The 144,179-nt window shown below is 41.0% G+C and overlaps 6 protein-coding genes and 2 long non-coding RNA genes across 15 annotated transcripts; 5 read left to right on the top strand and 3 right to left on the bottom strand.

Annotated features, from left to right (window-relative positions):
- Positions 1–3,573: 3,573 nt before the first annotated feature.
- Positions 3,574–8,779, top strand: LOC124262207. The gene is made up of 3 exons (XR_006894519.1): positions 3,574–3,723; positions 7,983–8,163; positions 8,592–8,779. It is a non-coding gene; the product is annotated as an uncharacterized LOC124262207 (long non-coding RNA).
- Positions 8,780–13,334: 4,555 nt separating this feature from the next.
- LOC124262208 (thyrotropin-releasing hormone receptor-like) lies at positions 13,335–16,484 on the bottom strand. The gene is made up of 2 exons (XM_046696672.1): positions 15,980–16,484; positions 13,335–14,937 (listed from the first exon to the last, which is right to left on the bottom strand). Exon 2 carries the CDS (start codon positions 14,863–14,865, stop codon positions 13,687–13,689), a length of 1,179 nt encoding a protein of 392 aa, XP_046552628.1. The 5' UTR covers positions 14,866–14,937; positions 15,980–16,484; the 3' UTR covers positions 13,335–13,686.
- A 15,025-nt stretch (positions 16,485–31,509) lies between these two features.
- LOC124262214 lies at positions 31,510–53,757 on the bottom strand. Its single transcript, XR_006894520.1, has 2 exons — positions 53,538–53,757; positions 31,510–32,022 (listed from the first exon to the last, which is right to left on the bottom strand). It is a non-coding gene; the product is annotated as an uncharacterized LOC124262214 (long non-coding RNA).
- LOC124262209 (serine/threonine-protein kinase PAK 3-like) lies at positions 32,397–72,209 on the top strand. Of its 6 annotated transcripts, none has more exons than XM_046696673.1 (15): positions 32,397–32,541; positions 44,866–44,966; positions 51,563–51,639; positions 60,701–60,810; positions 61,513–61,669; positions 62,619–62,680; positions 63,170–63,280; positions 64,349–64,521; positions 65,762–65,948; positions 66,310–66,402; positions 66,697–66,796; positions 67,355–67,451; positions 67,986–68,085; positions 69,381–69,518; positions 70,005–72,209. In XM_046696673.1, the coding sequence occupies exons 2-15, from the start codon at positions 44,911–44,913 to the stop codon at positions 70,086–70,088; spliced, it is 1,545 nt and encodes a 514-aa protein (XP_046552629.1). In that variant the 5' UTR covers positions 32,397–32,541; positions 44,866–44,910; the 3' UTR covers positions 70,089–72,209. The 6 variants fall into 6 exon arrangements, with proteins under 6 accessions (XP_046552629.1, XP_046552630.1, XP_046552634.1 ...); XM_046696674.1 differs by having other exon boundaries at positions 63,182–63,280; XM_046696678.1 differs by lacking the exon at positions 44,866–44,966 and having other exon boundaries at positions 32,431–32,541.
- A 5,054-nt stretch (positions 72,210–77,263) lies between these two features.
- On the bottom strand, positions 77,264–84,062 carry LOC124262213 (eukaryotic translation initiation factor 4E type 2-like). Of its 3 annotated transcripts, XM_046696684.1 has the most exons (9): positions 83,971–84,062; positions 83,460–83,523; positions 83,038–83,160; positions 82,166–82,270; positions 81,129–81,281; positions 79,803–79,939; positions 79,468–79,506; positions 78,697–78,747; positions 77,264–77,486 (listed from the first exon to the last, which is right to left on the bottom strand). In XM_046696684.1, exons 1-8 carry the CDS (start codon positions 83,988–83,990, stop codon positions 78,741–78,743), a joined length of 648 nt encoding a protein of 215 aa, XP_046552640.1. In that variant the 5' UTR covers positions 83,991–84,062; the 3' UTR covers positions 77,264–77,486; positions 78,697–78,740. The 3 variants fall into 3 exon arrangements, with proteins under 3 accessions (XP_046552640.1, XP_046552638.1, XP_046552639.1); XM_046696682.1 differs by having other exon boundaries at positions 77,264–78,747; XM_046696683.1 differs by lacking the exon at positions 83,971–84,062 and adding an exon at positions 83,880–83,949 and having other exon boundaries at positions 77,264–78,747.
- Positions 84,063–84,163: 101 nt separating this feature from the next.
- Positions 84,164–94,492, top strand: LOC124262212 (mediator of RNA polymerase II transcription subunit 4-like). Its single transcript, XM_046696681.1, has 6 exons — positions 84,164–84,271; positions 84,897–85,018; positions 86,190–86,305; positions 87,585–87,729; positions 89,607–89,717; positions 94,288–94,492. Exons 1-6 carry the CDS (start codon positions 84,207–84,209, stop codon positions 94,476–94,478), a joined length of 750 nt encoding a protein of 249 aa, XP_046552637.1. The 5' UTR covers positions 84,164–84,206; the 3' UTR covers positions 94,479–94,492.
- Positions 94,493–102,109: 7,617 nt separating this feature from the next.
- On the top strand, positions 102,110–120,551 carry LOC124262211 (oxalate:formate antiporter-like). The gene is made up of 12 exons (XM_046696679.1): positions 102,110–102,170; positions 103,772–103,903; positions 106,194–106,383; positions 106,715–106,841; positions 107,888–108,027; positions 109,159–109,288; positions 110,360–110,448; positions 112,378–112,507; positions 113,342–113,464; positions 117,848–118,057; positions 118,723–118,822; positions 120,419–120,551. Exons 2-12 carry the CDS (start codon positions 103,786–103,788, stop codon positions 120,523–120,525), a joined length of 1,464 nt encoding a protein of 487 aa, XP_046552635.1. The 5' UTR covers positions 102,110–102,170; positions 103,772–103,785; the 3' UTR covers positions 120,526–120,551.
- An 8,688-nt stretch (positions 120,552–129,239) lies between these two features.
- On the top strand, positions 129,240–141,208 carry LOC124262205 (oxalate:formate antiporter-like). Its single transcript, XM_046696665.1, has 10 exons — positions 129,240–129,411; positions 129,761–129,887; positions 134,172–134,311; positions 134,844–134,973; positions 135,683–135,771; positions 136,770–136,899; positions 137,301–137,423; positions 138,500–138,709; positions 140,332–140,431; positions 141,082–141,208. The coding sequence occupies exons 1-10, from the start codon at positions 129,338–129,340 to the stop codon at positions 141,186–141,188; spliced, it is 1,230 nt and encodes a 409-aa protein (XP_046552621.1). The 5' UTR covers positions 129,240–129,337; the 3' UTR covers positions 141,189–141,208.
- Positions 141,209–144,179: the final 2,971 nt, after the last annotated feature.

Consider the following 144,179-nt stretch of genomic DNA (forward strand, 5'->3'; position numbering starts at 1 on the left):
TATTATACATGCTATCACATGCTATATACATGCTATCACATGCTATTATACATGCTATCACATGCTATTATACATGCTATCACATGCTATTATACATGCTATCACATGCTATTATACATGCTATCACATGCTATTATACATGCTATCACATGCTATTATACATGCTATCATGCTATTATACATGCTATCACATGCTATTATACATGCTATCACATGCTATTATACATGCTATCACATGCTATTATACATGCTATCACATGCTATTATACATGCTATCATGCTATTATATTATACATGCTATTATACATGCTATTATACATGCTATCACATGCTATTATACATATCACATGCTATTATACATGCTATCACATGCTATATACATGCTATCACATGCTACATGCTATTATACATGCTATCACATGCTATTATACATGCTATCACATGCATGCTATATTATACATGCTATCACATGCTATTATACATGCTATCACATGCTATTATACATGCTATCACATGCTATTATACATGCTATCACATGCTATTATACATGCTATCACATGCTATTATACATGCTATCACATGCTATTATACATGCTATCACATGCTATTATACATGCTATCACATGCTATTATACATGCTATCACATGCTATTATACATGCTATCACATGCTATTATACATGCTATCACATGCTATTATACATGCTATCACATGCTATTATACATGCTATCACATGCTATTATACATGCTATCACATGCTATTATACATGCTATCACATGCTATTATACATGCTATCACATGCTATTACTGCAATACTGCTCAAAGCGGGTCTAAATCCAACTAACTCTCTCATCTCATAGCATTTTTGTCAAGCAGCTGGTTTGATATGTTGAAAATTCATAAAATGCCACATTTCCGTAAGTAAGGACTGACCACATGTGCTGTTTAGATTGTGTTCAACAGAAAAATATATCTCTGGTGACATTTCAAATATGACAAACACTTTACTATATGAAAGACCTATTAGTTTCCATAGAATGTACCTGGGATATGGGGATATTCTGTAAAAAGCCAATGCCTAGAGATTATTTAAAGAAAACAGGGCCCCGCGAAAACAATACTAGGACGGCACAATTGCACAGACACACACACGCACATACACGGCGCTGTAGAATCTTGAACACGACGTTAAATCGCATTTCTCCTTGCTTTACCTGATTCTGAATGTGCAACTACCTGTATTTTAGGTTTGCTTCATATACTTGGTCCCAAAACGACGTTAGGTTTGAAGGGAGATAACTCCTGTAGAGGTCCTTGAAATCATATTTTCAGTCGGAAAAAATAGCATTTGGTCAGAAAAGTGATAGCTGTAGGGATAGTTAAAAAACAATACGCTATGCTATTCATCGGCAAGTATTTCCTTTCATTATTTCTGGAAACAGCTAAATGGGCGTCTAATGTATGTTTTAATGATATACACAACGGACTAAGTAGAACAAATGCATCCATTTCTATTTATTACATACGACTGACTGACTGAGTTTGGTTTTACGCCGCTTTTAGCAATATTCCAGCAATATCACGGCGGGGGACACCAGAAATTATTACATACGACACCAACTCAACATTAATCATGTCGTTAAGTGGAGGCATATGGTGAAGTAATATTTACGTCACTTCTTAGTCCGTGTGTATTTAAAAGCAAATCAGAGGTGAATTTGTAGCAAGGAGAATTTTCCTGTCCCAATTTTATGTTTTGATTGATTCGACACTGCCATTAATATTGACAAAAAAGCAAACTCTAACGTCCTTTTCAACGCGTAAAATAAATGTTTTAATCATCGTTCGTTCCTGTTAAAGCTATACTTATGGGTTTATGAGTTCCTCCCTGTAAGGGGACGGTCGGGTAGCCTAGTGGTTAAAGCGTTGGCTCGTCAGGCCGATGATCCGGGTTCGAATCCCCACATGGGTACAATGTGTGAAGCCCATTTCTGGTGTTCCCCGCCGTGATGTTGCTGGAATATTGCTAAAGTCGGCGTAAAACCAAACTTAGTCAGTCAGTCCTCCCTGTAAGAAGATGAGAGCAGGGTTGTAGGGATTGTTCCCTTGTCTAATGCTCCGCACTTTGTTCTGTTAAATTATGGTCTGCCCAACAGTCCGAAGATCCGGGTTAGAATATTGATCTTCAGTAACCGATGCTTGTTGTAAGAGGCGACTAACGGGATCGGGTGGTCAGGCTCGCTGACTTGGTTGACACATGTCATCGGTTCCCAATTGCGCAGATCGATGCTCATGCTGTTGATCACTGGGTTGTCTGGTCCAGACTCGTTTATTTACAGACCCCCGTCATATAGCTGGAATATTGCTGAGTGCGGCGTTAAACATCCAGCCAAACCCTATCCTACCTCCACCCATCCCTCCCTGCAACGCTAAAGCTCAAAATGAAGCACGTCTAGATTTCCTCAGGTTCAGGGACCCACAGGGTCGGGTTACAAAGTTGTTGGACCAGCACCTTGACCAGTGGTCAGGATTCGCTGCTAACTTTTCATCTGTCAACTCATAACTGGCAAGCACAGGGTAACTATTAAAGTAAGTGAGTTTAGGGCCTGTTCCTGTGTATACGGCAAGGGAGGCAGTCAACTCTCTTCAACAGCTCTAACATCTGTTGTCAAGTTACTGCTATAATAAGGGCTCTTTATGTATTTTATTTAGCAATATTAGTATTTCAGTGCCTAATTTTCGGTCTGCGACCCTAACTTATTCAATCCCTCATGGCACCAATATAAACGTCCATTCTGACTATGTCATTACGTCGTTGCAGTTTTAACACTCACTGTTTGTATCTAAACACTCTGAATCGATAATGTCTCTGGTGCTCCTTTTAAATTTAAAAGGAATTATTTGTTTCTATATCAAATCATATAAAAAGAGAGACTACGTGGGGTAACCTAGTTCAATGTGTGAAGCTCATTCCTGGTGTCCCCTGCGATGATATTGCTGGATTACCGGTAAAAATGGCGAAAAACGGTTAGTCTGTGTGGAGTTACACCCCTCCAGCATGCCAAAAACTTGGTGTATTCAAATCCTTGTTTGGGGCGATGGGGATAGCCTAATGGTTTAAGCTTCCACTCGTCACGTTGAAGACCCGGGTTCGATTCCCACATGGGTACATTGTGAGAACCCCATTTCCGCCGTTATATAGCTAAAGGCGACGTAAAAACATACTCACTCACTCACTGTTTGCCTCTATGGGGTTTTGTCCACACCCGCATTTGTCACCTGAGTTGTCATCACACAATCAGCGTCCCCTCTATGCTGTGATGTACGAGGGTTTATGGACAAGGTCGGAGTCGCTGTCCTCCAGTTCGTCCCATTTCAGACCCCCTGCTAAAATTACCCACTCCCTCTGTGGATACACCTGCAAAACAAGATTTCACTATTACGCAATTCTTCCTGTGTGGCGCTCAGAAATTGTCAATCAACCCTAGCAACCAAGATGCTATAAAAGCGTCCTGAAACCCAACTCATTCAACCCGACCCGTAAGATGTGTGCAGCGAGGCGGTAGCCCAACCTGCAGTCTACCCACCACGGTTGACTGAACATGTCTGTCCCGTACGTCTGCTCAGTGTGAGCAGACGATATTCAGGTCATTGTCGTCTGGTCGTCCACTGGCAGCCATATATATATATCCTTCACAAATCACGGAAATACAGTCGTGAGGGTAAGTAAACTCCAGCATTACGCTATTCTGATGGCCATGAGTGACCAGGGCACATCAGTAATACATATGTACGCTTGTAGTTGGTAGAACTGATTTATGGGAGCAATTCGCCAGTGTGAGTTCATTACTGCGTTGAGGTCACGTTCACTCCTTCAGAATTCTCACTGTTGGTTTCGTGTAAACAAGACGTGTTACTGGTGCGCCTTTCCCAGAATGCATAGCTGCTAACAAGTAATGTTCTCCTAATTCTAAAATCTGAACCCTTTTACAACTTGTTTGGTGGAGTAAAGTCTCACACGTCCTTGACGTTTCTTCAAAGTAGGTCAAGCCCCGAGCCCCGTGTAGACAGGTGTGTTGTTTGTTAGCCGTGCAGATAGTTGATACTGTTAGGCTCGGCCCGAGGTGTACCCCAACCTGTTGTTTTAGTGTTCGGGGGCCTGTTGCTGAATATTTGTAGGGTTATCTTCAAGCAGTTGAAGTACTTGTGTGATTGTATGGGAAATATGTCACCAACCATGTCACGGTTGTTTTGTTATACTCGCTCACATATGTAATTTTCGACTGAATAAATGGATTGTAATCTTCAATGGCGACGGAGTTGCGCACTCCTTCGGAATGGAAGAAATGGGCTTCATACAATATACTCTCGTGTGGAGTCAAACCCAGGTCTTCGGCGTGAAGACCACCGGGCTACCCTACCGCCTCATCTTCACTTAAATACTATGGAAGATCTTATCTTTTTTTCTTATCTTCATGATCTTATCTTCATGATCTTATCCTCTGTTCAGTCGGGGTCACGATGGTTCCAACTCGTTCCCCGTGTGAAAGTGTGAAAACATCCGGTCCGCCATTGTCGCAACTGAAGACTTTTTGAAACCGGGTTGTTTGTGGGATACATGTTGTACTGGCTGAATTCCTTACAACCTATTGGGTTTAACTGAATTCCTGGAATACAGGGGTGGATACAGATTTTTGAGACAAGTCTGGCGGGGTGCACAGTTTCCACAACTTTCAGGGAGAAAGGGGTGTATCTCTCTCTCTACACTCTCTCTCTCTCTCTCTCTCTCTCTCTCTCTCTCTCTCTCTCTCTCTCTCTCTCTCTCTCTCTCTCTCTCTCTCTCTCTCTCTCTCTCTCTCTCGTGTGTGTGTGTGTGTGTGTGTGTGTGTGTGTGTGTGTCCGTGTGTGTCCGTGTGTGTCCGTGTGTGTCCGTGATGTTCAACAGAGCATTTGCGTCCTGCGTGCACAAAATGTGCACCCCCTGAAGTACAGATCGCCCACTTTCGGGTAGACGATTTATGACACAGGTCTTGAAACATGTCACCGCTACCCGGCATCCAGTGTGACGTACAAGTGTGTGTCACAACACAAGTGGATGTACTGGCAGGTGGAAGAGTGTAGTCAAGTGGAGACAACTCTCTGCATTTAGCCAACAACACGACAGCGAGACAAACAAGTGGAATATCTTACCAGTTTATTGCCGCATTTCTTCTGCTACTTCCACACTGTACAACCTCATTGACATGAAACCTGTTTACATTCTTAACCAAACTCTACCAGTTATGTGCAGTCCCATCTTCCAAAGGCAAGGGAGTTAACTCCCTGTTCAGTGGACTTAGATAGTCAATTACTTCCCTTGCCTAGGTATGTTGGTTTTATCCTTCTCAAAATCAATATTATACTTCTGATATCTCTTGATAAAAGCGAAGAGAATGATTTTCGTGATAATTTAACCCTGACACAACGCAATAACCAGTTGAAGTGCAAACACGATGTACCCCACCTGCGGTAACCATATGGTCCCTTTAAACCATTTGGATACTCACTGACTGCTAATCAGGGCTTCCTAATACATCCCGGTGCACATCTGGGCCCCGTTTCACAAAGCGATCGTAGCGCTAAGGTGATCGTAACACCCATACTTTAACATAGACTTACGACAGTCGTAGCACTAAGATGATCGTAACTCCCATACTTTAACATAGATTTACGACAGTCGTAGCACTAAGGTGATCGTAACACCCATACTTTAACATAGACTTACGACTGTCGTAGCACTAAGGTGATCGTAACTCCCATACTTTAACATAGACTTACGACTGTCGTAGCACTAAGGTGATCGTAACTCCCATACTTTAACATAGACTTACGACATTTAACATAGACTTACGACAGTCGTAGCACTAAGATGATCGTAACTCCCATACTCTAACATAGACTTACGACAGTCGTAGCACTAAGGTGATCGTAACACCCATACTTTAACATAGACTTACGACTGTCGTAGCACTTAGATGATGGTAACTCCCATACTTTAACATAGACTTACGACAGTCGTAGCACTAAGGTGATCGTAACTCCCATACTTTAACATAGACTTACGACAGTCGTAGCACTAAGATGATGGTAACTCCCATACTTTAACATAGACTTACGACTGTCGTAGCACTAAGATGATGGTAACTCCCATACTTTAACATAGACTTACGACAGTCGTAGCACTAAGGTGATCGTAACTCCCATACTTTAACATAGACTTACGACAGTCGTAGCACTAAGGTGATCGTAACTCCCATACTTTAACATAGACTTACGACAGTCGTAGCACTAAGGTGATCGTAACTCCCATACTTTAACATAGACTTACGACAGTCGTAGCACTAAGGTGATCGTAATTCCCATACTTTAACATGGACTTACGACAGTCGTAGCGCTACGATCGTTTTGTGAAACGGGGCCCTGGTCGCTTTTTTGTGCTACAGCAAAGTGCATGCGCCGTGATTTAACGACAAAAGATTCACAACTACAGACATCTGCCTTCAAAGTCAGAGAACTAGTAATTCAGTTCAAGCAAGTTATTATGTATTTATGGAATCACCTTATTTAAAGATATTTGGCTGAGCGCAATGGAGGATAGCAAATCTTGACCGGTCCAGTTTCCAACTCGATAAAGAAATTTATTGTTGCAAGGTGTTAAATATCTGCAGAGCTGTGTCGCGACAGTATCAGATTTGTACATAGGGAGCAGCGTAGAGGATGGGTTACCTTTCAGTAGCCAGAAGTAGCGGGCTAGGGAGATTGTTAGGTCTTCAGATAAAGGGGAATAACGCCCCAGATCCCAGGGCATTCGCCACCTCTCGCCCCCTTTCCGTAACCTGCCAGAATACTCGTCCCGCTACCCATGAAAGTTATGTGCGAAAACAAGACAAACCAGTCAGAATGCACGTATGGCTTTAACTGTCTTTCGATACAAAGCAAAGCAGTACTCAAGTACTGTCCATGAAATATCACAAAATTGACTTACCGGTTCATGATGACGTGAAGCCATAGTATAAAATGTATGCCATGAAGACTCACTGCAAAAGGTATTGATATAGACAGTTTACAAAACATGCAAACATACAGCAGATGTCAAATCGACACTGAACAAATAAATTTGGAAAACAAATAGATAGTCAAGTAATATACAATCCCGTAAACAAATGTACATGCACGGGGTCTATTAACAAATTCAGCTCATACAAATGAGCGATGTACAAAATGACCATACATATCTCTCTCGACTTTTGAAAAAAACAACACAAACTGCTTAAATCAATTTAAATACTCGGGAGTATTTGAATCAAAGTACCTCAGTCCATTTTGGGGGTTATTTTTCTATTTAGTCGCATGACATCCCTAAAGAGTGTTGAGGATCTGGAATTGTTAGTCACATATGCCCAGTGAGTGTGGCAGAAGGGGTCGTTGTCGGCACGGGTACTACAGATCTGTACCCCAGGTACGTTTCTGTATACAGAAAAGTACCCTAGCCAAAATCGGAATACAGAAACGTACCCTTGGACGATTCCATTCCCCAGTGTGTTGTTTTCTTGATTGGAACTGTCATACAGTTGAATTAGATGCATTTGATTGCGTTCTATAAGAAACGACCATACACGGTAACGAATATTTCGCGGAGCACAATGCCATTTGCAATCAGTTGAACAGGAACAACTACATACAGTTTCAGTTTTGGGTTGCGAAATATGGACTCATCGTCCGAGTAAGGTGCCGGGTACGTTTCTGTATTTTGATATTGTTTAGGGTACATTACTGGGGCAGTAACCTGTACTGACAACGGACCCCATCAGAAACGTATGTGGTGTGGTGTTTGGGTATCTGTAGTACCTGAGACAACGAGCCCATCAGCGTGACTGTGCGGTGTGGTGTTTGGGTGAGTGTAGTATCTTATGAACAAACCGAGGTTGAATTGTTGTTACAGACTACGAGAACAACGATGGAGACACCCGAGAAGCAGTACTACGCCGACGACGAGGCAGTCCTGACGCCAACGGACAAACTGAAGTTCGGCATTCCTCATCGGCTTCCCAGTCACCATGTTCATTTTGACTATCATCCTCATGGCGGCATACAACTAGGTCAAGGTCAAATATATGATGGAGGTCAGCATATGATTTATTCTCTAGCGGCTTCCCAGTCACCATGTTCATTTTGACTATCATCCTCATGGCGGCATACAACTAGGTCAAGGTCAAATATATGATGAAGGTCAGCATATGATTTATTCTGGTGGCAGCGGCTAGTAAGGGTTAGAACTGGTTCCCAGAAACCCATGTTGATAGAGGCGACCTAATGGACCCGCTGGTCAGGCTGGATGACTTGGGTGGTAGAGTGACGTCATACTCCGAAGTCATTCACCGGGTTGTCTGGTCAAGATTCCATTACTTAGATATTGTCATTAATTATACAATTGCTGTATTCAGCGTTAAAGCACAAAAATATAGTAAGATCCCTTCAATAAAGAAATGCATGATTCATTAAACTGGCAGTTGCCGTTTTTATATTTCACATTTGAATAATTGTGTTTCAGACCAATTACTCAGACAATAGGCGCCTTAAGCAACACCACAACCGCAGCAACAAAACGTCAACAACAACAGCACATCCATAGCAGTCACATCAACAACTGCAGCAGCATCTGACCGTTCTTTCGACAGGAATCCATGGAGACCGTGCAATAATTATTTCAATGTTCATTAAATGTTTGTCTTTCAACAATTATGTGTGACGTTTATCCCATGATGTATCAGGCCTCGGAGAATTTCCGTCATGGGTTGACTAAATATTTACAGTTAATATATTTTTTACACATTTTCAAATAAAAATTATGTGAAAAAAATAATAATAGCAGCGCGTGTTTTGATTTGATGTATGATTGAGTGAATGAGTTTAGTTTTACGCCGCACTCAGCAATATTCCAGCTATATGGCGACGGTCTGTAAATAATCGAGTCTGGACCAGACAATCCAGTGATCAACAGCATCAGCATCGATCTGCGCAAGTGGGAACCGATGACATGTGGCAACCAAGTCAGTGAGCCTGACCACCCGATCCCGTTAGTCGCCTCTTACGACAAGTATGGGTTACTGAAGATCAATATTCTAACCCGGACCTTCACGGGTAGATTTGATGCATGAGTAGAGACAATTATCACAAACATAATTAATGACATGGAATCATCACCTTCACGGGTAGATTCTCCACCCTCCTCCACAGTTCATGCTGACGGTATCTTGTTCGATTAAACGTGTGTTTCTTTAGCATTGCTTATTAAGGGCGTATCTTGTAAAATATGTGACTGGTATCAACACCATGACGTACAGTTTCGACAGCAGTTTAAGTATAACTTATACAAGTCCGCTCACTACGTCAGTTTAACTGTTCGTCTGTTATAGAATACGGTGTGTTGTAGTGAGTGAGTTTAGTTTTACGCCGTTTTTTAGCAATATTCCAGCAATATCACGGCGGGGAACACCAGAAATGGGCTTCACACATTGTGGGGAATCGAACCCGGGTCTTCGGCGTGACGAGCGAACGCTTTAACCATTAGGCTACCCCACCGCCCGGGTGTGTTTTAGGTAGGGCTGGGACGGATACTCGGGTACAGCTGGAATCGAGTCATATTTCAAGGTATCGGGTATCCGGAAAGGGAGAGAACTCTGTAATGACAAGGGCAGGTAACTCTAGCTGAGAGCAATATGGACGACGCGCAAGCAAAGTTGAGTGTTTGGGCTCATTTTGAGCTTGATGGAAATGGCAAGAAAACCAAATGCCGACTCTGTGGTACCATGCCAATCTACTGCGGAAGCAGTACAAGACAAACATCTTGCACTAAACCACAACGTAAAACACTAACATGTTCATTACATTGTGTAACTGTGTTCATTGCTTATCAAGTCAGTTCATTAAAAGCGTTTAAGATTACATTGAATTTTGTCTTTAGTTTCTATTTTATTTCAATTTCAGGAAACACAGCTTTTACATTTGTGTCAAACCTGAATACACTGACTATTAAAGAGACTGCAATTAAATGATTGTGTGTGTTGGGATGCAAATTTAGAATATTGATCTAATAATAATTGTTTTTGTTAATTTAAACGTGATAATATAGCATGTAGATACATTTCTTTATCCCTACATTCAAACAAAAGCATTTCAGTGCGACATTTATCTTCTGGAAGGATAAAAATTAAATCACCTTAAATATTTCATATACGGCCAATGAGTTATTCACGGCTCTGTATTAGTCCGTACACTGTAATGTATGATAGGCAAACCTTCATGCAACTGAGTTGCGCAACAGAGCAAAATGACCAGTCTTCATAGATACGAGCCCAGCATGTTCTATGTTGCCAACTCACTTGCATTAAAGTTTGCCAGTCTGTATATCTCGTATAGAATTCTCCAGTCAGTAACTATATCAATCTAGCTGTCTACTTGATGAATGAATAACTGGTCTTTTTCATTTTTAACGTAACACATATTTTTGGTATTGTCCGGTTAATGGAGGTTATTATAAGCGACGGTAATTTATCTGCGCATAAGCAGTGAGTAGTCAAGTCACAGTAAAGCGGGAATGAAAAGTGTTTTAAAAGTTCTGTGTTTTAAGTAGCAATGTAAGTAATGGTGTTTTATCTTTATATTGGTTATAAACACACTTAAGTCAGATAGCCTAAGATCAGTTTCAATGACTCATTGCCATTCTTTCAGGTTTTCTATATAATCTCTGTCAAATCGTGATTGAATATTCAGAAAGCTGACAGAAGTTATGTATTCCTAACATTTCCGGGTACTCGATTCGGGTAAGTACGTGCGGGTACTCGATTCCATCTTTTCCTACCCGCCCCAGCCCTAGTTTTAGGCCAGTGGTTAAAACTAGTGAATGTTTTTGTCTGAAAGGATTCGTTGAATGAGTGTGCGCTATATACAGGATCCGCTGACTGAGTGTTCGCTTTGTACAGGATCCGTTGAATGAATGTTCCCTATATACAGGATCCGCTGACTGAGGGTTCGCTATATACAGGATCCGCTGAATGAGTGTTCGCTATATACAAGAACCGTTGACTGAGTGTTCGCTATATACAGGATCCGCTGAATGAGTGTTCGCTATATACAAGATCCGTTGACTGAGTGTTCGCTATATACAGGATCCGCTGAATGAGTGTTCGCTATATACAAGAACCGTTGAATGAGTGTTCGCTATATACAGGATCCGCTGAATGAGTGTTCGCTATATACAGGATCCGCTGAATGACTGTTCGCTATATACAGGATCCGTTGAATGAGTGTTTTCTACATGCAGTATCCGTTGAGTGTTCGCTAGAGTGGTCACCCGGGGACTCGCCTGGTCATAGAAATACAAACAACCCCCCACTCCACAGTTATATACTCATGGAAACAAACATGGCAACACATGAAAGTACAACTGTTCCTTTAGTCCTTTCCAGGTTTCTTCAGAAGGTATGCATTGCACTGTGAGTGAAATTCTGGAAATAAACACTTCATGTGTTCCCTTATTCGTTTCTATGAGTATGTAATTGTGTCTTCAACTCAGAGAAGAGGACAGATATGTGGTTTGTCATAAGTCGACAGGACACGCCTAATCATAAAAATATATAAATCCCTCAATATGAAAATTATAATTGGGTCTTCAGCTCTGTCCGAATCACTCCCAGTAAAATATTTGTGGTTTGTCCGATAACATTGACGGAATACATTTTGTTTCCACGCTAAAAACTGTTTTCTTCGGCCATCGCAGTGTACATGCGACTGGCGACACAGTGATATTAAAAATATATTATAGTGTTCATGATGCTTGTACAGTAACCTTTGCAAAATGCTTTAACAAAATCACATACAATTTTGATGATTTCAATGGGACAAAAATAACAGTTCTTAGAAAGGGCTCATAATGGGTTTGTAATTATTGATCAACATACATGGCAATAGCTATCTGATATTTATGCCGATACGATATAGCAGGTGACATGCGGCATGAATACCGGTATGATATAGTACTCTAACGGGCATCCATAACAACAGTACGATAAGTACTGTGACTCACGTAAAACACAGATACAAGTACTGTGACTCACGTAAAACACAGATACAAGTACTGTGACTCGCGTAAAACACAAACACAAGTACTGTGACTCACGTAAAACACAGATACAAGTACTGTGACTCGCGTAAAACACAAATACAAGTACTGTGACTCACGTAAAACACAGATACAAGTACTGTGACTCACGTAAAACACAGATACAAGTAATGTGACTCACGTAAAACACAGATACAAGTACTGTGACTCGTACTGTGACTCACGTAAAACACAGATACAAGTACTGTGACTCACGTAAAACACAGATACAAGTACTGTGACTCGCGTAAAACACAAACACAAGTACTGTGACTCACGTAAGACACAGATTCAAGTACTGTGACTCGCGTAAAACACAAACACAAGTACTGTGACTCACGTAAAACACAGATGCAAGTACTGTGACTCACGTAAAACAGATACAAGTACTGTGACTCACGTAAAACACAGCTACAAGTACTGTGACTCACGTAAAACACAGCTACAAGTACTGTGACTCACGTAAAACACAGATACAAGTACTGAGACTTGTTTGCATGAATACCGGTATGAGATTCGATAATTTTATTTACGTCGACCAAACCTTACCAAAGCTCACAATAAACAACTTTTAAGTATATTGTAATAGGCGCGTGGTGTGTGTTGAACAGGCGCCCAGTGACAGCAGAACTAAATAGATAAATGACAAGTGTCAGATGGATACTGAATGTGGATGCTTTGCGTTGTGTTCTCGGTCTCTTAGTTTGTGTGGTCAGTATATCTTGCCTACTAGTTCTGTATTAAAACGGTTCCTGGTGGGTTCTTCCAATTCCTTCTATTATATATTCACAGTTGTTTTACAAATTGCCTGGAGTAATCAAATCTGTATCAGACAAAGCTCTGATCGATAGTTGTAGCAGTCAATCAGAACACATTCTGGCCATTGTCGAACCAGGATAACCGGATTCCGGGATTACTAAGGGAGGTAACTCTCAATTCAGAGTTGTTGGAACTCACAGTTCCATTCGTGCTATCAAGATACAATGTACCATGTTTACTTTTGTCGTCATATACTGTAAACAATAAAGCGAACAGAAGAATGGGGACAATTGTTATGGCTGTACAACCTTTATTCTGCATTTAAGCGACGTTTCGACATAGTTGTATATGTCGAAACGTCGCTTATACAGAATAAAGAAGTTGTATATCCCTAAAAATTGTCCTCATTCTTCATCTCCTCAACTTCTAAATGCAAATCAAAGATGTAAAGCGAACACGCTAAAACGAACTAACGGAAATTAGGAACTGTTTGTCTGGTAATGTTGACTTGCTGTTTATTTTAGTCAAAAACGTTATAAAGAACTACGGGTATAACGAGCTAAAATCTCTGGTCCCATTGTGTTCGTTAAAATCGTAGTAAAATGTAACACACAAAGTTACGTCAAGCAGAGTTCAACACTTGTACAGAGTCTCCAGTTCGAATAAATCTGATAAAACCGATATGTGTTGGCTAGATGATGTGATTTGATGTCGACCGTGAGTTCTTTCAATGGTATGGATCGAGCGTGACGCTTGGTTCAGCGTTCACTTTGTTTTTTGGAGCCATCATTAGGAGTAACTCCCTCCTGAATCGCGGTCCTGTGAGACAGTAGAGAAAGAAGTGGGCGGCATTGTTCGTGTACTGCAACAGATTAACCACACACCACCACAAATGGAGCTGAGCCTCGGTCTGGGCGTCGGGCGTCTCGCGCCATGTTCCGAACCCGATCATGTACACAACAATCGGTGACGTCAGCAGCAAGAACAGACAGTTGACCGATAGCAACATCAAGGTGAGGTGCGACGTTTTCTGAGAGGCTGACTTGACTTTTGTGTTGCTGTTGTTCGACTGCGTGCTTATTACGCTGATCTTCGGACGTGTTGATTGGCCAGGCGGAGTAAGGATGTTTCGTTCCTTCTGATTGGTTGATTTCAGTTCATGTCGGTACCTCTCACTCTCGGAAACGGTGTGGCGACGGATCTTGTCGGCAGAGATTGCGAGTTTCCTTATGATTATCCCATTGCAGGTGATCATGATCGAAAACGGGACAAAACATACGATGAACAAGTCAATCCATGGCCAGATGACAGTTACAAATTGTTTCATATCATCGTTAGCGGCATCACAATCTACCCCATCCCCGAATATCGTACGAGGACTGAGGCCATACGACCAGGCAAAGTGAATGTTTATTACCATCAAGAAAGCCAACATGGCGGCGGCGGTTATTCTCGCCCTCCGCAGAGTACAGTACTTCCGGGCTTTGAAAGGTGCGCATACGAACAGACACCTATCAACGGTAAGTGCAACCAGTATCCAAGCTCCGAAATCTAGAGACACATACACAAGAAAAATATGGAACTTACAAGAAAATTCCGAATATAGGCGAAGATCTTCGTCAAATGTGTAATTTATCCAGTAACGCAGTAACCCAGTATACAACACGAAGACGTCAGTGACTGCCAACACGGCCAAGTAAAACATCGTCGTCGACGATCGCATCCGTTTGCGGCATAAAACAATGACAGACAGCAAGCTTCCGATGGTGCCAATGAGAATGAGGAGCGGAGATATCGCCTTCCACATGAAGACACCAGCCTGGTATTCAGGAAAGTCCTTATACGTCAGCTCGGTAATGTTCATAGCCATGGGGCCACTTGGAGGCTGAAGACGGAATCTGATCATGGTGAAATCACGGGATCCGTAGCACCGATGGTAATGGCAGACTGAGATTCCTCTTTGTAGACTGTCTCTAACCTGCATACAGATATATGACTGATTCAAACAATGAGGCGAACGTAGCGTTCGTGTTAATCTCAACAAATGCTATTGTTTGCTGTTAAACGCCAAGACCACCTCCAGCACTGGCTAGATATGACCACAACCACATACAAAATCAGGACTAGATTAAGATCAAACCAGAGATTAAGATAAGAATCGGTTAATAGCAAACTTAATAATTTATTTGGATTCCCTGTGGTGACAATGCCAAAACCAGTTGATAACAATGTCACATTAGTAAAATGACCAATTGTAAATCACCAGTATCTAAGGGACAACGGACATCAGTATGGACAAGTTGTCAAGGAGTTTTCCTATACGGTCATGGGTTCGAATCTCATATTTGTACTGACTATGATCCTTGGTTTGTCTGCACCACCAGAATCATTTCGAGCCTGGCCCCCAAAATCTATAGGGGCGGGCAGGTAGACTAGTGGTTACAGCGTTCGCTCGTCACGATAAAGACCGATTCCAAATGTTGGACTCCTCACAATGGTACGATGTGTGAAGCCCAGTTCCGGTGTCCCCCCGCGGTGATGCTGCTGGAATAATGCTTTTCACTCACTCACTCATTGGAATTACATGACACTCAGCTCATGACGACATTTATAGGGAGTGGCATATACACGTAGGTGTCCTACCTTCACCAAACGAGTTTTAAACGTTTTCAGTGTTGTACCTTGAACACGAAATATGTTGAATTGTGCGTTTTTCCGAGTGTTTGTTATCATGATCAACGCAGCACCCAGACCAGACAATCCAGTGATTGACGGTATGTGTGACCTATAAGGTGTTGAAACTTGTCACATTATGATGCTACCAGTCTGTGCAGTAGGCATAATAGTCACAAATGCTTTTTCATTTCTTATGTCAAATTGACCTCTGAAATTTGCATATTAGTAAAACTGGGAGATTCAAGGATGTCATTGATAAAATTCATAAATGTATTTTTGAATGACTAGATTCAAAGCGGTTGAGACTAGTTTACTTTAAGAATGAAGGTGAAGATCGTACTTACGTAGTTTTATTTCACAAGTGCAGCATTTCGTGCTCATTTTCCGTGATGGAACTACGAGACCGCCACGAACGTTGATCGTACACGCCCGTATACCGTAATTCTTGAAGTCCAGCCAGCCTGTGTGATCCGAGTCGCTATCGACAATATATGGTATTGGACAGATGGTGACAACATAAAAATAACGATAACTTTAATGACTCACAATGAGGCCGTTGTTGACGCTGTTCCGTCAGTTGTTCACAACCCAAAATGTCGTCAAGCCTTCCTAGACAAGTTTGTACATAAGATGTACAGAAGTTCTTTTTGTTTACTGAAGGTACTGTTGAAGGAAAAGGGATAACAGAATGTAGCTATTTTGGTAAGTGTTGAAGATCGCGAATCTAGGTGACGTTCACGGGGGTAAGAAGTAACAGCGCCATTAAGTTTTCAGGTGATGTCGTAAAATGTGAAGTACAATTTCTGGTACTCGACATGTCGTAAATCAGAACGTTGGTCAGAAATCAAATCTCAGTTCATAACGACAATCTGTAATAAAAGGGAACCTGAGGCAGGTGTATCCTCGTTCTACAAGAGTGGCGACGTCGCGTTGAGGTTTTATGACGCAATAGCCAAATGTTTACAACGTTCAAGAACTAAACTATGTGAAACATGGCGGGCCTGAATGGTGCACGGAATACGGCATGTCGTAAAGCCCGAGTCAAGATGTCGTAAAGATACGCGTCAAGTTGTGTTTAATGTGTTGTCGCCAATAACAATAACATGATCATGTTGTTTTATACTTATGACAGCCATAAATAAGAGGGACCAGAATTTCATAGTAATCTTGAAAAATAGAATCAATAAAACCCTCTCAATTATCGTAAGAAATATCATCAAAAAAACAATTGTTGACTTCTTTGGGGCTTTTGTTTTCACATTTGGTCTAGTTTCATCTCTATACTAGCCACACAAGCCAAGAAGTCCTGTATCTTGGAACCCTATCCACTAAACGTCCGTGGCACTGTGCCATTCACGCTTATGGTAAAGTATAGAGTTGTCGATAGGGGACCCTGGATCTTTCGTAACATACAATGTATATTCTACTTAGGGCTGCACTTTCTCAGTAAAGTGCAGATCCGGACTCACACTGGCAGATTGAGGCACGTGATCGTCAGCCATCTAACCCACTCAGCCACCGCAGGTATCCATATAAATGGAAGTCGGACAACTTGTAGTTCAGGGCCTAGATTTTCGAAGCTTTCTTAGAGCTAAGATAGTCGTAAGTTAATGTTAATGTATGGCACTTACGACAATCTTAGCGCTAAGAGAGCTTCGAAAATCTAGGCCCTCATCACGTACTCTGTGTACCCCTCTGACGAGTGTAATCTTGATCTTGACCAAATACTTAATCACCTGCAGTATGTCTTCACCAGCCTCACCCGTATGCTACTAGGCTAGCAAAGAGGATCCTCCCAACAAATACGTCCTTATACAAGTGATGTGTCAGATTACTTGCGATTGTGATGACACGTACACTGATCTTCCTCGATTCTAGGAAGTGAAACTACAACAGTCAGTTTTGTTCAACCGTTTAATCATCTCTGTATTGTTGTTGTTCTCCTCCACTTTCGGTTTCATCTGTTTGTTGTGCCGGTCGTTCTCAGTAATATTCCACTATATGTAAATAATTGAGTTTGCACCAGACAATCCAGTGATTGGCATCATGATCATCGATCTCCTCTATTAGGATACGATGACATATGTCAACCAAGTCAGCAAGTCTGAACGCTCAATCCTGTTAGTCGCCTTTTACGACAGGCATGGGTTGCTGAAGACCTATTCTAACCCGGATCTTCATGGGTCCAGCTATTTATATGCTACTTGGTATCAACTGCCTGTTATCTTCTGCTTATCTCCAAGCATCATGTATATAAACCACTAACTACATAGCGTTAGTCACTCCAGCGTGATAACGGTATATAAATCTACATCGACACGCAATGTACCGGAAGTTATGGTCTATAAAGTTGTGTTTTCCTACTCAGAGCTCCAGATAATTATTTTGACTATTAAAATTGAGGATTAAAATACCAAATGGAAATAGGAGGAGTATTTCACAGGTTGCATGGTTTTATTACTTTTCCTTGCTAGTTGAAACAGTTTTCCTTTTAAACAAACTCGACGAATTTCTTTTGGTTAGTCATTCTTACTGCAGACGACAGGAAATATATGACAGTGCGCGTTTAGCTTTTGCGCATTAAATGTTTCCATACGCTAGTTAATGGCCACCACGTAATCTACAGTAGCCCTAAAGCTGTATTATTACTGATATCGACCGGAAACGTTGTGACAGTAACGTTGTTTACGAGCTAGCTTTTCAATAAATCGTGCCCCTAACGTGGATTAGAAATAATCAGGGAGACCATTCGCAAAAACCGCCAATCTTCGCTTCAATACAGACAATCAATACTATTCGAGATCTTAAGATCGAATGTGTAGGACTGAAACAATATTTGACAGGTTTGGTTCACGCATGTAAACAAAATCTGACTCGTATTCTTAGAAAGTTGTGCGTATCTTTCACTCATTGATTTGACTTTGTATGCGTATATCTGAATTATCCATGCGTAATTTACGCAGATACGCATGTTTATCTGGAGCCCTGGAGTTCTTACTCTATAATGCCAGTCAAACATACACAATAGATGTTCGTTGTTCTTCATGAAAACTTCACGCCAACCTGATTGAGCATAAGAAGGGGGCGGTGGGGTAGCCTAGTGGTTAAAGCGTTGGCTCGTCACGCCGAAGACCCGGGTTCGAATCCCCACATGGGTACGATGTGTGAAGCCCATTTCTGGTGTCCCCCGCCGTGATGTTGCTGGAATATTGCTGAAAGCGGCGTAAAACCAAACTCAGTCAGTCAGTCAGAGCATAAGAATGGTCGTTCAAAATTGGACTGTATAGGGAAGTCTAAATTTCAGAGTCAGTATGTCGATATCTGATCCATTCATAGTGTGGAGGGCTGTTGGTAACCTAGTGGCTAAAGCGTTCGCGCGTCACGCCGAAGACCCGAGTTCGATTCCCCACATGGTGCAATGTGTGAAGCCCATTACTGGTGTCCCCCGCCGAGATATTGCTGGAATATTGTTAAAAGCGGCGTAAAACCATTCTCACTCACTCACAGTATATTCACCGAATCATTGGGCTCTAGAATGCACGTATCCTTCATTTACACTAGGCGTTCATTAAACATAAAACATCGCTACATGCCCCTCCTAGAACGTGTTCTTTTATTATGAAAATGCCTTTATCACAGCAAGGTTTTGAAGCGCCTTCCAATCCACTAATGTGTATCGTGTAGGGGAGACAACTCTGTCAGTCTGTTGTGGAGTGCGTGATTGACAGGTCAGTGTGAAGCATTCCTGGGCGATAAGAGATGGGGAAAACGTGCAGCTGTGTGGAACCGACACTGCCGAGTTACGAACTTCACACACCGCTGCTTGAAGCCGAGAACTTCTACATCATAAAGCGACGTTCATAAAACAGGCCATAAACGATAAAGTGAAAATGCTTTAATATACCGGCCACATCCCATTTAAAGGCTATTTATATGGCGAGTGAAGGGTTTGTTGAAGTAGTTAGTAGTAGTAGTAGTAGTAATGGTAGTAGTGGTAGTGGTATGAGGAGTAGTTATAGTGGCGGTATTAGTTGTAGTGGTGGTAGGAGTAGATAAATAGTAGTAGTGAGTGAGTTAAAATGTTACGTCACATGAGGAGCATTATAGTTCATAGTTGTAGTGGTGGTAGGAGTAGATAAATAGTAGTAGTGAAGTTAAAATGTTACGCAAGGGCATTATTTCATCCATATGTGATGAATGAAGACGCCAGTCATCGCTAGGCAGTAAATTAACTAGAATATCACAGATCAGTAAGTAGTAGTGGTGGCAGTAGTAGTAGTAGTAGTAGTAGTAGCAATAGTAGTAGTAGTAGTAGTGAGAGGTAGTGAGTAGTAGTCGTAATACTTATTAGCAGTGGCAGTGAGTAGTGAGTGTAGCAGTAGTAGAAGCAGCAGTAGTACTAGTGGTGGCGGTGGTAGCAATGGTGGCAGTAGTAGTAGTAGTAGTAATACTTATTAGTAGTGGTGGTAGTAGAGCAGCAGTAGTAATGGTGGTAGTAGTAGCAGCAGCAGCAGTGGTGGTAGTATGCAGTGAGTGGTGGTGGTAAAAAGTAGTAGTAGTAGTAGTAGCAGCAGTGAAGTGGTGGTAGTACGAATGGTAAGCAGGTAGTACCAGCAGTAGTAGTGTACCCTCTGAGAGGTGGTGGTGATGGTAGTAACAGAAGTAATGGTGGTAAAGCACAGTAGTGGGAGAGGTAAAGCACAAGTACAAGTACAAGGTGACGTTGTGGTTGTAGATGAGGTTGCAGATGCAGTGGAAGATGTCAATACATCCATTTTATTCCGACCTGAGTCACATGAACTTGAATATCACGACCAAAGTGATTTACTTAAACCACAATTACTATCACTACCTGATGATGCACCTCCACGTCCTGCGTCTCTCAATGTGCTGCAAACAGAACGCATCTCTTTGAATTCTTCAGGGATGTTTCTGCAGTATGTTGATCCATTCCACTGTTGACGTCTACCGATCTTGTTACCGGAGACAAGTAAATCTCAAGCTGTTTACCACGTGACCTCTCAACCTATGACGTCAGATAACGCGAGAAGACGCTTGAGATCTCCCGCATCAGCGCTCAACGTGAGCTTCCGACTTAAACGCCCATATCAGTGTTCCAAATTTCTTTAGTCTTTTGCCACAGAATTTTTATTCATAAGGTCGTGTAAACATGTTATAATTAATTTATTAAGTGTTTACTTTTCTTTTGTTTCACTTTTGTTTTCATGGCGGGCATGAAGGTGAATATCTGAAAGTTTCACTTTGCGCTTATACCGTGTGAAAATATTTCCTTAGCTATTGCAAACATGGCAGATTTGTTTCTTCCACAGACTTCAATACGAAGTTCAGCTTCTCCCTTTGGGATTTCGGGTTAGAATATCAACCTACAACCTAAACAAACTTGTGGCCTAATGAGTGAGTTAGGGAGAGTGAATCTATATGGTGTTATGCCGCTTTTAACAATAATCCAGCAATATCACAGCAGGGGACACCAGAAATGGACTTCACACATTGTACCCATGTGGGGAATCGAACCCGGGACTGCGTCGTGACGAGCGAACACTTTAACCACTGGGCTACCCCACCGCCTCTTTTTCATAATGAGTTCACAGCATGTCAGCGTACCCGACGGCGGCGGTCGTTGATAGCAATATGGATCACTGGATTGTGCGGTCCAGACACTATTATTTACTCGCCGCTGTCACATAGCTTGAACATTTGCTGTACATAACAAACAAACACGGACAACAGGATGAGTCAAGATGCGGAGCTACAAACAACCCCAGGCACTGAAGCCAAATATACAGAGATGATAAAGGTTGAACAAAGTAAGCTGTTGTAGTCCATGTCCATGAACCGAGTATCTACTGGGGAGGTTGTGTCAATGTACTTGTCACAATTAATGTAAGAGATCACTCTTTTAGTTACTTATTTGTAGGAGGATCCTCAAATAAAGTTCAAACGTATCTACAGTAATGTTTCCAACTCGAAAATGCAAATATTTCAGCATACAAAGAGTGAGTGAGAAAGTTAGTTTTACGCCGCTTTTAGCAATATTCCAGCATTATCACGACAGGGACACCAGACATGGGCTTCACACATTGTCTCCATGTGGGGAATCGAACCAGGGTTTTGGGCATGACAAGCGAACGCTTTAATCACTGGGTCACCCAACCGCCACTCAGCATACAAAGAAAATGAGCATCTATATACATGTAGATGAAACATAAGCTCCTGAGCTAAAGAAGCTATACACTTGAAAGTTGGACTTGGCCAAACTTAACCACAAATATTACAGACCAAAAACAAAAACAATTCCAAAATAACAACTACCACACTTGTATCAAATTAATCACTGTCAAATAACCATTCCTTGATTCAATTTTAGCTTCATAACGCTGAATACTTCCTTTTGCCTGAGAGTAGGCTGGTCTCGTCTGAAATCACCTTGATCACCTAATCCACCAACAAGTGTTCCCATCCTTCAATCTACAAGGAACCTCTGAAGTGTATACACGCGGAATCTATGTTCACTCGGGACTTCCACCGCAAATAGCCGCAGAAATATGTAAAGAGTTCATGTGATTGCTGAAGCCTGTGCTGCTGACTATTTTCAGTTGCGACTGTAAAGAAACCATGTCCTCGCAGATGTAAGGTAGCCGATCCCCATCTTCGGTTGTCCAGGGAATTATATCTTGTTACTATGACTACCCTGGTCTATTCGTTACCATGGCTTCATTTGTAAAGTGACATCACTTCTATCGTATCAGTAACATCTCACTTAATTTCACTCGCACAGCTATTTTTAGCTTTTCTCAAAGCATTCTTGCAAAAGATAGTTCAGGAAGCATTCAACATACTGAGACGTCTAATAAACTCAATAATCAAGCGATGTCTATGTCTTTGGTATATATACAGGTATGTGATAACGGCTTGTAACTACGAGTCATAACGAGACAATCAAATGATAGATGTAATGGACAACTATCCATATGACCATCCGATTCTCTAGGTTGTCTCATACGGCCAGCGTACGCGTATCAAAATGGATAATATATTTTGAAGCCGTTTTTAATCAAAGTGGCTTTAGCTTTTACTGGCTAAGTCAACAGTCTGTCTTTCCCAAGGTAGGTAGGTAGGTATGGTTTTAGTGCGGCCTTGGGCCTTAAAAGGCCTATATGCGCCCATGTCTTTCCCAATGATATTAAATCTATTATCTCCCTTAGGTTACATAATATAGCAACTCGAACATGGCGTGCAGAGATTTCGAATTCATCTTAAAGTACCACTTAACGAGTATTCAAATCTGAACTTGTCCGTATATTTGACATCTATATTCCTTTCACCTTGGCTCTTAAGTTCCTTTCTTAGAAATTCCTGCCATCGTTTACCTATAGAAGTAGGTGGCACAAAATTCCACCAGAAGAAAGGATGTGTAACCGCTGCGACACGTGTGATGTTGACGATGAAATTCCATTACATTTTTCTCTGCCGTTTCTTCAAACAACGGAAAACATACATCCCAAACCATTATGTTAAAAAAAACCAATGTGTTAAAATTTAATGAATTGTTTAAGTGTATAAAGAATAAGAGTTTTAAAACAAAATATGTATATTCTGTACGTATCCATCCTGCCATCTTATGTACTCTTTAACTGTGTACTAGTATTTGTACATCTTATTGTCATCGGTTCCCAATTGCGCAGATCGATGCTCATGCTGTTGATCACTGGATTGTCTGGTCTAGACTCGATTATTTACAGGCCGCCGCCATATAGCTGGAATATTGCCGAGTGCGGTGTAAAACTGAACTCACTCACTCATTGTACATCTTATGCCGAGTATCCCGGCCTGAGCGTAATAAACGTTTTCTGTTCTGGTATGTAGGTTGCGAGGGACCCTTTCAAGGCTGGAATCTCCAGGATTTAAGGCTGACTGAATATGGTTTCACGCCGCTTTTGGCAATACTCCAGCACTATCTCAGCGAAAGTGGGACCTGTACTTGCAAATATTCCAGCATACCAAGAGTGGATGAGTGAGTTTAGTTTCACGCCGCTTTTAGCAATATTCCACCCATGTGGGGAATTTTATACATATTTGTAGAACTGGCATATTTTTACATAAATATAAGTACTAAAATACATGTTGGTAATCGCTGCTTTACGAAAACGCTAAGCTTGCTGCGCAGAAAATCAGAGAAACCAGTTTATCTGCTACATGACCACGACTACAGGGACACCCAGTGTCATTATAATACGAGCGTAGTATTGCTCGCTACGTAAACATGAACCGCTATGCTCTGATTTCAATGAGATTGTCTGAACCAGGTCAGGCTGACTGATGAAGTCAATGTATCCGTCGAGCACGAAGCAAAAATACCAATACTGTTTTTTGGTGATTATGTTTTTGATTCGTTGGAGTGAGTGAGTGAGTGAGTGCGTTTACGATGTGTCAACCAAGTCAATGAGTCTGACCAGCCGATCCCGTTAGTCTCCTCTTACAACAAGCATGGGTTACTGAAGACCGATTCTAACCCAGATTTTCACGGGTCTTGATTCGTTGTAATATCAACAATGATGAAATCATCTTAGAATTGATCAGATAATTCAGGCAGATGTCATGGAAGCTGACCTTTTGGTGACCTTGAAAACAGCATGTTTAATGATTGTTTGTTTATTGTGTATATTTTACTGCGAACCATAAACAAACCTTTACTCTCTACAATGTACCCAAAGGCAAGAGACCAAAATGTTATTGAACTATATATGCCACAGAGGGGGGAGTAAAATGTATTCTCGGAGAAGTGCTGAAAAAAACTTTAATCTTTAAACATTTACTTACGCTCGAGAGATCATTCCTTGTTGCCTAGCAACAGGTATATATAGATATACATATATTCATCATCAAGTTCGTGCAGTTATTCCCGTGATATTTATTGTATTTATATACTGAAGAAAATAAGTAAGGGACCATGATGGTATTTTGGTAGTGATAACAGAGCATCCCCCAAAATATTCGTAATCCGTTTTGGGTTGTACATACATATCCAAATGATATAGCATCTGCAATATGAATCAAAATAGACATAAATGTCAGTTTTGATTGGACATTCTCATATCGAAATATCCGTGGCCTTGAAAGTAAATATATACTTTGTGGTGAGTTCGACGTCGTATCAGTTGTTCCAATCGAAAGCGCCAGATGTGTTCTCGACATGGAAGCTTTGCTCTCTTTGAGAATTCTCCACCTCTCTCAGATCGTATCGTGTTGGGCATCGCCTAGAATTACACTGTTACACTTCCAGGCAACAGTTCCCAGCACGACCCCACAATATTTACAGTCGGTCTCCGCGGTAACCCACGTGCCTTTTCGCGTACTGAAACTACACACACTTTCTCCGTACAGCTTTGACGTGAAAGAGCAAGAATATTGTAGGGGCTATTTAGAGACAAACATACAGTTCCGAAATACAGTTGTGTAGAGCTTGAGGTCTCTTATTAAAAAAATACATTTATAAATGATGTGTTTAAACCCAGTCGCGATAGCATCTGCGCCTTGGTTTACCTGTCATAGACAGTACCTTGAAGTCTCAGATATGTACTTGTTTTCGTTCTCTTAGTTATTGTTTAACGTCGCACTCAGCAATATTCCAGCTATATGATGTCGGCCTGTAAATAATCGAGTCTGGACCAGACAATCCAGTGATCAACAGCATGAGCATCGATCTACCCAATTCGGGTACGATGACATGTGTCAACCAAGTCAGCGAGCCTGACCACCCGCCTCTTAGGACAAGCATGGGTTACTGAAGGCCAATTCTAACCCGGATCTTCACGTAGCACTGGCTAATAACGGATAGACAGAATTAATTATGATTGTTGTCCGAGGGTCCAAAGGTGGGTTCGGCTGGCCAGGCTCCGTCACGTGACTGGTTGCACGTCTTGTTATCCCGCCGTTATGGAACGTTGCTTATAATGCCAACCATCGGTTTGTCTGAATCAGGGCGGATTATTTACAAGATGAGGCCACAAAGCTGGGATATCACTGACAAATATTATGTTGGCACCCAGATATGTATATTATATGTTAGAGATATGTATATTATATGTTCGTGAGAACATTCGAGCTAACAAGGTTTGTTTCTGTCTTATTTAATTTTACACTCACCAATTGATATTGAAGCTATTTCGCTACATTATCGATTATGGATCTGACCATCCAGTGATTGACATAATGAGCATCTATGTAACGATGACGAGCATCAACTAACTTACGAGCCTGACTAACAACTGGTCTCTGAAGTGAACATATTATACAGAAAAAAGGCTCACAGCGAAAAAATATAGTAAAAAGGAGCCCTGAGACTTTCTTTGTGGAAGCTGTGGAAATCTAGACTTGCCACATTTTCTAGACTTGCGTGGGATTTCTTGGGTATTTTTGCCTTAGGGTCTGTATGACAGACTACGAGCCTGACAAACCGATCACGCTCAGTTCAAACCCTTTCAGAAATCTTCAATCTGCCTAATGCGTATGTTTTTGAAAGTGTAATGTCCTGTACCGTTGTCAAGGACACAAGAAATCAGTGTAAGGATCAGCCTGGTTCCCTGGGTCTGTTGCGCCAGCACTACGCTCGAGTGTGTGCAGGCGCAACAGACCCAGGGAACCAGGCTGTGTAAGGATATGTATCGAAACGTCGAACTTAAATAAAAGAAGTTGTTAGCCATAACAATTGTCATAATTGTGTTCCCTACTTCTAAAATCACTCAAAGAATATCTGCGTTTCAAATGCACACCACATATTGTGTGACACCGCATCAGCTAAATAAAAACGGCTTTTTCGGCAAAATGGTCAGCTTGACCAGCATGAGACCACTTGATATTCCCTACCTGCGAGCACTTGACCAGGTACAAGGTGAATGGAGAATGCATGATATCATCTTAATGCATAATTCATACAGTTGTAATGACTTGTGAAGATGGGAGATCGTGGACCGCAACTTTCACGCTGAGTTGATGTTAATGAGTCTATGATTTGGGAGCAGACTTACTACAGCGTCTCACATCACACAACAGCTGTGTGGAGCTTTGGCAAACCGGAAAGCAGCTGTACCTAGCCCGATTCTTCGGGCCCCGGAGACCCTACTCAAGATGCACCGTTCTTCAAGAAATCTCAGAAGCGAGACAGTAATTACAGTAAACAGTTTAGAGCCAAGATCAACACCACGTATTTATATAAGCACGCTCAGAGCTAGTCTGTCCCTGAAACACATTATTTCCTCTAATGCCTAGCCCTCCCTGCAATGCTAAAGCCCTAAATGCAGCAAGTCTTATCTCCCAACTAACTAGGGCTCCATTTCCATTTATATAAGTTTATTTGTTACTAGGGCTGCGCAATATAACCGGTTTATCGGTATTTACCGGTTCAGACATGAAAACGATACGTATTGCGATACGCTGATCGAAAACCGGTATTTTGACATGCATTCGGAAAACTTCGTAACACTCGGACATCTTCGGATATTTCCGTTTTTTGAATTGTTCTTTTCCCTGTTTCATTAGTGCCAAATGTTACTTACATTTTTATTTTATCATGATTAAAAGTGTTTATAAAAGGTTAATCAATCATAGTGACTTTGTTGTGTTTTTGCTTTATAATCAAGCATTAACTCGATTATAAGTAGTTTTTGTTAAAAAAATAATCCTTGCAATATATTGCAATACATATCGTAATATATGCTTCCGCATCGCAATATATCGCAATATGAAAATTCTCTGCAATACCCACCCCTATTTGTTACTATCAAAATTATACATATTCAGGGACTAATCGTTAGTCCAGCTCAGAGCACGGAGTGTAGAATTTCGCGATTTGACCAAATATATATGTATATTATGCAGACATACAACTGGAACCTATATGAATGGCGAGTGAGTGAGTGTGTATGGTTTTACTCCGCTTTTAACAATATTCCAGCAATATCATGACTGGGGACACCGGAAATGGGCTCCACACATTGTAACCATGTGGGGAATCGAACCCGGGTCTTCGGCATGACGAGCGAACGCTTTAACCACTAGGCCCCCTATGTGAACAGATTGGAGGTGAGTTCTCATAATTAAATGGAGGATATATGATTTCTCTAGATTTTGTTATAATGACATGTAGTTATGTCCGTTTTATTAGCTCAAGAAGCATGTTCAGAATGGCCAGTGGGTTCCTGGCTCAGAACCAGTTACAACAACAGTCTGAAGTCATCATAACAGTTTTATTACAAAGAAACCTTCTCTAAAACACTAATCCCATCCATTCAGTCAATGTTCTTACTTGAAAATCGAAGAAATGGGACAACACATAGTGAGTCGTCTTCTCACAACTATTAACAACATTTAAGTCACCCAGCAAGGGCGACATTCGAAATGGGATATTTGGAATCTAAATCCAAAGTCAGCTTTAACCACGTTGAAATTTTGTTAAATCTCGTTTAATCTCTTTTCGGTCACATACTCTAAGGGCAGTGGGTAGCCAAAGATCCGGGTTCGATTCCCAACATGGGTACAATGTGTGAGCCTTTTTCTGACATTAATTTTGTGGGAATACAACTACAAAAGCAGCGGAAACTATACTTCGTCACTTATATTTGCTACAAATGATAGAGATGGAGGGTATTTAGTGGGGAAAAGGCAACCAAGTTAAACGATGTATGAATCTAAACAGCAGTATCATAACAAAAATAGTTAGTTTTTTTCCAATTTCACAAAGCGATAGTCGTAAATTGGATACATAGCATCGACTTACGATAGCCGTAACGCTATGTTCGCTTTGAGGAATGGGATCCTGTGGATTCAGCGTTCAGTGCAAACTTGATCCCATCACCAGCCTGGGCAGAACATATAACCTGTTGTGTGTGGTTGTGTTGAAATCGGTGCTAAACTCAGTCGCTAGTACCTCAAAACGCGTTCTCAGAGAGCACAACTCAGTTGCATGACCTTCCTATAGGCTTGGTCGATGGAACACTGAGAAGGAATGGTCGGCGTTTATAACTGAAATAGACACAACTCCATAACTTACGGCATATACTCAGGGCCTATTGGCTACAAAATCATCTTTCTGAACTGATTCAGCTTACTCGACAACTGAACTGATCATCCAATCAGATTACACTCATGAACGAGAAATGTTTTGTGCCAAGATGGCGAAACTTTGGGAGGCGGATGAAGCGTGTATTTATCACAATAATGAGTGAGTGAGTGAGTGAGTGAGTGAGTGAGTGAGTGAGTGAGTGAGTGAGTGAGTGAGTGAGGGTGCGTTATGCAACAGGAATCGAACCCAGATCTGTTTGAGAACACTTTAATCGCTGTACCCTGACAGCCCCGTCTGGATAGAAAGGTATGCTTAAAAGCAAAGTCCCAACTTTCGGATTAAAACGATTCTACTTTTGAAATTTTACTGTGATCGATACACAACACTGGAACTTCATTGAACGATTCTTAATAAACTATATAGTGGAGATTCCGGATTTAAAAATGCAGTTCTTAAGACCTGAAGGACCGGGTGCTGAGGTTCAGTGACATGTTTGATTGGGTGTCCTGGAATCCCGGCAGAGTCAAACCCTGGACTGTTTGGTCCATATTTGATCACCAACAGGTCGGTAATCTGGAATCAATACCACGTTCAACAACAACACCATACATCAACTGTGACTTGATGCTCACGGAATTTACCCGTGAAGAATTGTTATTCAGTAACTCATGCTTGTCGTGAGAGGCGACTTACGGGATTGGGTGGTCAGGCTTACTGACCTGGTTGACACATGTCATCGTATCACGATACTATGCTGTTGATCACTAGATTGTCCGGTCCAGACTCGATTAATTACACACACACACACACCCGTACAGCTGGATTATGTGTGAGTGCGGCGTAAAACTAAACTCACTCACTCACTGCTCACGGATTCGTGCAACCAGTTGAAGTGGAGGCCTGAGTGTTCGGACTAGGTTGAGAGGGATATCTTAATATAACAACTCTTCACGTAACATCTGTAGTACGCATCAACATTCTCAGCGACCTCAATGCGCTCTATTGGCCGTCGCTGCGAGAAGGCAATCTACTTGTCTACTGACAAAACAGAGGCAAAGTTCAAGCAAACCTAGGCCTGTTTCTCTTCTCTAAGGACAAAACCTTTGGGTAACATCTACAAGAATATCTATAGATATATATCAGTAACATGCTTACTTAAAAATACTATCTACACATCAAGTGAAATGTTTATTGCACATATCAGATCTAATATTTCATATATTAGTTCATCAAAACCAATGGGAAGAATGTCATGTTCCGTCAGTTATGCGAGTCGCAAACGTTTTCTATTTCTTTATTGTTTTCACGAAACGAGGTCTTTGAAATTTTAACCTTACCACAATGTTCCTAAAATAACTCATACATTCCGACCCCAACCTATGAAGCAACTATTAAAAAGTAATCTGGGCCCATTAATCATTTCAAAGATCATTTGGTAATTTGATATATTCAGCCCATGCTGTATGTGTGATGGTAATGTTGTCCCTCAGGATTCAGTTACGCTCGTCATTCCATGCAATGATATCGCTTACAGCCGTGCAGAGTTGCGTCCCTTCGGCCTTCAAAGGTCCGCTGATAACAAGTTCGAATCCTAGATTCGTCCCGATAAAGATCCTGGGCCTAGATTTTCGAAGTTCTATTAGCGCTAACATAGTCGTAAGTTAATGTTAATGTATGGCACTTACGACTATCTTAGCGATAAGCAGTGTGCGAAATAGCCACTTGCCCGCTAGCCCGTGGCTAGTAAAAATCCTGTCGGGCCAGTAAATCTCCACAGTCACTGGTCCGAGTGGCTAGTGAATTTTCATGGGGTCATTTTGTAAATATATCATTCTCTCCGGCTTCTTAAGTTATAATACACTTTTAAATCATGCCAGATTATGGCCTGATAAAAGTGTTCATCAAATTAGCAGCCTAATGGCAATGATGAAACCCGTGTCTACATTCAAATTTCGGGCTTGTGATTTATTTTGGGGGCTAGTAACTCTAAGGCATAGCCAGCCCGACTGGCCAGCAAAATTTGGAAACTATTTCGCACACTGGTATTACGTCATCTCACCTCGACTGTTATTAACCATGAGCACGTCATGTGATTAATCCATGACTCTCCGATTGGTCAATTTTGACAAACTTTTAGTGATGCCTACATCGTTTATTCTAAGCCACATACCGACACTGACTAATACTGACTTATCCGTGACTTAACTCGCCCTTCTCAGTGTTATTAAAACTTGGGTGTTGACGGAAGTGCGATGTATACAATTCTGACAAAGACAGACGATGTTGTCAGAGTGACAGAAGACTTTGTCATCGTGATTTCACGTCACTGGGTTGTTTCGTCTTCATTTTAATCCGCTGGCCTTGTTCCTATACATCAGGGCTGAATTGGGCGGGCAGACTCGCCTTCAGTTGTTTGGGGGTATATAATCTTTAGCATAGTTTCATACAGGAGATCCGTCAACTCTTATTGCTGTCCATAGATGAACATATAGAATAGTATATATAACGATTTTGCAGCATTGCCACAGCAACATTCCAACGATATCACAGCAGAATATCAAAACAGTATTAAGTGAGTGAGTGTGGTTTAACGCCGCTTTTAGCAATATTCTAGCACTTGAACATCACGACGGGCCAGCAGAAATGGGTTTCACAAACTGTATGGAATCGAACCCGGTCTTCGGCGAGAAGAACGTACACTTAAACCACAAGGCTACCCCCATCGCCCCCACAACAATAATCAAGCAATACCACATTATCACCGTTTTGTCACACCATAACGCAACATCAGTGCAATATCGCACACTTTATTTTACAATAATATCAAACACTAGTAATTATTTCATTAAGGAATATTACATTAAACATTCTTGCAATATACAGGAGTTCTCGCGAATATTTTATATCAGTCTGGATCGGGGAAAACTGATCGAAAGCCTGAGCATCGATCCTGCGGTCAGAGTATGATACACCACCAGGTCACAGCAGTCCGACAATAGCAGGCATCCGCTCTCAACTGCTACCTGCAGATCAGATCGTTCATATTTTGTTGGATGGAAGTCTGAAGAAATGCAGGTCTGAGACGGTTATATTTGGCTGAATCCAAACAGACAGGTGTGGTGCGACAAAGGAAGGATTATAATCAAGGTAATTTCGCGAAGTCCATGATAATATGATCCTGCCACCCCAAGGGACACAACTCTGCACAGATATTTGTTGCACCTATCGCAGCTGGCCATTCACAGCCATCATCAACAGAGTAGAGTATCGGCTGGTGAAACCTCCATCAAGTCCGGTACTGACAACCTAGAAAGATAATCATAATCATATTAAGTCAGAAAAATTATGGAAATTAAATATATAACCCATATCTACAGTCTGTGTGTGTGTGTGTGTGTGTGAGAGAGAGAGAGAGAGAGAGAGAGGGGACAGTGTCACGGTTTTAAATTCACTTTGTTTTGTCATCATGACTATGCTCGTACAGTTTTCACAGTTTCAGTGTATAATTCTTATCTTTTTTCTTATTTCATGTTGAAATAGTGAGCCGTTTCCCTTTTCTTCATTTTGTCCCATATTACACAACTCAAACTATTCCATCCCGTGATCATCTAATGATAATGTTGCTCTTGGTAAACCACATTCTGAATCACTTTTGCCCAAGCCCCGGGAGAAGAGATGATATTGTCTTTCAAGTCTCGCACGCACCTGCGAGAGTTCAGCGAGATCGATGCAGCCATCTTGTTGACTTCCTGGAGTTTCGTGCTGCACCTAGAACGAATGTCTGTCTCACTGCCGTTGTAATCTGCATATTTATACGTTCATACCGTAAGTACTTTTGTGGATAGCATGTTCGACTTGATTTTTATTATTTGTGAGATCGTATTGACTGTAGTTCTTGATCCACTGACTGATGAGAAACCGGCATGACAGACGAAGTTCGTGGACTGGATATTTCGTATTGATCGCAACACAACTTATAATTTATCATCACTGATTTAATCCTTGTAACATTGTTGCACCGAATTTAAAACAGAATTAATTCGACTGTAATTGTATGAGTCATATGTAAGTTTGTACAGAATACCTTTTAACTATAAACATGTTGTTTAGTAAAATAATTTCATCGTTTTTAATTGTCTGTAATTTTCTTCTAAGACGTTTCAGTTTATATAGAAAATTTGTTCTTGTGTTTGGATAATTCTATTTGTATATTTATTAAATAGTTATATAGGTGGTCGCGTATTAATACGGTGAATTTTAGCCTGAGAGAGTATGATAATCCAACAGAGGATTAGTCATCAATTGTTAGTAGTTGGGAAAGTAGTGTGGCTGTCCAAGCTTGAGTCACCAGTCGCCCCACAAAGGATGGGCATGATACGAAATAAGTCAAAATATGTTTCATGCTTATAAAGATTAGCACAATGAATATACTCATGCATTTTGTAAACACAAAATCTCACATTGACACCAGTGAAAAGGTCCAATGAATGATACATCTGAGAGCTGACATCCAAATGTTTATGAAAATACAGTCGTTTCAAGTCCCCTGAGACAAACTGTAATTATGACACTGTTTATCACTCAGTCACTTATCAATGGCAGCATAAGAGATGTTAATTACTCACTTGCTATTTTGGTAGATTGATAAATGGGGCTACAGAATAGGATCAAAATATTTTATCATGTAATGGTGTAATTGCTAACATTGACATATTGCTAACATTGGCATAAGTAGACATGGTAGAGACATTGTAGTATTTGTAAATTGTACAGATGGTGGACCAATGTCCATAGCTACATGTATACTTCAACTTGTAGAATACAAAAGCCAAGCGTTTAAGTTGCAGCAGGTCACTGTCACCATAACCAAGAGTAATATCCTTTGGATGACATAATATTGTTTTTAATCCCAGATTTACCCCAGTAATTTTCCCCAAATGGACACTAGTCTAAATGTGATTGTTTTTTAATAGTAATAGGTGTCCACTGTCAACAACATTGTATACTTTTCATCCATAATCATGACCTTTTAGCACAGGTAACTTGAGTTTCCTGAGTGAATAATGAATACAAAGCCAATGTTTACACATTACAGTGGTTATGACCTCAATGGTAGTTATTCTGAGTCTCTCATATAACTGTTGGCAGCTATGGGGTGGATAAAGCAATGAGTAGATGCTAGTGTTTGAGATCTGGCTTATGGTGCTGTGAATGAAGGTTGTTATTCATTGTAGGTAGTAGTAACTCGTGTTGGGAATTGGACAAAATATCATAATTGATGATTGGTTCATTACAACCGATCAATCATCGAAAATAATTGGTCAGCATCACTTATCAAAATTTTCTGATTATGTTTGTTACTGCACAAAAAATAAAGAAAAAACATGTAGTTCTTATGAGTCTTTTTGCAAATTCCCCAAAATGCATGTGCAAATTTAACATCTTTAAAGGATGAAATTTATGTTAGGAACATAAATTTCCTGGAGTCTTTAAGATAAATTCAATCCTGACTTGGAACCAGCTTGTAATGTTTATGAAATGTAACAGACAAAACCAACCTTGTGATAAATATTGTTAATGCAAACAAGTGTTCCAGAATTGTTTGTGTTCGATTATGAGAAAACATGATCGATTGCTTGGTCGTTTAGTCATTGCAACCAATCTTCGATTATTTCAATTAATCGGACCACCACTAGTAGTAACCTGTATAGTTCTATCAAGATCCTGGTATGACAGATTATTTATCTCACTGTCTGTGTTGTCATCAGCCATTGCTCCAGGACAGTTTATCATTTCGTTTTCCAGCTGAAGTCTGTTCTTTGAACAGCAAAATATTCATGTGCACTGGGTGCAAGTTGGTATAGATAGTAGATTGCATTTTGCAGTTTCTAAATGTTTAAGTAGAGCTCTGTGATGTCTCTTCTTTTACAGGATACCATGCTATGAAGCTCGTGCTGTTGATCACTAGGTAGTCCAATACAGATTGCCAGATTTGCTTTAACTTATAGTTTAACAAACACTTCAGCTTCTAACATGATAGGGGCGGTGGGGTAGCCTAGTGGTTAAAGCATTGGCTCGTCACGCCGAAGACCCGGGTTCGAATCCCCACATGGGTACAATGTGTGAAGCCCATTTCTGGTGTCCCCCACCGTGATGTTGCTGGAATATTGCTAATAGCGGCGTAAAACCAAAGTCAGTCAGTCTAACATGATATATAGCATTCACTTCCTGTGGCAGTTGTGACACTGGGATTTTTAAGTCCCCAGTGTATCTGAATAAGTGACTAATGGATCAAATGGTCAGGCTTGGCGTCTTGGCTGGACGCACGCCATCATACGTCTCCTAATGCCACTTGTTTCAACATCAGGAGCAGTGGGGTAGCCTAGTGGTTAAAGCGTTCTCTCATCACATTGAAGACCCGGGTTTGAATCCCCACATGTGTGAAGCCCATTTCTGGTGTCCCCCACTGTGATATTGCTGGGATATTGCTAAAAGCGGTGTGAAACCCAGCTCACTCACTCACTCACAGATTTAACTTCAGTGTCCCTTATAACATGTTTTACGTTGTTACACTAACTTACAGCCCAATTTTCTCATTGTTGTAGTGATAAATGACAGATTAATCACTGTTGTAAGTGTAGACCAAGATGCTTGTACCCACTGACATCAATACACATTTTGAGTAGTTCTTCCTGGATGGCAACATATTTCTTTTCACGTGTGACTCAGGGCACTTGCAGTGATGTTTAAGTGGAGTTTATGTATATCGAGGCAGTGATTTTGATTGGGACAAATGGAGTAAGGACATTGCCATGATTTGATCACCTTTTGATCATGTTAATGGATGTTCTGCCATATCATTACCCAATCTTTTATAACAGGTTTAGGAAATGTAGGACATGTTGGATTATTATCTTTGTCCTAGAAAAGATGCTTAACTGAAACACTGCAGGAGATAGTCTACAGTAGTTGGCCATTCTCAGATTATGCCAGCATCTAGATGTGTTTGAAGCAGTTGTTATGTAAAAAGTCTGCCAACTTACTTTTCATTTGATTTCCATTATCCAAATTGAGATGAAGCTGAATCACAATTCCATTTTGTGAATGGTACTAAAACCACAAGTATCGCATAATTCATTTTGTGTGTGTCGTTTCCTGGCTTAAAACTGGATTCACACTTGCAACAGGTGCCCATCAACCTGTACTCATCATTAGAGGTGACCAAATTGGTCAGGTTTAGTGCCTTGGTTTATATCGTATATTTTAGGTTAGGTGTCAAATGCATTTTTGTTATATTAAACAAGAATTTTATTTGTTTGTTTTTGTTTTGTTTTCTTGCGAAAGAAAACTTATTCTAATATTGATGGTCTACTTTTGGAATTATATGCTGAAAATATTTATTTTTTCTCATTGGTTAAACAAGAAAATTTGTGTGATAGCACCATTACAGGTTCATTTGACAAATGTCTTCACAAGCTTTTGTTGTCATGTTTCTGTGAACAGTTATATTTACCCCGTAAACATACTTTAACTCTGCTTTGTGGTTGTAATGGAAAGGAATTTCCAACTCTTTATTCCAGTCCTGGTAATTTACTGGTATCAAGTAGACAGTGAGTTGCTTCAGTGACTAAACCAGGGCCAAGACATGTGCTGGTCATTAATTATAAATATGTAGTCATGGTTTCTCAGTAATAAATTTTGTTGGACTCACCGATTTCTGTCCACTCTCGGTTGTGTGTTATAGATTACATCAGTATAACCATGAAGGTTGTGGTCAGATTATGAATGTAATTATATATTCCTGAAAACTGATCATAGCTCATAATGTCTGCATTTAAGTACAGTCGCAGTCCTCTGTAACCTGAAATAATTTTTATTGCTAATAATTATCCAAAATTAGTGTTTCAAATTGAACAGTCATGCGTTACAGAACGGTTTTGTACAGATAATGAGCCAACAATTACAATTAGCAACCCTGGAAGTCTGACTGCTCTAATGATTATTGTCTAGTGGTGGAGGGACTAATATGTAGATAAATGTGAAAATAGATTAATTTGCTACATTCCCACTAAAACTCACTATCCATAGTTAAAGGATGAAATGGTTTGTTTCCACGAAAATTTAATCTTTGATATGTTTTAATACTTTTAGCATGGATAGTGAATTTGTTTATATCTGCGAAGGCAGCAAACTGCCAAATGTCATAGTGTCCCTTTTCATCATGTTCATTATGAAATTAAGAACACAAAGCACTACTTAAACCTTTAGAACTTGCATTTTTGCAACCTAAAACTGCAAATGCAATCTAATATTTATACCAACTTGCACACAATACATGTGAATATTTAGGTGTTCAAACAACACAGACTTCAGCTGGAAAACGGAGTGAGGAACTGGCTTGGAGCAGTGACTCTGATGACTACACAGACAGTGAGTGATATACTGTTGCTGTTCACTTCATGAAAGTTTATGAAACAAGATAGATTGATCTTATCACACCCATAATATTTTGTTATAATAATGTTCTGATCAATACCGAATCTCAAGATGATATATAGCTGTATATTGAGCTACATGTGCAACCTGTTTTTGTCCGGTGCAGCAAGGTTCTTATCTAAGACTGCACCAGGTGCAAATAGATTTCATTTCCTGAAACTGACCCAGAAGGTGTTGATATCTTCCACTTGTGCAGCACATCTCCATTGTGTGGGAAGGTTAATCTACCAAAGTAGTTTTGTAGTGGTTGTCCGATTAATTGAAGTAATCGAAGATTGGTCGCAATGACTAAACGACCATCAATTGATCATGTTTTCTCATAATTGATAACAAACAATTTTGGAACACTTGTTTGCATTAACAAAAATTTTCACAGGGTTGGTTTTGTCTGTTTCATTTCATAAGCACCACAAGCTTGTTCCAAGTCAGGATTGAATATATCTTAAAGAGTCCAGGTAATTTATGTTCTTAACATATTAGTCATCCTGTGAAGATGTGAAAGTTGCATATGCATTGTGTGCAATTTGAAAAAAAATCCTGAAAGAACTACATGTTTCTTCTGTATGTTTTGTGCATTAACAAACATAACCAGGAAAATTTGATAAATGACGCTAACCAATTATTTTCGATGATTGATCGGTTGTAATGAACCAATCATCAATTATGAGATTTTAACCAATTCCCAACACTATAGTTTACTCAACTGCAATACACTGACTGTATTATGCTGTTGAACTATGACATGCATGTGTGCATCTCATATTTTGTTTTTTTTATTTTATTGTTTTTTTTGAAAGTTTAGAGACATTTGAACTTAGGTACATTTTGCTGAATTTCTCTATGATGATAGTGTAATAGGGGATGAAGTCTATCCACTTCTCCACAAAAACTGCTCATCAGAATTCAATGAACTTCTACATGTCTTTTGTAGGGACTCTAAAGGTGTGCATTTCATAATTTTTTATGCAATTTCTTAATTTTGTCACTTTTACAGATGTTTGAACTTAGTTGAATTTTGTTCTATTCAGTCTGTTGGTTCCATCCAACAGGGGGTTACGTTATCCACTTCTCCTCAAAAACTACTTTATGGAATACATTTAGATTACACATGTGCTTTATAGGGACTCTAAAGGCGTGCATCTCATATTTTGATTTTGTATTTTATTTATTTTTCCAATTTTAATGCCGTTTAAACTTGCATAAATTTTGTTGAATTTCTCTCTGAATATAGTGTTGTAGGGGGTGAAGTCTATCCACTTCTCCACAAAAGCTGCTCACAGAATTAGCCTTCTATGTGTGTTTCATTGGGACTCTAAAGGTGTGCGTCTCATACCTTGTTCATCCAATTTCTTAATTTTGTCACTTCTACAGATGTTTGAACTTGAATTGGCTCTATTCATCAAGTTCGTCCCATACAACAGGGGGTGTACTTTATCCACTTCTCCTCAAAAACCACTGCACAAAACTCATTTAGCTTACATATGTCTTTTATAGAGACTCTAAAGGTGTGCATCTCATATTTTGTTTTCATATTTTATAATTTTTCATATGTTTAGAGAATTTTGAACTTAGATACATTTTCCTGAATTTCTCTCTGATGATAGTGAAATAGGGGATTAAGTCTATCCACTTCTCCACAAAAACTGCTAAACAGAATTGATTAAGCTTATACATGTGTTTCATGGAGACTCGAAAGGTGTGCATGTCATAGTTGCATAGATGTTTATTGAACTTGTTCGTGAATTTTGTTCAATTATTGATCTTTATATGTCTTATGAATGTCAGCGGGGGCATCCGTGTCCCTGGACACAATTTTTCTTGTTTTATGATTGGGATGTTTTTCATGATGACTATCTGGGCTTGACTGAAGATGGGGGTAGTGCTTGCTTGTGGCATTAGAACTCCGAAACTGTGAAATATTTTGGATGAAACCTGCCATACAGACCTGCCATACAGACCTGTCTTGTGGTGCCGTTTGATTTGGGATATTTTTATTTGTTGTTATTGAGGTGAGGTGAAATTGGGTTTTACGTCGTACTTGAGAATATTTCGCTCATATGACGATGTGCATGCGTGTGTATGTGTATTTGCGGCTGCTTGAACTAGCCCAGACTTAAGCTGGTTTTATAGTGCTAGCCAACTGAGATACCATGCCGCAGTGAAGCATGAATACCCCACTCAGACACATTATACTGACTCCGAGCCGACCAGTCCTTCTTGTACCCATTAATGCCGAGCGTCAGGCAGGGACCAACAAGTACCATATTTTAACGTCTTTTGGTATGACGCGTCGGGGATCGAACCCGCGACCTTCCGCTCCCCGGGCGGACGCTCTAACCACTACACCACAGAGGCGGTCTATTTGTTGTTATTGTGTTTTCATGGGGAAAACATGGATTTCTGGAAACATGAGAGTAGCTCCATATCCACTGAATGTTTCTTGATGAAATGTCTGTACAGATACATTTAGTGGTCAACTGATTTTGTCATCATACCTCAATTGCATACCTCAGTGTTCACAGTGTCAATCACTGGATTGTCTGGTCCAGACTTGATTGTTTACAGACCATGGTCATATAGCTGGATTATTGCTCAGTGCTGCGTTTAAGGGCAAACAAACAATCACAGAAATGCCTGGTCTGCCCAAGATTTATCGAGACTTAAGTCATATAGCTGGAATATTGCTCAGTGCTGCATTTAACAGCAAACAAACAATCACAGAATTGGTCTGCCCTAGATTTATCGAGACTTAAGTCATATAGCTGGAATATTGCTTAGTGCAGCGTGAAACACCACTCACATTATCAGCAATCGCTTTTATGCATGAGATCTGACGATCGCATCATGGGTTCCTCTGCCTTGGCTGCATTAATTCCAGATTCTTAAACCAGCAAAAAGATCATAGTGATAAAGATGGAAGAAATAGCCCATAACAAGCCTAAACTCTCTATGCAGTAATTGTCTGCCTTGTCCAGACAACAATGTCACGGTATTGATTGCAAGCCTGCACACTGCCCATTGCTCTGCTCCTGCTAACAGGCAGGGATAGTCTTGACTTATTACTCTCACTGACATTCTCAAGCTTTTGTACACACAACATGCCGGTGCAGGTGCCCCCTGGCACTGAGTTTCGGGGGCTGTTTAGTAGAAATCAATGATAAACCTATTACATTATCAAGTGCTGAGTCAGCAGACGAGGGGCCTCATGATGTTGTAATTGATTGTAACACTTCACACAAACCAGGGAGTTAGGAGGGATGTTAGGGCGAGACTGTAGTGTTTGGGGGTCTGATGGATTTCTTTTAGGTAGCCTCATCACAGGAGAGGATGCTCTGAGAGTGTTCCTAACCTCTTCATCCTCTTGTAGTTGTAGCAACGATCAAAGAACTTTAACGAAAGAGTTTGAGATAGTTGTCAGGAAAGTATTTTGGGTTTCGTTTGACGAGGAGACGTACACAGACCTCACAGTTTGGGATAAGTTCAGAGGAGCCAAGAAGTGTCTCAGAAAAATATATTCAAGGGGCTATAAAGCATAAGAAACCTATTCGGTCAAGATGGTCCTTCTCTTTCTATGAAGGGACACAAGCTGCCTTGTATTCTGGCAGCACACCTGGCGGAGTTGTGTCCCTTGCCAGGCTGTCTCATCTCAGGTTCAAGTCCCAGCTATGCCCTGATGAGCTTGTTGGGGGTGAACTTCTGGTGATTTACAACTTTGAAACTTGGGACATGCCAACCAGCTCCAGTGAGCACTCACTCACTCACTTGGGGCGGTGGGGTAGCCTAGTGGTTAAAGAGTTGGCTCGTCACGCCATAGACCCGGGTTCGAATCCCCACATGGGTACAATGTGTGAAGCCCATTTTTCTGGTGTCCCCTGCCGTGATGTTGCTGGAATATTGCTAAAAACAGCGTAAAACCAAACTCACTCACTCACTCACTCAGTAATATTCTTGTAATCACAAAGCTGACTTTGTTGATTGTGCATCTTTCTTGTTTTATCAAATAACAACTTCGCTGGTAGCCAAGACTCACAGTAAAGCAAGATCATTATTCATGTTAAATAAGACTACTGGAAACCATCTCGTGCTTGCTTTGGCATTGCTGTCAAATATTTACAAGAAATGTTTAATTCACTGTTGTGAAGGACGTCTAATATTGTAATAACAAGAATGCTGGAAGCGTTTTTACCAGTCTTGATTGATGGTGGAGGCCATCTGCTAAATAATAAAGATGATTGATTTGGAACATCTGAGCCAAGGAAATTGTGTTACGTCCAAGAACACAATTCTTTAAGTAATGGATAAATGGATGGTCAATAACTTGGTGGTGGTTCAAAAAGATGGATTGACCAGATTCCTGTTTCATCTGTCTTAGTGCTATGGTTGTCAATAATGGATGCTCAGAAACTTAGTGGTGGTTCAAAAAGATGGATTGACCAGATTCCTATCTTAGTACTATGGTTGTTGCGAGTCCCATAACTTGCAAAATTTTAGCAGTAAGTATGTGTAACCTTGATTAAAGTTGTTGTTACTACACCATATGTACACAGAAGTAATATAACATTTGTTGACTCACAGAAGTTTTAGCCTTACCTTTGCTTGCTAAATTCAGATTTCACTTACTCAACATGGACTCGTGCAGACTGTGAGTCGTATCTTGTAAAAGTGGTTGTTCTCATGCTTTAAGTTTAACATTGATATATTCGCTATATCCTATACATTCCTCTGTAATCTTAAATCTTATCAAAGGGGTTGTTCCAATGCTTTAAGTTTAACATTGATATATTCGCTATATCCTAAACATTCCTCTGTAATTTTAAATCTTATCAAAGTGGTTGTTCCCATGCTTTAATATACAAATAATCACTATTTACTGTATGCTTATGCAGTCCCAGTCCAGTCAAATGGGTTGTTTCCATGATTTCATGATCCATACATAAAAATGTGTTCGATTTTTGGATTTTAAGAAAATCCAGGAATAATGTTGAAGACCCGGCCCCTTCAGTGCGTGGGCAGGACAACTGCATGTGTATCGACAATGGAATCAGGTTGACTCTGACATAAAACAACAGGATAATTACCATCCATACAACAATCACAAACAATTATCACTGTCTGACATTCCAGTTGGAGTAATTAGTCTAATTATAGCCATAAAACTATGACGACAACAGAGCCATTTCATACAACATGTTTAAGCCATGTGTCATTGATACCTACGCCATGTCAAGTGATGGGGACCCACCATTAATATTCCCTGGCACAGGGAAGCTGGGTCATTGTTGTGGGAGACAAGGATAGTCTTTGGTTCACTGACTCAAAACAGACCCAAACATTCTAAGAAAGGAGGTGTTAGCTAAAGGTGCCAGTTCCTATGACAGTGTTGAAAGTTTTTTAGTTATTAGTGGGAGTGAGTTGGATTTTATGTCACGTTTAGCAATATTCCAGCAGCATCAGAGTGGGAGGGACTCATGCATTCTACCAATGTGTGGAATCAAACCCCCACCTTCGACGTGAAAAGCGAACACCTTACCCACTAGGCTGCCCCATGTATTGGTAGGAGGGTTTTGGGGCCAATACGTCATTTATCCTGTAATCATCAGCAAGATGGGGAGGCCTTAATTAATTATTCCTGATTATCACATAAGTGACATTTCGTTAAATCTCGCATGTGTTGCTCTTGTTTGTGAGACAATAGATCGTTACATCTGATTGGCTGGTTAGATTTGTGTACAAGGGGACACCTGTTCAGGGGTTGCTTTTGTGTGTGGCACTTACACAGCTGTCTCCAAGTGAAGGCCTGGTCGCTGCATACTCCTTATTTAGTCATCAATTCACACTTGTGTTGATAACCTCGGATAACTCTAAGTAGTCAACTTCACACAATGGTGTTTGAGTGTGGTTGTCCAGTTAACCCAAAACACTTCGGGAAATATTTTATAAGGCCTAAAAAAATGTGGTTTGATTGCCCGACCGACCCTTGTATTCTGGTGCCGACCCAATTTTTTTTTAAGCAGACTGAATAAAATAAGCTTTCAGATACCATTGTTTTTCCGGCGCCGACAGATGTCGGTCATTCTGATAGAGAACGTCAATATGATGGCCGCAAGCTTGATTGAATAAACAATTACACATTGATACATGTGTTATTAGTTTGTACTTTCCTTCTAAAAAAATATGTAAATATTAAAAAAATTCCTACCTACCTAACCTAAATTTTATAAAGAGGTGTAATCGGAACCACAATATTTTTTGTATTTGGCCTAACTGCCACTCTGACTAGTACTGATACCCACATGTCCATTTCTTCGAGTCGTTATGCTTATTTGTGGGAACATATGATGGTCTTACTAATATAATTTAGATAAATTCATAGATGTGGAAAGTATTGAGTTATATAGTGATTCAAATATATCAACGAACAATGGCATAAATTTGCAATAATTCATAATTCCATTTATATTATTAATCTGAAATTTGATACTGCCATAATATTGTTTCCATGGTAGTATCAACTAACTTACCTGCCTGAGGGTATTGTGGAATTATTCCTGAGTTAATGACAGTGATCAATGGTGATGCTATCAAGATGCTGGAATATGATCAAAGTTATTGCTTGCTTTTACTGCAAAAAGGGAGTGCCCGCCTCATGCTGATTATTCTTTCAGTATTTGATACATTGTCATATAGATGATTTTCTACATACAGAATGTTGTTAGCATCTAGTTTGTCTCTGCAGCATCACCATGGGAACTTGTAAGAGAATTGAAGTAAACCCTAGAAAGGGAACATCTAGGCTTGCCACAAAATGTCTGTTTTTCTGTACATCGTAACCATGGTAACCCCTAGTAGGGCATGTGTAGACAATAGAAAGGGCATATCTGGTCATGAACATGAAGTTTCAATGTTTAATTTGTCTCCAAAGTGTTAACATGAACAGTCAGTAGAAAGGGAACATCAAGGCTTGACACCAAGTGGCAACGTTTATTTTGTCATAACTGTGTAACCATGGTAACACCTAGTTGACCATGAATAGCCAGTAGAAAGGGCACATGAAGGCTCAATACCATGTGGCAATGTTTATTTTGTCGCTACAGTGTAACCATGGTAACACCTAGTAGAACATAGTAGAAAGGGCACATGAAGGCTCAATACCATGTGGCAATGTTTATTTTGTCGCTACAGTGTAACCATGGTAACACCTAGTAGAACATAGTCAGTATAAAGGGCTCAACAGCAAGTGGCTCAAGTGAAACCATGGTAACACCATAGAACATAGTCAGTACAAAGGTCTCAACACCAAGTGGCAAAGTATATTTTGTCTCTACAGTGTAACCATGGTAACACCTAGTAGAACATAGTCAGTACAAAGGGCTCAACACCAAGTGGCAATGTTTATTTTGTCGCTACAGTGTAACCATGGTAACACCTAGTAGAACATAGTCAGTATAAAGGGCTCAACAGCAAGTGGCAACATTTATATTGTCTCTACAGTGAAACCATGGTAACACCATAGAACATAGTCAGTACAAAGGACTCAACACCAAGTGGCAAAGTATATTTTGTCTCTACAGTGTAACCATGGTAACACCTAGTAGAACATAGTCAGTACAAAGGGCTCAACACCAAGTGGCAACGTTTATTTTGTCTCTACAGTGTAACCCGTAGTGGAGAGAGGGCACACCAGAACTAGCTGAAACAATGTCGGAGGATGTAGACAAGCCCCCAGCCCCGCCCGTCAGACTAGAGAGTGCCAGGTAAGTCTCCCTTTGGTCACAGCACCGTGGAGAGAGTTCAGGACATCAGAGCCCCTGGGAGATCAGTGAAACATCTTTTGTAAATTTACCACAATTCCAAATCCTGAGTCTAACAAAATGTTTCCCTGCCTGGTAAGAACAGATAATAGTATGTTACCACCATTATCTTCAGAAGTGGTACAAATAGATTTTGCCTGGCAAGCATGAAGTGCTTGGCTGAGACTGTGGGCAGCACCTGTAATAACAACCCATGGTTATGAGACACCTTTTCCAAACTTTGGTCTGTTCTGAACTCCCATGGTGAACACTCGTCCTGTTTAGTAAGTACCAAGAGGAAACACATGTTACCAATGATATGTAACACTACAGTTATACAAATGATTCAAGATGGCATTGATAGACGCAGCTGGAATGACTACTAGAGGTTTTCCGATGATCGAAAATAATCGAAAATTGATTGAAAGAAGGATTAAAGATAATTATCGATTAAAAAACATAATTTCGCTTATTCAGAATTTTGTTGTTTTAGTATAACACACTTGAATGAAGTAAACTAACCATTAAATTTGATGAATATTCACGAACAAACATGCGCTCAACAGCGCAAAGCTATGTGCATTGTAAAATTTTATCCACTTTTATTGTTTATTTACAATTACAGTGTCTTTCTTGCATGCGTGCATTTCATTGTATGACAGTATTAGTTATAAAACACATTAATTAGAAAAAAACTGTTGAAAAACCCTTAAAATTGGTGATTACATTAAAAATGTATATATATTTCAATTATAATTGATAATCGTTTACCACAAGTTCTCCGATAATCGATAGTGGATTTGGTTTCCGATTCCCAACAGTAATGACTACCTGTTTTACATAAACTACTCTGTCTCACCATCCAGGATGGGATTTCGCTATTTACAACCTGCACTGTTAAAAATGGCTGGTGCAGGTTGCCTTCAGTAACAAGTTGCACTCGGTGCAGGTAACAATAAATCTTCCAGCGTGCTATAGCTGTCATCATGTGTTTTGATTGGGAAGTAAGTGGCTGGAAGTAATACGTTTCTCTCCACATGACTTGTGACAAGCATAAACATTTGTGTACTCATAAGTCAGTTACGTAGAAGTTATCATATAATTTGAGCTTTATAAGTAAAGGTAAGGCAAAATTGAAACAGAATCATTAGTCATTTATGATCATGGGGTCAGGTTCTGTTGAATGTATCTGATACTGATGAGTGAGTGAGTTTAGTTTCATGCCACACTCAGCAATATTCCAGCTATATGGCGGTGGTCTGTAAATAATCGAGTCTGGACCAGACAATCCAGTGAACAACAGCATGAGCATCGATCTATGCAATTTGGAACCGATGACTTGTGTCAACCAAGTCAGCGAGCCTGGCCACCCGATCCCGTTAGTCGCCTCTTACGACAAGCATGGGTTACTGAAGATCAATATTCAGACCTTCACGGGTCTATGATACTGAGCACTTGTTATGAAAATTGCTAAACAAATATTTGATACTTTCTAGAACCGGTGACATTATTTTTGGGTGCAACCAAAATCTTGATGGTGCCGCCAAACCTATAAGCCAGGTTGCACTCGCTGCAGGTGCTGGAAAACAACAAAATTGCACCATGCTGTCCTTGAACCATATTATTTTCCCATCTGACCATGCTGAAAAGCCCTAAATGAAGCAAGTCTAGATTTTCCTCCGGTTCAAGTTGTGAATCGCCCACCTTGCTGGGGCTCCTTTTTAGTTTAAATGTCAAAGTTTAATATTTCCGCAGACGAGCATTAGTATTAACATAAACCTTGTCTGAAATAGGATGTGGACTAGTTTTGTTTCACTCAGTGTTTTACCTAGACTGTCTGGTGGATTTAGGATTTTATAAGTTAGTATGAAGGTCAAGGTGTACTGGTCGTGGCCATTGTCTTTTGAAGGTGCAGATATGAAGGACTTTCTCCAGGTCTAATGGGAATTATTCCAAAATTTGAATAAAAAATTCATTTCATAACAACTATAACATTATTTTGAGGGTTTTTGTAATTCTGGTAATAAATAATAAAAATATCAGTGCACTGCATACAATGTCAGAATACTTCTGAATTTAGAACCCAAAATCTTCTAAAATTCAAAAATATCAATAAACATTGTTTTCCCAAACTGCTGCCTAGGGCAATTTGTTTCAAATCTTAACTAAGTCAGCTCATGAAATGTAGCATTAAGCAAAGCTCACTCACTCACTCAGCCTAATATCACTGTGAGTCACACATAACGAGGGCGTGGCTCATCAAGTACACCTGAATTATACGTTTATAACACTAATTATCCCTAGATCAATGTGAGTATACTGTACCCTGTAATGACACTGATGGCTTTGAACCATGACAAGGTATGGATCTCAGGTAACTGTAATGTTATGTTAATGAGGAGGAAGGTCCTGCCCAACTCCAGGAGACAGTCACCACCCTATCACGTCAGCAGTATGTTAGGACTTGACGAATGTAGACTGAACATCTAGGCCGGGACTGACTGATCTACCTGATGCAGGCTAAAGTGTTGATGAGAAAGAAACATGGCCGGTAAGGTCGATCCAGATGTGATGAATACTATCTATTTTGAAATTAACATGTTTGGTAAGGAGCATATAGTTTTGATGAAGAATATGTGTACTAACTATTAGAAAATAGCGTGTCATTTAAGGAGTATATAGTTTCAGTGTTTGCCATGACACAGAAAACCTCCGTATTTGACGCACAAATTGTCTCAAATACGCAGTGAATTTAGAAGCGTCATTGTTGACGCAATGCTACTGGGCGTTTAGTTTAGATAATGTAAACTTTTAAAACTGAGTGTTTGCCAATTACTCGACACGCCTAAGACCCGGGTTCGAATCCCCACATGGGCACAATGTGTGAAGCCCAATTCTGGTGTCCCCCGCCGTGATGTTGCTGGAATATTGCTAAAAGCGGTGTTAAACCAAACTCAGTCAGTCAGTTTGCCAGCTAACTGCTCAGTGCTGATTAAATACCTGACCTGCCTTACCTTGTTTTTTGTCGTTATTAAACAGTCACAGTTGATGTCTTGATGAAAGTTCCAAACTGAAGTTGACTCCCAAAAACATGTCCATGACTCCCTCTCATGACACCAGGGAGTCATGATGACTCCTAAATTTTTATGCCTAGGGCAAATACTGTAGTTTTGACAAGAATTATGTATGCTATCTATTTTGAAAATAATATGTTTGGTAAGGGGTATATTGTTTTGCTGCTTGAATCTATGTTTATATATTGTTTTGCTGCTTGAATCTATGTTTTATATACTTCTGCCTATTATTGAGGTAATGTGAGTGAGTGAGTTAAGTATGGATGTATATTTCACCCATATCATGATTGTCAGGACATTATTCACTAGTGGTGTTTATTAATTTAATTGTTCGAAGACCAAGCGACCAAGCAATGTCGATCACAGTGATCTGTCTGCCCACATTTTAGTCAACAGTATGTAACACAAGGATTTTTTTACTACTGTCTTAGTCTTTGTGTGAGAACATATCTTGAGTTGTCAGGGCCTGAAAACCTGTTTTATTCTTGCACTTCTAAGTGAAATATTTCATGACTGAATATTTCTTGAAGACTGAGTTTATGTTCATGATATATTATCATCACATAAAGTAGCAAGTTGCATCATGTTATACATATCTACAATAACAATCTGGATAGGAAAATCAGAAAAATGAAGCTAACCAATTTTTTTCGATGATCGTGCGTTGCTAATGAAGCAATCATCAATTGTGTCTTCCAACCAATTCCCAACACTATTATTCACATGCTGTGCAAATCATTTTTCACAGTAGTGAGATAGTGTTTAAAGCTACTTTGAATAAGTTCCAATGTACTGGGGAAAAGAAAATACGATTGCAATACATACTGTTTGAAAAACACATTGCAGTACACTAACAGTGTACTTGTAATACTATGTTGTCCTAGCTGTCATAGAAATAATTATGGTTGTGCATTTGGAGAGCTGACTTCATAAACAGGAACAGGCTTTAATGTTTAGTTTCACAATATTGACCCCTTTAGACCTTTAAGAAAGCGGAAATTTTGAACAAATGTTTGTCTGAAAGAGCACTCGGTGTTTTATCCCAGTATTAGCTGATTTCATCAATAGAACGAGGCTCAGTTTCCACAATATTGACCCCTGAATATGATCAAATGAGATTTGTTGGTTTGTTGTTGAAAGCCACACTCAGCAATATACCAGCTGTATGGCGACAGCCTGTAAATAATCGAATCGGGATCAGACAATCCAGTGATCAACAGCAATGAGTATGAGCATCTATCTACACAATTGGGATACGATGACATGTGACAAACCAAGTCCGCGAGTCTGACCACCCGATCCTGTTAGTCACCTCTTATTTCAAGCATAGGTTACTGAAGACCAATTCAAGCCCAGATCTTCACGGGTATGATAAAATAAGAAATTTAAGAAAAGTGGAAATTATTTGTATGAAAAAGCACTGTTTGGAGGCCTAGGTAAATGTCTGAATAATTAAATAATATTTGATAGAAATATAATTATAATCCAGTTGAACACAGTGAATGGTTTATGGTTCCAGCGGGTTACCAGTCAATGCCCCACTTGCTACTATTACTAGTGTAGTGTTGTCCATCAGGAATGTGGAATTATGTTAATGATGAGTTATTTTCTCTAATTGTCCTCCTTGTCTGCCCACATAAGGAGCAGATGGTGACAGCAGCAGCCATAGTTGGCCTTGCTGGACTAGCATTCTGTATGGAACTGCCCTACACGAGGGATACTTCATTGTGGTATCCAACACCAGATCTGCTGGTACTTCATTTAGGTTTCCGACACCAGGGCTACTCATTTAGGTGTCTGACACCAGGGCTACTCATTTAGGTTTCCGACACCAGGGCTACTCATTTAGGTTTCTGACACCCGATCTACACCATTGTTGCCATACTGAATTATGCTGTTTAGGGCTTTCAAAAAGAGGTAGGTTTACAAACTTTGGTCGTAATCGCCTGAAGTCATATCATTAAATGTTCCTATGCACTTTGCAATATGTGAACTATGTTGCACTGCTCTATGAAGGTGAGATCTTGTGTTGAGGGTGGACAGCTTCTACTGAGTAGTGGATTGGGCACCTGCCCAGAGAGCAGCCGGTCAGTGGTGGAATACCCTGGCCGTGTTAAATACCATAATAGAGGGTCATTCTCTAACTGGTGCTTGGCTTCAGCAGGGTAAAGGAAGGATTGGTCAGCTCAGAGTCTGTGTCTGAATAGTGTGTCCATGTGAAAACGAGAAAAGTTTCTCCATATTTCCTAAGTAGCAAAGGGCAGTGTTCGCGAATAGTGTCTGACCCTCTGACAAATCCGGTAGATTCGCCAACGGTCCGATAGAAGTCTACAACCCACCGGCCCTAGTGTCCGACTGTATATTTCACAATGACTTTGACTGAAGTTGTTATATGTGACATGTGACACTTGTTTGCTGTTTATTTTATCTTAATTTTTCTTATGTTTGTTAATAATTTCAATGCCAATTATAAGAAATGTTAAATCTGAAATGTGTGTTTAATTTTATTCCATGGGTCCTGTGAATTTTCAATGGGTCAGACAGACATCTTAAACTTACAGGACCCAATGTCCTGTTACTTTGAAACACCATTCGTGAACACTGAAAGGGAAGAAAAAGTCTTAGACAGTGGATACCATTTCCCTTCATATGTGATTTAGCACTGTATCCAGTTTGAGGCCAGTTTCCCCTAGTGACAGTGGTGCCTACAGAAACACAGGGCTGTGTGTTTTCTCCCAGTGTAGCCTATACGCATGGATGAGTTTATCATACAAACATGGCCTCCTCAATAGATGCTGCTTGGATGATATCAAGTGATATCTCTACAGTTAAATACTTTACATATGACTGATTTCACCAGTTACCAAGACGTCATGATTAAATGACAATGAATAGTTTTGGATGGTAAATAGATCCTCCCACATGTTTTCGAAGTTCACATACAATGTACGTTAAGGTTCATGGATAAAAGTGAAAATACCCTGTGCAGGTCTGGGATATCTGTAACTTATATCTGCCCGACTTGGATCTGGGACAACACTAGGGTGAGATCCTCTATGTACTTCCTTCATATATAACCGCTTCAGGGAGTACCATACATCTTTTGCTCAGAACCATTCAACCAGCCATCAGAAGTGTGTGACCTGAGTGAATCAGTCAGACACTGTATGCAGTGATGTTTGTGGATGCACACCAATTACCTAGCAGCATGTCTGCCTATCAATTTAATTACAGTTCCGACTTGTAAATTACACACTTCTGGGGGGTGATGTACGGTGGCTTTTGCAAAGGAGTTACCTGAGTAGTGTATGTACCCTGCAGTCTGTTGTTTGTCATTAGAAGTAAAAAAAAATTAATAGTTCATCAGGAGCGATATTGTTGATTGCAGGTAGTATACCCCAATTGTGGGGTGGTTCTCATTATTGTTTAACAGCTAGCTCACTCACTCACTCACTCACTCACTCACTCACTCCTGTTGTGTTTCAGAGAGTCCTCCATGCCGCAGGAGTACAAGCCGCTCCCTAAGGAGCCGGAGGAGAGGAGAAAGATGAAGACACCTAAAGGTAAGGCCCCTGATCGTGTCTTACACAGATGGAGGTTAATGTAGAACCAATGACCCTATCTTACATGGCTTAAGATTGAAGTAAGGCCCCACATCACACCTTTCTGACACAGCTAGAGGTTAAAGTAAGGCCCCTAACACCTACTTACACAGCTGGAGATAATAGTAAGGCCCCTAACACCTTCTTACACAACTGGAGATAATAGTAAGGCCCCCTAACACCTTTCTTACACATCTAGAGGTTATAGTAAGGCCCCTAACACCTACTTACACAGCTGGAGATAATAGTAAGGCCCCTAACACCTTCTTACACAACTGGAGATAATAGTAAGGCCCCTAACACCTTCTTACACAGCTGGAGGTTAAAGTAAGGCCCCTAACACCTTCTTACACAGCTGGAGATAATAGTAAGGCCCTTAACACCTTCATACAAGCATACAAGTATGATAATAAACTAATTAGGATTATAAGACCAAATATAAAGACGTACATTGACTAGTATCTACATACTGGTGAGCGGACGTCAACCACGTGAATGTAGAAAGAAATTTATCGCGCAGTATTGTCACAATGACCCCCACCTCGCTTCCGTGGGAGAAATCCTTTTGGTCATGATTCAAATACATATTTAACTACGAGTAGAAAGCAGTTTTGATTTTCTAACTTGATGAAAACAAACCATCATTTCATTAATTCTAACAGACTTTAGCCCGTGACTTTTCGATTTTCAAAAATGGCGGCGCCCTGTCGCGAACACCCGCCAGTCTGAGGATAAATGCTATTTAGGTTTGTTTTCACCGAGTTACAAAATCAAAACTACTTTCTACTGGTAGTCATATATGTATTTGATTGATGGCCAATAGGATTTTGCATGACATAGCTTATAACATAACAATTTCTCTCGTGGAAGCAAGGTGGAGTGTCAATATAATACTACTTACAGTATTATTGTTACTCGACCACAACCTGCTTCGAGGAAGAAAATACAACAGGGTTATGTTACAAGTTGTGTCATGGGAATTCTTTATGGTCATCAATCAAATACATATTTTACTACAACTAGTAAGTAGTTTTGATTCTTTCACTTCCGTGAAGTGATCTTAACACAAGTAAGATATCGTTTCAGGCTTCCACAACGCTCGCTTTGCACTCACAAACATAACCCATTTAGCACAAACTGCGGGGTCCTGTGGAAATCTGTGCATGGTAACACCATCGCCCGACCCTTAGGAGCAATTGACAACAACGCAACAATTCGGCATGTCTTCGTTGATGTCGAGAAATCATCAAAATGACGAGCTTGCTACACATTTTCTATACAACTAACTGAAAATCCTTCCTCATATGACGTCACTGCAGTGCTCTGGCGACAGAGTAACGTAACCTGTCTGTGGTTTCGTTGGCAGGCGAGAGTGAAGCAGGCGACATTTTGGCAACTTTTAATCGCTCGGTATTAATTAACCACAAGTTTTTAAAGAATGAATTTGGTGTTCTGCATAAGACTAACCACAAATCTTTCATATGTGATAGTTAAAAGAGTAAAAAAAACAAAGTTTATTTGTTCTTTAAGTCAATAGTAAGGCCCCTAACCTTCTCACACATCTTAAGTCAATAGTAAGGACCCTAACACCTTCTCACACATCTTAAGTCAATAGTAAGGCCCCTAACACCTTCTCACACATCTTAAGTCAATAGTAAGGCCCCTAACACCTTCTCAAACATCTTAAGTCAATAGTAAGGCCCCTAACACGTTCGTACACAGCTATAGTCAATAGTAAGGCCACTGTAGATATAGCTGTCCCCATGTTCTGGATAGGTCATGTTATATATACCACAGCGTGTGTCTGACACACAATGAATGATACACAATCACACACATTAAAATGAAAATATGGCTACCTGGTGTCATGGTCTCTCCAGGAAGGTGTTTAGGTGGGTCCCTGGGTGTCATGGTGTCTTCAGACTGTGTATCAGTAAGTCCAGGGTGTCGTGGTGTCATGGTATCGTGTATGTCCCACCACACTAGCAGTGGCACAGTGTGGAGTGTGTTAATTAATGACCAGCCAGCTGTGAGGGGAGTAGCAAGGGCACTTAAATAAGCTGCTACTTCCTTCCTAGAACTGAGTCAAATATACATCTCGCTGCAGGATGTAAAACTCCCATGGAAGAAGAGTTATATGTGTCTGCAGTGATGTATGTATACATGTCGTTGACGTCAATACACTTGCTGTGAATAGCTATATGACTGAAATAATTCTGATGTGGTGATAAATATTAACTCACCCTCTTGCTGTGAAGATGACTCTCTTTCAATACAAGGGTGTATATTAGAGGAAATACTGTATACAAGTAGGAATAACCAGCTCACTGCCACAAGGGTGTATATTAGAGGAAATACTGTATACAAGTAGGAATAACCAGCTCACTGCCACAAGGGTGTATATTAGAGGAAATACTGTATACAAGTAGGAATAACCAGCTCACTGCCACAAGGGTGTATATTAGAGGAAATACTGTATACAAGTAGGAATAACCAGCTCACTGCCACAAGGGTGTATATTAGAGGAAATACTGTATACAAGTAGGAATAACCAGCTCACTGCAACAACCCAGGTGTATATTAGAAGAAATACTGTATACAAGTAGGAATAACCAGCTCACTGCCACAAGGGTGTATATTAGAGGAAATACTGTATACAAGTAGGAATAACCAGCTCACTGCCACAAGGGTGTATATTAGAAGAAATACTGTATACAAGTAGGAATAACCAGCTCACTGCCACAAGGGTGTATATTAGAGGAAATACTGTATACAAGTAGGAATAACCAGCTCACTGCCACAAGGGTGTATATTAGAGGAAATACTGTATACAAGTAGGAATAACCAGCTCACTGCCACAAGGGTGTATATTAGAGGAAATACTGTATACAAGTAGGAATAACCAGCTCACTGCCACAAGGGTGTATATTAGAGGAAATACTGTATACAAGTAGGAATAACCAGCTCACTGCCACAAGGGTGTATATTAGAGGAAATACTGTATACAAGTTGAAATAACCAGCTCACTGCCACAAGGGTGTATATTAGAGGAAATACTGTATACAAGTAGGAATAACCAGCTCACTGCCACAAGGGTGTATATTAGAGGAAATACTGTATACAAGTAGGAATAACCAGCTCACTGCCACAAGGGTGTATATTAGAGGAAATACTGTATACAAGTAGGAATAACCAGCTCACTGCCACAAGGGTGTATATTAGAGGAAATACTGTATACAAGTAGGAATAACCAGCTCACTGCCACAAGGGTGTATATTAGAGGAAATACTGTATACAAGTAGGAATAACCAGCTCACTGCCACAAGGGTGTATATTAGAGGAAATACTGTATACAAGTTGAAATAACCAGCTCACTGCCACAAGGGTGTATATTAGAGGAAATACTGTATACAAGTTGAAATAACCAGCTCACTGCCACAAGGGTGTATATTAGAGGAAATACTGTATACAAGTAGAAATAACCAGCTCACTGCCACAAGGGTGTATATTAGAGGAAATACTGTATACAAGTAGGAATAACCAGCTCACTGCCACAAGGGTGTATATTAGAGGAAATACTGTATACAAGTTGAAATAACCAGCTCACAGCCACAAGGGTGTATATTAGAGGAAATACTGTATACAAGTAGGAATAACCAGCTCACTGCCACAAGGGTGTATATTAGAGGAAATACTGTATACAAGTAGGAATAACCAGCTCACTGCCACAAGGGTGTATATTAGAGGAAATACTGTATACAAGTAGGAATAACCAGCTCACTGCCACAAGGGTGTATATTAGAGGAAATACTGTATACAAGTAGGAATAACCAGCTCACTGCCACAAGGGTGTATATTAGAGGAAATACTGTATACAAGTAGGAATAACCAGCTCACTGCCACAAGGGTGTATATTAGAGGAAATACTGTATACAAGTAGGAATAACCAGCTCACTGCCACAAGGGTGTATATTAGAGGAAATACTGTATACAAGTAGGAATAACCAGCTCACTGCCACAACCAAGTGTGTATATTAGAGGAAATACTGTATACAAGTAGGAATAACCAGCTCACTGCCACAAGGGTGTGTATATTAGAGGAAATACTGTATACAAGTTAGGAATAACCAGCTCACTGCCACAAGGGTGTATATTAGAGGAAATACTGTATACAAGTTGAAATAACCAGCTCACTGCCACAAGGGTGTATATTAGAGGAAATACTGTATACAAGTAGGAATAACCAGCTCACTGCCACAAGGGTGTATATTAGAGGAAATACTGTATACAAGTAGGAATTACCCAGAGCTTCAGATAAGCTGCGTGTTTGCGTAAAATACGCTATAGAAAAGTTGAAATACGCAAGAAAAATAATTGCCAGCATATGAAAAAACACGAAATATTTACGTTTACGCTATGTCAAAATAACAATGTGTATTTATTCAATACATCAAAATCATGTTGCGTATCGTATCATTCAAACCAATCGAACTTAAAGTTTTTCCATCTCTAAATATTTGTGATTAAAAAAGTCTTGAATAATTCTAAAAGCAATTAAAATGTGCAACCAAGATAGACTACCAATCGCAGTTTGTTAACCCTTCACTGATTGGCCCATCTATGAATAGCGACCAATCAAATAGCTGTTGTTTTCTTTCTGTAAACAAATCGATAATGGTGAGCAAGTGTTGTCGAAAGCTTCCACACGCTCAAAGTAAAATATTAATTTTTTTATGCTTTACAAACAGAAAACAACTTCATTAGAGGACCGCTAGATGAATTAATAGGCAAGTCCTGTGTTTCACAATCAGAATCAAGTGCCGGTAATGTTTTAAATGAACTTGTAACATTAGCTATTCGAGGCGTGGAAGTGAAACAGCACGAAGGGGACAAGGTTTTGAAAAAAATTATCTGTTAGAGTGAAGGCATGGCTGTTATTATCATCTAATAGCCATCTTGATTTACACCAAAACAGATTTAGACTAAGGCACATATTACTTCTCACAGCACAAGCGGATAAAGCTGTATTGGCTATTAGCTATAATTTAGCATTGTTTGGAGAAGTTTGTCATATTTATTATTGAATAAAAAAATGTCGCACCTGTTATTCGTATTTGAAATGAATACCCAGATTTTAAAAAGATGGTTGGTATCTAAAAGTATAGATACCCACTTGAAATTAGAAATACCGACTTAGTTTCAAAAGTATGGGTATCATACCCACATGGCCAAAAGCTTATCTGGAGCTCTGATTACCAGCTCACTGCCACAACACGGGTGTATATTAGAGGAAATACTGTATATAAGTAGAGAAAAATAAGAGTCATAATAGGTTACATTAGGTATGTAAGTGGTAGAAAACAACTGTGACTGTCACTTAAGTAACATAAGTTATATTTGGGATTACACTTTTGTCAGTAGAGTACAGATTCTTGTGTTTGTTAGGTGGAGTCCCATCCAGACTCTCTGAATCTTGCACCTTATCACCTCTGAAAGTGTGGGTTGGAATCCCAAATGGGTCTCAACCCATCAAAAGTACTAGAATCTGTACTTTACTGATCCCAAATACATCATGATGTTACATATGGCCACCTTCTAGATGGCACTGTGTATTCGGGTCACTAAAAGGGTATAGATTTGAGTAATTAGTCAACGTCAGTGGGAGAAAACAACTGTCACTATAGATTAGGGTGAGTACTGTATATAAGAAGGAAAAATCTGTCACAAGAAGCACGGATATTAGGTTGAGTACTGTATTGAAGTGTATAAAACAACTGTCACAAGAAGGGTGTATATTAGGGTGAGTACTGTATGTAAGTGGGAGAAATAACTCGTACAAGAAGGGTGTATATTAGGGTAGGTGCTGTATGTAAAACAGTTGCAAGAAGGGTGTATATTCGGGTTAGTACTATATTTATGTGTGTAAAACAACTGTCACAAGAAGCGTGTATATTAGGGTAAGTACTGTACCCAAGTGGTAATAACCAGCTCACAGTCACAAGGTGATGTGAAATGGGGTTTATTCAGGCTTGAGAATATTTCAGCTCATATGAGAAGGAAACAACTTGTACTAGCCCAGACTGAAGCTGGTTTTATAGTGCTAGCCCACTGAGATAAGTGAAGCATGAATACCCCACTCAGACACATTATACTGACTCGAGCCAACCAGTGGTACCCAGTAACCAGCCAGGCAGGTACCAACAAGTTCCATAACGTCTTTTGGTATAGGTCGGGATCGAAACCGCTGACCTTGCTTTCGGAGCTTCTAACCACTACACCACAGAAGGTCCACAGTGAACATATTAGAGTAACGGTATGTAAGTGGATAAAACAATTGTCAGAAGAAGGGTGTACGCAGGGTCACCACTGTATGTTAAAAGGAGAAAATTATCACAAGAAGGATGTATATTAGGGTATGTACTGTATGTGAGACGTAATAACCAGCACACTGCTGCAGGTGTACATATTAGAGTAAGTACGGTATGTAACTGGGAGTAATCCGAGCCCACTGTTAGTGTGGCACAGGTCAGGGATGGAGTTGCAGCAGTCACATGGAACACTAGTCACCATGACCACCAGACAGTCCACATGACCACCCAGCTCTCATAGTCAGCCATTATGTTAGGAAACGTTAGGCAGTTCACAGCAACCCTGAAGCGAAGAAGTGGTAAGGTTGAACAGTCAGAATCTGGGAATCAAATATTCCGTGAACATTTTTGGTAAAGATGTTATCTTCATTATGCTTGAGTATTTCTTATTCCGACTATACAAGAAATGTATTGTTGCAGCAAAATGTACCATTGTTAAAATGTATGGTGGCATGTTTATTTCCGGTAATTAGGAAGTGGTAACTTTATACAATACCGTGGAGTAATTTCAGTCATCTGGTTTGATGATTACGATTACAAAAGTCTTTGGTGCGAGTACTTATTGGTAAGTGATTCTGGTCCATTCTGTTTGTATTTGGTATGGTAGAAATTCATGCAGGGTACGGTTGATGTGATGATGTTTTAGGTTACGTGTAAACACATCTAGAAGGAAGTGTGTGTGACCATCGCCAGAGCTCCATGACACAAGGGAGAAGTCAGGTTATATCCTGTTACACTGTTCAATTAGTTAGACAGTCACTGGTCTTTGCAGTCATGGTATTTGTCATATCAACTGAGCACCACGCAGGGATGAAATATCACCCTGTGCAACAGCCACAATCTGGCCTGTTGCGTAGTCATCCTTGATTAACAGGAACCACTTTTTATGGATAGACAATATTGCAAGAGATATGACGTTTCAGTGTAGATGCAACAAGTAACAATTGCTTGATAACGGTGAAACGTCGCATTCATTGCAATATAGAAATTGTCTGTCCATTAACAGTCGTTCCTGTTGATCACACCAGCTTCTAAATGCCACTCAAAAACATCCATGATTTGCTTGGTGTATTGTATCTTCATCTGTTGTGTTAAGATCTTTCACTCATGATATAAAGTTAATGCCCACAATCCTTTGTGCATATATATCGTCTAAGTTTGTTTTATGGTATACAGCTTTCATTGTCACGATATGGCTGAAATATTGCCAATGTGACTTTAAATTTTAACTCACTCACTAAGTAGTGTTCACAACATTCTAATATAATATTCTACCCAAAGGACCACCCAATTCTTTCATATTAATATAATTAGCTGTACCATGGCAAATTAGCTACAAACACTGCTTTGTCGAAGTTGAAGGGACCTACCGGTACATAGATTGTATGAATAATCCGATACAACTTCAGTTCGCAAACTTGGTATGTACATCCACCATGCTTTTGTACATAGAAAACAACGTCTGCAAACATCGTAATTGTATGCCAATATTGCTGCTGACTTTGTACTAAAGATCTGTGGCCTCATTGAGTATTGGAATAAAGAAAGAGAATTGAATTGAGTAATCCGATGTTCGAAACAACAAATGATTACTGAATAAGGAGGCCAAGCTTTTACTTGGAGACAACCATAATTTTTACACATCCAAGTTCTACACATTGATGTGTGACTGTAGTACAGTGAAGGAATCGGTATAAGTTTCGGCTAGATTATTCCCAGATTGCTGTGGTTAATACTGAATAACAGCTCTCCGATGGAGATGTTGTCCTTCAAAACAGTCATTAGTGATATGCTGATCAAATAGGGTGGAATGATACGACAACTATGATATGATACGTATCCTGATGCACCAGGGTCCCGATCCACAAGGCGTTCGTAACGTTACGACCTGTCGTTACTCTTACGATTGTCATAGTGCTACAAACAATTTGTTGATCGGGACCCAGAAGTAGAATACACATGCTAGGAGTTGAAAAGTATCTCTCATGAGAGTCGCTTCACTCATCACTGGTAATAACCACTCATGAGTACATTTCCATCCCTTCCTGAGTGACCACCTCCGTGGTGTAGTGGTTAGAGCGGAAGGTCGCGGGTTCGATCCCCGACCGCGTCATACCAAAAGACGTTAAAATATGGTACGTGTTGGTCCCTGCCTGGCGCTCGGCATTAATGGGTACAACAAGGACTGGTTGGCTCGGAGTCAGTATAATGTGTCTGAGTGGGATATTCATGCTTCACTGCGGCATGGTATCTCAGTGGGCTAGCACTATAAAACCAGCTTAAGTCTGGGCTAGTACAAGCAGCTGCACATACACATACACATGCATGCACGTCGTCATATGAGCGAAATATTCTCAAGCAAGACGTTAAACCCACTTTCACCTCACCACTCCTCATAGTGCTGTATTGCTTTGTAGAATGACACCCTGTACTACAAGTTTGTAAACAGTACACAGTTGGTGTAGGACGGGGTAGGGTTGTTGTTTCATTGAGTAACCAACAGGTATATTTCAGATATTGTCATAAATCACAATATAGCCCAGTGTGTATTATGTATTGCATTGAAGGTAGTGTGTCTGTTTTTGTGTGTGAACAAATATACTTAGTGACTCCATTTGCAGTGCAACAATTAATCATACATATTTTAATTTCAGGGAACAAAATTGCAAAGCAGAAAGAAAATGAAAAGCCAGTCATATCAGCCCCTTCCAATTTTGAGCACACAGTTCATGTGGGCTTTGACCCTCACACTGGAGAGTTCACGGTAAGTGACATCAGACTTCATGGATAGGGTGGCCGTTCGATATTACCGTCATCAGCGTCCTTGACCTTCCCCTAGCTGAATTTGTGAAAAACATCAAGTGTTATCTTTCAAATGCTTTAGTTTCCAAAGACTTGGATTTGATTGGCCACAGGTTGTCACTTGCACTCTCAACAGAGGACCCATCTCACCTACACCTCTCAACAGAGGACCCATCTCACCTACACCTTCGTCCTTTACTGATGTCTCTCAACAGAGGATCCAGAGGATCAACAGAGGACCCATCTCACCTACACCTTACGTCCTTTACTGATGTCTCTCAACAGAGGATCCATCTCACCTACACCTTACGTCCTTTACTGATGATGTGTTCACTTCCTTTAGGACCCCCATGTTCATGTCTTGAGGGAACCTTGGTTTCTGATATTTTCCAAAAGATAGTGGACAAAAATGATCTGTTTTGATAATAAAAAATGTTTGCCAAATATGCTGTATAAAAAAGGTTCTCTTGTCCAAAGATATTGTTTGGCCTCTCTTTTCTCAGAATATAATATCTATAGAATACTCTTACAAATAGTAAACGTGTGTAACAACAACTCAAAGACCTTCCTATGCAACCATCATTGGAGTTTCTAAACTATTTATCTGGGATACATTATATATATTCTTCAACAAACATCACTGATAATGATGATGATGTTTCAGGGGATGCCGGAGTCATGGGCGCGCCTGCTGCAGAACTCCAACATCTCCAAGATGGAGCAGAAGCGGAACCCGCAGGCTGTGCTGGACGTGCTCAACTACTACGAGACATCCAAGGATGTGAAGGAGTCTAAATACATGCTCAACCTGAAACCAGCAAGTGAGTCTATCGGGACATTAAAATTTAGAATTTCATCCTGAGTATAAAAAACTCCACCCAGTGTCCCCAGTCATGAGAACCATCTACAGAGTGTCTGTCTGTACCATGGATAACTTTGTTTATGTTACTGCAGTAAATAACATTCCCACTCAGGACTGGTCAATTCTTCAGGTGCGGAAAATGTGGATTTTTTTTGTCATTTCAACTTTTGGTGAGAGTATGTCTTTTCGGGAATGGAACTGATTTAGACCAATTCCTGTTTATATACTTTCATGTGTTTGGTCTGCTGCCTGAAGACAACCATTTGATAATGAGACAACTGGAATTACTCAGTCTGGGGACCTTCACACATGTATGGTGTAATGAATAGGTTGGGTACAAGTGGAGCTTTCATCTCAGGCAACATGCCTGTAGCAGTCGGAGGTTGTGTCAGCTTGTGCAGTATGTCACCATCTAAAGATGTCATATGTGGATACCTCAATTATCCAAAGTATCAGAATTTACTGAGTTGTGTCCCTTAGGTGTGTCAGGATCCAGGTTTGGTAGTTTAAATCCAAAATTCATCCTGATTGTGATCCTTGGTTTATCTCTACGTACCTGTGCTGCATCACTGTAGTGCGTTCTGACTCATCAAACCAAATACAGTCAGCAGCCTTACATGGAAGTCACTCACTCTCCACGTGCTCAGGAAGTCAGGTCACTGTGTATTCACACCTAGCAGATATGTAGCCTTGTGTTTAAACAGTTCACACGTCATTCTGAAGGCCTGGGCTATATTCCCTACACTGGTCCATTTGTAAAGCCTGTTCGGTGTCCCAAACAATGATGTAGCTGATGTGATGCTAAAAATAATGTTAAACCATACTCACTCACGCCTATCAGAAGCGACACATCTATTCTGGTTAGTGTGTAACCAAGTCCAGGTTACAGTTGCCTCCCCTTGTTTCAGGTAGCGCTTCCACAAAGTCAAACCTGTCTGATAAACTCTCATCTCCAGTAGTGCTCACACAGGTATGTATTAATCTTTGTTTTATGTATGATCGACCTCTTGGTTCATACCAGTGGACATCTGGATGCTGTAACAGGATACTACTCTGAAGTATACTACTCAAAGTAACTAAGGATCAGCAATTCTTTCCTATTGATATTTTTAACCTAATTTGTCATGGCATGGCAGGTATACTGTAAATACATGAAACAACCGGATGATCCTTAACTTTTCTTTATGAGTAGCATGTAACAGTTTGTCTAGTGAGTGACAAAGCTCATAGGTCTCCAACAGTCTGGTTGTGTTTGTTTGGAAGATTTTTATAATTGTTTTCAAAATTAAGGGTTGAAAGTGAAATTGTTTAGTAGACTTAATATATTTTATTTTAGACCAATGGAAACAAGTTTCCAGAGCCTTCATCATACTTCTTCAGACAATGTCTTGTGTCCTAATCCAGCAAATTAGTAGCGTCAATAGGTTTCTCTTGAGGACTGTTGACTGAGTTCTTGTAGGATACGTTTCAGTCGAAGGAGCAGAATTCGACGACCCCCAACCCCAGTGAGGAGGAAGAGGAGGAGCCCCCGCCGCCCATAGCTGCCCGACCCGACAAGACCAAGTCAATAGTGAGTCTAGCACTGATGCCTAAAATATTACCTGAGTCCCTCGCTGATCCGTTACTCAATTCATTGTATCAGTGTTCTGTTATTGTAAATACCCAGGTCCTTGACACAACCAGGTCAGTAGTGAGTCTCGTAGACTGATTCGTTACCCAGTTTATTGTATGTATGTACTGTTATTGTAAATACCCAGGTCCTTGACACAACCAGGTCAGTAGTGAGTCGCGTACTTATCCGTTACCCAGTGTATTGTATCAGTGTTCTGTTATTGTAAATATTCAGGTCTTTGACACAACCAGGTCACTAGTGAGTCTCATACTGATCCGTTACCCAGTGTATTGTATCAGTGTTCTGTTATTGTAAATACCCAGGTCCTTGACACAACCAGGTCACTAGTGAGTCTCATACACTGAAACAAAGCATTCTGTTTAATAAAATAGTTGTTTGTCATAGAGTTACCTCCCATGTTCATCATACAGCCATCTAAAGGGCATACAAGGAAGTTAACCATTTATTGCATTAGAATGGGAAAACTAGGTAGCCCTGAAAACAGTAATCTGAATCTGAGATAACATGACTACTAACTGAGGGAACTCAGATAACTAAAGAAATGTGTGTTATCTCATGCTTTTGGCCTATCGATCTTCATCTTCATCTGGCACACTCTACAAAGCTTGACTTGAAATGTCTCTCATTCATAATAATTTTCATATATATGAAAACATTTCTGTGAAAGTGAATTACCAAATAAGTGTTTATATTCACAAATTTGTGTCAATATTATATTCATAAAATTGTATCAGTGCAGTATTGACATTAAAAATCTGCCCATCATTGACATTAAAATATCAAATGACTTCCCTACTTCATGCCTACAACTTGTAGAATGCCTGTTTGGGAGTGACTAAATAACTTGGAGAAAACATCTTGAACATCTACATAATGTGTAAATATATTTGAATGTAACTATGATGATATGTCTGTGTTTCAGTACACAAAACCAGTAGAAGATGAACATCTACATAATGTGTAAATATATTTGAATGTAACTATGATGATATGTCTGCGTTTCAGTACACAAAACCAGTAGAAGATGAACATCCAAATGAAAAGAACTCAGACAACAAAACTGAAAAACCAAAAAAGAAGAAGATGACAGATGAAGAGATCATGGAGAAGCTACGTACAATTGTTTCACTAGGAGATCCCAATAGGAAATACACCAAGATGGAGAAGATTGGCCAGGGGTAGGTGACAATGCAGGATGTATACATCTCCTCCACACCTCTCCTCCACAAATCCTAAACTTCTTGTGCCTCCTCCAACCATCTCCTTGTATTCCTCCATGTATCTGCACACATTTCCTCCACACCTCTCCTCCACATGTCTTCTCCAAGTTGTCTATGCCATTATTGTCCCCTGTCGCAATGCAGAACCAGGAGACTATGTATTCAGCAGCGTCCGTACATATGTCCCGATTCTTGTTAATGCGATATCTCATGAACTGTTGTACCCAATGTCTTCAAATTTGTTGACAGCCTACAATGGGGAATTACACAGTCGCCAGTCGATTTTAATCACCTTGACCTCATTTTCAAGGTCACCATGTCACCTGGACCACTTGTCAACTCTTATTAATGCGGTATCGTCATGCACTGTTGTACCATACCAAAAATATCTTCAAATTTGTCCCTGTGACAGCCTACATTGGAGGATTATGCAGACATGCTTCACTGCAGTCGATTTGGGTGACCTTGACCTTATCTTCAAGGTCACCATGACACTTTGACCACTTTTCAAACTCTTGTAAAAGCGATGTCTCATAAGACATTACACCCAATTTTAGCCTTGGAGCTGAAGAATATATTGCCATTTCTTACAAATTTGATGTCAGGAATTAACAAAACGGTAAAGTAAAGTGGGGTAATAGGGGGTGGGGTACCTGTGTAGAAAAAAGTCAGGGCAAATAAAGCTGTTTTTGAGAAGATGTAAGCTTAACCCTCTACCGACAGTTCATCAAACATGCATCATAGTCAGAGGCAAGTGATAATAGAATGTTGCCCCTTTATATCTATCTTCGTCCAGCAGCATGGGGTGGTGGGGTAGCCTAATGGTTTAAATGTTCGCTCATCACGATGGAAGTCTGGGTTCAATTCCCCACATGGGTACAATGTGTGAAGCCCATTTCTGGTGTACCCTGCCATGATATTGCTGGAATATTGCTAAAAGCAGCGTAGAACTAAACTCACTCACTAACTCATCCAGCAGTAAATCGGTACCAGGCAGGATAGGGTTTTATGTAAATGCCAAATTGTAGTCATGCCTTCACTCACTCACTCACTCACTCATCCAGCAGTAAATCGGTACCAGGCAGGATAGGGTATTATGTAAATGCCAAATTGTAGTCATGCCTGATATGATTTTCAAGCTTATATGATATGTTCCTGTCACCTATCCATAGAGCTAAATGTATTGTGTTAATTCCAGAGCGTCCGGCACAGTATACATTGCCATCGAGGTGGCGACGGGGCGTGAGGTGGCCATCAAGACCATGAACCTGTCTCAGCAGCCCAAGAAGGAACTGATCATCAATGAGATACTGGTGATGCGGGAGCACCAGAACCCCAACATCGTCAACTACCTCGACAGCTACCTGGTCGGGGAGGAACTCTGGGTAAATACAGCCATACTGCTGGTCACGGAGTCAGTCTCCGGCCTATAGGAGCTGACCATTTAATGGCATTCCTGGATATGTATATTATAGACTACCTGTTCTAAAAAATCCTGTGTGTAAAATAATCATTATGTCGGAAAGCGACCTAATCATCAAAAATCCTGAAAAATACAATATCCTCTGTTTTTACTGACAAAAGTAGCCTGTTAGCTGGACATGTTGGGTGGTTGGAATATTGTTGAGTGTGGATTAGACAACTAACAAACATGATGATCGTCAGACATATTGTTCATGTTTGTTGCTCTCGATTGCTGGCATTTGTCTTTCTCACACACCACTCACTGTGGTTAACACATTTCAGGTTGTTATGGAGTTCTTAGCTGGAGGTTCACTAACAGATGTCGTCACGGAAACATGCATGGATGAGGGTCAGATTGCTGCAGTATGCCGAGAGGTGAGTTGTCATAGTGATGGTCACATTGGAGATGTATTGGCTGTCAAGTGTCACTGTAGGGGATAACTGCTGGCTTCACTGATGTCAGGCTGGGCTGATACACAAACCATGAAGTGACATATTCAGGTCACACCAAAAGATCAGAAACATTATACCGGGTACTTCTTTTAGCGTAGCATCTCTTAACTTCAACCAGAACATTCACTGTAGTCCTGTATGATTGCTGTAATGCTGAAAGTCACTTACTCACTATGCACGTAACACGACAATGCCTACTTGGTGTTTTTCCCCCAGTGTCTGCAAGCCCTGGAGTTCCTGCATGAGAACCAGGTGATCCACCGAGACATCAAGTCCGACAACATCCTCCTCGGCATGGATGGCAGTGTCAAACTCAGTACGTACATCTCCCCTAGTTTCACAGTCACTGTCAGTCTGTGGGCTGAACTTGAACTTACTCATGCCCGATATTTACTCTGTTCCTTCTTTATACATAGGAGGGAGTGTGTACAGTTTCTACTCTGACATAGGTCACAGACAAGGATAAAATGGCTTGTCGAACTCAGTTTCAAGAATGCCCTGATCACGTCTTGTTGAGTATTCAGATGCATTTTAATGCCTCTTCTGAAGCTGAAATGATCCCAGCTAGGAGGTCTTCAAAATATGCTCACATCAGACATTAAACCTGGCCTCCATGGTGGCAAGAGTATTATTACCCCTTTCTGAGTGTCATTAGTGTCGGAGAACGACTGGGTGGAAGTTATGTTTGCTTATAATGATCCTGGATTTTGTTGTTTGTAAAATCTGAGAGGAGATTTCCAGTCTAACTGTGAACTATGTTGTCATGATTCAGATAGAGTACAGTGCCCTGTGGCTATATTTTTCATGATTAATAGCTTGAAGTTTCTATGAAACAAAGGAACCCGTTGATATCTGAGATTGTTTTGTATTTCAGCTGACTTTGGTTTCTGTGCTCAGCTGTCTCCGGAACAAAGCAAGCGGTCCACTATGGTGGGCACCCCCTACTGGATGGCCCCCGAGGTCGTCACCAGGTACTTCACCATGGAAATATAACTAACCAATAAGCCTTCTGAAAGTACTTTTCCTTCTAGTCTCCTTGTCCTTCTGTCAGCATGAGGATTGGTTCCAAGCACTCTCTTGCAAGGGGAGACAATCAGTCAGGTGATCAGGTTCAATGACCTGACTGTTGTTGCTCATTATATCAACCTCTGGTTTGTCTAGCCAGACTTGGATATGTTCAAACCACTTTGATGTGGCATGACTGTTTCTGAGTGTTAAACATCAAACAAAAGTATGGCGTATGGAATATAGTGAGCACTGTTCACATGCTTAGCCAAGGGTATGTTGCATCAGGTAGGACAGCATGACAGCATGGATATAGGCTGATATTTGTCCCGTCATTCCACCTGACAGGATTGTGTATTCATTTTATTTATTCATGTTTCAGTTTTTCACTGTTTGAGATTTGTACCTAAAATTAGTTGTCAAACTGCTAGTATATTTTCTTGTCTGAGTGCATGATGGTTTTGTGTTATTTTCTCACATGAAGTGTACGTGTATTTCAGGAAGCAGTATGGGCCTAAGGTTGACATCTGGAGTTTGGGCATCATGGCTATTGAGATGATTGAGGGAGAACCTCCCTACCTGAATGAAAACCCTCTCAGGGTAAGTCCATTGACATAACCTGTACGGGATGGCAAACATACTTTCCTCTTGGGTTACTCAGTTGTATGATGGAATTTGCTCTGTAGGGATGTTGTGAAGCAAAATTACATTGTTACAAATTTTTTCATCCATTTAAGAAAAAAAATATTGTGTTCCTTAGCTTCAAAATCATATGATCTTCAGGTGACAATCCATTTGTATTTGTCCTTTCCACATTTATGTCCATGAGTCTCACCAAACGTAAATGTCGAAGATCTGCATCACTTCAGGTTTTCCCCTCACATCAAGCTAACATAACATGACATACCTGAAATACTGTGGCAATGGTGTTAAACCCACGCATTCATTCAACCTGTAACACAGTGTGGAGCGGTGGGGTAGCCTAATGGTTAAAGCGTTGGCTCGTCACGCCGAAGACCCAGGTTCGATTCCCCACATGGGTACAATGTGTGAAGCCCATTTCTGGTGTGATGTTGCTGGACTATTGCTAAAAGCGGCGTAAAACCAAACTCAGTCAGTCAGTGTAACACAGTGTACCTTTACTAGTAGTTAGTGTGAGAGCATGTTTGGGAGTGAGGCCACCGGATGTTGAACCTGTTGAAGTTCTAGGATGGTCTTAAGCAACTCATGCTTATCGTAAAGGTAGACTATCAAGCTAACTGACATTCTTTAAGCATGTCATACAATCCCAATTGCATAGATTACTGCTCATGATGTCAGTCACTGAAATGTCTAGTTCAGACTTGATTATGTACTGACTGTTGTCATATAAAGAGAAACAGATTTTATGAATTGACAGTTTCTTTATTGCAATAGATACAATAATGATTTGACGAACATGGTGGATATTATCACAGTTAGCATCTATTGCAATAAAGATGTTCATCCATAACATTTGTTCCTCTTCATCATTCCAGCTTCTAAATGCAACTTAAAGAAGTTATGTCATTATATAGCTTTCATATTGCTGCCGCCCGTGAAGGTCAGGGTTAGAATGAACCTTCACTAACCGATGCTTGTCGTAAGAGGTGACTAACGGGATCGGGTGGTCAGGCTCGCTGACTTGGTTGCATATATATCGGTTCCCAATTGCGCAGATGGATGTTCTTGCTGTTGATCACTGGATTGTCTGGTCCAGACTCGATTATTTCCAGACCGCCACCATATAGCTGGAATATTGCTGAGTGCGGCGTATAACTAAACTCACTCACTCATATTGCTGCATCTTTTGTTAAACAACAAAGAAACAGGGACATAGTTTTGTTCACGATCAGCTCCTTTTTACCTGTCATTAGGCTCTGTACCTGATCGCAACAAACGGTAAACCAGAGATCAAGGAGAAGCAGAAGCTGTCTCCAGTCTTCCAGGACTTCCTGGACAAATGTCTGGAGGTGGATGTGGAGAAGAGAGCATCGGCTTCAGAACTACTGAAGGTATTAGGAAACAATGGCCTTGTTTAACTCAGACCAACAGGGGCGGTCGGGTAGCCTAGTGGTTAAACCGTTCACTCGTATCGCCGAAGACCCAGGTTCGATTCCCCTCATGAGTACAGTGTGTGAAGCACATTTCTGGTTTCCCCACCATGATATTGCTGGAATAGTGTTAAAGTGACATAAAACTATACTCACACACTCAGGGCAAACATAGTTTAGACAGTAACACCATGTATGGAATATGTGGTCCTGTGTTTTAAGGATGACAATCTGTGAACAAAGTACAGTTTTTCAGCCCTTTGAACAGGTGTTATATAACTGTAAAAATTTCAATCTTTAAAAGGCCATGTAGGGCCCTTTTCCTCCTTTCTCAACTTGTGAATAGTGAACATCAGTAATTGATTTGTGACTCATTATTCAAGACACATCAATGCCTAATTGTAAATTTTTACTAAAACTAATTAATCTCTGTCATGTCTCTTTCAGCATCCGTTCCTGCGATTAGCTAAGCCTTTAGCCAGCTTAGTCCCACTCATCCTTGCTGCTAAGGAGGCACAGAAGGGACACTGAGTTGTCTCCCTTGACCTCTCGTCCAAAATGGAATGTCTTCTGGAAACGATGAGGAAACGAGTTTGAGGCTTCTGTTGTACATTGAACCGAAGCATTACACAGAGGAATATTCTTATGGCTGTGTTTTAAGTGATGATCATGTGTAGATCATGTGATTGCTCAAAGGACTGGCTAGATCTGGGATGAAATCGGACAGTTGTGACTGACGGAATGTGCTGTAAACAGGCTATTATTCTGTGGCAGAATGAATGCATGAATGGCTTGTGAACAAGTGCTTCAGGAATTGAAATCTGATAATTATTTTTTATGTTAGGTGCGATTTTTTGGAATATATGAGGTGAGCTTTTGAGAAATACTGATGCTTTTTCAGAAGGTGTTCGGCTCTTAAAAAAGAGTTGATCCCATAAGTTCGTTTCTCAAGTTTACAAATCAATTTCTGCATGATATTTTTCTTTTTTATCTGCTTGATGCTCAAGAAATTCATTTGATTCTGCTGAGGAAACCATACCAAAGAATTCTGTCATTAAGAAAGGCCTCATGGCAGACATCGGCTTGCTGAAACATGCCTCATCTCATATCAGTGTTCAGGGGAAAGAAAGTTACTCTCTGGTACTGGTTGCAACAAATATCCATGCTATTTTGGGATCAGTATCCATGGCAACCAACACCCTTGACATCGGCTTCCATTGTAACAAGTATCAGTATCCATAACAACCCTCTGTCTTGAAATCAGTATCCACTGAAACCAACTGTGTTGATAATTAATCTCTGTCTTGAAATCAATACTCCTGGAAACCACATTTTTGATGACAGTATCCATAGCAACCACAACAGGCAGTAGATGATTTTGAGATGACATGGGAAGATTCACATTGGAGTGCTAGTCATCTCTTTTTCAAATTACTAGTAGATCAAAACACGACAGGATGAAACAACAACTGTGAAACAGCGGAAATTGTTAATGAGAGGATTTATTCAGAAGCAATGTGTGAATGACTGATGTATGCTTGTCGGCCATTTTCTGTGGCAGTCTGTATGGATGAGTGAGCGTATTTTTGTTTAGAGTCATTGTACAAATCTCCTAATATTCAACCCGTAGTGTAGAGTCAGTGAGCTCATTACAGACATTGTCTACAGTAGCTTTACATGTTCAGCTAAACACACTAGAAAGTAGTCTCTACCTGGTTAGATTGGTCAGACCTGTGTGTCCTTTCGGCAATAGAATGTGTATTGGGTGGCCAGTGCTAAGGATGTTTGTGATTGTTTACCAGAAGACATGATTCCGTATGGTGATCTGGCTCATTGTGGTAACTGAATCCCGGCAGTGTAGATCATTGCGCTCATTCATCACTGGTTTGGTCATCATATCCTGGTCTCGATTATCCATGCTGATGGTATCCACCACTGTTTGGGGTCACTGTATCCTGGCAACAGTTCTGAGCTCATTCTATCCACCACTGGTTTGTCTGGTCTGAGTTTGGTCGGTTGTCAAGACATAGCTGGAATATGCTGGGTTTGGCAGCACACAGCCAGATATATGACCCTCAACTTATTTGTGTGGTAGAGATCAACTGGGGGTTCATTCAGGAGTGTGATGTCGTTTTTCCTCTATTAATGATCGCACCATGTAATAAACAAACTGTTTACTTCAACACTCTGAAGACATGTTTATCATACCTAAGTCAACCAAGTCATAGGAATATTGTCTCACTACAGAATAGTATGATGAGCATGAAGCTTTGTCGGAATTGCCTGCACGATTCAACAGAACAAAGTTTTATGAACGGAAGCTGTTGGGATAGTAGTATTTTTCTCGGCACTACTTCTGAGAAAACAGGTTATTTCAGATAAATATGCTGCTGAAAGAGCTAGGGTCCTTTATTAAAAGGGAATGCTAGGGCTTATAATGCTATCTGAACATATTCTATGCATTTAGTCAGTGTTGTGAAATTGATATTGTACTATGTAATCCCATCTTTGCAGTAGGTTCTTTCATTGAAAGCTAAATCGTGTTTATGTGAACATCTAGATGCTGTTTAGGTTGAGAGACATGTTGCATTTGAAGCAGATTGAGGGTCAGTTTACAAATGTCAAACCAGGAAGATGCTATTGTTATAACAATTGTTAACAGATGGAACAGTTTCATGCTATTTATGGGCAGACTAATTTATCTCATTTATTGTCAAATCTAAACAAAAATTGGAAAAGTATGTTTGGGATTTTTTGTAATAAAAAAGTTTTTTAATTTTTTGTTTCGTGATGTTATGAAAATAAAATTCAATTTAACCTTATATTTTCATTTATTTTGCCTGAACTTCTTGGTATTTATATTAAAAATATCAATGCAACAGATGAATTGACCTCTGTACTACCACTCAATGAAGCAGATTTAGGTGCGGTTTAATCACTGAATCTACAGCATGGCTGTTTTGCATCATGTTGACATACTCGACTCAGAATGTTTACATAAATATTAAGTCTGGTCCTTCCTATTCCAGATTATTAGAATGGAAAACACAAAGCTGTATTAAATGGTATTGCATCTCAGCATTTTGTATGTCTGTGTTTGGGAAATAAAATTTGAGACCCAATCAAAGTGAAAAACAGATTGTATTTTCAAGACAACTGTCTACATGATTGTTTTGTTCTAAACCGCTTGTGCTACCAGTAGCTTTGTGTGCTAATCCTGTTAATGCCTATCACTAAATGTAATCAAATTGTTGTTCTTTTACACCATTATGTATAAATTGCCATCTTTCATTTTATGATCATAGCCAAGTCATGACATCAGCCTCTTTTCATGGCGCCTGTGGCATCCTGTTTCACTGTCTTGTTATCAAGGCAGGCCTTGGTAGCCCCACGTTCAGTGTTATTTGGTTGTCACTGAAATAAGTCTTTAGGGTAACAGCACTCAGACCATTGTAACATGGTTAGTTCATATTCCTGCACTTTGAGAATGTTAAGATTACTAATCACTAACTGTGTAGGTATGTATTCTCATCTTATACCAGCTGGTAAACAAACTTCACAATCAATAATGGATTGCGTTACGGTAATGAGTTATATGTAGGTTAACAGTCATTACGTATGTAAATTACAAACTTGACAAAATGTTTTAGAAGTGTGTGTTCTTCCCTGCAGCACCAAGTTTAAATGTATTTTCTACCTCTGGATTTTTTAGGCCATGTCTCAAAAGACCAGCTCTCATTTGGCTGTGGAGTAGGCCAATTCAGAGGTGCCACCAGTTGTCATCAAAGTTCCTGATTCTCCTGTAACAATAATGTGATAATATATGACATATTCTTCACACACGAAAACCCTCCACATGTCATAATACTCCTTGATCCCACCCGTCAGGGGAAATGGAGAAAGAATTTCAGTCCAGAAACTGTTTTAATACAACACTGTAAATGATCACAGATTTAGCATGTCAAGGCTTTGCAATTTATGAAGCATTTTTCTTTTCCGAAAGAAAAATCCCGAACATTTTAGGAAATAAAGTGAATTTTTGAAATTACTACAATTAGACCCCTTTTCAATACTGATATTTCTTAACGTCTCAGATTAGTGTGGACATCCCATATTATAGTGTGGGTCAAGACTGCAAATACTTACAAATCCATGTTAATTCTGAAGACTGTTTGCCATTAGCGCTAGTAAACTGGCTTCATCCGCTCCACACTGTTTTGTTTCAGTTCTGGCATCTTCAATGGACCAAGTTACATCATCAAAGAACCAATGTAACATTTTGGAAATGTCATTTGTAAATACCAGATTTTGGTTGTGATCAATGTTGTCAGAATTAATCTCGTGGAACTTGTAACCATGTATGTTTGTGATGTTATCACTTTGAATCATAGATGTACTAGACCTTTTTCAGATATATATCCAAAGAATTTTTTAATTAAAAAAATATAAAAATGAATTAAGATTTTATTCAAGTTGAAGTAAAATAAAATCACAAGTAACTGATTATCTTAAATGCAAAGAGACAAACATGGTGTCACCTTGAAGTTAAGATTGCCGTGCCATTGAAATGCTGTTTCCAGTTTGCCTCCAATGTAGAAGCTTGCCTAATGTCTGTGTGGACAGGCCCCCCTCTGTTTGCTTGCAGTCAGCCACTATACATCACCGAGGCCTTTCATTTTATATGCTTTGTATTTTATTGGTGCTACAGGTTTATTTGAGAACATGTACAAGTATTTGCTAGCATCTAGATAGGTGTATACTCCAACATGAATGAGTTTTACATTGCACAAAGTGGTCACAGAGGCTACGTTAACATTATGTACGGGCTGAACTGTACATTAAACTTTGTCATGTCAAGACGTGTTTTGTTGTCTCATTAAATAGCCAATTTGGCATTGATGAATTACATTCCGTTGCTGCTTTTATTGGGAAAGACGTGCAGGTGTTTGAAGATCATTTAATAATTTCAATTTGTAAATGTTTTTATGATGGAACCTAATTGCCAGCACGCTCACTCAGCCACGTGACTTGGAAGGTGAGGGTTCAAATCCCGGATGGGACTCAGGCCAACAAGAGCACTAGAATCTGTACCTTACGGAAAAATTGTAATCCAAATATATCGTGTGAATGTTTTATGATCGTTTAGTTTCACAAAGTCACAGCAGGGAATCAAACACAGGGATTAAGCATAGCAAATGCTTTGACCACTAGGCTACCCCACCACCCCTTTAATGCAAGTATGGCATGAAGTATCAGGCAATCCGCATTATTCCTACTTTGTCTACACAACCTGTGTACTGGAAAACCAGGGAATGGAATTTCTGGTTACATGCTGGTTGTCTATGCAGTATCAGGGAGGGCGAGTGGGGACACCAAAAATGGACTTCACACTTTGTGCAAATGTGGGCAACTGAACCTCAGCCTTTTTGTGGGACAAGCAAATGCTTTAAAACTAACTGCTCCACCACCCCTCTGCAATGTGTAAGGTATATTACTGTAGCCTGGCAAACCAGTGACAAGTTATCACGTCACAATTCCTATGGGTATATTATGACTTGGCCTGGCAAGAATTATTAAAGATAAATTGTGTCATCAAAGACTGTTTTGATGGAAGTTAATTTACACACACAACTCACAAACCACGTCCCAGTTATGTTCAGAACACTTTTTGTCAGTGATCCATAAATGTCACCACTTTTGAGTGGCGTGAAAATTTGTGATTTCATTTTGCTTCGTTACCTCTCTGGTGAGTGAGTGAGTTTTTAGTTTTACGCCGCTTTTAGCAATATTCCAGCAATATCACGGGCGGGGACACCAGAAATGGGCTTCACACATTGTACCCATGTGGGGAATCGAACTCGGGTCTTCGGCGTGACGAGCGAACGCTTTAACCACTAGGCTACCCCACCGCCCCTCTAGTAGTTGAACAATATTTAGGTAACAGCAATCTGATCTATATCGATAACCCAAATCATGACAACACAAAGTCGCTGGGCCTGGACATCAGATCATAGCAGGGTTTTACACAAATGTGCGTCCAGTACACACTTATGTGGAGAATGGACGCAGAAACCCAAAAATACTGTGTCCGAAGAGATGCACAACAATTCCCCCCATGCATCAGGAGTAGTTATCTATGTCTGTTATTTCACCCATCAGTCATGACCACTGTCCACGACCATCGATATACAGGCTCTGCAGTAATTATCTGAACAGACACTACACCATTCCAGGCTCTGCAGTAATTATCTGAACGTACACAACACCATTCCAGGCTCTGCCTGGTGTCCCCCACCGTGATGTTGCTGGAATATTGCTAAAAGCGGCGTAAACCAAACTCAGTCAGTCAGTCCAGGCTCTGCAGTAATTATCTGAACGTACACTACACCATTTCAGGCTCTGCAGTAATTATCTGAACGTACACTACACCATTTCAGTACTTGATACGACCTTCACCTTGTCAGCAAGGACTCCACTTTTGTAAGTCAAGGTAAAACCCTGATTAGGTCTGCGGTTTGGTGGCAGTATACCGACATCTTCTCTTGACACGATCACAATGCAATGTTTGGTGGCAGTATACCGACATCTTCTCTTGACACGATCACAATGCAATGTTTGGTGGCAGTATACCGACATCTTCTCTTGACACGATCACAATGCAATGTTTGGTGGCAGTATACCGACATCTTCTCTTGACACGATCACAATGCAATGTTTGGTGGCAGTATACCGACATCTTCTCTTGACACGATCACAATGCAATGTTTGGTGGCAGTATACCGACATCTTCTCTTGACACCATCACAATGCAATGTTTGGTGGCAGTATACCGACATCTTCTCTTGACACCATCACAATGCAATGTTTGGTGGCAGTATACCGACATCTTCTCTTGACACGATCACAATGCAATGTTTGGTGGCAGTATACCGACATCTTCTCTTGACACCATCACAATGCAATGTTTGGTGGCAGTATACCCGACATCTTCTCTTGACACGCATCACAATGCAATGTTTGGTGGCAGTATACCGACATCTTCTCTTGACACGATCACAATGCAATGTTTGGTGGCATACCCACATTCTCGACATCACAATGCAATGTTTGGTGGCAGTATGACATCTTCTCTTGACACGATCACAATGCAATGTTTGGTGGCAGTATACCCGACATCTCTCTTGACACGATCACAATGCAATGTTTGGTGGCAGTATACCGACATCTTCTCTTGACACGATCACAATGCAATGTTTGGTGGCAGTTTACCGACATCTTCTCTTGACACGATCACAATGCAATGTTTGGTGGCAGTATACCGACATCTTCTCTTGACACGATCACAATGCAATGTTTGAGCATCTTTAAACATTGCTTACAGCCTCACAGGAAGAGTCAACATGATCGCAGTGATCATAGGTTTGTGTGACACGAGAGATAACTCCGACAGAATTATAGTGTGTGTTGTATGAGTGAGTGAGTATATTTTACACCGCTTTTAGCAATATTCCAGCAACATCACAGCAGGGGACACCAGAAATGGGCTCCACACATGGTACCAATGTGGCTCATCGGCATGACAAGCGAATGCTTTAAGCACTAGGCTACCCCTCCGCCCCGTGTGTTGTATGACTCTGCCATCTGGCTTTTTTGGGTTATGGCTTTTCAACCAGCAATGAACCACTGAAAATATAACAGACATAACACTGACTTAATACTTTTTAATTACATCTGTACATTTCTTCAAAAATATAAACAATGTTGACAAATAAGAATTCACCCCATCTCATTTGTATATAAGGTCATGTACAGTTAGTGAGAGAACAGGATGAATTCTTATTTCAAGAAAATTGATGACATCGGATGTTCTTCCTGAAACTAAACTATTAGTATTATCACTCTCAAACTTGCCATCTTCACATCTCTGATCTGTAAAACAAACTCTATTGTATAAAACCTAGGAATATCATGCATTCATATCAGAATTATGCCACAGATAGTATTACTATGGGTACCACCTGTTCTATCATTTGTGCCAAAGTCTTTCACTGTTTAGAGAAGCAAAGTTTTTCAAGTTGTGGTTGGTATGACATTATTTTGTTACATATACTACTCAAAACACATCATGATTCTTTCATAGTAATACTTAATGTATGAAGAAATATGATGATCCTTAACTTCTTTTGTGTAGTATACTCCTGTGTTAAGAATGGTTTACAGCAGAGACCATATACCAACATATACCAACATATGCCAACATATACCAACTTAAACTAATTAGTAAACCTATTCAGCACTACAGGCACTGTCTCAAATATTCACAAGTTGATAAGCACAATGCACAGTAGCCATTTTTCTCCACAAAACTCAAATCTTGATAGAAAACTACAAATTTTCTCTAAATTACATTAATTTGTTAAACGAGATAACAAACTCATACCCTACTCCAAATTAACCATACAGATATAAAAGGAGAGCTTGATGAGAAAGTGGTTCGGAGTGCGGAGGCTCAACCTACCCTAACACAACTAACCCTCAGGATCAAAGATCCTTGGAGCAAGAGTGAGTACGGCTTTTATACCGCCTTTTCCAATATTCTAGCAATAGCACAGCAGGACACCAGAAATGGGCTTCACACATTGTACCCATGTGAGGAATCGAATCTAGCTCTTTTGGCATGACAAGAGAAAGTTTTAACCATTCGGCTACCCTGCCGTCCCGTGAAGCAAGAGCCACATAAGTGGCCTGGGCTAGTAAACACTATACATGCTGCAAATAGTAAACAGCATTGTTGCATAACATTTTCAGAGCAAAGAAAGTTAGAATGCAGATATCAATGGAATTCAATGCACTTGCATTCAATAGCTAAAAACACTTAACTGTTCAAACATTTTATGATTTGTAACCTATTACATGTATTGGAATAAATACATGAAATGATATCAACACATGGCACATTTATTTAAAAGTAGAAAGCCTCTTAAGATGTTCAAATGGATTTTTACAAATTTAAAAGATGTTCACCAGCACAATCACATTCACTGTTGAGACATTTTATCAGTCCATACACTTCTAAATCTTAGATTTTTCTTCACAATGAATATATTTAGAAACGACTAGAGTCATCTATAACCCGGACCTGAATTTCCAACTGTTTTATGTATTTACGTCTTCTTGCCTTTGTTAAAACCTGAAACAAAAACATTACCGTTCAAAGTTATCCTGAACTTTAAACAATGGACGACCAAACAAAAGAGTACAAAATTCGTTACAGACTTTAAACTTTAATGAAGAACAATCTCAAACAAAATCAAGAGTGATTCTGCTACAGTTCTCTCAAGTCAACAAACAAGCAGCAATAAGGCATCTACCTGACAAGGAAGTACCAGTGAAATTGGGTTTAACGTCGTGCTTGAGAATATTTCGCTCATATGACGACATGCATGCGTGTATGTGTATGTGTGACTGCTTGCACTAGCCCAGATTAAGCTGGTTTTATAGTGCTAGCCCACTGAGATACCATGATTCTGCGCAGTGAAGCATGAATAGCCCACTCAGAGTACATTATACTGACTCGAGCTCGACCAGTCCTTGTTGTAGCCCGATTAATGCGGGCACCAGGCAGGGACCAACAAGTACCATATTTTAACGCAGTCTTTTGGTATGCCGGCGCAGTCGGGGATCGAACCATAGCGACCTTCGCGGTCGGGGATCGAACCCGCGACCTTCCGGTCTCCGGGCGCTCTAACCACTACACCATGGAGGCGGTCAGTAATATTAAGGGTAACCCTGCCCCACTAGCACACTCCCCAAGATACGCCAACAGTAGAAAGGGGCATCACTGACAAGCAAGCAATAACAAATTCAGAATTCTACCCTGAAAAGGCCTGATTCAGCAAGGAAATCTCACCTCATAAAGACGTCGGTGTTGCGGAAACTTGAGTTATCTCTGAAAGAATGGAATCATCATCATCATTGATTATGTACTTTCTAAGCATATACTTTATTGGTTTACAATACAGAACATTTAATAGGCATTTATCTAATAACAGTTGACTCAAGCTACATAAAATGTAAGTTGTAACACATTTAAAGATATTTAATAAAATGATCACAAGATTTCCCAAGGAATGTAGCTGTTTCAAACTACTTTCCAACTTTATTGAACCACTGAACAATATTTTTCCCCTGTATCTTGTAAACATAAGTGTGTTATTCACAAGCAGGCTGAGAATGTTTCCATACTTGATGCTGTCTGTGTGCGTCTTGTACTCCATGATTGTGTTGGGTGGAAGGTTGAGGACCCGCTTCAGTGTGTCTCGGATTCTGGAGGTAGTCACTTGGTCGTAGGCTGTCCGGTTCCACAAGGCCAGGATATCCTCCTGACAATACCACAACACGTATAGGAAGTGACCTGTATTTACACATCTGTAACTCTGCAGCTATTATATGTAAACAAAGCAGCGTCCATGTGGCAGAGGCTTAAGATTATAACGCGAGGTTGAGCTTCAATCACCCTCAGTGTAACATACCCTGACTATTCTTTCTGTAATGGTCTTCATGGGATTACCACCTCAGTACCAAGGTCAAACTCTGTCCAATATTTCAAAGTCACAAAGAGATCATCCACAGCATGAGCCACATGTTCAGTACCTGAGTCTATACAAACTTATCAGCCACAGTTAACACACAATATAACTGAACACGATTCAATCCAGCAGGCACAAAGGTGGATACATGTCAGAAAATCAAGGGTTAAACTGCCAACTATGGACACAAGCCATTTGTTATATCCTCGGCCAAATTTCATTGCTTGTATGATACATGATCTTACAAAACAGAATACTGTGCAGGTCCAATACAGTGTAGTGTTTGTACTGTTCCCATAGTGCTGTGTTTGTTTTAATGTTGCACTCAGCAACATCCCAGCCATATGACAATCTGGTCCAGACCCAGAGGTACAGATAAGCTGCGTATCTGCGTAAATTACGCAAATATTTATGTGAAAACTCAATTCCTATTAAGTCTATTGCGTACAAGTACGCTTGAGTTTTTGTAAATACTCAATAAATGTGATCTTACACGCGTACACACAAAAATGTCAAATCTTAATATGCGTACCGGTGGATAGATACTATAACTGAGGTATACTGAGAGGTTTTATTTCAGGATATGAACTTGACAACTTGCAGTTTTTCTTATCGTTTCTCATATTACAGATCAAATATAAATAAAAAACAAACAAATTTAAACTTTATTATATTTTTAAATTAGTGGAAAATGGCAAAATACCAAATTGAGTTTGAGTGAGATGAGTACAATGTATTTGGTTACTGAAAGGAAAATTAGGATACTCAATTGAGATGAACACAAGCGAGTACATAACTCAATGACCCAAAAAGTTATCTGTAGCTCTGCAGACCTAACGATTAAGTGATTGACATCCCTCAATTGGGACATGCATCAAACATACAGAGAGTACGAGCAGCTAATCCCCTTAGTCGTCCCTACGGCAAGCACAAATTACTAAAGACCAATTTTCTCTCCAATGTTAAAGGGGTTCCCAGCTACCTGGTATCTGATGGAGACGACGGCGCCACAGATCTCCTCCCCCACCATGAACTGTTCCCCCAACATGGCCAGCGCCAGATTCTCCCAGCACCGAGATGCCAGGCCTTTCTTCAGACGGATGATCCACTTGCCTCCAGACTTGTTGGCACTGTCCTGAAGTAGCAACAGTAAGAACCTAGTATCCCACACACCAATACTGTCAACAGCATTATAATATACCACAACAATGTCTGTTGTTTACCACAGCAATCAATTGCAAATTTGAAACAAAACATTGTTATAACATGGAGTCAACCAAGTCTCAATCTGACCACCAATCCCTCGTACACCTCATGCACAGGTAAACAAGCTCAGTGAATCAGTTTAACTCAAACTAGTTCAAATGTATTTCCTTCAATGCCAAAACACCATTTGTAAAAATATTGGCAAGGGGTTTGTAACATGCAAGAAACACTTTCTTCATCTCCATACATTACTAGCATTCACGAGTAGTTACAACCATAATAACTGCAGGGCAACTTCAGTCAATATTAACAAAATATTGAGTTGAATGTATCCAGATACAATGTGATACTTGAATTTATCTGGCAAAAGCACATGTCATGACTCATGACAAGCATGATGTACATGAGTTTGGTTTTACGCCGCTTTTAGCAATATTCCAGCAACATCACAGCGGGGGACACCAGGAATGGGCTTCACACATTGTACCGATGTGGGGATTCGAACCCAGGTCTTCGGCGTGAGCGAGCCAACGCTTTAACCACTAGGCTACCCCACCGCCCATCATAACAGTGGATGTGGGCCTGTGCCACAAAGCAATCAAAGCATAACCCTTGCATCATAAGTCTGTGTTACAGGCTGGAAGTTCTGATCATCTGAGTGGAAAGATTGTTTCGTTGAACAATACCCCAGGTCCACATGCACAAAAAAATCTTAACGCTACAACCATCTTAAGCCAGTATTATAGTCTGAGAGTTGTGGTCATCGTATTGGTAATATTGTTTAGTGCAAGGGGGCCCTGGTTTTTAAGTTACCTCCCACATTGGCCGGATTCCGTCTTTAAATAAATGGTAGTCACTGTGACCTGACAGATCCCCCGGTCGGACTAGATGACTGTAGTACATCCAGAACTGTTCCACCTGCAACACAGCAACACACAGACTTGTACACAGTACCCATGTGGAGAATCAAACCCTGATCTTGATGCGATGAGTGAATGCTTTACCCACTTGGCTACCCCACTGCCTGAGGTGACAAACTAAATGATGAGGGACCGTTCATAATTTATGGCTAGGGATGATGATGATTTTTATTATTTTTTTATTTATTTATTTATTTATTTTTTATTTTTATTTTATTATTATTATTTTTATAAACAAAATTTGGGGGCACCCATTTTGTTCTGGTGAGGTAGGGGGTCATCAAGTTTGTACACATGTACAAGGAGGGTCATCAATTTTGTACACAACATTATTAAAAAATTATGGAAAAAAAAATATTGGAAGGGAGGGGGGTAATTGATTTTGTACATGACATGCAGGGGGGTCACTTACTTTGTACATAAAGTTTAGGGGGGGGTCACTCACATTGTACATGCTTCTTCATAAAAATCATCATCACCCCCCTAGTCATAAATTATGAATGGTCCCTTATTAGTAAACATCACTTATGACAAGCATGTTGTAATTCACTGGCTGAGCATGGTTTTGTAGCATTTCACAGTTGCAGTATTTCAGAGGACTATTTTAGCACAACACTCAGCAATATTCCAGCAACATGGCAGCAGCTTAGAAATTCGTAATGATCAATTGGCCCAACAATACACAATACTTTCTGCAGGTGCAAGTCAAATATGGCCCAATATCCCTGCCCAGAATCCCAACAGTTCATGGTGTCAACTACTCACAGATGCAAATGATGCCACCAACTTGAGATTCTGATCATAACTTGTCGTCTGTTTGCCAGGCGTTCTCCGGGAGAACCAGTATGAGTAGTTGTATTGCAGAGGATGTTCACCAGGACCTGGTTTCTGTAAACACAAACCTCGATCAACAGGTCTTCTTCAGTCAAAACAAACCTGCAGGACATAGTCTAATAGAAGCACAGTAGATTTAGTGATCTGTTGTTTAATACCACGGTAAGACTGCCCGTATCCCCTCTAAATTATAACTTTGAGGAAATATTTCTTTCAGTGACATTTTTAGAATTCGGATATGTCTTTCAGTATGTTCAGATACAATTAAAACAACATGTTCAAACCCATCCATTTCAGTTCAGATGCCATTCCAAACTTGAGACTATTAAAGCACAGGAATACCCGATACGTACCGGTGGTGGTCGAGGTGGTGAATCCGAGTTGTCTTCCTCTCCACTGTCATCTGCGACTTTTAATCTTGAACAACAAAACACCAGGTACACAAACATATTCACACAATATATACCATCAGCGTTATCGATCCTATATTTAGAAATGAAATGTTTACAAAATACAAATGAACACTTGCATACCACATTTTATGGTGTCGTGTTATAATCTATTTTTTATCTTTCATTAACACATTTTTACATTTATGTCAAGCCTGTCCAGATTCAATCCATAGAAGGAAAGACAATGGTTGTGCAAAATAATAAATAATATTATTATTCAGTGATCATATGTTCAATCCAGTTAGGTGGGATTTCACTGATCTACAAGCTCATCAAGACATTTGAGTTTGAGGGAGTGTATGTTGACGAAAATGTATGTACACGTGGCCTGGACTCATCATATTCGTCCCTGTGCTAAAATGCGACTGACTTCGACGCTGGCAAATTGCGAATGATCACAAAACAAGCTTACGCATCAAATTTGTTGTTCATTTTCTTCGTAAAATTGGAAAAAGTCGTGCTCAGCGGTGACTTTATTATGGTTTCTTAAAATGTTTTCCATTGGTCGGAGTTTTCCTTCCTTTATCTTTAAAACCTATTTAGATTGGTTTCAATTATTTAGATAAAACCGGCTATGTCATTGGCTAATCATTCCGACAATACGCTGTCACACGTTTATGGATTGGCCGTCTCAGCAACCCAACAATCATGGCGGCAGCAAGTACTCGATTGAAGTTGCTCTCTCTAATAGAAGATATTGAAATTATATCAAAGTATGAGAAACGAATTTGTAAATTACGTTAGTTTATATCTACGTATTCTTCCTTCATTTCAACATCTCTATGTCCCCCTTGAACCTTTCCATTTGAAATTATTTAATCTCTTCGGTTTTCAGTTTTTCGATTTCATTGTTTGACAGCGATCACGACTTCAGACTTTTTCTGTATTGAAATATTTTTACAATGTTGACAGTGACTTTATTTTGTCCATCCTTATATTTTAACAGCCTCTGTACGCTGGAGGAGTGAATAGCAAATATCTCTAAATGTTATATTATATTGAATATGTTTTCATATTTTACTTTTGGTTTGTTTACACATGCATGATATCTGAATAGGATTGTTGTGTTTTTCAACAACGTAATTCAATTTTTTAGGATTTTTTATGTTTTCTGTTTATTTCTAGTTTTTGTATGTATTGTGCATTCTAATCATTGTTTGAACTAAAGTGTGTTTTCCAATGACCAGAGGAAACTGTTGGAGATAAACAATGATAAAGCACTGTCATGTCAAAGGTTCAGTGCAAAACACACCTTGTCAGTAAAATACAATTTGATTGGAGTTATTATGGAATGTTTGGAACATGTCTTTGAAAGTTCTGAATGCTTTCCTTTTTCAGAGAATTGTTTGATTTGATGAGCACACCTAAAGGGCAGCAGAGGTCAGATGCCCCAGACTCAGTATCTCTGATGGAACTACTGATGGAAAAAGACAAAGATGTCAAGAAGACACTACAGCTAGGTAAAAGTCTCTGGCTTAATAGCTAAAGCATTATAATTGCTTACACCAAAAAAGTAACCATGCATCATCAGTGTTTGAGAATAGCGTCTGACCCTCTGACAAATCCGGCAGATTCGCCAACGGTCCGATAGAAGTCTACCACCCGCCGGTCCCAGTGTCCGACTGTATATTTCACAATGACTTTGACTGAAGTTGATATATGTGACATGTGACACTTGTTTGCTGTTTATAAATATTATGCTTGTTAATAATTTCAATGCCAATTATAAGAAATGTTAAATCTGAAATGTGTGTTTAATTTTATTCTATGGGTCCTGTGAATTTTCAATGGGTCAGGCAGACATCTGAAACGTACAGGACCCTATCTCCTGTTACTTTGAAACAGCATTCGTGAACACTGCTTCATAGAAAGTTCATTAAAACTAAATTTATTTCAAAATTAAATAGCACATCTTTCATTTTATATTAATGAAATCTCCTGAAATGTATGGCCATTTACAGTTACATGGGACACAGTTTGGAAGATTGTGTGTTTGTTGAAAGCATGACATTCACACATGTGGCATTTAAGTGTGAACAGCATACTTTGATTGTAAGACACACCTGTTCAGCAGTAAATAAAGCCTACACAAATCCCAAGTCCTGCTGAAAATTAATGTGTACACGCTGTTGGCATGTTCCGGAAATAAATGACATAAAACAGGTACCATACATTTTAAGGTTCATTGTAACATATTATCTTCTCTTTGGGGGTGTTATCTACTGCAGAGCAACACTCAGTACTTACTTCACTCTTGTTGTCTATCACTTCAACGAAACAAACATATACGGTTGGTTCAACCATGGAAATGATACCAAGGACGACATTGCTCCTGTGATGAACATTGAATGACTGGATAATCCCAGTGTCTAGGGGCTGCAGGTGACTTGTAGGTGGCAGGAAGTGTATTGTCACATGTGTTATCCCATCTGGGTTTATAGGACTATTTAAAGCATTAATGAGTTTGACTACTTAAAGTTTGACATTAAAACAAGGGGAAAATAACTTTTGTTCCAAAAACAATGGGTAAATGTAATGTAATAACATGAGCTATGAGCAGTTTAACTTCTTATTCTTTGGAAAAATGTTTCTCTTACTTTGGAATACTCACTATATATTTAAACTTTTCAGCGGAAGAACAAGCAGGTATACAGAAAGTATTGGATGCTCTGAAGTCCGAGGTTGACAGTCGGGACCAAGATATAAAAAATTTACAGAGGAATCTCAAGGAGGCAGAAACTATTCTGGTTAGTTTCATGTCGTCTACGTTATCTCTTTTCCATAATGCATAACACAGCCTTCTTCATGGAAACAGCAACTACCTATGTAGAGTTACACCCCTTAGCCATGTCAGGACCAGCTCATCCAGTGATTAAATCCCATAGTAACCAGTTTGATCCTTTCAGTCTGTCAACATCTTACCCATTTTAGTGCAGTGTTTGCAGTTAATCGTTGGTCATAGTGTCCTTGTTATAGTCCTAATTTTAAAAATGTAGGTTGCAAGTACTTCATGAGCAAACGCCTGTGAAGATCCAGGTTAGAATTGGTCTTCAGTAACTCATGTAAGGCTCGCTGACTTGGTTGACACGTCCTTGTTTCCCAGTTGTGTAGATTGATGCTCATGCTGTTGATCCCTGGATTGTCTGGCCCAGACTCGATCATTTACAGACTGCTGCCATATTAGTTGGAATATCGCTCAGTGTGGTGTAAAACTAAACTCACTCTCTCATGAGCAAACATCAAGGGCCATGCATAATTTCAAACACTGCTAGTATTTCTCTGGAAAGTGGTGAATGTCTACAGCAGTGTTTGCCCTAGGAATAAAAATCTGGGAGTCATCATGACTCCCTGGTGTCATGAGAGGGAGTCATGGACATGTTTTTGGGAGTCAACTTCAGTTTGGAACTTCCATCAAGACATCAACTGTGATTGTTAAATAACGACAAAAAACAAGGTAGGGCAGGTCAGGTATCTAATCAGCACTGAGCATTTAACTGGGAAACAGTAGTTTTAAACAACAGCAAATTACAAGTTTAGATTATCTGAACTAAGGGCCCAGCAGCATTGCGTCAACAATTTATTATTATTTATTTATTTTTTTTTTATAATAGGATATTTATATAGCGCACATATCCACACACTAGTGCATGCTCAAGGCGCTGGTATTTTTTCCCTCGATCATTGGATGTCAATCTCAACGGCACATCGCATTATCAATCTCAACTCCCTGGGGAGTATACAACTCTTGCAGCCACTAGGTGCACTGAGTTATTGTGGCCTTCTCATCCTAACAAGGTAGATGATGCAAACTTCTAAATTCACTGAGTATATGAGATGATTTGTGTGACAAATATGCAGGTTTTCTGCGTGAGGGCAAACACTCATACAGCAAGTTGATTGTGTTGAGGACAAACACTCCTACAGCCAAGTTGATTGTGTTGAGGACGTATGTTTCATTCTCAGTACAGCTACATATTATGAAGCCATTTCTTTATACTTGGAATGTTGTGTTCAACCATACTTCAGGAAACAGCGATGTACCAGGCCAAACAAAAACTGAACACAATATCCCAGGCCAGCAAGAAGGCTGTATCCTCAGAAGAACTCATCAAGTTTGCACACAGAATCAGTGCCAGTAACGCTGTAGCTGCACCCGTCACATGGCAACCAGGTGAGTGCATGATGAGTGAGTGAGTTTAGTTTTACACCTCTTTTACCAATATTCCAGCAATATCACACCAGGGGACACCAGATATGGGCTTCACCCATTGTACATATGTAGGGAATTGAACCCGGGTCTTCAGTGTTACGAGCAAACGCTTTAACCATTAGGCTACCCTACCGCCCTGAGTGCATGGTGCAGTAGGATAGCACAATATATGTCCCACTCATCCCCATCCATGTTCACATAGTTAAAGGGGCGGTGGGGTAGCCTAGTGGTTAAAGCGTTGGCTCGTCACGCCGAAGACCCGGTTCGAATCCCCACATGGGTACAATGAGTGAAGCCCATTTCTGGTGTCCCCTGCCGTGATATTGCTGGAATATTGCTAAAAGCGGCGTAAAACCAAACTCAGTCAGTCAGTGAGTCACATAGTTAAAACTAATGTAGTGTCTTGTTAGAGGTGTTTATATTCGACTGATAACAGGGTAAAAAGAGAGGGAGAAGATTTAACAGTTTTTAATGCACAATTTTGTGTTAAGTTTTATGTAATGTAATGTGTATTAAATGTAACTTTGTATCTAATGGTGAAATACCATGTTAAGATTCCTGTGTGCAGCACTTCCTCTGAATCTCGTAAAACTTTAGAGTTTCAAACTAAGTACCCACGTCAGGCAGGCTGGGAAAAGCATAATCATCAATATTTTGTTCAAAAGAGGGACTTTATTAAAGCTATAATTTTTGTGTCAGAATGGTGAATTGGTAATGACAGGAAAATATGTCATGCTTTTATCTTTCCTGTGTAACAAAATCTCTTGTGTTATTGCATGCTTGAGTTGGAGTTTTAGTGGGATGATGGAGATTTGTGACTGTTGTCTACCTTATTGCTGGCCCTCCAGGTCCCATCCCCCAAACCTCACCCCCTTTGTTTAGATGCTAGTTAAAATTGTTCTTCAGTGGAATGTGCTTGTCATAAGGGACAACACACAGGATGGAGTAATCAGGCTTGCTGAAAACGTTGATGCATGTTATGTCCCAACTGTGGAGGTCAGTGCTCTAGATGTCAATAACTGGGGTGTCTGATCAAGACTCTGGGCCCAACTCAATCATACTACTCTTTGCCGAGGCGGTGGGATAGCCTAGTGGTTAAACAGAGATGCCAACCACTCCAATTTTCAAATACAAAATCCACTATCCGATTTGTCTATAAAAAACTCAGATTTTTTAGAAAATACAAATATGTTTATAAATTTAGAATGTTTGAAAGAATTTTAGTAAATAGCTATTTAAATGTGTTCTTTGAGTTAAGTATTATCTGGTTAAGTATGTCCTGAAATTGCATATTTCCAAAGATTTTCATAAGGGAGAACCCCTCTCACGCTCACCCCCAACTCACACCTTCAGGACTTGGGAATTGCTTTTAGCAAGGCATGATTCAGGGTTGGCATCTCTGGTTAAAGCGTTCACTCGTCACGCCGAAGACCCGAGTTCAATTCCCCACATGTGTGAAGCCCATTTCTGGTGTTCCCCGTGATATTGCTGATATTGCTGGAATATTGCTAACAGTGGCGTAAAGCTAAACTCAATCACACAACTACACTTTGCCAGTGATATAACTGGAATGTTGAAGGGTGAAGCATTGAACAACAAACAGATCTGTAGGCTTTTCAAACTGCATCAATAACCTTGTGAGTTAGAGTCAGTCAATGAAGATTAAGTGGATGTAGTTGATATCGTATCTAACCATGTCTCGAAGGAGTGGATTATTGTTGCTGTAAGCCATTGGTGTGTTTGTCCCAAATCTCATGGACAGACCAGTAATATGGAATATAGCAATCTATACTTGTTTCTGTTCATACTGAGTGATTTCATTTTGATCATGTTTCCAGGTGATCCACGGCGACCTTACCCAACAGAGCTGGAGATGAGACATGGTGTGTTAGCTCAGGGAACATATACAGATGCCTCAGTGTCATCCAGACCAGGGCAGCTTAGTCAAGGTGGGTTGTACCTGGTGTCATCTCGGTCAGATCAGCTTAGTCAAGGTGGGTTGTACCTGGTGTCATCTCGGTCAGATCAGCTTAGTCAAGGTGGGTTGTACCTGGTGTCATCTAGGCCAGGGCAGCTTAGTCAAAGTGGGACAGTACTTGGTGTCATCTCGGTCAGATCAGCTTAGTCAAGGTGGGTATACTGGGTGTCATCTAGGCCAGGACAGCATAATCAAGGTGGGTATACTTGGTGTCATCTAGGCCCGGACAGCTTAGTCAAGGTGGGGTATACTTGGTGTCATCTAGGCCAGGACAGCTTAGTCAAGGTGGGTTATACTGGGTGTCATCTAAGCCAGGACAGCTTAGTCAAGGTGGGTATACTGGGTGTCATCTAGGCCAGGACAGCTTAGTCAAGGTGGGTTATACAGGGTGTCATCTAGGTCAGGACAGCTTAGTCAAGGTGGGTATACTGGGTGTCATCTAGGCCAGGACAGCTTAGTCAAGGTGGGTTATACTGGGTGTCATCTAGGCCAGGACAGCTTAGTCAAGGTGGGTTATACTTGGGTGTCATCTAAGCCAGGACAGCTTAGTCAAGGTGGGTATACTGGGTGTCATCTAGGCCAGGACAGCTTAGTCAAGGTGGGTTATACAGGGTGTCATCTAGGTCAGGACAGCTTAGTCAAGGTGGGTATACTGGGTGTCATCTAGGCCAGGACAGCTTAGTCAAGGTGGGTTATACAGGGTGTCATCTAGGTCAGGACAGCTTAGTCAAGGTGGGTATACTGGGTGTCATCTAGGCCAGATCAGCTTAGTCAAGGTGGGTATACTGGGTGTCATCTAGGCCAGGACAGCTTAGTCAAGGTGGGTTATACTGGGTGTCATCTAGGCCAGGACAGCTTAGTCAAGGTGGGTTATACTGGGTGTCATCTAAGCCAGGACAGCTTAGTCAAGGTGGGTATACTGGGTGTCATCTAGGCCAGGACAGCTTAGTCAAGGTGGGTTATACAGGGTGTCATCTAGGTCAGGACAGCTTAGTCAAGGTGGGTATACTGGGTGTCATCTAGGCCAGGACAGCTTAGTCAAGGTGGGTTATACTGGTGTCATCTAGGTCAGGACAGCTTAGTCAAGGTGGGTATACTGGGTGTCATCTCGGCCAGATCAGCTTAGTCAAGGTGGGTTATACTTGGTGTCATCTAGACCAGGGCAGCTTAGTCAAGGTGGGTATACTGGGTGTCATCTAGGCCAGATCAGCTTAGTCAAGGTGGGTTATACTGGGTGTCATCTAAGCCAGGACAGCTTAGTCAAGGTGGGTATACTGGGTGTCATCTAGACCAGGGCAGCTTAGTCAAGGTGGGTATACTGGGTGTCATCTGGGCCAGGACAGCTTAGTCAAGGTGGGTATACTGGGTGTCATCTAAGCCAGGACAGCTTAGTCAAGGTGGGTATACTGGGTGTCATCTAGGCCAGATCAGCTTAGTCAAGGTGGGTTATACGTGGGCTTGGTGTCATCTAGGCCAGGACAGCTTAGTCAAGGTGGGTATACTGGGTGTCATCTAGACCAGGGCAGCTTAGTCAAGGTGGGTATACTGGGTGTCATCTGGGCCAGGACAGCTTAGTCAAGGTGGGTATACTGGGTGTCATCTAGGCCAGGACAGCTTAGTCAAGGTGGGTTATACTTGGTGTCATCTGGGCCAGGACAGCTTAGTCAAGGTGGGTATACTGGGTGTCATCTAAGCCAGGACAGCTTAGTCAAGGTGGGTATACTGGGTGTCATCTAGGCCAGGACAGCTTAGTCAAGGTGGGTATACAGGGTGTCATCTAGGTCAGGACAGCTTAGTCAAGGTGGGTTATACTGGGTGTCATCTAGGCCAGGGCAGCTTAGTCAAAGTGGGTTATACTTGGTGTCATCTAGGCCAGGACAGCTTAGTCAAGGTGGGTTATACTGGGTGTCATCTAGGCCAGGGCAGCTTAGTCAAAGTGGGTTATACTTGGTGTCCTCCAGGCCAGTGCAGCTTAGTCAAGGTGGGTTATACTTGGTGTCATCTAGGCCAGGACAGCTTAGTCAAGGTGGGTATACTGGGTGTCATCTAAGCCAGGACAGCTTAGTCAAGGTGGGTTATACTTGGTGTCATCTAGGCCAGGACAGCTTAGTCAAGGTGGGTTATACTGGGTGTCATCTAGGCCAGGGCAGCTTAGTCAAAGTGGGTTATGCTTGGTGTCCTCCAGCCAGTGCAGCTTAGTCAAGGTGGGTTATACTTGGTGTCATCTAGGCCAGGACAGCTTAGTCAAGGTGGGTTATACTTGGTGTCATCTAGGCCAGGACAGCTTAGTCAAGGTGGGTATACTGGGTGTCATCTAGGCCAGGACAGCTTAGTCAAGGTGGGTATACTGGGTGTCATCTAGGCCAGGACAGCTTAGTCAAGGTGGGTTATACTCAGGGTGTCATCTAGGCCAGGACAGCTTAGTCAAGGTGGTGTCATCTTATACTGGGTGTCATCTAGGCCAGGACAGCTTAGTCAAGGTGGGTTATACTTGGTGTCATCTAGGCCAGGACAGCTTAGTCAAGGTGGGTTATACTGGGTGTCATCTAGGCCAGGACAGCTTAGTCAAGGTGGGTTATACTTGGTGTCATCTAGGCCAGGACAGCTTAGTCAAGGTGGGTTATACTGGTGTCATCTAGGCCAGGACAGCTTAGTCAAGGTGGGTATACTGGGTGTCATCTAGGCCAGGACAGCTTAGTCAAGGTGGGTATACTTGGTGTCATCTAGGCCAGGACAGCTTAGTCAAGGTGGGTTATACTGGGTGTCATCTAGGCCAGGACAGCTTAGTCAAGGTGGGTTATACTTGGTGTCATCTAGGCCAGGACAGCTTAGTCAAGGTGGGTTATACTTGGTGTCATCTAGGCCAGGACAGCTTAGTCAAGGTGGGTATACTGGGTGTCATCTAGGCCAGGACAGCTTAGTCAAGGTGGGTATACTGGGTGTCATCTAGGCCAGGACAGCTTAGTCAAGGTGGGTTATACTGGGTGTCATCTAGGCCAGGACAGCTTAGTCAAAGGTGGGTCATATACAGGACAGCTTGTCATCTAGGTCATCCAGGACAGCTTAGTCAAGGTGGGTTATACTTGGTGTCATCTAGGCCAGGACAGCTTAGTCAAGGTGGGTTATACTTGGTGTCATCTAGGCCAGGACAGCTTAGTCAAGGTGGGTTATACTGGGTGTCATCTAGGCCAGGACAGCTTAGTCAAGGTGGGTCATCTAGGCCAGGACAGCTTAGTCAAGGTGGGTTATACTTGGTGTCATCTAGGCCAGGGCAGCTTAGTCAAGGTGGGTTATACTGGGTGTCATCTAGGCCAGGACAGCTTAGTCAAGGTGGGTTATACTGGGTGTCATCTAGGCCAGGACAGCTTAGTCAAGGTGGGTTATACTTGGTGTCATCTAGGCCAGGACAGCTTAGTCAAGGTGGGTTATACTAAGCCAGGACAGTGTCATCTAGTCACCAGGGACAGCTTAGTCAAGGTGGGTTATACTGGGTGTCATCTAGGCCAGGACAGCTTAGTCAAGGTGGGTTATACTTGGTGTCATCTAGGCCAGGACAGCTTAGTCAAGGTGGGTTATACTTGGTGTCATCTAGCCAGGACAGCTTAGTCAAGGTGGGTTATACTGGATGTCATCTAGGCCAGGGCAGCTTAGTCAAGGTGGGTTATACTTGGTGTCATCTATGCCAGATCAGCTTAGTCAAGTTAGGTTAAACTAGGCAACATCTAGGCCCGGACCGCTTAGTCAAGGTGGGTTATATTTGGTGTCATCTAGGCCAGGACAGCTTAGTCAAGGTTGGTTATACTTGTTGTCGTCTAGGCGAGGACAGCTTAGTCAAGGTGTGTTATACTGGGTGTCATGTAGGCCAGGACAGCTTAGTCAAGGTGGGTATACTGGGTGTCATCTAGGCCAGGACAGCTTAGTCAAGGTGGGTATACTGGGTGTCATCTAGGCCAGGACAGCTTAGTCAAGGTGGGTATACTTGGTGTCATCTGGGCCAGGACAGCTTAGTCAAGGTGGGTATACTGGGTGTCATCTAGGCCAGGGTAACTTAGTCAAGGTAGGACAATACTTGGTGTCATCTAGGCCAGGGCAGCTTAGTCAAGGTTGGTTATACTGGGTGTCATCTAGGCCAGGACAGCTTAGTCAAGGTGGGTTATACTGGGTGTCATCTAGGCCAGGACAGCTTAGTCAAGGTGGACAGCTTATACTGGGTGTCATCTAGGCCAGGACAGCTTAGTCAAGGTGGGTATACTGGGTGTCATCTAGGCCAGGACAGCTTAGTCAAGGTGGGTTATACTGGGTGTCATCTAGGCCAGGACAGCTTAGTCAAGGTGGGTTATACTTGGTGTCATCTAGGCCAGGACAGCTTAGTCAAGGTGGGTTATACTGGGTGTCATCTAGGCCAGGACAGCTTAGTCAAGGTGGGTATACTGGGTGTCATCTAGGCCAGGACAGCTTAATCCTAAATCCTATTTCAACTCACCTTTGATCATAACTTTGTGGCCACCATTTTACAACTTCAAGATTTTCTTCTCTTCCAGATCAAGGCACACCAACAACAGTTGGTGCCAGTGCTGGGTTGTCATGGCAACCGCCACAAGACCTACCTGTATCCCTCCCATCAAGCACCCCCCAGCCCCCCTCTGACCCCCTCAAGGGACATAACAAGGAGAATGAAGAAGTGGAGCTAATGTCTAGTGACTCATCTAGTAGTAGTTCTAGTGATGAATAAAATTTGTACAGTAACAAATGTCTTGTGATAAATATAACAGAGGTTATGCTTTTAAAAAGATTCTTTTGCAAGTTCAATCTTATCCAGTGTTCACCTCCAGAACGTTTGGGTACAACATTCAACATCCTAAGCATATAGGCCAACGTGATGATCAAAGCAGTACAAAATGGTCTACGCCGTGGGTTGAAGCAGATCATACGTGATGGGGACAGTCTCGAGCATCAAATTGTTTATTGAGCTACAGACTGAGTGGATTATGTTTTCCAGAGTGTCATGAATTAAGTGGGAACTTTTAGACTGCCTTGTCAAATTGTGATTATTCCCACCAACTTTATGCTCAACAACAAAGCATTTGGGAATTATGTATATCTGGTGTGGGGCGCCGGATACCCTAGTGGTTAAAGTATTCGCTGTCACACCGACGACCCAGGTTTGATTGGGGTAAAATGTGTGAAACCCATTTCTGGTGTTCCCTGCTGTGATATTGCTTGAATATTTTTAAAGCAGCATAAAACTAAACTCACTCACTCACACTTATTTTTGATGTCCCATCTTTGACCATCATGAAACAAAAGCTTATTTTGGGTGATTGCTTAATGCTTGTTGATATCACAAGCAACAATGTGTGAAGGTCTGAGACATTTGCCACTTTGATGAAAACCAGGAGCTCCTTATGCTGCTAACAAACCTAGAATTACAGCAAAACATCAGCCATGATGGGATTAATGGTTGAAAGCAGCTTCCAGACTGTATGTAGCAGCTGTCATCTGAATGAACCAGGCGGTAGACACTGTGGCAATTTGTGTGTCTTAGTAACAGGTGAGGTGAGGTAAAATTGGGTTTAACGTCGTGCTTGAGAATATTTCGCTCATATGACGACGTGCATGCGTGTGTATGTGTATGTGCGGCTGCTTGTACTAGCCGAGCCTTAGGCTGGTTTTATAGTGCTAGCCCACTGAGATACCATGCCGCAGTGAAGCATGAATACCCCACTCAGACACATTATACTGACTCCGAGCCAACCAGTCCTTGTTGTACCCATTAATGCCGAGCGCCAGGCAGGAACCAACAAGTACCACATTTTAACGTCTTTTGGTATGACGAGGTCGGGGATCGAACTCGCGACCTTCCGCGCTCCGGGCCGACGCTCTAACCACTACACCACGGAGGCGGTACTTAGTAACAGGTGAATTAAACCAATGCTCATACTTTCAACCACTGGTTTGCCGGGTCCAAGGTAGATAGCTTATAGACCACTGTGACATACATATTTTATGTTTACTGTTTTTTAACTACTCTCATTCATTTAAAGTCTTTTTTTTGCTCACGGAGGGAACAAAAGAGATGCTGGTAGTAATAAAGAAGGAGATTTATGAGTGAAAAATCAATTTAACTGGAAGCACCCGTAAAATAAAGCAACATTTAACGTTTATCATCCTTTAACATGGCTATCTCTACGAGTTGTATGGGGCGGGGAGTTTCTTGTCGGTACACTTCGCCTGTGTATTGTCTGTGATGTAATATCCAAGATGAAGCACAACAGTTTTAGATAGAACCGCAGCTCAACATCCACGTGGACTGGCTCGTCAATAAGCTCCTTCAACGTTGTTGGTGGATTCATGCTGGCGTGTGTGTTGTGTGTGTGTGTTGGTGTTGTAGCCTAGTGGTTAAAGCGTTCGCTAGTCACGCCAAAGACCTGGGTTCGATTCCCCATGGGTACAATGTGTAAGGCGCATTTCTGGTGTCTCCGCCGTGATATTGCTGGAATATTGTTAAAAGCGGCGTAAAATCATACCAACTCGCTCATTTAGACACCCCGTCGTGTGGATGTAATGTATGAAACGAGGTAAATACACAATTCCTTTTAGAAAGTAGTCAAATGTATCATATGCTATATTTAGGGTTACACTTTCCCAGTAAAGCACATATTGTGGAATATTTGGGGACTGAGTCCCATCCTGGATTCGAACCTGCGCTGTCAGGATTAGGCGTCTAGTCAGCGATATAATCCACCCAGCCACTGCGGCTTCCACTAAAAAATCGATCTTTACTAGTACTAGAAATCGATCTGAGAAGTGTAAATAGGTACGGCTCTGGTTCCCTATACCGAAAGCTGTGAACAATATACCTTTTGTGCATAGGTTAGTACACACGAAAAACAGATGGGAAAACATACTTTGTTGGAATGCTTTCTGTTGTTAAAGAACTGTAAGAGGCTGTGTGTGGTTCTGTAAAAAAACCTAACTGTTGTCAACAACATGTATATACTTTCAGTGTGTGTATTTCATAATACAAAATGTCAACATCCACTGGCAGTGTACCCCTACTCCAGCTTCATCGCTTTGTCGATTTCACGTATGAAGCTACGTGTCATTGTACATTTCACGTCACCGTGACAGTGAGACAGGCCGGACGGGCCTTCCTTTGTGTACATAACACACTACCTCCTCACCCGGCTGTATATATAACCGACACATTTTTTGGTAGGTGGTGTCCAAGCCAGGTGAGTTTTTTTGTGTGATATTGTGTACTGTGTATTATTTACATGTTCAGCTACTTTATATCATGTCTATGCATTTATTCATCTGAAGAAAGTGTAGCAACACCCCTCCTTCATTTTGCTCAATTCCGAACTTCAATATATCTTACGGAATTTCCTCCATGATACTGATGTCATTCTGACGCCATAGCGTCATTGATGGTTATGTTATATGGAAGACATTTAGCCCAGATTCTGTATGGGTTTTTTTTCGGTTTCTCAGGTATATACATTGTCAGGGTTTCAGCTTCAATAGCTGTATTCTTCTCCAACACAATTTGGATGTGGCTGCAAGAGTTGTATGATCCCCGGGGAGTTGAGATTGATAATTGACATCCTATGATCGAGGGAAAAAATACCAACGCCTTGAGCATGTACTAGTTGCCTGGATATGTGCGCTACATCTTCTATGAAAACCATGACAATTTCATGCCAAACATACAGGTTGAACATCGATGTTGAAGTAACAAAATTAAGTCCGTTCTATGGGGAAAGAAAGCGGTATACTCATAAAAAATGTATTGAACGAATTACACCATTTTCATTTTTAGCGATTGAAGAATTACGTTATCCGCTATCTGATCACAAGGCCTCGGACTTTCGGGATCTACCTTTCCACGTTATTGATATTGATGATAAAATGTTAAGTGAATGCAGCCAGTATCATAGAAACCATCAAATCAAAGTGTACTTTTTAAGGACATCAGTGTCGTTGCGTGTTAAACTGCACAGTAAGTTACCGGTTTTACAAGTGGTGTGTGTGTAAGAATTTGGCGTAGTGGTACTTAACACATGTCTGGTTCTGGTGTGCACCTGTTAGTTACTATCTAGTGTTCAGTGTGTTACTGAAATGTTCTCTTATCGTGTATATGTTTGCTTCGTACTTTGTTACCCGTTCAACATTTACCGTGTAACTCAGATGTCGGATTTCCATGTCGGGATGTCCGTTCAGGAAGGTCGCGGCCGTAGCGACAACTACCCGGGCGGTATTATTTGCATCGTATGCTCAAACCCCGTCTCGACACTATAGTATTCAGGCTATACCGACATGTCCGACACCTAGTAGGCATACTTCACCTGTATGTTCAGTTGGTACAAGGTGGTCTACAGCGACGACTGACTGACTGACTGAATTTAGTTTTACGACGCAGTTTTACAAGCAATATTCCAGCAACATCTGTACGGCTGGGGGACACCAGTTCAGTTGGTACAAGGCTTCACACATTATACTGACCATGACTGACTGGGATTCGAAGCAATATTCCAGGGTCTTCGGCGTGGGGACACCAGAAACGCTTTAACCACTAGGCTACCCCACCGCGACGAAGTACTCTGTGCATAGACATGATACGCTTATCGTGGTAACGATGCCCTGAGTTCATCACTCACTCACTCATGCTGTAATGAGATTTAGACACCCCGTTGTATGAATGTAACGTATGAGACGCGGTAAATATACACCTTTTTTAGGAAGTAGTCAAATGTATTATAAAATTATGTTATATTTAGGATTACACTTTCTCTTTGGTCTCGGAACCCGTTTTCTTGAGCATGAAAGGGAAAGTGTCTCCGATCACCACTATACCCACGGATACGCAAGCTAGGCTATAGCAAGGATACTGTGGTCAAAGCGGCTTTAAAACAAGCTTACCAACTGACCCTAGTGATGCCGAATGGCCACTGATTAACAACAAGGTCAGTGTGTCAACGAGGATATGAATATGTATACAATGTACTGTAACGTTCCCTTGTGCGACGCCAGATCCTAGCTCTCCCATCAGCCACTGAAAAGCAGTACCGACTTTCATCACAGACGGTAACCCCTCTACATTGTCTCCTACGCAAGTTTTGCCGCTGTTGTGCCCACTGGAGACGTTCCGGGCGGTGACGTTAGGTGAATATGGGTCCCCTGGCAGAACGTCGACAAAACAAGTTCCTGGCTTGCAGGACACGTCGCCGAATGGTTCGGTCACTGACTGGTCGCTGGTGGTTTCCTATGGTCACACGAGTTGTTTCTGTGGCCCTTGCAAATCGGCCTTGCAGGTGTTTATGGACGATGTGACGGTTCTGGCGAGGTGTTGTTAGACGTAGTCGACCACTACATGGACGGTCATCAGTGCTGTTGGTGGCGTTGTATCGCCGTCTAAGACGCTCTGTCGTTTGTACGCTGCAAATGAAGTCACTAGCAATGACTCGAGCAAGTTGACCAGCGTGTACACGTCCAAAGGCTTGTTGTCGTTGATCTCTCGTTAACCTGGCCATATAGCTGCTGTGTTCAGAAAACAAGTGAACGATTGCCATTCACGCCGGCAATTTATGCCTGAATGCATGCATGATGCAAATGCATCTCGATTTCAATGTTTTGTTTGTGTGTGTTTGTGGACTCTTCTCTGTCCACAAACAAAAACATTTCTAACCTCAATCACAAACAATACTTTATTGGGCAAAACAGGTTGTACGACCACGATTCATATTTTCCTCAAACTTGACTTCCGGTGTCTATTTTTAAAAAATTCAAATACTCCATTGATGCTTAAATGTCATTTCCAATATTACGACGTTTCTTTTGCCTTCAGTATATAAATGTCAGAGTCCACACATCCCGGGCACTGTCGCATTTAGGGAACAACCATTAACTATTCTGGAGGGAGCATTGTTGGGACAGTCACTTAGATCCTACAAACATGTTTTCTGCTCTGAAAAGAGAAAATAACAAATATTTTGGACCCAAAACACATTATATTCCAGAATATCATGCAGCGATGCTTTTTGTAGATACTATATCACATTTCGCTCACTCTGCAGAGTTACTAGCCTTAGACATTCGAGGATCAGATATTTTAGGGTTTTACAAACAAATAAATAAACTTCTGAGAAATGTGTCCCTTTACAACTTAGATAGGAATGTGTTTTAATGACTCTGTTCCATATTAGACAGCGTGTAAATGTCAAACTAGGTCAGAAGTGTTTTACATGCAACAGGTGCAAGTAGATCACGGCAATTTCTGATTAGGTATTCATTTTTTGTAATATCCATTAACAGTTATGGAGCTACACACTGTCCACTCTACAAACAGCTCGTCTATTTGAATGATATTTTAATGGGTATGAGGTTCGGCATGTGACTACTTCTGGATCGTGTTTGTAAGTTTGACTGATATATTTAAGAAATGATAAATTAATATTCTTCCCGAAATATTGGTTCTTCCTGAAAATTGGGGCGGTGGTGTAGCTTAGAGGTTAAGGCGTTCGCACGTCACTCCGAAGACCCAGGTTCGTTCCTCAATTGGGTACAATGTGTGAAGCCCATTTCGGGTGTCCCCCGCCGTGATATTGCTGGAATATTGCTACTCACTCACTCCTGTAAATAGCATGCTCACGCTATGTACAGTTCTATTCCACTGATTCGCCGCCATATTAAAACTAAACTCACTCACTCACTCCATTGATACGCACGGGTACACCAGGGTATGAACTACTGAAAACAGTGGGCCACATTGTTCACATCCGCGTTAAGTTCAGCAGCAGTCGGCCCAGTGTTAAAACATCTACACAGCGAAATATATCCCATACTTATTATGTCATTCCCCATGTTTTTTATATTGACATGTACACCTACGTCTCTCAGTTCCAGGTGTTTGGAATGTGTGGTCATGACATAAAGTATTTCCATGTTTTCGGTTTGGTTTGGTTTGTAGTTTTACGCCGCACTCCGCAATGTTCCAGCTGCATGGTGGTGGTCTTGAGTCTGGACCAGACAATCCAGTGATCTCGCGTAGTACCGTGACCTACTTACGGGCCCTATTACACCGAAAGTTACCATTTTTTAGAAAATAAGCAACTTCATTCTTTTCTTTTCACCAAAGAACAAAATAATATAAATGATGAAAAATTATTACATTAAGAAGAAAATAGCAGACTGTCCACCACTCGGCCTGAAGTGCCTGAAATCAACAATGATTGTGTGCCGAGAAATACATTTTTCATTTGCGGTCTTTTCATTTTGGGGTACATGAACTACTTTAAGTTCATATATTTATAAAAAGCTGAGCATTCAAGCATTCCATACATAATTCAAATGGCACGTAAATCCTACTTTTTAAATAGTTATTGCAAGTAATATTTGGTTATGTCACTATGCTACTCTCCCGTCGAATGGGTTCGACAGCAGCACTGAAAGGATTAAAGGGTCGCGAGGGAGCAACAAGAGAGATAATGTGATTGTTATAGTTGCGCTCAGTGACCGCTCCCTTTCTTTATGTCAAACATTGTTCCAGTACCCCCAGCCTTCGTGTCTACAGTTCCCAATGGCGAGTGTTCTTTGTTTGATCGCCACACGAGTCTGGTGTAAAGGTTGTGTGATCAGGGATACAATATTCAAAGCATCATGAATGTTTTCAGAATGGATCATGGAGAACTTGTGAAGAACATTTCCAAATTTGACGTAATTAGTAACCTGTCTTGAAAGAGACATTAACTCTACGTCACTGGTGTCTTGTGTGTTTACAGCATAAACAGAGAGGGGGTTTGCTTTATTGCGTGACAAATGATACAAGAGTTGGTCCGAGCCAAGGATCTATTTCAGACATGAGACAAGATAGTCATAACCATACTCAAAATAGTCATAACAATGACGTCGTATATGACGTATACACCGGTATCATTCGTTTATTCGGGCAATTTCACAATCTCTCTTACAAGGCATGTCCCACAGACTTTCCTTCGCACATGCGTGTAATTTGATTGGACGTTTGTTTTAGCGTCGTTTCATTTCAATCAGACACTTGTCATTTAAACTGCTAGTGAACACTTAAGAGGACACTATTATGTATTAAATCATGAGAAGTGTTACCGTATATGAACACACCCAAACATCACCTGAACTATTCACGACTGCTTCTACTGGACGATGTTTACCTCTAACACTGGAAGCAAGCCCCAGTTTGTTTCAACTCTATGTGTTATCTGATAGCGTTTGAGTGGTGCAACCTTCTGTGAGCTTACGTTTGTGTATTCTAGTGTTATAAGATAGTGTTTGCATTCTGCTGTATACGGTTGTCTGTTTCAGGCACATTCTATACATTACAAAGGACCCGCTTCGAAGACAGGTCAGTTTGTTTGCAACAGTGTCACGTGCAGGTTGCGCCTTGTATGTAAGTAACTTACTTATTGTCGTGTGTTTTTGCTTTTATTCAAAACATCATGTCATTAAGGCAGACTTAAATAGTTTTAACATGAAACGTGATTTGACTTGAGTACAATATCAGATTAATAGAGTATTTCACCCAGAACGAGATACTATATATCATTAATAACAGCATCAGAGAGTGTTTCTGGGTACGATATCTGTGGTGTTTTTACGTGTGGTGTGTATACGTGTGTCTGTATATAGATGCGTGTGAGCGTGCATTTATGCATGCACGCATGCACGTACGTACGTTTGTTCCGTACGTATGCCTGTATATATGTCATTCAATCAAGCAAGCAAGCAATGTCCAAACCACTGACCTCATTCAATTACTGAGTCCAAATTTAATCGCTTTAATTCATGATCATAGGGATGGGATTACGCCGTAACCTTTGACAGGTTTGAGTTGAAATTGAAAATCACAGAGAGAGAAAACAAATGAAGAATATAAGCACACTTAACGTATGTTTATCGAATTATTGTATCGTCAATAACAGTATCATCATCTGATCAGCTCAGACATTGCCTCTAATTCGAGTAACGTTTAACCTCGGGATTTAAATAGACCGTTTAATTTGACTTTGACGGAAAATAGAGTTTTAAGAGCTGTAAGGCTTAGTTGACAAACAAACAAAGCGATATTTTGACGTCTTCTATCAAATAGGACAGATTACCAGAACGCAAAACTCGTTTTGATGAATGCTGTTTGGGGTTACACCATTACAACGGCCAGATTGTCTAATCTTAGCAGCACGGGTTCAGTGTTTCGGAGCAAGTTGGAATTCGTCAATTAGGAGATAAACCTGTTTAAGACTGGAGGCAGTCTAATGGTACATTTCAAACCTCTTACTTAAATCTGGAACCCAGCGCTTTAACGTGATGTTTCAAATGGCTCAATAAGGTATCTCCTCTACAGATACAGTTACTCTACTTACAATTTTAAAACTTAGAAGGTTTACCTCTGTTCTACCATGATGACATAGACGCTCACTAGGAAGGCGCACTCACTCAGAGGCAAACTGGTTATCTGTCTCAGAACGAGCGGATAAGTGCAGTTGTTACACACATAATTGTTTTTACTCTACATAAGACAATGTCACATCACTCACATTCTTGACTGGTTCAAACTTCAGATTTCAAATAAAGATTTTCAAAGAGAATCAGAAGCTGTCGCATATTTGCAAGATAGGGCACAGCCGAGTCAATTCGTGGAAATATACGTGACACCTTCCAATTTGAAAAAGTCTTTACGTGCAGACGATTCCATCTGGTCACATACTAGTTATAACTAGCAATACTTCTCTTACCTGAGTGAAAGTTTGAAATCAATTTCTTCATGCCATTGAAAATTACGATACCTGACTTTAGCCTTAGACCATTCTTGTTTCGGCTAGGTACTGGGCCGATAGGGCCTATAAAGGGCGACATAAGCAGCTTCCGACTTTTTATCCCGTATTTACTAAAATCATGGGTAAATTTTATGGAATTGAATTTAGAGTTTGGAATGGAATATAAATGCTTTATATTCCAACTTCAAGCTGTTATTCTGATTTTCTTACATATTAGAGAGAACTGGAAGCATGCCCAAGATGGCGACGAACTTCCTGTCGCGCCTGCGCACATTGCCTGTCCGCGGGGTGCTGACTGTGATTGGCGGATTCCTGATTCATAGCACCATCAGCACCGGATACATCTTTGGTAAGTCGGTCGTGTGGAGGACAAGTATTCCTCTCACCGTTGGTCCAAATATTGAAAAAATAGTTTATAATAATTGAAATGTTATTATACCAAACCCAGTAATGCTGTTCCAGAACAAAACAGTCGTGTATGTTGCACGAGTCAGTGTTCATTGATTCGTATTATCTCGTTGTTCAGTAAACAGTTATGGCGAAACTATAGTTCGACCAATGGCAACAGGAGCAAATGTCGAACACAGAATGATATTAAACACAAACATCGCTACAGCAAGACAGGGACAGGAAACAAAACACACATTCATATGCCAGGGTATATACAATATATTACATATATAGCTATCGCTGATAGAGCAGAACGTATGTAAGAGCAATCACTGATACAACAGAACACATACAGAACCGTCAATGATAGAGCAGAACACATACCAGAACCTTCACTGATAGAGCAGAACACCTACCAGAACCTTCAATGATAGAGCAGAACATCTACCAGAGCATTCACTGACACAACAGAACACATACCAGAACAACACTGATACAGCAGAACACCTACCAGAACCTTCACTGATAGAGCAGAACATCTACCAGAGCATTCACTGATACAACAGAACACATACCAGAACCGTCACTGATAGAGCAGAATATCTACCAGAACCTTCACTGATAGAGCAGAACATATACCAGAACCTTCACTGATAGAGCAGAACATCTACCAGAACATTCACTGATAGAGCAGAACACATTCCAGAACCTTCACTGATAGAGCAGAACACCTACCAGAACCTTCAATGAGAGAGCAGAACATTCACTGATAGAGCAGAATATCTACCAGACCATTCACTGATAGAGCAGAACATCTACCAGAGCATTCACTGATAGAGCAGAACACATACCAGAACATTCACTGATAGAGCAGAACGCCTACCAGAACATTCACTGATAGAGCAGAACACATTCCAGAACCTTCACTGATAGAGCAGAACATCTACCAGAACCTTCACTGATAGAGCAGAACATCTACCAGAACATTCACTGATAGAGCAGAACATCTACCAGAACCTTCACTGATAGAGCAGAACATCTACCAGAACATTCACTGATAGAGCAGAACATCTACCAGAATATTCACTGATAGAGCAGAACATCTACCAGAACATTCACTGATAGAGCAGAACATCTACCAGAACCTTCACTGATAGAGCAGAACATCTACCAGAACATTCACTGATAGAGCAGAACATCTACCAGAACCAGAACATTCACTGATAGAGCAGAACATCTACCAGAACCTTCACTGATAGCAGCAGAACATACTACCAGAACCTTCACTGATAGAGCAGAACATCTACAGAACCTTCCAGCAAACATTCACTGATAGAGCAGAACATCTACCAGAACCTTCACTGATAGAGCAGAACATCTACCAGAACCTTCACTGATAGAGCAGAACATCTACCAGAACCTTCACTGATAGAGCAGAACATCTACCAAAACCTTCACTGATAGAGCAGAACATCTACCAGAACCTTCACTGATAGAGCAGAACATCTACCAGAACCTTCACTGATAGAGCAGAACATATACCAGAACCTTCACTGATAGAGCAGAACATCTACCAGAACCTTCACTGATAGAGCAGAACATCTACCAGAACCTTCACTGATACTGATAGAGCAGAACATCTACCAGAACCTTCACTGATAGAGCAGAACATCTACCAGAACCTTCACTGATAGAGCAGAACATCTACCAGAACTTCACTGATAGAGCAGAACACACTACATTCACCAGCAGAACACCTCACTGATAGAGCAGAACACATACCAGAACCTTCACTGATAGAGCAGAACATATACCAGAACCTTCACTGATACAGCAGAACATATACGAAAACCTTCACCGATAGAGCAGAGCAGGTCCAAGAATCAACACTAATGATACTGCAGAACACCTTCCAGAACTTTCACTGACAGAGCAGAATATATACCAAAACCTTCACTTAAAGAGAAGACCATACACCAGAGCTTTCACCGATATAGCAGAGCACACCGGAATCTACCCCATAATGCAGAAATCTCATCAATGGAGTGGATTTTTTATAATCCTACAGTGATGGAAGGAGTGTTTTATGTCATGTTTTCACATCAACAAGTTAACCATATACATATGAGTAAGATGTTGACATCTTCAGTATAAAATGTCAAATAAATGGGAGAACGTTCTTTTTGTAATGACACGATCACATATTTTCTTTCCGTCAGTACGTACACGATCACTTTCCTTGTTTCCAGGCAACATGACACCCTATCTGACGTCATACCTGCGTGCAAGAAGTGGGTCGACTGACGCTACGTACTCAGAAACCGTTTGGATTTCTACAGCAAACTATTTGACCTTGGCATTTTGTATGCCCATATTAGGCTGGATAGAACAGAAACTGTCTCCAAGGATTTGTACGCTGATTGGTGGACTTATCTTCAGGTATTCTTCCATAACTGTAGTAAATTTTAAACATTCGTAAACACAGTTTCCACTTTGCAGAGGACTAGACTGGCTCAGTCGGTCAAGCGTCTGATTAGGCTGTGCAGAGCTACATTGTTTAGACTACCGGAAATCCATGATTGTGGATTCGAATCCTGTTTGCGCTCTTTCTTATGTTTGTGAGCATACCCATTTGTTTCATTATGGTGACCTTCTGGGGCTTTCCCTCCACTCCGTAACAAACTGTAACACGCCGTAACAAACTGTAACATGCCGTAACAGACCGTAACAAGGTATCTGTGCTACAGCAATACGTTATGTACTTTTCCAGTTCCGGTATGCTCCTCACCTACTTCACCATGCAACATTCCCTCCTCTTGACGGCCTTGACCTATGGCATCATCAATGGCGCTGGGAAGAGTATGGCGTACCCTGGAGCTGTGAAATGTGCCCTCAAGGTCAGTTGCAAACTATTGACGTGGGAGGGACGAAAGAGTAAGGGAGGGAGGGACTCTCTCTTGTCAGCAATGTCGTGGACGTGAAACAACATCGTGTAAGAAAACTTTCAAAAGGGTTATTGGGCTGAGTGAAAGGGAATCTACGTTGGTGGTCAGTTTCAAAGGCATTGTATTGTGAAAGGCTAATGCATGTACGTGCTCCAGGTAATATAAGCTACTGGCATAAAGTAACTGTGCATTATGTGATGTTAGTATATTCTGAAGGATGTACGATGTAACACGAAATGCTATTGATTGTTCTTAGAAGAGGGAAACTTGGATCGTTGATTGTGCCAGATATATCTATGGTGATAATTGTATTTCCTGTTTTCAGTCAAGCTCCTTTGGGACAAACACTTTGAGCATTGCTTGTCAAAGGCAACTGAATGATATATGGATGGTCATGCTTGGTGATTGGGTTGACTGCGTGCCATCATGGTGTCTTGGTTGACTGCGTGCCATCATGGTGTCTTGGTTGATTGCATGCATGCCATCATGGTGTCTTAGTTGATTGTGTGCTTTCAGGGTGAATTGGTCGATTACGTTACCCGTTACCCGATGAGCGAGTGAGTTTAGTTTTACGCCGCACTCAGCAATATTCCAGCTATATGTCGGCGGTCTGTAAATAATCGAGTCTGTACCAGACAATCCAGGGATCAACAGCATGAACATCGATCTACACAACTGGGATACGATGACATGTGTCAACCCAGTCAGCGAGCCTGACCACCCGATCCCGTTAGTCGCCTTTTACGACAAGCATGGGTTGCTGAAGATCAATTCTAACCGAGACCTTCACGGGTACGTTACCCGATGACATGCACGTTGTTCACATCACCACTGGTTTGTCCACAACGGAGTTGACTCTTTTGTACAGACCGCCGTGATAAAGCTGCATTCTGCTGACTGAAATATGGTGGCCAGTTAGTGCGGGATGACTACAAAACCATTCAGCCCGGGATAACCGGAAGTATCCATCCACACTATACAAACATCCTCTGTTTCAGTGGTTTCCCAACAGATCAGGTCTGGTGACAGGCATCATTATCTGTGGAATCGGGTTTGGAACCTTCGTGTTCAACCAGGTCGTCACGGCCTTCATCAACCCTGACAACTTCTCCCCTGATCAAACAATAAAAGATGATTTGTAAGTATTTCTTCAGTTTACCAAACCGCGCCTTGAGACAGCTGGCATTCGCTTGCCAGGAAACAGTATTTTCCCCTGACGGGGATTGATGTTATGTGTGACGTGGAGTTCATGTATGGTTATTTGACCTACTTATAAACCTTCTGATACAGTAGACTGCACAGGTTCATCAGCCATCCTTACTTATACGTCAGGTCGTGGTCTGCCCTTGAGTTGACACTGTGGTAAATCTGTACGGTTATATCAGTTTACACGACTATACGGACGGCTTTGCATTTTCTGTCAACTAATTTCTATGCCATATGTTAATTCACGATGCTACTTAAGTTTCACACATGTATACATACTGCCGACAATACAAATAGGGGATCAGTGATTGTAGATGTGTTCGGTTCTGAACGACCGTGAGTTCTAATCACAATCACATCATGCCTGAATAGCATATGCTGCACACTAAAGACAAAGCATTTGCCTCTGAAAGGGAACTCACAATCACAGACTGAGTTCAGCACGCTCAAAAATGACTCGAGACAGTATTTTAATGAAGATAAAAATGGAGAGTCGTGGGTACCAAGGACGGCGTGGATAGGGCGGACTTCAATACCACAGTTGCCTGAATGTTGGGCAAAAGGAAAAGTGTCATTCTACTACTGTGGGACATGTAATGAGTGAGTGACCAGACAATCCAGTGATCAACAGCATGAGCATCGATCTGCGGAATTGGGAACCGATTACATGTGTCAACCAACTCAGCGAGGCTGACCACCCGATCCCGTTAGTCGCCTCTTACGACAAGCACGGGTTACTGAAGGCTCATTCTAACCCGGACCTTCACGGGTCTGTGGGACATGTAAGATCACTGGGATGAGGCTGCACAATATAACCCGACACACTTTTGAAAAGGTTCACGAGTTTCAGGACAAGAGGTCTGGAACCAGACCGTGATTTGTTTGATCCATTAAAGTTAGAAATCCAGCGAATTTATACCCGTGAAGAATTCACGATGAAGTTGAGATCATGATCGCACCTGTTTAGTATACCGTTTGAGACACTTGACTTCTATAACCTTAACTCACAGACAAACTGACTTTTTCCGTAATTACACACTGATACCGATTGTGTCCTGTCTAGGTACTTCACACAGAGCTCCCTTCTAGACAGGGTACCATACAGCTTCCTGCTGCTGGGCGGGGTCTACACAGCAATACAGATCCTCGCCGTCCTCTTCCTCATAGCCACGCCCACAGACACGCCCACACAGGTTAGTATCTCTTTTTATTCGCGACCAGTCACCTCTTTCCGCTTCTTACAAGAAGACTCGCATCTGCCGATCAATTTTAAAATAAGAATCTAAGTATTCGTCTATATGTATTCAACAGAATACATCCATAAGCGTTTTCAATAGTTTGTATGTAAAACATCTGAATGATAGGTCAGAACTTTCTCAATACTCTGAAAAATAGGTCTTTGTAAATGGGAACTATGTCCTATTAAGAAAGCAGAGACCGATGTCTTAGGCCTATATTTTTAACTTTACCAGTAAGCGCGAACACGGAGCCAAAGCGCGAGATATTGTCGTGATGGGTTGGTTTTGTCCCGGACTGATCCGAGTGGTCGCGAAAACTGACCTTGGATTTTGATGTTCGTCAATCATCAGGGTGGAGTACTGTCACATACCATGTTAGATGTCGTTTGATTTTTCTGTAATTGAATTTGAATGGATCTTAAATATGTAACTGTTAAAGAGGGAGAAAACTCTGGTTAGACTTAGTTCCGTAGTATCAAGTGCTCTGTCCAACATCGGTATTTATTCCACAATCATGCACGTGCATTTGGACCAGATGTGTTGTTGTCGGGATCATGGTGCGTTTTGGGGAATGTTTTCTGTTTGGGTTCAAACCTGTACCAAACTTTTTGCTTTTTATACAATAACTTTAAAAGTAATACCTTTCTTTTGTCCGGTAGTTTATAATAAGGAAATTTACGACTTTCATATAAAACATAAGTGATTTGCTGTGGTTACTGCTGATTAAGTTTCCATGAACCAAACAAAAAATATATTACGCAATGCCTAGTGGCGGACTACTTCGCTTGTGTTGTATTATTGCGCTAACTTTCCTATCGTTGGCTGCATTGTTGGTACAGTTAGTAGTCCGTAAAAATATTCTTGTTAATTTATCAGAAGTTGTTGTTCATAAGAAATGGCTTCCCTCTGTACAGTACTGGAGTCAGTTCTTGTTATAACGAAAATAACATGTTTGGTTATTTTTTAACATTTTTGAACATTAGTGTTCAACAGTTGTTTTGTGACGATATGACCATACATGTACAGGAAGTCAACGTGGAGAAGAGCCCTGACCAAGAGAAGATGCCGGATGAAAAGATGAAAGAAGATCTCGACACCGTATCCAGCACAGACAGGTGACTTTGTTATCATGGACGATGGGCAGTCAAGTGTTGAATCAAGATGTAAATGTATTATTGTTTGAAATTAATGGAAAATTCCGCAAGGCCTGCTGCCGGAGACGGCACTGGTCGAGGCAATCGACATAGCTGCGAGGTGAGTGAGTGAGTGAGTTTAGTGTTACACCTCACTCAGCAATATTCCAGCTATATGGCGGCGGTCTGTAAATAACCGAGTCTGGACCAGACAATCCAGTGATCAACAGTATGAGCATCGATACGTGGACATGTGTCAACCAAGTCGGCGAGCCTGACCACCTGATCCCGTTAGTCGCCTCTTACGACAAGGATAGTCGCCTTTTGTGGCAAGCATGGGTTGCTGAAGACCTATTCTACCCCGGATCTTCACGGCGAGGTTCTTCTGTGAGCACACTGTATTATAGAATATCAAAAACAATTTGCTTTAGAGTTACTTTAAAATATTAAGAGATGTGTCTTCATTAATTACACCCTACGTAAACATCTTGAGAACACATTGTACAAGACAAAACAGGGACCCGCACCGACTATCATTTTAATCACGGAACTCAACACCGCATATGTTATAGTATTCACAGATGTTATTGAGAAATTGGCAAATATCTAATACATGTATGTATACTATAGAAGTTCTACTTAAACGAATATGCTGAGATATGATTCTCTTACAGTCTAAGTGTCTTTTCAGTACTTTGTGAGACCTCCTTGCCCTGCAATACACGACTAAATGCGCCTAGGTACATTGCCGATCAAAGTTTGTAGGCAATCTTGTGACAGCGTATCCCAATATTCTTTCTTCATATCCTCTATATTTCTAAGCCCTTTATGGTTTATTCTGTCCTTCATTAGTCCCCACACATTCTCAAGAGGGTTAAGATTTGGGCTGTAACTGGGCCAGTCTTAAACTTGAACATTTTCGTCCGACAACCACTGTTTTGTGTAGCCCGCAGTGTGTTTTGGGTCGTTATCATGCTAGAAAATCCCATTATCTTCATACAGTGTTCGGGCCGTTGGAAGGCGGCAATCATTTAAGATGTGAACATATCGTTCCTTCATCACATTTACAGTGAAGATGTACAGCGTCACTCCACGTGATGATATCCCACCCCACATGTGAATTTTCGGGCTATTTTTTGGCGTTGGTAGATAGGTTTCACGGTATCCTATCGGATAGTTCGGAAAAAGCCAGACAGAACTTTCATCAGAAAAGAAAACATTATCTCAATCTTGATTTTCGTGAGTCCTACACCAGTTTTAAACGTCTTTCTTTTTGTACATTTTTCATCAATGGTGAGGGAATTCCGCGCCTTTTCACCCAGATAAGTCTTCGTAATTCTTGTCTAAGGTTTCATGACATACCTGAGGACTTCATCTATTAATCATCACATTTCTGGTATTCTCATAGCTTTTTAATTATCCCCTATTCACAATCTGACCAAATCGCCGGCGATCCGTAGTACTGAACTTCCTTGGCCTCCCTGCCCCTGTTTTGTGCTCAATACCAGCTCCTGACTGAATATTCTTCAACGTTCTGTATACTGTAGACAGAGGAATGTCATGTCTACCAGCTAAGTCTTTTGTATCAGTCACACCCCTTTCAAACTCATCTAGAACCAGCTTTCTTTTCTCTTCTATTGTCAAATCTGCCATGTAAACACAGGAAGCCGTCTGCTACACCAGGGGAGATAACTCTTGATGACGTAAGGTTCATGCTTAAGCCCACAAGAGTTGCCTCCCATATTAAGTACCTTACTACACCTACACCTATTTTAAAATTCTACTATCAGTATTAGGAAACAAAGATTTTCTCAAGATTTTCTGGGAAAACTGTAATAGTTGTATTATGTACCTGCCAATAGAAATATTGACGTAATCCTGACTAACCAACCTTTGCATGGCCTTCCCCAGCGGTGACACTGATGACAACGATGGCAACTACACTCCACGCCAGGTTCTTCGGTCGAAGCTGTTCTACTTGCTGTGGGTCATCTACGGTTGTGTGGTCCTTGGCATTTTCTTTGTGATGAACTTCTACAAGGTAAGAGAGAGTTAGTGAGTGGATTTTTTCGCCGATTGGTACAGCATTGCAGCCAACAGGGCTTCGTAATCACAGGGATTGGTGATTAATCCGTTCACGCTGAACACACGGGTTTGGTTCCCCACTATAGTATAGTATAATTTGTGAAGCCCATTTCTGGTGTGCAACCTCATCGATAATGCTGGAATGTTGGTGAAAGCGTAAAACTAAACTTCACTCACTCATAATCCCAAGAACCTGAATATAGTGTTGACAATACCAGCGTCGTAATTAAGGCGAATTTTTAATTCCACCTCACGATCATCGGATCCTGATACGCCTAAAGACCACAGGTTCGTACACCGACTAGCGGTTCCTTTGATTAAATGGCCATTGTGGAAACTGAATATAATTATTAAACACAATTCAGGTACATAAAAAACAAAAGCACATTAGGTATTTTGTTTTTCAAACTATTTATTCTGGTGGCACTTTGGACAGCCATGCTACTTCTATTCCTTGGTAGGGTGGGATTCTCGGGGAAATACGTCACTATCCTTGCCCAGTAGCCAGTTATGGATTTGAACGCTGTATTGTCCACAGCTAATGTCTAAACACTTATCTGTTTGAAGGCGAATATTCGTGTGTGTGTGTGTGTGTGTGTGTGTGTGTGTGTGTGTGTGTGCGCGCGTGTGTGTGTGTGCGTGCGTGCGTGTGTGTGTGTGCGTGCACGTGGGTGTTTATGATTAGTAGATTCTTTTCAGAAAAAATAGGGAATAAAATAACTTACAGCAAACAACAATATCAATTTCTAGGGAATATGCTTTACCTTACTGCAGGCATGTTTCTTTTCAGACATTTTCCCAGACTTTCATCAAAGATGACCATTTTATAACTCTGGCTGGCTCTGTCGGATCGGCCTTTAATGCTCTGGGACGACCGTTTTGGGGAGCCGTGGGGGACAAGATAGGCTACAGGGTAGGTCCAGGGGTGGTTAGCGAGGGGGGTCAACGTTAAAATAGTTTACTTTTAGTTCGTAGGTGTGTGCATATCCTGAAATGTGAACCGCCTAGTTTCTTTTTTTTATTGAAAAATGAATAATACAATTTGAGGTGGATAGCAACGAACACGATCATGTTTGTATTTTATGTAGAACGAAAATCGTCATTTCCTAATGATGTGTACTTAAATTTTTACAAGATCTTATGTTGAAGTATTCTTGATTCCCAATAAGTTCACATGCAATATATCTTTTATCGGAAATGCCTCTTTGTACCCACTTAGTTTCAACGTTCAGAGATGCAAACCTCCCTTCAGTTTTTCATTTGGTACAAGCTTGTAAATGCCATTCTACCTTTCTATGTCAAACATTGTTGTGTCAAAGTTTTGTATCGAAGTAAAAGCTTGGCCCCAGCGTATTGCCTTATTTCGTCATCAAAATGTCGAGCGTCGCATAACTCGAAGTATTAACGTGGGTCCCTACAGCTTCGACACAGCGCTGTTTGACCGCAAGGCCTTTTACCAGACGCCACAGATTTATGACTACACTGCATGAAGTCATTCTATCCGTTTATTTGTATGTAATGTAACGCACAGGCAAAGTGCAGCGCAAATAGGGTTGCACAACAGAGAGAATAGTGACCAGTCTTACCATATGAGAGCGAAGCGAGAGAAGGTTGGCAACGTGCTTCCCTCGCTTCGGTTCGATAATTCGGTTCACTCAACGGAGTGAAGGAACAAGAACAAGCAGAACTGAAAAAGAAATTATCATATTGCCTAATTTTACCATTAAATTGTTGGAGATTTTACTTATCTGCGGTCATTATTGTTAGACATTTCGTACCATTATTTTTACAAAAAACACTTCTGGCGAAGAATTTGAATGAAAGCTTGTAGGATTGAGAACTATTCGTGCTAAAACAAAACACTCTATGGTCTAGTATCAGCATATCAGTAGAAGGTTTGGTTCATATCCATATATCTTTAACAGAGACGTCTCTCTCATCAATTAGTTTAAGATTAAGAGACAACGAAGGTCCATCAGTAGCACATAAAATCCTCACACCACAAAGCATACCTGGCCAAAGTCTCACGGTGAACGATCTCTTTCACACGTTCCTTTACACACAGGCAAACTGTAGCGCAAATAGGATTGCGCAACAAAGAGAAAATGACAAGTCTTCCTATATGCGCGCGAAGCGAGCAAAGGTTGGCAACGTACCCCTCTCTTCGGTTCAGAAAATATGTTTAATATCAAAATAAGATATCGCCACCGTGAAAGGTAGACACCCATTTCCTCACAGGGTTGTGATTCAGATTTCCAACCTCATATCTACTAATAACTCAAGTAAAATATATTTTATTCTACAGTTTAAGCGCCACTCCTGGCATGTCAAATCGTTCTTCGCCTCCATTACCCCTGCCGGCTTCCGGTTCAACGTAGTGAAGGAACGGGGGAGTTAAATCTAAATATACTTGTTGAATCACATATCCGCCATTTAGAATACTTGCGGAGTTACCTCCCTTGCGTTCATTCACCCGCTTCGCCAGAAGTGTTTTTTGTAGATTAATGTTACGAATTTCTAACAATAATGACCGCAGATAAGTAAAATCTCCAACAATTTAATGGTAAAATTAGGCAATATGAAAATTTCTTTTTCATTTCTGCTTATACTTGTTCCTTCACTTAGTTGAGTGAACCGAATTATCGAACCGAAGCGAGGGAAGCACGTTGCCAACCTTCTCTCGCTTCCCTCTCATATGGTAAGACTGGTCACTATTCTCTCTGTTGTGCAACCCTATTTGCGCTGCACTTTGCCTGTGCGTTACATTATATACAGTTATAGCTGAAATACATGGAATTATCATGAAACGGCCCTCCCATTATCAGAAATTTGCGGTCCGCTGCAAATGATATTGGACCGCTCAACCTTAACGACGGGCCACTATCAGTTCTGTTGTCAAGTGACGTCATAGTGGGTGCGTGGGCAGACAATGCCGAACGCTGACAATACAAGATGGCGTCTGATTGTGTTGGTACGGCAGCGTCGGCTCGGGAGATTGAACGAGCGCTTCGTGAACCAACCGATTCTCTTTGGGTCGAAAAATCGGATATCAATGAAACTGACAGCGATTTAGATGAAGACGAACTTGATAAACTCCAAATGGAAGGAAAATCAGCAAATACTCAAAAACAAACTTGCTGGGGAACCAAGGCATTCACTGGTGAGCTTTGACGCTAGGCCTAATTATGTAGCAATTTTGATATATTAAATAATGAGCCAGAAACTAAAACCGTCACGATTTTGTCTCACCAATTTTATTTTTTGTTGGTTTTTAGACTGGGCATCTCGACGTAATATCAACATTGATCTAAAATCAGTCGAAACGGAAGACCTGGCCAAAATATTAAGAAAATTCTATGCTGAGTACCGCACTAAGAAAGCTGAGCTTCCCATCCCTAGCACTTTGAGATCACTGAGAGCTGCAGTTCATCGTACTCTAAAAGATCCACCTTTCTCGCGCAACATAAACATAATGGCTGATAAAGAGTTTACAAATGCAAACAGCATGTTCGAATCTCGTTGTAAAGCCTACTTTGTAGAGGGAGGAAGATCCCTACAATACAAACCTTGCATTGAGCGAGGAGATATGGACAAACTGTCAGGATATTTTGGGGATTTAGAGAGTACTGACCCAACCAGGCTTCAAGAAATGGATTGGTTCAATCTGTGTTTCTTTCTGGGAAGACGGGGGCGTGAAGGTTGGAGAAGTTTCACCAAATCGACACTTCAACTGAAGCGTGACGATAATGACAAACACTTTCTTACCTTCACTTCGGCTGAGCAAACAAAGAACTTGGCAAGGCAGTAATCCCTCTAATCAGGACTGTTCAGATGTCAGAATATACGAGAATGAGTCATCCAAGGATCCAGTCAGTATTTATCTCTTTTATCTGTCAAAACTCCACCCCGACTGCGATGCTCTTTTCCAGGCTCCTCGGAAGGATTTCGAGAAATCAGGAGTTTGGTACAATAATGCTCCTTTGGGAAAGAACATATTGGGCACCATTATGCAGAAGATTTCCCAAAAGGCTGGTTTATCACAGGTATACACTTGTCATTCAGTCAGAGCTTCCACCATCACATACCTGTTTCAGGCAGGTGTAGACGTAAAACAAATCTGCAACATCACGAAGCACAAGTCCGAGGAATCACTCAAGCATTACATTTCAGGGTCCAGTAGCGCGCAAAAGAGAGCATCCAGTGAAATCCTCCAGCATGTGTTGTCACCCAAGATGCCAGCAAACGCTTTAGAATATCCGAATAGGCCAACCTGCTCACGTGAACGCCGATTTTCTGTTCAAGAAAATGTTGAAATGACTTACGGTTCATTCGACATTGGCTTTGGACTGGCAGATGTTCTGGGGCAAACAAGTCAAAGCAACCCGAATTCCCGCTTCAGCGGTAATATTGGCCTTCTTGCTGGTGCTAACCTTAACAATTGCACTATTAACGTTGTTGTTGCACCAAAACCGTACACTGAAAACTGACGTTGTTGCTGACATAATGGCGGCCATAGTTTGACATGCTGCAGGCCAAGGTCTTGGCAGAGGCCAAGGTCGAATATCGTCACGTTCTGTTGTGACGTCACTTGAATTGTTCGATGACGTAATTGCATTGCGGGGTCAGTCAACCCACTTAGAAGTTGGTTTTGAGTAAACTTACAGTCAAATTCCTTCATTGTTTGCTTTTTCTTTTCAACACAAATTCCATGTATTTTAGCAATAATAAGGGTAATGCTATTTTTGAGGGCATTATCATTTGCAGAAGCCCTCGGTCTTTATCAACTGCCCTCCTTCGTCGGGCAGTTAATAGAAGACCTCGGGCTTCTGCAAATGATAATGCCCTCAAAAATAGCATTACCCTTATAATTTACGGATAGAATGACTTCATGCAGTGTAGTCATAAATCTTTGGCGTCTGGTAAAAGGCCTTGCGGTCAAAGAGCGCTGTAGGGACCCACGTTAATACTTCGAGTTATGCGACGCTCGACATTTTGATGTCGAAATAAGGAATACGCTGGGGCCAAGCTTTTACTTCGATACAAAACTTGGACACAACAATGTTTGACATAGAAACGTAGAATGGCATTTGCACCCATGAAATATTTTGCAATTACTATCACTAACCAACTTCGAAAAATGTCAAAAACTCAACACTGTTTTGTAACTGATCAGAATAAGAACGAATAACTTATTTCATCAGGGAATGACCTAATTCGTGTGTTCTTTCGCATTCCTACAAATCTGCTAATTATTGATGAATGATTTATGTTAATCACCCAAATAACTCTCACACAGGAAACACTCACCATTGTCATCGGGGTGTTTGGAACAGCAGGAGCGACCTTCACCTTGTGTGAATATGGCGGGAAAGTGATGCTGATGATCTGGCTGTGCCTGATCTACGGGACATTCTCAGGATTCTACGCCCTGATGCCTTCTCTGACCGTCTCGCTGTATGGTCAGAAGTACTACAGCGTCAACTACGGCCTGCTCTTCACCAGCATGGTGAGTCTACGACATCAACTGCCTATTCTTCCTTGTCATTTATAGGGAGACTATCAGTCACACACTGGCGCATCCAAATCCAAACTGCGTTTAGACGTTGTCAAACTGTCTGCCTAACAAACTGTGATAGATAAACAAACATGTTTTTGCTCAAAGTTTCAGTTTAGAATATTCAGTTTTGTGCAAGCAGCTCAAACGGTATTCAATCTCCAAACAGAGACATAGACCATAACTTATAATTTTCTTATAACTTATAATTTTCGTAAATAAAACAGTGACCACTCACATCGACTATTTCTTCAATAACATGCAAATAAGAACAACCGGAACCTGTACAGAGAATTGTTTTGACTGAACAAAAGGGATACTAGAACAATCTTTGTTTCGTTAAATGAATATGCACTACAGATTTATGTGACTTTTCAGTAGTGACCGTGAATGTTCAATATAATATACACCGCGAGCACCACAAGTACATACAATATAATATACACTGCGAGCACCACAAGTACATATGCAATATGAAGAGACATGAATCTACTGTTGTAATGTTCAACAGTGTCAACCTATGCGTGTACAATCGAATTTCGGACCTCTCTGTCTGAGAAAAATCAGAAAAGTCGACATTTGGCCACAAAATATACATTATACCTCTCTGTTTCCAGATTGTAGTTCAGCTGGCAGGTGCGCTCCTGACGTCACAGCTGAAATCCGCTATTGGATGGCAAGGGATACTGTACATAGGAGCCGGAGGGATCATGTTCAGTACGTACATAAATATACTTACAGTGGATTTAGGGATTAAGGGGATATGTTTTGTTTTTGTTTTTGTAACGTCGCATTCAGCAACATCCCAGCTATATGACCGCGGTCTGTAAATAATCGAGTCGAGATCAGATAATCCTGTGACTACGATTGACATCGATCTACGCAATTGGGATACGAGGACATGTGTCAACCAAGTCAGCGAGCCTGACCACCCGATCCCGTTAGTCGCCTCTTACGACACATGGGTCGCTAAAGACCAGTTCTGATCCTGATATTCACGGGTGGGGGATTTTGGTGGGAGGGCTGCCGCAATGTTCCGTGGTCACGTGCTGGAATCCAATGTCCTTCACCCAATCCTTCGTCCGAATACAAGATACACAGTGATTATTGTTCCAACTTGGTGAGCAAACATTTCCGAGCTCATGGATTTCGCCGAAGAGGTAAATACCTAAGACATGGGTCACTACTCTGCTCCCACATGAGGGCGGTGGGCTAGCCTAATGGTTAAGCTTGTCACTCTAAAGACCTGGGTTCGATTCCCCCCATGGGAACAATATGCGAAGCTCATTTCTGGTGTCCCACGCCGTAAAACTATCAAGGGCACTCTACATTAAACGGCCACGAAAGTGTAAACCAGTGTATCCTTACACTGAAACTAACTGTCATGATGATGAATCGGAGAATATTTATATACTTGAACTTTAATTCCACTCCCGACGTCTTGCTATCCAACTTTTGTATTTTGTGATACTTTAGAGACACTAAAATATGCAAATAAATTACAAAAAAAAGGATTGATGAAAACTGACAGAACCGCTACGTTTCGACAAAAGGACGACACGTCATCAAAACTTTAACACTACTGACGTTACGTCCACTACGGAAATGACTTGGCTTCCTGAAATCTGGAAACCATCCGTATACACCAGGTTGAAACCTACAATAAACGAAAACACGGAAACCAGCTGGATCCTGCTTGGAGTAGTGGGTAATTAATCTCACTGGAAACCAGCCGGAAATGGTGCAAAATTCAGTTTCCGTTTTCATGGAAACCACAATGAAACTATAGGCAACTACCTGGAAACCAACTGGAAATGGTGGTTTCCATGGCGTTTCTTCTCAGTTTCAGTGTTCCGGAAACCAACTTATTTTTGTAGTGGTCTGTTCAATTTACCTCAGGGCCGAAGACCCGGGTTCGATTCCCCACATGGGTACAATGTGTGAAAACCCTTTCTGTTGTCCCCCGCCGTGATATTGCTGGAATATTGTTAAAAGCGGCGTAAAACTATACTCACTCACTCACTCACTCACTCACTCACTCACTCACTCCTCCCACATGAAGCTGACACCCCGTGACTTTGTACTCCTAACACATACTATTTAGCATAAACAAGTCACTTAATCGTAGGAATAGGAAACAATAAATTGCAGAAATAATTGCCCATTATTTCATAATGGTATAAATTGATTTCTCGCAACCATTTCAGCATTTAGATCCATTGAAATCCAATCCTATTTCATTGTTGCAATCATACGGCGTTGTACTTTACAAATAATATTTTAATTTGGTATTGTTCTTGTTCGTTTCTGCAGGTTTCTGTTTGTGTTGTGGAATGCTTGTACAGTACCGACTGGCCAAGAGGAAGGAGAAAAAGTTCGGAAACAAACACGTGGAGAACTCGGTTGATACCCGTCTGTAAACTGTGAAACGTAACAACAGTCGGAAAGAAATATAACGACCCGAGAATAGCGGTTTATCACAACACATGCAGTGCCAGAACAGTCATGTCATACATTGACTCAGTATCCCATTTGACTGGATATTAAGTGTTCTGCGAAATACTGATGTTGTATAAATTAATATAAATGAATACTGCTGTGATATATATGTATAGGATGATTATAAGTATATTATATAAGTAATAAATATAGAAAAAACATTGAGTCAACAGTAGTAGTATTTTATCCCATTTGGTCCCGGTTACTATTTCACAGGGAACAAAATAAGGGATTAATGGGGATTATCACACCCCAGTGATTTCTTCTTCTGAAACAATAGGAGTTGGGTAAGTGGGAAGACCCCCTCCTGACTGTTCAAAGTTCGATGGATTAGGTGAGTGAGTTTAGTTTTACACCACTTTTAAGCAATATTCCAGCTATATCACGGCGGGGGACACCAGAAATGGGCTTTACATATTGTGCCCATGTGGGGAATCGAACCCGGGTCTTCGGCGTGACGAGCCAACGCTTTAACCACTACGCTACCCCACCGCCCCTCGACGGATTAGGCCGTAATCATACAGATATAGGGAGGCTATTGTGGGGTAGCCAAGTGGTTAAAGCGTCCGCTCGTCACGATGGTCCCATATAACGTATATACCGGTCTCATTCTGTTTTTTGGGCAATTTGACAATCTCTCTTATCAGGAACTTCCCACAGACTTTCTTTCGCACATGCTTGTAATTTGATTGGACGTTTGTTTTAGCGTCGTTTCATTGCAATCAGACAGTTGCCATTTAAACTGCTGGTGAAAACAATTATGTATTAAATCATGAGACGTGTTACCGTGAATGAAGTGTCCCTAAACCTGAAGTATTCTACGAAACATTATGGCTAGAAAGAATGATCGTCTATTTTATGACAAACAACACAACCATGGATGCTGCTTGCTGACCATGTTTACCTCTGTTATAGTGACTAATTCAGGACAGCCATCGTTCAAATATTTAAAAAGTCCAAAATTATGTACTCAAGACATATGAGACTTTATTGTAATATATACATGACGCTAAGCTGTATTTTTAATCACTACTGTACATCCTTATCACTACCGCATTGTAAATTGACTTGTCAGCCCATGAATTATTGTATAAGACATTTATAACCTTCATTGGTAATCCCCCTTGGCCGTGTCTGCCATCACATCAACTGGTCAAGGAAGTGCTATAGTTTTTCTGTCTGTCCATTGATGAGTCGTCGCCTGTCCATTGTTGTCAAAAACTGTATATATATACTTAGTATGCTCACATCTAGACAAGAAGGAGTACGAGTTCGGTATTTGGACTGTCGGTTGGGACGACCACGAGCAGGATAATGCCGCTCGTATAGGAAACGCCCTGGGGTTGAGCAGGTGCTCCGCTCACCTCGCTCATGTCTTGTGTATTTGTTTGTCATGTACTAAAGACGTTTGAATTCAACTATGCCTTCATCTTCATCAACGCACACTTCATCTTAATTATGAGCTAATTCCCCAGTCGACGCATATATACCACGCGTTGACACCTCTTTACAACAATGGATGCCACCCCAGTTGTTTGAATTCTAAGTGTTATTTGATAGCGTTCGAATTGGGGAAGTTACTGTCAGCTTACCTTTTTAATTCTAATGGTATAGGACAGTGTTTGCATTCTGCTCATGGGTTGTCCGTTTCAAGTAGTCAATAAATACAGGTAGTCTATAAATTGCAAAGGTCGAAGCCAGGTCAGTTTGTATCAGTGTCAACAGATGGAAGCGGCCTCTTGTATGTAAGTTACTTACTTGTTGCCTTGTCGTTTTGCAATGTCATTGAGGCAGATTTAAATAGTTTTAACATAAATCTTCATCACTTGAGTACAATAACTGATAACTACAGTATTTCACCCTAAAAGAGATATTTATATATTGTCAACAGCAGCTAGGTTATCTGGGTACGATATCTGTGGTGTTTCACGTGTGATGTATGTACGTGTAACTGTATGTATAGGCGTACTGTGATGTATGTACGTGTTACTGTATGTATAGGCGTACTGTGATGTATGTACGTGTAACTGTATGTATAGGCCTACTGTGATGTATATACGTGTAACTGTATCTATAGGCGTACTGTGATGTATGTACGTGTAACTGTATGTATAGGCGTACTGTGATGTATGTACGTGTTACTGTATGTATAGGCGTACTGTGATGTATGTACGTGTTACTGTATGTATAGGCGTACTGTGATGTATGTACGTGTTACTGTATGTATAGGCGTACTGTGATGTATGTACGTGTAACTGAATGTATAGGCGTACTGTGATGTATGTACGTGTAACTGAATGTATAGGCGTACTGTGATGTATGTACGTGTTACTGTATGTATAGGCGTATAGACGTAACTGTGATGTATGTGCGTGTAACTGTATGTATAGGCGTACTGTGATGTATGTACGTGTTACTGTATGTATAGGCGTACTGTGATAAGCACTGCTGATGTAATATGTACGTGTAACTGTATGTATAGGCGTACTGTGATGTATGTACGTGTTACTGTATGTATAGGCGTACTGTGATGTATGTACGTGTAACTGTATGTATAGGCGTACTGTGATGTTTGTACGTGTAACTGTATGTATAGGCGTACTGTGATGTATGTACGTAACATGTAATTGTATGTATAGGCGTACTGTGATGTATGTGCGTGTAACTTAATGTATAGGCGTACTGTGATGTATGTACGTGTAACTGTATGTATAGGCGTACTGTGATGTATGTACGTGTAACTGTATGTATAGGCGTACTGTGATGTATGTACGTGTAACTGTATGTATAGGCGTACTGTGATGTATGTACGTGTAACTGTATGTATAGGCGTACTGTGATGTATGTACGTGTAACTGTATGTATAGGCGTACTGTGATGTATGTACGTGTAACTGTATGTATAGGCGTACTGTGATGTATGTACGTAACTGTATGTGATGTACTGTACGATGTATGTACGTGTTACTGTATGTATAGGCGTACTGTGATGTATGTACACGTTACTGTATGTATAGGCGTACTGTGATGTATGTACGTGTAACTGTATGTATAGGCGTACTGTGATGTATGTACGTGTAACTGTATGTATAGGCGTACTGTGATGTATGTACATGTAACTGTATGTATAGGCGTACTGTGATGTATGTACATGTAACTGTATGTATAGGCGTACTGTGATGTATGTACGTGTAACTGTATGTATAGGCGTACTGTGATGTATGTACGTGTAACTGTATGTATAGGCGTACTGTGATGTATGTGTACATGTAACTGTATGTATAGGCGTACTGTGATGTATGTACGCGTAACTGTGTATGTATAGGCGTACTGTGATGTATGTACGATGTAACTGTATGTATAGGCGTACTGTGATCTATGTATTTGTTACTGTATGTATAGGCGTACTGTGATGTATGTACGTGTAACTGTATGTATAGGCGTACTGTGATGTATGTACATGTAACTGTATGTATAGGCGTACTGTGATGTATGTACATGTTACTGTATGTAAGGCGTACTGTGATGTATGTACATGTAACTGTATGTATAGGCGTACTGTGATGTATGTACATGTAACTGTATGTATAGGCGTACTGTGATGTATGTACATGTAACTGTATGTATAGGCGTACTGTGATGTATGTATGCGATGTAACTGTATGTATAGGCGTACTGTGATGTATGTACGTGTAACTGTATGTATAGGCGTTCTTTGATGTATGTACATGTTACTGTATGTATAGGCGTACTTTGATGTATGTACGTGTTACTGTATGTATAGGCGTACTGTGATGTGTGTACGTGTAACTGTATGTATAGGCGTACTGTGATGTATGTACACGTAACTGTATGTATAGGCGTACTGTGATGATGTATGTACGTGTTACTGTATGTATAGGCGTACTGTGATGTATGTACATGTAACTGTATGTATAGGCGTACTGTGATGTATGTACATGTAACTGTATGTATAGGCGTACTGTGATGTATGTACATGTAACTGTATGTATAGGCGTACTGTGATGTATGTACGTGTAACTGTATGTATAGGCGTACCGTGATGTATGTATACATGTAACTGTATGTATAGGCGTACTGTGATGTATGTACATGTAACTGTATGTATAGGCGTACTGTGATGTATGTACGTGTAACTGTATGTATAGGCGTACTGTGATGTATGTACATGTTACTGTATGTATAGGCGTACTGTGATGTATGTACATGTAACTGTATGTATAGGCCTACTGTGATGTATGTACATGTAACTGTATGTATAGGCGTACTGTGATGTATGTACGTGTAACTGTATGTATAGGCGTACTGTGATGTATGTACGTGTAACTGTATGTATAGGCGTACTGTGATGTATGTACGTGTATCTGTATGTATAGGCGTACTGTGATGTATGTACATGTAACTGTATGTATAGGCGTACTGTGATGTATGTACATGTATCTGTATGTATAGGCGTACTGTGATGTATGTACGTGTAACTGTATGTATAGGCGTACTGTGATGTATGTACGTGTAACTGTATGTATAGGCGTACTGTGATGTATGTACGTGTAACTGTATGTATAGGCGTACTGTGATGTATGTACATGTAACTGTATGTATAGGCGTACTGGCGTATGTTTGTACTACGTTTACCTGTAGGTATTTAGGTAGATCTGCGTGCATACATGTGCGTGGGCGTGTGTTTGTGTGTACGTGTGTGTGCCTGTATAAATGGATGGATGGTTGGATCAACTAAAGGATTCTCTAAACTATTGTCCTTATTCAGTTACTGTTTCCAAATTTCAACGTATTACTTCATGACCATAGTGCTTGGATTACACCAGAATGTTTCACAGGTCTGAACTGAACTTGAAAATCACAGAGAGAAAAATAATTCTGGTTTCCATTGTTTCTGAAGTGTTACAAAACTATAAGCACACTTGACAACGTAGGTTTGAAAACTTGGTTTATGGATAACCTCTTCATTATATTCTTTAACACGACGTTTCAGAGCTAATTCTTCCTCCTTCATCAGGTTTATCAGAATGGAATGTCGTCAATAACACAACCACTATATGATAAGTTTCCACGTTGCCTCTAATTAGTGTAACGTTTAACCTGGGGATTTATGGACCTATAGTTTGGCATGCATTCCAGAAAATGGAGTTTAAGTGCCGAGAGTCCTGAGTTGATACACAGATGAAGTGGTATTTTAGCGTGTTGAATCAAAATTGCCGGTTTACTCGAACGTAAAACTCGTTTTGATGAATGTTTTTTAGGGTTACCACGGCCAGATTGTCTGGATAATCTTAACAAAACAAGCGACTGTACAGTGTTTTGGAGCAAGTTGTAATTCGTCAATTAGGAGATAAATCTGTTTGAGACTGGAGACCGAATATAGAACTCGCCAGTTACAGTGACACATATACCGAATATAGAACTCCCCAGTTACAGTGACACATATACCGAATATAGAACTCCCCAGTTACAGTGACACATATACCGAATGTAGAACTCCACAGTTACGGTGACACATATACCGAATATAGAACTCCCCAGTTACGTGTCACATATACCGAATATAGAACTCCCCAGTTACAGTGTCACATATACCGAATATAGATCTCCCCAGTTACAGTGTCACATATACCGAATATAGAACTCTCCAGTCACAGTGACACATATACCGAATGTAGAATTTCCCAGTTACGGTGACACATATACCGAATACAGATCTCCCCAGTTACAGTGTCACATATACCGAATATAGAACTCCCCAGTTACAGGTGAGGTGAGGTGAAATGGGGTTTAACGTCGTACTTGAGAATATTTCGCTCATATGACGACGTGCATGCGTGTGTATGTGGGCTGCTTGTACTAGCCCAGACTGAAGCTGGTTTTATAGTGCTAGCCCACTGAGATACCATGCCGCAGTGAAGCATGAATACCCCACTCAGACACATTATACTGATTCCGAGCCGACCAGTCCTTGTTGTACCCAGTAATGCCGAGCGCCAGGCAGGGACCAACAAGTACCATATTTTAACGTCTTTTGGTATGACTCGGCCGGGGATCGAACCCGCGACCTTCCGCTCTCCAGGCGGACGTTCTAACCACTACACCACGGAGGTGGTCCCCCAGTTACAGTGTCACATATACCGAATATAGAACTCCCCAGTTACGGTGACACATATACCGAATATAGAACTCTCCAGTCATAGTGACACATATACCGAATGTAGAATTCCCCAGTTACGGTGTTACATATACCGAATATAGAACTCTCCAGTCACGGTGACACGTATACCGAATATAGAATTCCCCAGTTACGGTGTCACATATACCGAATATAGAATTCCCCAGTTACAGTGTCACATATACCGAATATAGAATTCCACAGTTACGGTGTCACATATACCGAATGTAGAACTCTCCAGTCACTGTGACACATATACCGAATGTAGAACTCCCCAGTTACGGTGTCACATATACCGAATATAGAACTCCCCAGTTACGGTCTCACATATACCGAATATAGAATTCCACAGTTACGGTGTCACATATACCGAATGTAGAACTCCCCAGTCACGGTGACACATATACCGAATATAGAATTCCCCAGATACGGTGTCACATATACCGAATGTAGAACTCTCCAGTTAGAAAGGGTTTAAAATACATACTACCCAGAGAACGTGTGATCGATACAGCTATCGTTAAAGAGGTTGGGGGTTAAAACTGAATATTGGCAATGAGCCGTCGATATCGGGCATGACCACCCCTGTTGACCAGACATGCCGTACTTTCCTTGAATTCTTCTGGTGAGGTGACAATGACAACTCAACTTAATACGTATGTTGCTCCACCAATACGTGAGTGTAGATCAGAGTTCCATGAAAGTGGTGTTTTGAGTTTTTAAGTTGACGAACACGTCTGCCAATGATGCCTTAGACATGCAGACGATTTCGTCTGGCTATGTACTCTAAAACTGGTCGCCTGTTCCAATAGGCCCCTAACCCGAGAGGCAGATAGGAATCAATTCCTTAATGCCATTGAAAAGAATTCGATACCTGACTTGAACCTTTGACCATTAATAACCAATATTATGTTCATGGTGGAGTTCTTGTTTCGGCAGCTACCGACTGCATATTGTTTTCCAATATCTACTGGTATCATGAGTGATTTTATGTAACTGAGTTGAGAGTTTGGAATGGAATATACTCCATTTGTTTTGATGTTCTTACATATTAGACACTGAGACCTGGAAAATATGTCCGAGATGGTGACGAACTTCCTGTCGCGCCTGCGCACATTGCCTGTCCGCGGTATGCTGACTGTAATTGGCGGATTCCTAATTCATAGCACCCTCAGCACCGGATACATCTTTGGTAAGTTAATTGTGCGGGGGCAAGTATTCCTCTCACCGTTGCTCCACATATTGTATTATGGTTTATACTGAAACCATAATAGCCGGTAATGCTATTCCAGAACAAAACAGTCGTGTATATTGCATGTGTCAGTGTTCATTAATGTGTATTATCCCGTTATTCAGTTAACAGTTATCAGTCCAGTTAACTATGGTTTGATAGCAGCAGGAACACGTCTCAATGAAGAACACAAAATGGTTTTACAAAACAAGCATCGATATAGGAGGACACAGGGACAGGAAACAAACCCATAACCTTCACTTATACAGAAGTCGATATACCAGAAGCTTCACTTGTAGAGAAGTACATATACCATAACCTTCACTTATAGAGAAGTCGATATACCAGAAGCTTCACTTGTAGAGAAGTACATATACCAGAACCTTCACTTATACAGAAGTCCATATACAAGAAGCTTCACTTGTAGAGAAGTCCATATACCAGAACCTTCACTTGTAGAGAAGTCCATATACCAGAACCTTCACTTGTAGAGAGTCCATATACTAGAACCTTCACTTGTAGAGAAGTCCATATACCAGAACCTTTACTTGTAGAGAAGTCCATATACCAGTACCCAAACTTATAGAGAAGTCCATAAACCAGAACCTTCACTTGTAGAGAAGTCCATATACCAGAACCTTTACTTGTAGAGAAGTCCCTATATAAGTACCCAAACTTATAGAGAAGTCCATATACCAGAACCTTCACTTGTAGAGAAGTACATATACCAGAACCTTCACTTGTAGAATCCATATACCAGAACCTTCACTTGTAGAGAGTCCATATACCAGAACATTCACTCATAGAGAAGTCCATATACCAGAACCTTCCCTGACAGAGCAGAACATACACCAGAACCTTCACTTGTAGAGAAGTTTATATACCAGAGCCTTTACCGATAGAGCAGAACACTTTCCAGAACATACACTACTATAGCAGAGCACACCGGAATCTACCCCATAATGCAGAAATCTCATCAATGGAGCGGATTATTTATAATCCTACAGTGATGGAAGGAGTGTTAAATATCATGTTTTCACATCAACAAGTTAACCATATACATATGAGTGAAATGTCGACATCTTGAGTATAAAGTGTCAAATAAATGGGAGAACGTTCTTTTTTTTATGACACGTTCACTTATTTTCTTTCCGTCAGTACATACACGATCACTTCCCTTGTTTCCAGGCAACATGACACCCTATCTGACGTCATACCTTCGCGCCAGAAGTGGGTCAAATGATGCTACGTACTCAGAAACTGTTTGGATCTCTACAGCGAACTATTTGTCCTTGGCATTTTGTATGCCCATATTAGGCTGGATAGAACAGAAACTGTCTCCAAGGATTTGTACGCTGATTGGTGGACTGATCTTCAGGTATTCTTCCATAATCAGTGTAGATCTTAACTCTTAGTTTTGTAAACACAGTTTCCACTTTGCAGAGGACTAGACTGGCTCAGTCGGTCAAGCGTCTGAATAGGCTGTGCAGAGCTACGTTGTTTAGACTACCGGAATCCATGATTGTGGATTCGAATCCTGTTGGCCCTTTTTCTTATGTTTGTTTTCTCTCCAAGTCAAAAAGACAAGCCGTAACAAACCGAAACATTCCGCAACATGCCGCGAGTCGGACCTTTCCCTCCATGTGAAACAGACAAGCGGTAACAAACCGTAACAAACCGTAACAAGGTATCTGTGCTACAGCAATACGTAATGTACTCTCTTCCAGTTCCGGTATGCTCCTCACCTACTTCACCATGCAGCATTCCCTCCTCTTGACGGCCTTGACCTATGGCGTCCTCAATGGCGCTGGGAAGAGTATGGCGTACCCTGGAGCTGTGAAATGTGCCCTCAAGGTCAGTTGCAAACTATTGACGTGGGAGGGACGAAAGAGTAAGGGAGGGAGGGACTCTCTCTTGTCAGCAATGTCGTGGACGTGAAACAACATCGTGTTAGGAAACTTTCAAATGGGTTATTGGGCTGAGTGAAAGGGATTTTACGTCAGTTTCAAAAACTTTTAAAAGCATTGTATCGTATTAGGCTAATGTATACTCAGCAGCAAAACGAACGTCAGTACGAATTCAAAATAAGATAGGCACTGTAATCAAATCATTACAGAAATGGACAAAATAAGCGGATCAAAAACATTTCTTGACACATCAATGAATAACTCAGCACAATTCCAAGACATTACGTGAACGTTTGCAGCCCATTCAGACTCTTGACTTCAGTATCTAGTTTGACCACCACGAGCGGCGATAACTGCAGCACAGCGTCTATGCATGGAGTGCACCAATCGATTGATGAAGGCCAATGGCACCTGGAACCAGTCTCTGAGAAAGACCTGTCGCAATAAATCGGCTGTGTTCGACCTTGGTATGACATTATTCAGTCTCCTCTGAATTTCATCCCAAAGATGTTCAATTGGGTTTAAATCAGGACCAAGGGCTGGCCACTGCATAATGGTGACACCGTTCTGCTGTAGGAAGTCCCGTGTAGCTCTGGCAGTGTGGACCGGGCGCTATCATGCTGGAAAATGTTGTTCCGGTGACGTGCGAAATGTGGTATGACTGGGGGTCTGAGAGCTTGTTTGATGTAGCGCACCGCTGTGATGCCGCCTCCTCTCCCTGGACCAAAGTTCTGGAACACCACAGGACCCACTCTCTGGCTCAAACCTATTCCACCCCATACCATGATGCTTGCACCTACCCATGAGTCTCTTTTCATAACACATTGGTCTGAGTAACGCCTGATACGCAGTACTGACTCTCATCTGTGAACAGAACAGTTGTCCATTGCCTGTATCGCCAGTTTTGGTGTTGTAGGGCAAACTGTAGACGTTCACGCCGATGACGAGGGTAAGGATAGGTCCACGGTAAGGTCTACGGCAATGGAGGTTCGGCGTACTTGGTTCCCGCTGTTAAGACGTCGGCGTACTGTATCAGTACTAATTGGTCTTCCGTGTGTTCCCACTGTCTGGCGTGCTGTTTCGGATGCCTGCATAAAGGGATTCTGTACATGCTGTCGCACAACATGGCGGTCTTGTCGTCTTGTGGTCACCCTTGGTCTGCCAGTACGAGGTGATCATTTGTGGTTTTGGTGGCCTGGAAACGTTGCTGCAGCCAGTAGATGGTCCGAAAGTTGACCTGGAAGTGATTGGCAAGGCTTTGCAGTGTGACAAGCTTCAAGTCTTCCTAGCGCCACGTTTCTCTCAGCTGTCGTGAGTCGCGGCACACTGCTGATGTTGTAATGTAAATGTTTCAACCAGGTTTGGGGGTGCATTTTATAGGGATGATCCTTGTGAACAGCACGTGTAGCATGAGGTGCATGAAAAACATGGAGAACACCGTACCATCTCCGAGATTAGGTTGCGTTTTTGAGACCATTTCCTGGGTTCCATTCTGAGTTTGGCAAGGAATGTCTTTGCTCAGGTAAAGTTGGAGATGTTGTCAACAATATACAATCAAAACATTAAATGAGTTCACAGTTATCCGTTTCTGCGAAAGAAAATTCCAAACTGACGTTTCTTTTGCTGCTTAGTATATATAAGAGTTCCGGGTACTGTATACTACTGGAATAAAGTAACTGTGCATTATTTAATGTTATGCCATATTTAATGCAAAAACATGTTAACATGATTTGTGGCGTTTTCCATCCTTAATCACTATTGAACTGTTGACAAGATAATATCGAAATCTGTGTGATTTGACGCTAGGCATCGTGACGAGGCCCTTGAAGAGATGTGGTGTCAAAAGACAGTTCACAAATTCAGTATCGTGTGTGTCCACCATTAGCGTTGATGCAGGCTTAACAACAACGACGAATAGATGACACTAAGCGATTGTAGAAAGCTTGGGGAATGTTGTTCCATGTCTGAACCAACGCTTGTCCCGATTCAGATTCTGGACTTGACGTAAACGTCGCTCCATTTCAACTCAAGCGTGCTCGATAGCGGACATATACGGAGAAACAGCTGGCCTGGGCAGTACCGGAATGTTCTGCTGTCTCAGGGAATCTGTCACAATACGAGCGATACTTGGACGGGCATTCCCTTGCTGAAGCGTGAATCTATGTCTCAGTCTTTGAATGAACGGTTGCACATGAGGCCCACTGATCTCATCCGTGTATCACAGACCAGCCAGATTGCCATTGACAATGACAAGTTGTGTCCGGCCATGAGATGTGATGCCACACCCCACCCCCCCTCCATTCCATAACGTTTTCACCACCAAACTGTCGACGTTGAATCGCGCACGCGTCAGCATACCGGTCACCTCTCCGTCTATACACCCCTGCCTTGCCTTGCCATCTGAGTTGTCAAGATGAAATCTCGACTTGTCAGTAAACACCAAACCAATCTTGTCTCCTGTACCGTAGATGCTGTCTGCACCAGGCAAGACGTGCCTGTCGGTGACGTTGGAGCGAAACTGGATGTATTGCAGGCCGTCGGGGCCGGTTGTTGTGCACGTGCGGCGCGAAATACGTGACATGAAATTTCATGCAAAGAGCTTTGCTACGTGTATATTTAGGGATATATTTATAACTTTTCAAATAACCTTTATTTTATGCAATTTAATGTTATGCACAGTTACCTTGCATAGTATATTCTGATGTGCGTACCCTGGATCACCAAATGCTATTGCTTGTTCTTGGAAGAGGGAAAATTAGATCATTGATTGTAACAGATGTGTGACTAAGTCGGTCATGATGACTTGGTTGCGTGCCATCATGATGACTTGGTTGGTTGCGTGCCATCATGGTGACTTGGTTGGTTGCGTGCCATCATGGTGACTTGGTTGGTTGCGTGCCATCATGGTGACTTGGTTGATTGCGTGCCATCATGGTGACTTGGTTGCGTGCCATCATGGTGACTTGGTTGATTGCGTGCCATCATGATGACTTGGTTGGTTGCGTGCCATCATGGTGACTTGGTTGATTGCGTGCCATCATGGTGACTTAGTTGATTGCGTGCCATCATGATGACTTGGTTGGTTGCGTGTCATCATGGTGACTTGGTTGATTGCGTGCCATCATGGTGACTTGGTTGATTGCGTGCCACCATGGTGACTTGGTTGCGTGCCATCATGGTGACTTGGTTGATTGCGTGCCATCATGATGACTTGGTTGGTTTCGTGCCATCATGATGACTTGGTTGGTTGCGTGCCATCATGGTGACTTAGTTGATTGCGTGCCATCATGATGACTTGGCTGGTTGCGTGCCACCATGGTGACTTGGTTGATTGCGTGCCACCATGACTTTGGTTGCGTGCCATCATGGTGACTTGGTTGATTGCATGTCATCATGATGACTTGGTTGGTTGCGTGTCATCATGATGACTTGGTTGGTTGCGTGCCATCATGGTAACTTGGTTGATTGTGTGCCATCATGGTGACTTGGTTGATTGCGTGCCATCATGGTGACTTGGTTGATTGTGTGCCATCATGGTGACTTGGTTGATTGTGTGCCATGCAGCATTCCCTCCTTTTGACGACCTTGACCTATGGCGTCCACAATGGCGCTGGGAAGAGTATGGCGTACCCTGGAGCTGTGCCCTCAAGGTCAGTTTCAAAATACCGACGTGGCAGGGGCAAAAGAGTAAAGGAGAGAGAGATTCACTTTTGACAGGAATGTCAGTGGGGTGAAACCACATCGTGTAAGAACATTTTCCAAAGAGTTTTTGGGCTGAGTGAAAGGGAATTTACGTCAGTTTAACAAAAGATGTCAAAGGCATTTTATCGTATAAGGCTAATGTATATAAGAGTTCCGGATAATTATTCTGATGGGTGTACCCTGAAGCACCAAATGCTATTGCTTGTTCTTGAAAGAGGGAAAATCAAATCGTTGATTGTGTCAGATGTAAACAACTTCTATCTTTGCTGATACTTGTAATTCCTGTTTTTAATCATCGAGCTTAGCCGGGACAAGCACTTTGAGCATTGCTTGTCAAAGGCAACCGAATAATGGATATGATAATATCGCGGCGACTTGGTGGATTGTCTGCCATCATGATGACCAGGTCGATTTACAGCATGCCGCTGACCGAAATATGGTAGCCAGTTAGTGCGGGATGACTACAAACCATTCAGCCCGGGATAACTGGAAGTATCCATCCACACTATACAAACATCCTCTGTTTCAGTGGTTTCCCAACAGATCAGGTCTGGTGACAGGCATCATTATCAGTGGAATCGGGTTTGGAACCTTCGTGTTCAACCAGGTCGTCACGGCCTTCATCAACCCTGACAACGTCTCCCCTGATGAAACAATACAAGATGATTTGTAAGGGTTTCTAACTGTTCACCAAACCGCGTTGGTGTTACACGTGCAACGAAGAGTTTATTTCCTTCCTCGGGGGTCTGATATGTGTTCATCATTGGTCTCAACACTCGCTTATTTGTTTCTCTTTCGATGGAACCAGACCGTGATTTGTTTGTTAAAACAGCAAACGAGCGTCTTTACACAAACTCGTGAAGTATACACGGTGAAGTTGAGATTAAAGGTGGTATACAGTAAAAATCTTAAATCAAACGATTCATAAAGCATGTAAAAAGATATATTTTCAAGAAGAATTTGTTCTTAAGTCAACATTTGTAGCCAAAAAACATTAAACAAAACTACTTGTGTTCCGGAAACTACCGAGTTAATGTGTTTGGCTGGAGGATGGGTGAGTGGCAGCAGTATAGTGTCCTTGATCACACCGCTGGCTGATTAGTATACCGTTTGAGACACGTAACTTCTATAACCTTAACTCAAAGATAAACTGACTATTTCCGTAATTACACATTGATACCGATTGTGTCCAACTGTCTAGGTACTTCACACAGAGCTCCCTTCTAGACAGGGTACCATACAGCTTTCTGCTGCTGGGCGGGGTCTACACAGCAATACAGATCCTCGCCGTCCTCTTCCTCATAGCCACGCCCACAGACACGCCCACACAGGTTAGTATATCTTGTATTAGCTGCCAATCGCCTCTTTCCGTAACCTTGAACAAGTCAATAACAAAGGAACCAAGAACGCGCGTATTACACTATTATTTTGTATAAAAGAATACATCAATAGGTGTTTTCCAATATGTGTGTTCAGGATTGTCTGTCGTAACAATTAAGGATTCTATTAAGGCTTATTGAGACATGTATTCTCAAACAACAGATATACTTAACATGAATTGACATATGATAATGAAATTTACGGAATTCACATGAGGTGAGGTGACATTGGGTTTAACGTCGTGCTTGAGAATATTTCGCTCATATGACGACGTGGAATTCACATGAAGTAAAAGTGATTCCATGGCGTTTGGCTGTGGTTATATTCCATAAAACAAAACAACAAAAATGTTATGAACGCCTCCTGGCGGACTACTTTCGACGCTTGTGTTATATTATTGCGCTGACGTATTTCACACTTTTCCTATCGTGGCCTACATTGTTTTCAACGATTAAGTAAGTAGTCTCTGAAGATATTCTTGTTTTAAGAACTATAGGAATCTGTTACTCATAAGAAATTGCTTCAGTAAAAACTACACTGGAGTCATTTCTTGTTTAAACCGAAAATAATTGTTTACAACGAAAATAACATGTTTGGTGATTTTTTAAACATTTTTTAACATTAATGTTAACTTTGTACTGTGACGATTTGGCTATACAGGAAGACAATGCAGAGAAGAACCCTGACCAAGAGAAGATGCCAAATGAAAAGTTGAAAGAAGATCTTGACACAGTATCCAGCACAGACAGGTGACTTTGTTTATCGATTGGTAGTCAAGTGTTGAATCAAGTTGTAAATGTATTTATAGTTTGAGTGAGTGAGTTTAGTTTTACGCCGCTTTTGGCAATATTCCATCAATGTCACGGCGGAGTACAACAGAAATGGGCTTCACACATTGCATCCATGTGGGGAATCGAACCCGGGTCTTCAGCGTGACCATTTGGCTACCCCACGGACCAGTATTGTTTGAAATGGGTGGAGGATTATGACAATTTTGGCAACGCCTTCTGATAGTGGTGAGACGGCACTGGTCGAGGCCATCTACGTCACGACGATGTTCTTCTGTGAATATGATACATTATAAAATATTAAAAGCTTGCAAAGGCAATTTGATTTAATGTTACTTGAAAGTATTAACAGATATGTCTGCATTACTCCTCCTGAGGAGAGTGACAGAAGGAAAAATGAAGCAAAACGTGATATTATACAATAGATATGAGGGCGGTAAATTACGGATTCATGGCCACTGCAAAAAGTGTCACAGATCTTGCAGAATATTGCAGATAATCGACAGATCGTGTAGTTCAACAGAGAACCGATATATACCAGGAAACACAACAAGTTTTCTTTGGTTCAATTCCAAATTATTGTCGTTAAATGTTTTCGGCTGCTTCATGTAATGCCTACAGCCCATGTTGCCTCCAGTCCAGTGTGTACTGTTCTGAAACCCTCTTCTCTTTACCGTAATGAACCAAACAACTATAGGGGAACCTTCCTTGCTGTGATACATGCAACAAAAGCCATTTCCTTTTTCATAAGACGCTTCTATGAACAAAGCCAATATTGTAAAAATTGTCTGAAAAGTCATTTTTCGATTCAGACTAAGTGGGAACACATGGCAACGGTCAAAATAGGGAACTGCATCAGATATGACGGAACACAACAATATTAATAACTGTATTATGTAACTGCCCACTGATATATGGAGGCAATGCTGACTAACCAACCTTTGCATGGCCGTCCCCAGTGGTGACACTGATGACGACAATGGCAACTACACTCCACGTCAGGTTCTTCGGTCGAAGCTGTTCTACTTGCTGTGGGTCATCTACGGCTGTGTGGCCCTTGGCATTTTCTTTGTGACGAACTTCTACAAGGTAAGAGTGAGAAAGTGAGTGAAGGGATTTTACAACGATTTGTACAGCATTGCAGCCAACAGGGCTTTGTAATCCCAACAGCGGGAACATTGTGTTGACAATACAAGCGTCATAATTAAGGTGAATTTTGCATTTGAGCATTCAACTTACATTTGATTAAATCAGGATGCATGCATTATGTTTTTTAAAGTACATTTGTTCTGGTTTCACTGTGGACAGCCATGGTACGTCTCTTCTCTGGTATATTGGGATAAATGTCTGTGTGTGTGTGTCTGTGTGTGTGTGTGCGTGTGTTTATGTGTAATAATACTTTTTTCAGAAACTAAAGAATAAAAAAACTAACAACAATATCGATTTGAAAGGAATATACTTTACCTCATTGCAGTCATGTTTATTTTCAGACATTTTCCCAGACTTTCATCAAAGATGACCATTTTCTGGCTCTGGCTGGCTCTGTGGGATCGGCCTTTAATGCTCTGGGGCGACCGTTCTGGGGAGCCGTGGGGGACAAGATAGGCTACAGGGTACGTCCAGGGGTGTTTAGCGGGAGGAGTCAAAGTTAAAATAGTTTACTTTTAGTTCGTAGCTGTATTCATATTCTGGAATTCGAATCTCCAAATTCCGCTTTTGAAATAATTGAAAAATGAATGATTCAGTTTTAGGTGGATAGTCCGCAAACGAACATGTTCTTTTTTTTAGTTTCTGTAGAACGAAAATCGTCATTTCTTAAGGATGTACTTAAATGTTTACAAGATCTCTTGTTGAAGTATTATTGATTCTCAACAAGTTTATGTAAAATATATCCTTCAACGGACATGCCTCTTTGTACCTATTTAGTTTCAACGTTAAGAGATGCAAAATTCCTTTAAGTTTTTTTTTATATGGTACATTCATCTTTTCTGTTCTGTCTTTCTTCACTCATGTCTGACAACGGTACAAGAAGCTACGATCACAAAGCATTGCGTCGAAGCTGTAGGGACCCACGTTAATACTTCGAGTTATCCGAGGTGCGACACAACCGCAACATGATGACTAAATAAGGAATATGCTGTGATCAAACTTATACTTCGAGACAACCCTTCGACACATCAAAGTCCCATACAACAGTGTTTGACTGTATATCGAAATGTCGTAAAATAATTTGCCATCACTGTCACTTACCAGCTTCTGAGTGAGTGAGTGAGTTTAGTTTTACGCCGCACTCAGCAATATTCCAGCTATACAGCGGCGGTCTGTAAATAATCGACTCTGGACCAGACAATCCAGGGATCAACAGCATGAGCATCGATTTGCGCAATTGGGAACCGATGACACGTGTCCACCAAGTCAGCGAGCCTGACCACCCGATCCCGTTAGTCGCCTCTTACGACAAGCATAGTCGCCTTTTGTAGCAAGCATTGGTTGCTGAAGGCCTATTCTACCCCGGATCTTCACGGGTCCCAGCTTCTGAAAGTGTCAAACAGTTACATTAACTGCTAACAATATGAAAGACTGACCTACTTTATCAAAGAATAACCTTCATGCGTTCTTTCACATTCCTACAAATATGTTATATATGTATGAATGATTTATGTTAATCACCCGAATAACTCTCACACAGGAATCACTCACCATTGTCATCGGGGTGTTTGGAACAGCAGGAGCGACCTTCACCTTGTCTGAATATGGCGGGAAAGTGATGCTGATGATCTGGCTGTGTCTGATCTACGGGACAATCTCAGGATTCTACGCCCTAATGATCTCATTGACAGTCTCGCTGTATGGTCAGAAGTACTACAGCGTCAACTACGGCCTACTCTACACCTGCATGGTGAGTTTACGACATCAACTGCCTATTCTTCCTGTCATTTACAAGGAGACTCTCAGCCACACGCTGGTGCATCCACATCTCAGTATAGACGTTGTTAAAATGTCCGCCATCACAAACTGTTGCACAAAAAAACATATTTCGGCTCATAATTTCAATTTAGAATATCTTGTTTTGCACCAGCAGCTCAAACACTATCCAGTCTCTATATACAAAATCTTAGAATACAGGTCTTATATTTCGAAAATAAAACAGTGTCGTCTATTTCAAATTAGAAAACCGGAAACGGTATTTTCAAAGGTGCAGATCAGCAGATACATGTTTTGACATCACGAACGGGAATGCTACACTAATTTTCAGTGGTAACTGTAAATGTTCAATAGAGCATACATTGTGAGCAGTACAAGCCAATATATATTATTAAAGTACCCATGCAAATGGAATGGTTTTTGGTGTTTATTTGTTTATAACTACATTAAAATAGGTAGTTTTAACAAATATTAAAATAAATATATTTTTCCCCAACTAGGCCTTTTAATTTTGGTCCTCTAATCACCATCCAAAATGCCATTTTACAGGTAAAAACAACAAAAAATTGCATATTTTGAACAAATTTAGAAACATGTTATAACTTATGTCACAATCAACAATGGGTGGTAGCAACAACCTGCACCACTGTTTAGATGGGAAGATGCATTTGCACGTGCGTTGCCATAGCAATTGTGCAATTGACAATCAAAGCTGTGAATGAGCTCGTAAAAATAACACATGCATCCCTAAATCAATTATTTTGCATATCAATTAGGATAAAAGAAATAAAGAATGAATGATATATGACGTTTTTCATGAAATATATCATGTACGCGAACCTATGGAGATTTTATCTCATTTGCATAGTATAGCTTGCATCAGGAATATGCGTTTTGACTTCGATGAAATTTCAAGGGGTAAAATGACACGATTTGCTCTCTTGTAAACTCATCTATTTCGGATGATTTTACAAAAACTGCTGAAAAATAAAGTTGGGAAAAACGATAGTTATAGAATAGTTTACAATCAAACTTTAGTTGTGTTCAAAGTTACACAAAATCGCTAATATGTTTATCTCTATTTCCGTGAGTACTTCAGGAGACACGAGTGTACCCTTGTTCGCTGGAGTTCGGTTTAATGTTCAAGAGTGTTCACATTCGTGTGTGTGTGATCGAATCAATGACCTTAGGCTCCGTCCCTTGACCACGAGACGGTCTCATTGACCCACAAACGGTTCTGCGCTTGGATTGTCGTAACCCCACACTTTCACTTGCGATAGTCGTTAAGCTCAGGTATCAGTTCAGAACACGCTCAACCGTGAGAGAAGGCATGTTGGAGCTTGTATACACATGACAGCTTCACTTTGAGTGACTGTTCTGTTGAAAACGGTTTCCAACATTTTTCAGTTGCAGGCACAACAAACTGTATCGACTATCGTCTTGCCAAATGTGGTTCTGCAGAGTATGACGCCCACCAAATGATATCATGGGAGTTTAAAAAAAGGGATTTTATCCAAAAAGAAATTACCCCAGAAAAGAACAGAAAAGTCGACATTTGGCCACAAAATATACTAACATTATACCTCTCTGTTCCAGATTGTAGTTCAGCTGGCAGGTGCGCTCCTGACGTCACAGCTGAAATCCGCTATTGGATGGCAAGGGATACTGTACATAGGAGCCGGAGGGATCATGTTCAGTACGTACATAAATATACTCATAGTAGGTGTTGGGACTATTTTTTTATCGTTGCATTCGAGTCTGGACCAGATAATCCAGTGGCTGGCATTGTTCGCATCGATTTACGCTATTGGGATACGATGACATGGATCAACCAAGTCAGCAAGCCTGACCACCCGATCCCATTAGTCACCTCTTACAACAAGCATGGGTTGATGAAGACCAGTTGTAAACCGGATCTTCACGGGTGGGTTGGTGCGACGCCTTAAGTTTAAGTGGACACATGTTGGAATCTATTGTTCGAATCCAAGACACACCTTCATTATTATTCCAACTTTGTCAGCATCCCTTTACGAGGTCATGGATTTCGCCGACGTGGTAAACGTCTGAGACATGCACCACGTCGGGCTTACCTCCCATAGGAAACTGAGACGTCGTGACTTTCTACTCCAAACACTTGCTGTATACCAACAACAAGTCACTTAATCGTAGGAATAGGAAACAATATATTGCCGAAATATTTACCCACAGGTTCATAATGGTATAACTTGATTTCTCGCAGCGATTTCAGCATTTAAATCCATTGAAATTCATTATTATTTCATGGTTGCCATCACGGGGCATCACACATTTGTTTCAATTGGGTATTGTTCTTGTTCGTTTCTGCAGGTTTCTGTTTGTGCTGTGGAATGCTTGTACAGTACCGACTGGCCAAGAGGAAGGATAAAAAGTTCGGAAACAAACACGTCGAGAAATCCATTGATACCCGTCTGTAAAATGTGAAACTGAACAACAGTCAGAAGGCAATATAAGCACCCGACAATAGCGCTATATCACAACGCTCACAGTTGTTGAAAAGAGTTAAAACGCATGAACATAGGAAGATGTCATATTCCATACTGTACGATGCCCAAATAAAACAAACTTGTCTATGTAAGGTGTCTGTTTTTGTTGAGGTGGCTGGGAAATAACTGCCAGTGAAATGATTGAAGGTAATATCACTGACATTGATACACATTGACGGACAACGTCTTTTCTGTGTCGGCAATGCAATAGAGATGAACCATAGCGATCTATGTTTCCTACCTGTCTGTTGCTCGGCGTCATTAATGAAGAGTCAAGCTATTGGTAACACTGTTTCTTAAAACTCTTCGTTTTTCTTTGAAATATATACAACTGAATGTTTTACAAACTTTCTTAACAGTTTGGAAAAAACACATCAGGCTGTTGAAATGTCATTATTACGTTTCTAACGTCCGATACATTCTGTTACAAATGGCACATTTATATTCAAATCGTCAATATGGAAATACACCTGCCACTTAGTCTCTTTATCCATGGAAAGTGGAGGACAATACACATGCATTGATGCTTTTTAAGTGTCGTTTGCTGTTCATGTACCTGTTTGAAATCGCAGCTTAAAATGAGACGTTAGGGATCAGGCTATATTCCTTTTGGAATCTGGTTAAACTCAGCGGCAGGTTGATGTCTGCTTTAATGTGAGTCAGAGTGCTGTTGGTGGACTGTGGCAGAGATTTCAAGCCAATGGGTCCGTGGAATATGCACGTCGACCAGGTCGCCCCAGAGTCACAACAGTGCGAGATGATAGCACATGATTAACACTGCGTTCCGTAACAGATTCCTAACGCAGCAGATCTTCAGACAGAAAACTTCAATGTTAACATTGTAAGGATATCCAGGAGCACCGTTCGTCGACTTATAAGGGCAGCCGGACTCCGCTGTAGGCCACCTGCAGTTCGTCCACTACGAAAACCACGTCACAGGCAGGAGCGTTTGAGATGTAGTAGACATCAGGGCCGCTGGAATCAACGTCAATGGTCTCGTGTGCTCATCACTGATGAAAGCACATTCAATTTGTCCTTCGGTGATTGTCGGCAGAGGATTTATCGTCGCAATGGAGAGCGAATCACAGATGCAACTGTGGCAGGGGAATCGGCCATGGTTTGGGCAGGGATAACTCCTTCTGGACGTACTCCACTGCACGTGGCCAACAGTAATCTTACCCGACAGCGTTATCGGGACAAGATTCTGGCTCCTCTAGCAGTGCCCTTTCTGCAAGCTATGCATGGCAATGATATATTTTTTATGGTCGACCGACTTTACAAAGACGTTCAAATAAGATCCCTGCCTGGCGCTCGATAACGCCAGGCCTCTGAGTGGGGTATTCAGGCTTTAGCCAGTGTTCACACTTTGTTGCCTTGCTGTGTGCAAAAGACATGACCTGTAAAACTAGGCCAGCGTGTTTGTGGACAAAGCTATACAGCACACCATAATATTGTAACCAGTAATTTAACAGTAATTTAGACGAGTGATCGCGACATTGCATATAATAATAGTTGTAGAAACATTTCCTATATTATGTTTTATTCACTGGTACTTGGTAGTGTCACTTCGATGACAAACCCTAAAATAAAAATTAATTATGAATCAACAATTAATTCTACATAAAAATCGTGTAAACGAACACAATTTGATGTTTAGAAAATATCCTATGATAAGAAATGGGACTTGAAGACGGATCTGATCCGTCCGATATGGTGCTCCGATGAGCGTTGAAATGTGGGGCAAATGCAGATTGCGTCTCCTCAGCTTCAAGGCCGCCGGTGTGCGGACAAAAACCCCTGTGGACAAAATCCCCCTAGGACAAAACACCCAGGACAAAAAAACCTTGGGACAAACCCCCCACCATGTAGGACAAAACCCCCCAAAGCTCCAAATAAATAATAAAGATTGTTTATCATTCAAATATTTTATTAAGCCGACGTCACATACGTTATGAGCACTAGCACAAACTGGGTACATCACAATTTGAACACTAACAATCAACACAACCTGATGTTTTTCCCACACCGATCAGAAAGTCTGACTTTCCAGTGCTCTTCTTGGTATATATATAACCTTCCTAGCTTACTTGACACTCCCCTTGTTATTCTTCAGTACCTCCATGCTGGAATGCTACTGCCTGCTTAGTTTATGGAGCATATATTTATACCAGTTGTAATATGACAGTGAGTTGAAATACTTAATGATGTGTACATATCTAAATACTAACTTTTAATACTCTTGAAGTCAGCGTCACCCTAAATAATGTTTACAAACGAAATGCTAAGTTTATTAATGAAGCCTGTTAATCCCTATCACTGATAATCTCTATTACTGATTCAAACAAAAAATGTCACTTAAGTCAACCACTCAGCAGTTAAAACATGTTTGGGGGTTTTGTCCAGAGGTCCTCATTTGGGAGTTTTGTCCAGAGGTCCTCATTGTTTTGTTTGTTTGTCCTTATGGCTTTTTGTCCTAAGAGGCTTTTGTCCAAGGTTGTTGTTTTTTGTCCTAGGGGCCTTTGTCCACAGGTGATTTTGTCTTACAATCAAGGCGGCCTATGGCGATGTTTCGATTGGCGGCACTCAGTTGCGGTATGATGATTTCCTCTTTTCCAGGCAAAAACGATGCCAAAATTAAACACAACATTTGCCTTTTTTTAGTAATCAATACCCCATGCTTTTCCGCTTACTTGCACGTGTATTTTGCTTTGCATGTTTTCTTGGTGACGTTTTGGCGAATATTTCTTCAAACGGTTCTAAAACAAGCGAAAAAGTTAAAATTGCCGCGTTTTGGCGCTGAAACTTTACAATCACACAAAGATGACATTGTGGAAAGAAATGGTATATTTGTTTTGTTTTTGCCGCAGCTACATGTGTCCAATATTCTCATAATCACTTATGCGTTTTGAAGAGTATATTATT

The sequence above is a fragment of the Haliotis rubra genome, unplaced genomic scaffold (genome assembly GCF_003918875.1).
Source record: "Haliotis rubra isolate DU_JTF1 unplaced genomic scaffold, ASM391887v1 Scf827, whole genome shotgun sequence".
NCBI lineage: Eukaryota > Metazoa > Mollusca > Gastropoda > Lepetellida > Haliotidae > Haliotis > Haliotis rubra.

What these genes read in the sequence shown, in the direction of transcription:
- LOC124262208 (XM_046696672.1), bottom strand. Translation starts at nt 14,865, where the DNA reads ATGATCAGATTCCGTCTTCAGCCTCCAAGTGGCCCCATGGCTATGAAC.
- LOC124262209 (XM_046696673.1), top strand. Translation starts at nt 44,911, where the DNA reads ATGTCGGAGGATGTAGACAAGCCCCCAGCCCCGCCCGTCAGACTAGAG. An exon ending in CTCACACTGGAGAGTTCACG is followed by an intron (nt 60,811 to 61,512) that starts GTAAGTGACATC and finishes ATGATGTTTCAG; the next exon opens with GGGATGCCGGAGTCATGGGC. An exon ending in GGATGGCAGTGTCAAACTCA is followed by an intron (nt 66,797 to 67,354) that starts GTACGTACATCT and finishes TTTGTATTTCAG; the next exon opens with CTGACTTTGGTTTCTGTGCT.
- LOC124262213 (XM_046696684.1), bottom strand. Translation starts at nt 83,990, where the DNA reads ATGAACAACAAATTTGATGC. An exon ending in CACCACCTCGACCACCACCG is followed by an intron (nt 83,161 to 83,459) that starts GTACGTATCGGG and finishes TTGTGTTTACAG; the next exon opens with AAACCAGGTCCTGGTGAACA. An exon ending in ACGCACACAGACAGCATCAA is followed by an intron (nt 79,507 to 79,802) that starts GTATGGAAACAT and finishes CCATTCTTTCAG; the next exon opens with AGATAACTCAAGTTTCCGCA.
- LOC124262212 (XM_046696681.1), top strand. Translation starts at nt 84,207, where the DNA reads ATGGCGGCAGCAAGTACTCGATTGAAGTTGCTCTCTCTAATAGAAGAT. An exon ending in GATATTGAAATTATATCAAA is followed by an intron (nt 84,272 to 84,896) that starts GTATGAGAAACG and finishes TTCCTTTTTCAG; the next exon opens with AGAATTGTTTGATTTGATGA. An exon ending in AGGAGGCAGAAACTATTCTG is followed by an intron (nt 86,306 to 87,584) that starts GTTAGTTTCATG and finishes ACCATACTTCAG; the next exon opens with GAAACAGCGATGTACCAGGC.
- LOC124262211 (XM_046696679.1), top strand. Translation starts at nt 103,786, where the DNA reads ATGCCCAAGATGGCGACGAACTTCCTGTCGCGCCTGCGCACATTGCCT. An exon ending in CTGTGAAATGTGCCCTCAAG is followed by an intron (nt 106,842 to 107,887) that starts GTCAGTTGCAAA and finishes CCTCTGTTTCAG; the next exon opens with TGGTTTCCCAACAGATCAGG. An exon ending in TTGTGATGAACTTCTACAAG is followed by an intron (nt 112,508 to 113,341) that starts GTAAGAGAGAGT and finishes GTTTCTTTTCAG; the next exon opens with ACATTTTCCCAGACTTTCAT.
- LOC124262205 (XM_046696665.1), top strand. Translation starts at nt 129,338, where the DNA reads ATGCCCATATTAGGCTGGATAGAACAGAAACTGTCTCCAAGGATTTGT. An exon ending in ATTGGTGGACTGATCTTCAG is followed by an intron (nt 129,412 to 129,760) that starts GTATTCTTCCAT and finishes ACTCTCTTCCAG; the next exon opens with TTCCGGTATGCTCCTCACCT. An exon ending in TTGTGACGAACTTCTACAAG is followed by an intron (nt 136,900 to 137,300) that starts GTAAGAGTGAGA and finishes GTTTATTTTCAG; the next exon opens with ACATTTTCCCAGACTTTCAT.